Source organism: Chiloscyllium punctatum, chromosome 25, assembly GCF_047496795.1.
Source record: "Chiloscyllium punctatum isolate Juve2018m chromosome 25, sChiPun1.3, whole genome shotgun sequence".
In the NCBI taxonomy this organism is placed as follows: Eukaryota; Metazoa; Chordata; class Chondrichthyes; order Orectolobiformes; family Hemiscylliidae; genus Chiloscyllium; species Chiloscyllium punctatum.
The window spans coordinates 50,349,393-50,493,571 of NC_092763.1; the positions used below are offsets into that span (position 1 = coordinate 50,349,393).

General features: G+C 40.3%; 1 protein-coding gene across 3 annotated transcripts; it reads left to right on the top strand.

Moving 5' to 3' along the window:
* Window positions 1-9,055: 9,055 nt before the first annotated feature.
* arhgap20b (Rho GTPase activating protein 20b) lies at window positions 9,056-118,145 on the top strand. 3 transcript variants are annotated; one of them, XM_072595260.1, is made up of 15 exons: window positions 9,056-9,365; window positions 43,902-43,987; window positions 63,050-63,220; window positions 70,986-71,135; window positions 71,246-71,287; window positions 74,073-74,157; window positions 76,646-76,723; window positions 78,247-78,313; window positions 81,720-81,908; window positions 90,187-90,365; window positions 92,981-93,142; window positions 95,045-95,154; window positions 97,918-98,107; window positions 109,395-109,512; window positions 111,072-118,145. In XM_072595260.1, exons 2-15 carry the CDS (start codon window positions 43,905-43,907, stop codon window positions 112,841-112,843), a joined length of 3,396 nt encoding a protein of 1,131 aa, XP_072451361.1. In that variant the 5' UTR covers window positions 9,056-9,365; window positions 43,902-43,904; the 3' UTR covers window positions 112,844-118,145. The 3 variants fall into 3 exon arrangements, with proteins under 3 accessions (XP_072451361.1, XP_072451360.1, XP_072451362.1); XM_072595259.1 differs by having other exon boundaries at window positions 9,056-9,332; XM_072595261.1 differs by lacking the exon at window positions 9,056-9,365 and adding an exon at window positions 41,816-41,875.
* Window positions 118,146-144,179: the final 26,034 nt, after the last annotated feature.

The following is a 144,179-nucleotide window of genomic DNA, read 5'->3' on the forward strand; positions in this document are numbered from 1 at the left end:
TCAACTGACATCAGGACATTGCAAACAAGAAGAGAAATCAAAGATAAACAAGAAATAGTTTACATTGTGTACGTGGAATGACTGGTTTAATTTGGGCTGAAGAGTTTCTTTGTTTGCATGCTGTCCCTTTCCATCATCCAACGAGCAGCGAAATCGACGTTTCGGGCAAAAGCCCTTCATCAGGAAGGGCTTTTGCCCAAAACGTCGATTTCGCTCTCATTGGATGCTGCCTGAACTGCTGTGCTCTTCCAGCACCACTAATCCAGTATTTGGTTTCCAGCATCTGCAGTTATTGTTTTTACCTTGTCCCTTTCCATCAGTCTACTATTTATCAATTTTCCATTGAAAATCTGTCTGACTGCTCTAGCTGCCCTCCAACATCAGTACCACTTGCTGGTGTAGGATCCAGGGAATTGCTCAGCTCCCTTGCTTAGTGCACCCCCTCACCATTGCCACATGCTGCTGGAGGTCCCATTACACAGTAGTTGATAGATTCTTGTTAGGCATGAGAATCAAAAGTTATTGGGAGAAGATTGGAATATGGAGTTTGAAATATATGTAGGTTAACTATGATCTTACTGAAATGCAGAGCAGGATTGAGGGGCCAAATGGTTTAGTTCTGCTCCTATTTTGCATGTTTATATCATGACTTGGGTGCGTAGCTTCACTCGGCTACATGCTGAATGTCATTGCAGACTGATGAGTATCATTTGTTGTTATCTGGTGTGATACTTTCAGTATCAGAGTCATCACCCTTAATGATGGGTGATTGATCACGTACAACTTGAATGTGTCATCAGATATATCATTGAATTTGACCATTGTTTGTTACAATGTTCTATGACTTGGGCCGGACATTAACAACTTTGTAGTTGTTAGGTCACATTCCCCAAACCTTCCTGCTGACAGATGTCTATGAATTGGTCAGATGTTTCACCTCTATCTTTGGTATGACATGAACTCAACCCATGTGCTCTGAAGTTGCCTTGGGCCTTAAGCTGACCTTCATAAAACTGGAAAATTTTTCAGTCATCTCTAGAAATACCAGAGAATTTTATTCTTCACTAACTTTCATTTCCCTAAAAGATGTATTAATTTGACTGCCTGCTTTTCTTTATCAGCTATTATGTGAAGATTCATTCTACTTTGAGTAACCAAGTGTCAATGCATATTCAGACATTTGCTTTCCCTCCTTACTCGGCAGCTTTTATGCTTTTAAACAATAACCAAAATATAATATTTGTTTTGTTGTCATCATTATTTAGTTTATTTCCTTGTTCTTGCTTTAAAGGTTGCAGCTTTTTCTTTTCATATTTTATTCTTTTCAAAGAAAGAGCTGAGCAGTGCCATCAAATGGTGTTCACACCAACAAAGTATTGGTTTGGTGCCATACATGCTTTTCTCTGCTTTTGTGTCATGTCAGAAAACAAAACAGCAGAATGACTGACAATTGTGTACAGATAAGCCTTGACGATTGGTAGAGCATTTTCTTCTAGTGTTTGGGATTACTTTGGAAAAGCAGAGGTATTTTGGCCCTCTTGTGAGCTACCATTTTGAAAATTATGATGCATCTTGGCCTGCCATTTGTTTTCTTTTGAAGAGAGAAGGTGAACTTGCAATTTTCCATTTTGGTTGAAGTGTTTCACTTAATTTCATCCTTCAGCCTTGGTCGTTAGGTGTGAACTTCAGCACTGACCTCAGATTGGTAACAATTAGATGAGATTCTCTACAGGGTAGAAACAGGCCCTTTGGCCCAACAAGTCCACACCAACCCTCTGCAGAGTAACCCACTCAGACCCATTTCCCTCTGACTAATGCACCTAACACTATGAGCAATTTAGCATGGCCAATTCACCTGACCTGCACATCTTTGGACTGTGGGAGGAAACCCACAGAGACAACGTACAAACTCTACAGAGACAGTTGCCCGAGGCTGGAATCGAACCTGGGATCCTGGTGCTATAAGGCAGCAGTGCTAACCACTGAGCCACCGTGCCGAACAGGTTGTTTCACAACTTGCTGCCAATAACTTTCTAGCACCCATTTGCTGGGAAGGTTTTCTAAGTGTCAGCCCATGTAACATATTCCACAGAGACTTACTGAGACAGATATCTGGAAGTTTTTCTCACTTCTGAGGAAGGGTCACTCGACTCAAAACGTTTACTCCAATTTCCATTCACAGATGCTGCCAGACCTGTTGAGCTTTTCCAGCAATTTTTGTTTCTATATCTGGAAGTTTATTAATCATATGCACTGATCTCAGAGTTACATATTGCCTGGGTTTTATGCTTTCTTATATTACTGTTACATTAAGTACATAGTGATGTAAACAACGAGTGTTCAATTCCCACACTCACTAAAATCACTATGATAGAACCCCTCCCCGGAGGCTAAAACCAGATTCAGCAATTAGTATCCTGACTGAAAAGCATTAAGCACTTGCAAACTTTGGTGATGAGTTTGCACCTGCTTCAGAGGTGTGTTGTAACATATCTGAACAGGTTGATTTTAAGTATCTACTTCAGCAAGCAAAACAACTTGAGGCTGCAGAAAGTGCTCAACATTGGAGTCTGCAGTCCATCCTACCCCTTCCCATAGGATCCATAGACCAGAATCAGGTAGCAGCAGCTCACAAGGAACAATACATATTGAGGCATATTCTCCTAGGAGACAGCAGCTGTAGGAGAAGCTGCAAATGGAGAAGACACAAAGAGAAGTGTGTTTGGGGATGGTGTGGGGGTAGGGAAAGAGAAGCATGCAGCCAACCTATGGGCCCAGAGAAAGGAAGCTGCAGTGAAAATATGTGACATATAAATAGAGACAGGAAGATTAGCTTTGGCAGCAACAGTGACTATGTCTGAAAATATTGAATTGAATACTGAACACTTTGGGACATATTGAGAAAATGAAAAACACTCTATGAAATGCAGTATTTTTCATTTGCATTCTGGCTTGAATGCTTGGACTAACTAATGACTTATGGTGGTAGTACCAGTAAAATGTTACTTAGATATTTTTCAGCTTCTGTGTTGCCCAAATTGCTAAGCAAAATAAAGAGTGACAGAAACTTCAGGAGGTTAAATGTTAGTTTCTCAGCTAGGTTTAAAACCCCTAATTCATGTGTGTGTGTGTGTGTGTGTCTCTATGTTGGGGGAGAGGGTCATGTGAAAACAGCCGTTTCCCCTCATTGTCCTGCAAGAAACAATGGAATTTTGTAGCAGGAAGTAACATTGCAACCTTCAGATTCTGGAAGGAAAAACTACGACTTTCAGGATCTGTGCATAATCAAAGTCAACTTTATGCTTTCTGAATATAGCATATTTGTGTCAATGAAAATAGCTTACTGAATTTTTAAATGTGGAAATCCAAAAAACCCTGTTAAGAATTTCATTCTGGTACATTAACCATTTTCCCCAGATATTTCAGTAAATTCACTGGAATATGATTTTACCAAATCAATTTATATTGATTAAATCGATTTGTATTATAACTTGAGTGCATGTATTAGCTAAAATTCCAGATATGTTATTTCAGTTCTAATCTTAAAGAATACAAATTGGAGAAATGAACAGTGTGAGCCTGCCTTTTAGTAACCTATTCACTGATATTTTTATTGACAAGAATTGATTTTGGAAGTTGTACTGAAGAAAATAAATTCCATTGGAAGTGCATGTTTACAAATGGTAGATGAAGACAGACTGTATTATCTCATTAATGAAGTGCTACTAATGATCACTATCTAGCAACATTTGAGTGAGGTAGAATGCACACCACAGCAAGAAGCAACAACATCAGAGAAGGAACAAATATGCTAAGTTGTGACTTCTAGCTGTATGTCATGTTCAGAACTTAACCCTGTATCCCTATGTTTTGATGTTAAGTTCTAACACAAGCAAGCTCATAGTGACTTGTCACTTACTTCTGGCACAGGCTATGCACATAATTACCAGAATGAAAATGAGTGGAATTAATCAAATTGTTTGAGACAATCATAATTTGTTCCTGTAACAATACTAATATAATCAACTGCCAGATAGTCATCTAGGATATATATACCTTGTCGTGCCTGAAATATATGCTATTAGATACATGGTTACACAAATTGTTTAACAAGATCTAAGACACAATATTTTAGACCACTTGGAGAAATTTAATTTTTGAAGTTAAGAGAGGCATCAATATCAAGAAAGCAAACCTTTATTGTATTTTCTTCATGGGTATGAGGCAGTGATTTGTACAATTTCCTTGGCAGATACACATGAACAAGTAACATCAGTTTAGAATCTGCATGTACAGTATGAAAATAGGAAATTGCACGGGATGGTTCTAACTTTACCAAGCAAAATTCAATTAAGTAATTAAAGTAATTTTATATTATCACTTCTATAACTGAAATTGATGCCTACAAAATAAAAAAAAGTATAACTTTGCTTTGTGAGAAAAGAAGCTTGAAAAGGTGAAGAATATCAAATGGTTGCTGATTATACCACTGGCAATTAATTACTGTAGCATAAAATTGATTCCATATATTTGACATAAAAACATGAACACCAACAAGCTCTCCTGCTTAAAATGAATGTATAAATTTCAGTGTATTATGAACTAGCTTCAGTATCTAGTGTATGCTAAGTTGAGGATCTCATAGAGCTGTTAAAGATACCAGTTTGTGAAGAATGTTAGAATGAAATGCTTCAAGAAGATCTTGGATCTTTTGCAAGTATTCGTGTCCAAACTCAGATGAATGTCTTATTTGGAATCGTGGCTGATCACTAAAGATGGTTCCTTGTGGAAGCCAGATATCGTATTCAAAAAAGACCTGGATATAGCCGTAGTTGACATCACAATTATTGTCAATGATATGACACCGAAAACAACATTTAAATGGAAAGAAAAATGAAATATAAATATTTAGGTCAGAAATTAAAGACCTGACCAGAGGTTATGAAGTGAAGTACTTTGGCTTTATATGGCTGTAAAAGTGCATTTACATGTGACTGTAGCATCAATGCAAAGCAATTTCTCTTCATTTTATTTCTGAATCAGGCCTTGCCACCAAGTTTCTCCTTCAACCTACTAATGACATGGAGTGGTTTTCTCTTTTATTTACACAGAAGCTGAACTGGGGAGAAAAGGATCAACTTAAAATATCTAAATTTATTTTAATACTGCTGCATTCCAATGTTTTATCATTGAAATGTATTAATGATGGCAATTTATTTATATTAGAAAAGATGACCATTTCATAAAAGCTCAGAAATCAAACAACTGACTCAAGATTTTCCAAACCCTAATTCTCTCTGTCATCCCTTCTTGTAGAATCTTTGAAACCCACAGAAGAAATTTACCTATCTTCCAGGTTTCTACTTCCCTGGTGAATTAATCAAGAATGAACCTGCATCCACTCTGATGGGCTGTTTATTGCTTGGAAGAATATTAAGTGGCTTAGAGTGAGAGTTCCACACCCATTTGGGGAACAAATCTCACCTCCAAGAGCTGACTATCATCCAAATGAGTGTGATAGTTTGGTGGAGAGCTACATTGATGGGGGTGATTGGGTCTGGATAGGAGGATCTGGCAAGTGGAGAGAGAGGAATAGGGGATAGACTGCGCAGGCAATGTGGAGATGGGGGGAAATCCAGAGGATTCCAGCCTGGGGACAGCAGATGGTTGGTCTCCAGTGCATCCAGGGACTTATAAAGGGATTCTCTCCCCCCAGTGAACACATAAAAAACCTGTCACAAGGTTGGAAGAAACCCTTATAAGTAAAGTTGGCAGGGCAGAAAGAGGGCTTTATGCCTTTAATTTGGCACTTCAGGACATCATTTAGTCTATAAGTGGGTGTCTGGCCTGACACGTATCCAGTGGCATGGCAAAGTCTGGTGAGGTCAGTGCTTAACACTTTGCAAGGTACCCTGGCCATCATGACTGATTGCATGCCCCCACCTACCATCCCCATTTTTCCTGTGAGCCCACTCTCAGGAGAGTGTCAAATTGTGTTCCCAAACTTAGCATCACCTTTTGCCATGGTGATGCTCTGCACTTAGGGCCTTCAGTTCTGTAAAGTTATTGAATCATTATCATACTCTGTGTTTGTAAAACAACCTTCCCGTTAGTAAATTTCCTAAGATTCATTCTGCCCAATGCAGCAAAAAACTCAGATTATTCAAAGTTTTTCAAATACTGCCCCAAAATGACTCTGAAAGTTGATGCAATGATTGAGTTTGACAAAGAAATGTGAATGAACTAAAACAGTTAAAAGTGAAATTCAGCTCTGTTTTCCATAGTGCCCCAGAAACATGGAATTACACATAGAGCTAAAAGTCAGAGCCCAATCCAAACACATGAGTTATCCAGTTCAGCTTTCCTGTTCACAGGGAGGCTCAAAGTTCAGTCTCCACATTCTTGAATTTCCTATGTGTGTGCGATCATTTCTTTTTATAAACTGCATAATGGGAGATACTTGAAATGCTTTAGGAAGATGCATATTCCCACGATCACATATTTAAACTGTACATAAATTGCAATGATCCACTAACATACAAAGTGACTTCTACAAGAAATGTGGAATGCTCAGATATTCACTTGCTCTTCAGCTTCAGAATCTGTCTTATTTAGATGTTGAAGTTTGAAGTGGTTGTTTACATTGATGCATGGTTATGATTTAGGTTTTAGGCTCTAGCAACAACAACAGCACACATACTTTTCTTGTCCTTTCCCAGTATTATCACACACACCTCCCACTTTCCTCAACGTATTAATTATTACTAGGACAAGATCCAACAAAGGCCAACTGCCAAAGCGCCCACTCTTCATGAATCAGGCTGGATAGTGAAGACAATTTTAACCAGAAGCATAAATTCACTGGGTTAGAAGCAAAGCATAGGTCATTCCCCTGATCTGACCTGTGAGACATGAGGCCTGAGCAGGCTTAAGCCTTTGTAGATTTTGCCTGCTGATTATCAGTGCCCACTTAAAGTGGGTCAGAAGTGGCAGCTGGCTCATGGGCATGAGTGGACTCTAAGGCTAGAGAAGGCCATTGGTTGACCTCGAAGAAATGGTCTCCATCAAGAAAGTAAATCTTGTGAAGGAGGTTTCATTAGTTATACACAGGAGAAAAAGTGACGGGAGACCTAAATATCTCTTTGTGTTTTCTAGATGAGCATCCTAATCCTTCTGGCCTTATATAAATGAACAAACATTCTGGATGTAGGTTTGCTCGCTGAGCTGAAAGGTTTGTTTTCAGACGTTTCATCACCTTACTAGGTAACATCATTAGTAAGCCTCTGGATGAAGTACTGGTGGTATGGCCCACTTTCTATTTATATGTTTATGTTTCCTTGGGTTGGTGATGTCATTTCCTGTGGGGACACCATTTCCTGTGGTGACGTCATTTCCTGTTCTCATGGGGTGGTAAATGGGATCCAAATCAATGGGTTTGTTGATAGAGTTCCAGTTGGAGTGCCATGCTTCTAGGAATTCTTGTCTGTGTCTCTGTTTAGCTTGTCCTATGGTGGATGTGTTGTCCACAGTCAAAGTAAGATCCTTTCTCATCTGTATGTAAGGATACTAGGGAGAGTGGATGATGTCTTTTTTGTGGCTAGATGTTCATGTATCAGTGGGCCATACCACCAGTGCTTCATCCAGAGGCTCACTGAAGATGATACCTAGTATTTTGATGAAACATCTGAAAACAAACCGTCTAGTTCAGCGAGCAAACCTACATCCAGAACCTCAACTTAAGCTACAAATCTCCTCAAAACTCGCTAATGAACAGAAATGTTTCTGTTTGGGTCACTTTTTTGTACTCTTTTCCTCCTCCTGTTGCCTTCACCAGGATACCTCTTTACTTCTGTTCAAATGATGACATCAAACCCTGCTCTTCATAATTGTAGAAACCCAATGAATTTGGATGGATGTCCTTACTGCCTCCTCAGGAGAGGAGGTAACTATCCCACTGGCAGGGTCAGTATGGGTACCAACAGCTAAGGCACCTAACTAATTTTAACTGCCTACTTGCTCCAGCGAAATTGAAACTAATCCTGGAGAATCAGCTCATCCACCATGTAGTTTAGATCTGAGTGGTGCTGGAAAAGCACAGCAGGTGAGGCAGCATCCGAGGAGCAGGAAAATCGACATTTCGGGCAAAAGGCATTCATCAGGAATAGAAGCAGGGACCCTCCAGGGTGGAGAGATAAATGGGGGTGGGGGGGGGGAGGTTGGGAGAAATAGCAAAGAGTACACGAGGTGAATGGGGGTGGGGATGGAGGTGATAGGTCAGAGAGGAGGGTGAGGGAAGGTAGCAAAGAGTACACTACGTGAATGGGGTGGGGATGGAGGTGATAGGTCAGAGAGGAGGGTGGAGCAGATAGGTGGGAAGGGAGATTGGCAGGTAGGACAGGTCATGAGGACAGTGCTAAGCTGGAAGGTTGTATTCAAGCTTTATGATGACCTCACCCAATGTCTTTATACATGCAGATTTCATTGAATTGAGATCAGGAGAGGAAAACCTATTTGAATTAAAAACTGAAAGAACTGTGGATGCAGTAAATCAGAAACAAAAACAAATTTGCTGGAGAAGCTCAGCAGGTCTGGCGGTACCTGTGGTGAGAAATCAGAGTTAATCTTTCAGGTTGAGTGACTCTTCCTGAGAACCTATCTGACTTGTTGCTCATGCATTCCTTTTGCTACCCCTACTGAGATTAACTAACTCAGTATCGACAGGGAACTGAACCTGGGTGTCACTGAAAGATTAAAAAATTACGATGGTAAGTGAACACTGTGAGTTGCATACATTCTGGGAATGATATCAGAATTGCTTACTAACTGGTGTCTTATTAATGTCATACTAATTTTATTATTACAAATGCATAAACTAAACTAATAATATTAGAAGTTTCTAAAAAATCACTTTTCAGAATGATCCCCTTTAAACTTAGGATATGAATTGGTAAAGCAGACTGCTGTACAGTTAGCACTAAAGGGTTACAGTAAAATGAGGCACAGCTAGATGAGGATGACCTTATTTAGTCAGTAAGGAGGAACAGCCCATGGATCAGAATTGGACTCTGTCCCAGCTCAGTGGAAAGAAAAACTGTGTAACTCTCATCTGAGATCAAACAACAAGTCCAGTCAGATCATTATCAGGGGATTTATGCAGATTGCAAAGCAAATACTGTACACAAATCATTCCTCCTGTTGGACATGGGAAGCAAGAAACATGTGCACTGAAGAATCGATACGGCATCATGACTCCCCTGCAGAATAACGGAGTCCAGAGGAAACAAAAAGCAGAAAGTGGAAGCCGAATGTTTAAAACATCAGAGACAGAAAAGGTTGGTTTGAAAAGATAATTCCCAACCGCAGAGGTAAACCTTTTAAAGAGCTCACATTTTAAAATGTTAGTTTTACTTTAGTCAGTTTGTAGCATTACGAAGCACTTTCTGTTTTTGTTGTTAAATTTTCTCATAGAAAGTTCTTTATAATATAAAAAATATTAATATAGTAAATTATAAATTCAAAGAAAGACTGCTAGCCATCAGGAAAAGATTTTCTTTTATAATAAACAATGACTGGTAACTGAGAAGCAGGGAATACTTTGTTTTTAAAGTTCCTAACTGTACTTTTAAATTCACTCAATACCTACAACTCAAAATATCTGATTACAATTTTGCAGATTTCCAGAGAGAGCAAATTGTAAAAGTTTATGTTTTATTCACTGTATCTAGTATAATTAATCTATTGATAATTGCAGATTACCTCTGTTGCTTTGATGAACCAATTGATAACGAGTAACTTGCAGAATCACCTAAACCAATGGTAATTTGCTGATTGCCTCCACTCAAGTATCTGAGCCACTTATAGACAACACAATTATTAACCCATTAATGTCTGATGCATGGTTTCATTGATATGTCTTTGTTAGTGTGACACCTCCTGGATATAACTTTGTCAAAGGTTTACATGTTGCAGCAGTTCTGTCCAGCTACATTCTCACTCTGATGGAGTTTCTCATCAGTGCATGGTCCCAGAATTTTTGCCAAACTCCTCTGTATTACTTGATCTAGTGACACAGACAGACATCCCCTGGACCATTCTGTCTTTATGGAGGGATTTCCCGTGTTCATTCTTACTACACATTCTGAAGTTCATTACCTTCAGGATACACCTGATAAACGTTTTTACCATGTGGTGTCGAGAAGGAACTTTGGTAAGGTCCTGAATTTCGAGATTCTTCCCAATATCACTGGAAACCTTTCTTGGAGAATAATTCAGCATTAGTGTCAGGATGACTTGCTATTATGCAGTCTACCAGAAGCTATGTTTCATTTTCACACACCCATAAGTTGCAGCATTCCTTTTACTACCTTCATAATCTTAAACAGCTCTATAATCTTAAATTTCAATGCTTCTGCCAGTTTGCTCTCTTATATTTGCATTAGCAATTAATGGGTTAATGTTCTCCAGAGGACATAACAATATAGCTGAAAAATGTGTTGCTGGAAAAATGCAGCAGGTCAGGCAGCATCCAAGAAGCAGGAGAATCGATGTTTCGGGCATAAGCCCTTCTTCAGGAATGAGGAGGGTGTGCCAAGCAGGCTAAGATAAAATGTAGGGAGGAGAGACTTGGGGGAGGGGTATTGGGAATGCGATAGGTGGAAGGAGGTTAAGGTGAGGGTGATAGGCCGGAGAGGGGGTGGGCGTGGAGAGGTCGGGAAGAAGATTGCAGGTCAAGAAGGCAGTGCTGAGTCCGAGGGTTGGGACTGAGATAAGGTGGGGGGAGGGGAAATGAGGAAGCTGGAGAAATCTGCATTCATCATAAGAACATAACCTGGTACAGGACTGAGGTAATACCGTATTCTTGGAGGTTCTGCCTTTTGGAAGAGGCCCCATCTGCTAACTCAGATGGATGTAAAAGTTGAACTGACATCTCTATTTATTCAAATGTGAAAGATTTATTCCAATCCTGGCCAACAATTATTGCTCAACTATTACCACAAGTAATAAATTGCTTGGTCATTAAACTCATTGCTTGTTGTGGGATCATGCTGTAGGTTAAGTGCTGCATTCATCTATATATAACTTCAAAATAAGTCATTTATTGATGTGCTTTCTAGTGTTGGAGAGCTATTAAAGGCACTCTGTAAATGCAAGTCTTTCTTGTATTAATTTTTGTCACCTGGTAAATAGACGAACAATTTGTGGGATCTGTTCCTGGTCTTGATGTAAGTTGTCATTCGCCAATGCAGGATGCTAAAGATTAACAGGGAAGGTTGCTCAAACCACCTATCAATATTTTAAACTCTAGTCTATGCTCAGCTGATTATCAAACTTAATTAAACAGTTCACTTAAAAAGGCAAAATACTGCAGATGCTGGGAAATATGAAACAAAAACAGAAAATGCTGGAGAAACTCAGCAGGTCTGGCATCATCTGTGGACAGAAAAATAGAATTAACATCCAAACTGTGGTATGACTCTTCAGAATTAGAAACAAACAGTTCACTTAAAATCTTCCAGATCTAGTGGGCATTGCTGAAATGTTTTTTCTTAAAAGTTGAAACCATTAGTATATGTTTTAGTTTGCATGGGATGTCTGACTCTTATTAGTGACAACTTCCTTCAGGGGCAGAGTTGTCCTTTAAGTTGTGCTGATGAGATTGGACCTTGCCTGGTTAAAAGAGGATAGAATTCAAGAAATGTAGTTGGCGCCAGTTTGACAGCATCATTTATTTTTTACAAAAGCAAAATATTGCGATGTTAGAAATCTTAAATTGAAAACAAATTGGAAATATTCAGCAAGTTTGGCAACATCTGTGGAGAGAAACATAGAGTTAACATTTCAGATCTGTGATGTCATCTCATTTGATTTTAGCCTGTTTGATTTTAGTGCTATTTATTTCCAAATTGCAATATCAGTTTTACACATTTTTGAACATAGAATTATTGAACTTTTGCAATGATTTGGATATGAAATCAAAATGATCTAGTTGACATAAATACCCAATGGCATACTGGAAGCAGCTAAATTTGAACTTAGATATGAACAAGGGAGTCGATGCATCATGTTTCATATGAGCGTGTTGTTGCACACAAATTCTACTCTAGGTTGCCATTGTGAGGCAGTATTTTTTAATGGAGATTCTTAAATCCATAAGAACTCAAGTTTCCATTTGACCTGTTAAGTTCTATACCTTTCTTTCTGGGCCCCCAGACTTTAATTTCCATGATCTTGGTGCTTTAACTCCAAATAGGAAGAAAATGAATTGTATTACTAACAGGATTTTAGCAAAGTGTTACAGTAAGTGAGTGAGATCTTTGTACTGAGCAGATTCAAATATGGGGAAAATGCCCAGCCATCAGTTAGTTTATAGGCTTTGCCCATTTCAAATTTGAATGAGTCCATTAGAACATCACAGCTTTTTCAACTTACACTTCTCTTTTTTTATTATTAGCTGAGGCATAGATTACAAGTGCAAGGACATTATGCTGGAATTGTATGAAACCCTAGTTAACCCACGACTGGAGGACTGCATTCAGTTCTGGTCTCTAGGAAGGATGTGATTATATTAGAGAGAGTGCAGAGGAGATTTAGCAGGGCACTGGTTGGGCTGGAAGGACTGAATTATTAAGAAAGATTGGAGAGGGTAGAATTGTTTACCTTGGTATATCAAAGGTTGAAAGAAGTCCTGATAGAAGTGTATAAGATTATGAGTGGGATAGGTAAGTTGTTAGGAGGGCTGTTTCTCCATTGAGAGATCAATAACCTGGAAACAAAGGTTTAAGATATGAGCCAGAGGCTAAAATGAGAATTCAAAAGAATTGTTTTCACCTAGCAGTTGGTGAGAGCCTAGAACTCACTGCCTGAAAAGGTGTCTATGTCAGAAAAAATTCATAATGTTGAGCAATATTTGATATTCACTTGAATTACCATAACTTCCAGGGCTATGGGCCAAAAGCTGGAACATAGGATTGATGTAGTCAGATCTTTGTAAACTGGTGAAAACATGATGGGTCACATGGCCTCCTTCTGTGCTGTAAAAATGTTACGAGTCTCTTCCATATGAGTTGGAAGAGCTGGTGGGTACACGTTTGATGTTGTGAGCATTTTGGAATGAAGGATTATGATTATTTTCTGGTAAGATGGTGGTAGAGTAGGGCTTCTGAGCCCAGCGCTTGTCTACTCCATCTGCTTTTCCTTTCATTTTCTTTTCTCTATTCTATTACTTACCTCTTGTTGAAGAGTATGGTCACGGCGACGACATCAGTGGCGGTGAATGAACCCAGCATGGACTTGAGTGGGCCCAGCACTGACTCATGGTTGCTATGGCGGAAGTGAGTTAGTGTTCCTGGTGGTGACAGTGTCTGGTTTGGGTCAGTGCAATATCCAGCAACATTAGTGGCACCTGCATTGGTGAGGTCCAGCAAGAAATAATAGTGGCGATGGCATTGGTAGAGGCAGGATGGTGTCGAAGAGTGGCAACATTGTACAACACATTTCACTGTGTTTTGTGACAAAGGACATGAGACAACAACAAACAAATAAATAAATTAACATTACACGGCCATATCCATAGACTTAATTAGGTAAAATAATTGTGGCATCTAGTCCAAGACAATCTTGTGTCTCAACCATGCTATGTTTACTGAGCTCAACATGGAAGTGGTAAAGACACTGGTTTTATGTTGATCATCTTGATTTAGAGAAACATCATTGTCAAGTTTGATTTCATTTAATGATAAGATTAGGATTGCTAGCAGTGCATCCTGTGGTTGAATGGCCTGGATTTGCACATGTGAAATTGCCATTTCAGCAAGGTTATAGACCTAGTAGCTATGGAATGATCCCTATCAATACATTATTGCTTGTATGGAAGAAGGACAGAGAATGAAAAACAGGTATAACTTGCATTTATATAGTGCCTTTTATGTCTTCAGAATATTTCAGTATGTTTCACAGCAACTGAATTACTTGAAGTGTGGTCACTATTGGAATGTAAAAAAAACACATTAGTTAAATTGTGCACAACAAGGTTCCACAAATTGCAATTAAGTTTCCATATAATATATTTTTGTGATATTGGTTGAGGAATAAATGTTCATTAGCAAATCAGAAGCATTCCGCTGTTCTTCCTAGAATATTAACATGTAATTTTCAGTTTGCACTACAGGCAGGAACAGGAAAACAAGGCACTGGTTTAGCTTTTGACTAGAAAAGCTGAATATGTGGAAAAAAAAGTAAATAAATCACCTAGCTGTATTGGTCATAATACTAGAGGCGCTAGCTTAAGCATAACATTTCCCAAACCATCTTAGCACCAGTATTATGTTAAGATTTCTTGTCTGAATTATTTTTGGAGGTCAGCATTTGTTGTTATGCAGACAAACATAACTATTCTCTAAAGTAAGATCACATAACATTGAATAGAATAGCCATAGTTTTTTTTTGCTGATATCAATTAAAGAAGAAAATTGGTTATGACACTGAAAGAATTTATTGTTCTTCCTCAAATAATGTTGCAACAACAACTGGACAGGAATATAAATCTTCAATTTGCACCTTCATCCCGAGATCACACAACAATCCTCAGTACTACACCAGGGTTTCTGTTTAGCTTAATCTGGTGACAATATTAATGAGGATTTTACTAATATATATAGTGGTATTACATTATGAACACCCTAAATCACTTAACTGAAGCTGTCTTTCAGAGAGTGTGAAAATACTGTTGATGTGCTTAAAACAGGAAGAGAATTTCATACAGCAAATATTGTAACCAGGAGTATGAATTCAAAGTTAATGAACACCACATAACCAATGGTTTTTCACGTTCTGTGACCTGAGTTCAAATTGGGCCCAAAAAATTATTGAAAAGTTTCTTATCAAATTGCTATTTTATTCAAAGCATTTCATGCAGTGTGTGCAATAACCTTCATTATGTAAGAAGAAATGTTCCATTTTCCTGTAGTAAAATTGTTCATTCTGCGAAGCACAATTGTCAGCATAAAGTCATTTTTGTTTCCAAGTTCAGAGCTTGAGTGCCGTGTAACTGATCTTGTACCAACACAGTTAAACATCGTGTTCATTAGTAACAACTAAAATGTAGTGGCCAACTTGCAGTATACTTGTAAAATAGTTTTTGGCTTGCTGCACACTTGTTGAACCATTTTGACAAAAGTACCTTCATCTGCTTATCAGCCTGCTTTTGGGAATAATGCTTCAGCAGTGGCCGTAAAAAGTTAACACTTCCAGAGATTACAGAAATGGAAAAAATAGATTACAGGGACATTACTAAAATTGACATTTGCAGTTTCTTGTTGAGAAATACAGTAAAATATGGGTCAAACCTATATCCAAACCTGTATCATATCCAATATTTATCTTATAATTTTATAGCCAAATTGCATCTGCAGTTAAAAGGTCAGTGATATTAGTCGTGTTTAGATAACTATGTCTGAAAGCAGGTTCTTGACCTTTACCAGGGCTTCAGCTTATTCCTGCTTGATAAAAGTTAAATACATCAGCAATGGGGAGTGAAAATAGAAATTATTTCATTTATTTGCTTGCACGCTTTCCAAATTTATTGTTGCATGTCGCAACAGGAGACTTATTTTTATAATTTGAGCAGTCTAAGTCAGAGAATCATAGAGTTGTACAGCACAGAAACAAGCTCTTCAGTCTAACTCTTCCATGCTGACCAGATATCCTAAATTAATCTAGTCCCATTTGCCAGCATTTGGTCCATATCCCTCTAAACCCTTCCTATTCATACAACCATCCACATGCCTTTTAAATGTTGCAATTGCACCTGTCTCCACCACTTCCTCTGGCAGCTCGTTCAAGACATGCATCACCCTCTGCATGAAAAAAAGGTCCCTTTTAAATCTTTCTTCTCTCGTCTTAAACTTATGGCCTCTAGTTTTGGAGTCCCCCAACCCAGGGAAAAGACCTTCTCTATTTACCCTATCCATGCCCCTCATGATTTTATAAGGTCACCCCTCAGCCTCCGATGTTCCAGGGAAAACAGCCCTATCCTGTTCAGCCTCTCCTTATAGCTCAAATAGAATCATAGAGTCATAGAGATGTACAGCATGGAAACAGACCCTTCGGTCCAACCCGTCCATGCTGACCAGATATCCCAACCCAATCTAGTCCTATCTGCTAGCACCCGGCCCATATCCCTCCAAACCCTTCCTATTCATATACCCATCCAAATGCCTCTTAAATGTTGCAATTGTAACAGCCTCTACCACTTCCTCTGGCAGCTCAGTCCATACACGTACCACCCTCTGTGTGAAAATATGCCCCGTAGGTCTCTTTTATTTCCTTCCTTTCTCACCGCAAACCTATACCATCTAGTTCTGGATTCCCCGTTCCCATGGGAAAAGACTTTGCCTACTTACCCGATCCATGCCCCTCATAATTTTGTAAGCCTCTATAAGGTCACCCGTCAGCCTCCAACACTCCAGGGAAAACAGCCCCAGCCTGTTGAGCCTCTCCCTATAGCTCAAATCCTCCAATCCTGGCAACATACTTGTAAATCTTTCCTGAACACTTTCACGTTTCGCAACATCATTCTGATAGAAAGGAGACCAGAATTGCATGTAATATTCCAACAGTGGCCTAACCAATGTCCTGTACAGCCGCAACATGACTTCCCAACTCCTGTACTCAATACTCTGACCAATAAAGGAAAGCATACCAAACGCCTTCTTCACTATCCTATCTACCCGTGACTCCACTTTCAAGGAGCTAGGAACCTGAGCACCAAGGTCTCTTTGTTCAGCAACACTCCCTCGGACCTTACCATTAAGTGTATAAGTCCTGCTAAGATTTGCTTTTCTAAAATGCAGCATCACGTATTTATCTGAATTAAACTCCATCTGCCACTTCTCCGCCCATTGGTCCATCTGGTCATGATCCTGTTGTAATCTGAGGTAACCCTCTTCACTGTCCACTACAGCTTCAATTTTGGTGTCATCTGCAAACTTACTAACTGTACCTCTTATGCTCGCATCCAAATCATTTATGTAATTGACAAAAAGTAGAGGACCCAGCACTGATCCTTGTGGCACTCTACTGATCACAGGCCTCCAGTGTGATAAACAACCCTACATCACCACCCTCTGTCTTCTACCTTTGAGTCAGTTCTGTATTCAAATGGCTAGTTCTCCCTGTATTCCATGAGATCTAACCTTGCTAATGAGTCTCCCATGGGGAACCTTGTCGAACGCCTTACTGAAGTCCATATAAATCACATCTACTGCTCTGCCCTCATCAATCCTCTTTGTTACTTCTTGAAAAAACTCAATCAAGTTTTTGAGACATGATTTCCCACACACAAAGCCATGTTGACTATCCCTAATTAGTCCTTGCCTTTCCAAATATATGTACATCCTGTCGCTCAGGATTCCCTCCAAAAACTTGCCCACCACCGACATCAGGCTCACCGGTCTATAGTTCTCTGGCTTGTCGTTACCACCCTTCTTAAACAGTGGCACCACGTTAGCCAAACTCCAGTCTTCCGGCACCTCACCTGTGACTATCAATGATACAAATATCTCAGCAAGAGGCCCAGCAATCACTTCCCTAGCTTCTCACAGAGTTCTAGGGTACACCTGATTAGGTCCTGGGGATTTATCCACCTTTACCCGTTTCAAGAAGTCCAGACATCCTCCTGTATAATTTGGACATTTTGCAAGATGTCACCATCTATTTCCCTACAGTCTATATCTTCCATATCCTTTTCTACAGTAAATACTGATGCAAAATACTCATTTAGTATCTCCCCCATTTTCTGCGGCTCCACACAAAGGCTGCCTTGCTGATCTTTGAGTGACCCTATTCTCTCCCTAGTTACCCTATTGTCCTTAATGTATTTGTAAAAACCTTTTGGATTCTCCTTAATTCTATTTACCAAAGCTATCTCATGCCCCCTTTTTGCTTTCCTGATTTCCCTCTTAAGTATAATTCCTCCAACCCTGGCAACATTTTTGTAAATCATTTCTGAACCCTTTCAAGTTTCACAACATGAAGGATGTGGAGGGAGACCATAATTTCACACAATATTCAAAAATTGCCCTAACCAATGTCCTGTACATTGCAACATGACCTCCCAACTGCTAATTAGTTCTCTGACTAATAAAGGAAAGCATGCTAACTATTTTCAGATGGGACACTATCTTCAAATGCAGAACCCTAAATTGAGCATGGAGTGCTACCAGGGAATCCTCAAAAGCAGGTGGACTTTCCTTCCACCCAGCAGCTTACAGGAGACAGGACATAAAGGACCGGTAGTCTTCTAATGCAGGAGTGAATAAATGGTTAATGAAAGTGTAATAGACCCTTCCCGTGAGAATAACATTGTCTTTCCTGAAAATCGTTTCGGTTTTGGGATCAGTACTTTGAAAATTGCTTTTGGCCCTCCATAGCCTGTTAACACGGTCCTTCAGGACTTTAACCAATGGTTCATTAAATGTCTGTGTGTTTCCGTCTCTCCCACCATCCTCCACTCAGCCATCACTTTGAAAGTATCACAGCACCCCAGAGGTGTCAGGAGACTAACAGTCAGGGATTGTGATGTCCAAAGTGCAGACATTTGAAGAAGATCTCACAAACACCAATCAGATGAAGAATCAGTTTAACATAGTTGCTTTGTAGGAGAGACTGTCAGAATTCCCTTATTTCTTCAAATAGTGTAACAAAATCTTTGGTCTGAATATATGAATCGCAGTTGACATAGCATCTCCTGGAAAGGATGGTACCTCCAAGAATGTACTGCAGTGGGGAGACAGATAATTATGTCTTAGAGTTTTATCAAAGCTGCTCCTAATGTAACTGCACTGCAGCAGCTCTGAAGAAATTCTGGGACTATGGCTTTTAATCCTAGAATGATGAATTGACTCATAATTCTTTGAACCCAAGGGCAAACTAAGTACAGACCAATTAAAACAAGTAATGTCAGTAAGATGTAAATATGGCTGGTGGAGACGGAAACACACAGACCCAGGTACAAAAAGTGCCAAGTGCTATAACTTTTTCACTGAAAACAACAAATTGTGGAGATAACAGTGGGACAGGCAGCATCTATGGATACTGTCTGATCTGCTGTGATCTCCAGCTTTTGTTGTTTTCAGTACAGGTTCCAACATCTGCAATAATTTTCTCCTATAATTTTTCACTTGTGTTAAGTGCATGCAGGCACTGTTATTGAAATCAGTACAGTTGGAACACCAGCCAAATACTTGAGCACAATGAATGAGTTAACAATGACCAGTACTGGAAATTTGTCAATGTCATCTTTTTTATTATTGTGCTGGAGTTGAGATTTGTGTCTGGAAAATGTTTGGTAAAAATACTGTAGGTTTTAAATCAAATCTCACCAAATCACTGTTTTCTCAGTTGTGTGCCAAGGGAGGGACAAATGGTTTCATTGTAATAACACTAGATGCTGGGGTAAATTGTGAGGCCCAGCTGGGATGAGTCATTTTATTTAAAACATGCTTTTCCTTATGTAGGAGTACTGGATGGTATCATGGGTCCGAACACTGTAAAGCTTTTTATATCATAGTTTAGGGCTTTTGAGAGGGCCGTCGAGACAGAAATCCATTTTTGTTGCCTTGTGGGAGTGAAACTGAGTTTGAAACATTGTACTTCCTCAAAAGATATCTCTCCTGACTTAAACATTCAGGACTGAGATGCCATTAGCAGAACAAAGTTTCCCTTCTCTATGTATTGGACGGTTATGACGAGATTGCCATTTTTGATAGCACACTGGCAATGTAAGAATGCTGACAGGTCACTCCACTGTTTTGTAGGGGGAACTGAAATACGGTTGATCATTTTTCTTTGTTGTTCCTGGTTTAATTACAATAAGAATAATACCGACAACACCATTACTCCAAGCACTGCCTGGAAATAAACTGAATTATAAAAGTTTACTGAACAGAGCTTGGAGTGCTGCCTTGAAAACTCAGTGGGTAGAGGTCGTACCCATTGTCACACAAAGACGAAAAAGCCCAAGAATCAAACCTGAGGCCATATCGTAACCTGGCAGTGGTGTTGAGCCATCTCACCACACTCAGGGAGGAAGTTGCACATCTGAGAGGATCTGGTGAATCAAACAGTTCTCTTTAACAGGCAGTTTTTGTTCATTGGGAGTGGTGCTCACTGTGGGACTGCAGTCAGTTTCAGAGGGAGACATGGTGTAGAGATGGAAGCTACCTTAAAGATGAATCAAGGGATTTACTGGGACTAGTTTGATAGAGCCCATGAGGGGTCTGGGAGTACAGGATCATCAGACAGAGGTGGTGAGGAAACTGGGGGCTGTGAGAATTAAAGTATGGGATGTCTTCCGATGGCCACTGGAGGCAACCATTCATTTTACCCAGCCACAAGCCTGCTACATTTCATCTAGCAGATTGGACATGGCAAAATCCCAGTGTCCATGGGAAGAGATTGTTCAGTGACCATTGATTGGGAACTTAAGAGCCTCCATTTGCACCCTGGTGAGTGTGCTTCCCGGCACCTCTGCTGTCAATGATAAAATGACAGGCTGGATGGGTAGGCGGTGGGCTGGGCTACATTCCAGTTTTACAGGTCCCCACATCTGCCATCCCACACAGGAAAGCCTCGTCTGTGCTGTATTCCCTGATCTTAGATGTGGAATGCATTTAGGGTTCTAGAGGTACCTTCAGTACCTCTGTACTAAACATAGGGAAAGAAAAAATAGTTCATGGGAGCAGCAGAGCCAAGACCGGTCCTATTCCCATCTGACATGCTGCCATACATACTTTCCCAATGGAACCATTAATCAGATATCGAACATTTTAATTCTGGTTATTTTCTTCCCTCCATGTTCAGGTCTCAAAGTGCAGTTGTAACATCCCAGCTACTAATTGGCTGAAAATAGTTAATCGAGCGCAAGGAATTAAAATTTCTATCTGGTGTTTTGGCTCAGTGCTACAAGAGTTGAATTGTCACCTCATTACAATTTGAGGAATGACACCCAGATAACGTTGTGTGACAGGGAAAGATAAGACCTATCTTCCCTCACTTTCTTTTATTCATTCACGCGATGTGGACATCATTGATTGGGCCAGCGTTTATTGTCCGTCTCTATTAACTTTTGAGGAGGTGATGGTGAACTGCTTTCTCGAACCATTGCAGTCCTTTTGTGTTGATACACCTAGAAATATGTAAGGGAAGGAGTTGAATGATTTTGACCCAGTGACACTGAAGGAATTGGTCACATGGTGAGGTGAAGGTCTTTGTTTGGTGCCCAGCAGAAGTCAGGTGTTTGGACCTGAGACAGAGAAGTGAGGAAAAGACAAAAAAAGGAAGGTTACTCCACTTTCTCTGTCTTGCATTGTCCCGAATGATCAGTTCAAGTATAGTATTGCTAAAGACTTTGAAACTCCTTTGTTTTTGAAAAGCAATTTGCATGCCCCAGAGCAGGGCATGGAGTGGGGAGCAGGTAGGTGGGTGAGCGTGATGAACAAACCAGAGACGGAGCGAAACTATAGTGATTGTTTATTTATTAATCTGCATGCTGCATAATGGTTATTGTCGTAAGTACCTTAACCATATTGACCAGAATTCATCTCTGTTCTGATCTAATCTCAGCTAAGTGGAACAATTTAAACGCTGTAAACGCCCGATCAGATATATTTAGGGAAGTGAAGATTTTGCTTATCATGATGATTTTTTTGCTTGAAAATGTGCGTGTGTATGGACAGCAGGCAAAGATTAGACTGAGCTCATTCACAATGCAGTCTATGCTTCCATAACCTGTCAACACCGTCTCAACTCACAGGTAAAGAATGGACACTTAGTAGGGGTAGTCAGGAAGGGCTGCTGCTTACGGAACTGAAACTCCTCAAGCAGCAGCTTCTTAGTTACTGCTTCTCAGACTCGATAGTAAGAAGAAAAAAGAAGGAAAGTAAAAACAGTTGTTACCAGAAGAGTTCAGTAGAGGTGCCGTAATGTGTCTACATTTCAGTTCCATCATTGAAACAAAGAAATCACTTTACCCTCCTCTCTACATGAATATGGACCCATTCGTTAAATGTTGGCAGGAAATCGTACATTTTTCTTGGCTCTGATGACAGGAAGTACTCCCGTCACCCTGTCGCTGAGAAGGTTTCTCTACAGCTCTCTCTACTGCTATTTTTGCTAAAGGCTCGGAGACTCTGTCCTGAAAGAATTTGGAAAACAATTTACTATTTGTATTGTAATGAGGCAAGCATGGAAGGAAGTCAAATGTGTTAGTTTTGCATTGCAACTGAAATCTTAATTCTAAATTTGTTTTAGAATTTAATAAAGCATCTTCAAAAAGCACAGACCTCTCAGTTTAATGTTTCATTTGAAATGTTACTAAATTAATACCGAAAAGAACTATTTTTGACCACTTGAGATTGACACCAAGAATAATTTTTAACTGTCCTATAATATGCAAATTTCTGTAAAGTGAATTTACACAGGAGAGCTAAACATTCACTGGTTTGCTGGCTTATTACTTTACATTATGTATCTATCTTAGCAAAAATGCAGTTTCCAAATCAACAGGTTTATTAGTAATATTTTAAAATATTTTGGGACTTAAATGATTTCTACACACATGCTTTCAGCTTCAGCCACAATTCTGATTTATATCAGTTACTTAGTTTCTTTATAGTTTATGCATCAAAGTACAATGAATACAGGTCATTGAACAGATTAAATTAATCAAACATAGGTCCATTAAACCATTGAATACTACAATAAAGCCAACATCGTAGCATTTCAGTGGGATTTTGAGGCTGGAATGTGTTGTAACAGAATACTCATTCAGAACTTAAACACTGCTAAATAGAGACTGCAAGTTGAAGATTCCATTTTGTGCTCACCAAAGTAGCAAATAGACTTGAGCAAAAGGACACCACTTTATATGGTGTGAGAGGACAGTACTGATTGATTAGACCATCAATGGTATGGAGATGCAGCAGAAACAATTAACTGTCAATCTTAATTCTTAGATCAGGTAGATAGTTTGCGATTAGTCGGGGTTTGCCATGGGGTTGCAGCAGATGTTGGGTGTCTCCATGCCCCTCTTTTGAAAACAGTGCAACATATGGACAAATTTTACTTGCATAAAACAGGTCCTGTGTATTTATATATGTAACTCCTTGAATGCTTCAATGCATCACACTGTGAACATGACCGAGGATCTTTATTTTGTTTTCAGTGTAACTCTTAGCATAATTCAGCCTGTTCCATTGTTAGTTTTTGTTGAGTTTGTTTGTCTCAGTGGGTGACAATGGAAGTATGAGAATTTAGCTCAATGTTTCTCCATTGGGAAACGTTCCTACATGTTTGCTATCGAGTGATTTCTCCTGGGTTGTATGATCATTTCCTTGTGGTAAAATGGCTTGCTAATATTTAGTTAGTATTAAAACTTGCATCACTATAGTGGTTAAGTTATTGTAGAGCGACCTGTATACTTGGAACTATACCAGGAAATAATTCAACATTTCCACATGAAGGAGTTGATGAATCAAGAAAATGCATACTTCTTCCTTTCTTCCACAGATACCCCAGCCATTAATACACCCTAACCAGTGAACCAGTAAGTTAGCTGCAGCCCAATTTCTGTTGCTCTGTGGACCTCAGTGTACTTTCTGGAATAGTTCATGTTACTTTCTCAAGAACTGCACAATCTCAGGATTTTGTCAGAGTTAGGATTTATGGGGAGGGATTAGAGGGGTGAGAGACATGGGGAGTTGAAAGGAACAGAAGGACGATAAAGATAAAAGGGCATACAGACAGACAGACAGCGCGAGAGAGGGGGAGAGAGAGCTAGAGAAAGATAAAGAGAAGCAAAATGGAACAGTACGATAAACAAACAATTGTTCCTGACTGTATCTTTTGATGAATGTTAACAATTTGCTTGGCCTTTTGAGCTGTGACACTCAAGATATAACCTTTGTTTGGAATTTGGCTAGAGATAGATTGCATTACTTGTAAATGATACTTACTGTACTTTGATTAGCATATCTGAAAAACTGAATTAATCAGAACTGAAGACAGGCCAGTAGTATCAAAAAAGGGTCAGAGCAGAAAATGAAGGAGTTTGGCTTTCAGTCATAAGGCAAGAAAGGAGTAAGAAGGTGATCAAAGATGACAGGACGGAGCCAACATTTAGAATCATAAAGTCATAGCAGAGAAACAGACTCTTTCAGTCCAACTTATCCATGCCAATCAAATTTGGCCCATATCCCTCTAAAATCTTCCTATTCATCTACCTATCCAAATGTCGTTTAAATGTTGTAACGGTACCTGCATCTATCTTCCTCTAGCAGCTCAGTCCACATACGAACCACCCTCCATGTGAAAAAAAATACCCCTCAGGTCTCTTTTAAAGCTTTCTGCTTTCACTTTAAAAATATGCCCTCTAGTTTTGAACTCCCCTATCGTAGGGAAAAGACATTATTATGGTAAATGTCAAGGAGGATCCAAGAAGTTTCAGACAGGACAAGAAAAATAGAAAGTTAAATCTCACTTAGTGGAGGAACCACAGGGTGGTACGGCAGAAACTGACCATCCAGCGCTGCTCATAGGGATATTTTGACTTTAGCTGTATGCTTGACCCAAGCCTAATATGACATGTGAAACCCTCTCACATTATAGATTCCCACTGATTAGTTCAACATTTTTCCTTTTCAATTTCTCTCCCGATCTGTTGCTGGGAACAGTCTTACATAACACTGAAGTAACTCTTTATCATAAATGAAGCCAAATTTAACATTTAGACATAGTTTACGGTCAATAATGTGACATCGCTAGGCTATCGAATAGTGGGCTTCCTGAAGAAGGGCTCATGCCCAAAACGTTGATTCTCCTGCTCCTTGGATACTGCCTGACCTGCTGCGCTTTTCAGCAACACATTTTCAGCTCTGATCGCCACCATCTGCAGTCCTCACTTTCTCCTATCAAATAGTGGGACCAATAAGTTAAATGCATTCCTGTCTTGTCTGATATTCAGTACATGTTCAGCTAATCCTGCTGGCTTTCCTACACAAATGTTGCACTTTGTTCCCTCTGCTGGTGGTGGCAAGTCCCTCTTATTCAATTAGGACTAACCTCAGAATTTCTGACATGGTCATTCTCTTGTTTCATTGGGTAGGGTACAATTTTTTAGATTAGATTTAGATTAGATTCCCTACAGTGTGGAAACAGGCCCTTTGGCCCAACCAGTCCACACCACCCCTCTGAAGAGGCACCCACCCAGACCTATTTCCCTCTGACTAATGCACCTAACACTATGGGCAATTTAGCATGGCCAATTCACCTAACCTGCACATCTTTGTACGGTGGGAGGAAACTGGAGCACCCGGAGGAAACCCACGCAGACACAGGGAAAATATGCAAACTCCACACAGACAGTCGCCTGAGGCTGGAATCAAATCTAGGACCCTGGTGCTGTGAGGCAGCAGTGCTAACCACTGAGCCACTGTGCCGCCCTGTCACATTTGCTTCGTCACATTTGTTAATATTTATGGTTATGTGAGGTTACTTGCTTTTGTAGTAAGAATAAAAAGGATAGAATTTTGTTTTAAGAGTGAAACTTCTCAATGTTGATATTCTTAGAGCATTAGGTGTATTCATATAAAACATGGACAGCTGTCTGGCAGGTACAACAAGTGGTTTAGAAGGTAGATGCCATATTTGGCTTTATTGAAAAGGGAGTGGAAAACAAAACTACCACAGCTCTATAAGGTTATGGTTAGACCCCAGCAAGAGTTCAAGGCACAGTTTTGGTCTCCATTTCTAAGGAAGAAATAAGTTTGTATAGTCAGTGCTACAGCAAAGGTTTATTGGATTGACTCACGATTTGTGAGCATTATCCTATTTGAGAAGCTGAATATGTAGTGCTTGTAATGAGGTCAGCCGGGTGGACCTCATAGGATATGAGTTCCCTGATCAGGGACCCTTGGCTGCCAGATATAAACAGGAATGTCAGACATTCTGTTCATACTGAGAGCTGGTTCTGAAAGAGTTGGATCAGCATCAAGGACTCTCAATGTGTAAACAAAGGGTGAATTATTGATGGGATACTGGGCTCTGTGGAGTTATTTCAAAATAAATTGGGTGTAACTCTCTGGGGTTTAGAAGTTTGAGAGGTGAACTCATCAAAAATACAATATTCTGAAGAAGTTTGATAGGATAGACATTAAGAGATGGTTTACTCTTACTAAGGGGTCTATGATACAGAGTTAGTGTCAGAGATTGATCAGACTGAGAGTAAGAGCAATTTCTTTACTCAGGTACATATGTATCTTTGGAAGTCTCTATTCCAAAGGCTTGTGGGTGCTGCCTTATTGAAAATATCGCCTTTGCTTAGATTCATATTTCATCAGTAAAAGCTCCCTTTAACAATAACATTATAAATTAACAGTAAATTCTCATCTATTTCCTCAGCAGTGGTGATGGGGTCAAAACATAAACAATATGTATATTTCTTTTTACCTCATTAAAAATCTTGAATCCCAACAGTGTGGAAACAGATCATTTGGCCCATCAAGTCCACACTGACCATCCAAAAAGTATCCTACCCAGAACCATTCCCCTACTACTCTACATTTTCCCCTGATTAATCCACCTAACCAACACATCCCTGAACTCTATGGGCAATTTAACATAGCTAATTCACCTCACCTGCACATCTTTGGACTATGGGAGGAAACCAAAGCACCTGGAGGAAACCCACGCAGACATGGGGAGAACGTGCATACTCCATACAGACAGTTGCCCGAGGATGCATTCGAACCCAGGTCCCTGGCGCTGTGAGATGTTTCATGTTTTACACATAGATTATCACAGCAACAACTCACATACAATAATAAAATCAATAGCCAGCAAACATTTAAGGAAAACATTTCAAGAAACAACTGTTTGCAGAACATCTTAAAAAAACCCTGACTGTTTTTATTCCACTGTTCTTGTAATTAAGGTTCCAGGAGTCTGACGTATCAAAACATAATCTCAACATTTTTGTTGTTCAATCTGTTTTATATAACATATGGAAGACTCATAAACCTAACTTTATGTGGATCGATAATCTATCACTGGACTATGAAAAATAGATTTAATAGATTTAACAGGATTTCAGATTAACATAAAATTGGAGAAGAATCAACTTTAATTCTGCAGTGTTGTACTGGAGTTTCTGCCTCAATTTTGGTTTCAGTCACAATGAGGTTTCAAGTCATGATCTTCAGAATTTGTGCCAATAGTGGTATTCTCAAAATAACCAGCCTGATACCATGTCCATAAATAAATTTACAGATAGATACTTCATACTACTGCCCTCTAGTATGTTATCAAACAAGCCAAACCCCCTTCAAATACAACAAAGAGATAGCCTAGATCCTTTTATTATTTATTATAACTTTTTCTAATTTAAAGACAAGTGTAATGTGCTATGTTCCAGATGTAATTTGATTGGTTATGGTACCCGACTTTAAGTAAAACACACTTTATTCTTATCCTATAGTTAAAATACAAACAAAAGAAAGAAGAATTGGTCTAACTTTAACTTTATTGGAAAATTTAACAGAATAATAAATTATTTAACTACTACACAGCAATGGTTTGAATCTAGTAATATCCCATAACCACACCCTTGGCAAAGGAACATCAGTAAAACAGATTGTCTCACATGTGATTCTGGCAGCAGAGAGAACTCCAGCTTTTTGTTGCGGCTGAGAGAGATGTAACAGGTTCCACAGCCAACTTAAATACCCCAAATTACTGAAAGCTAAACTCAAGTCCTGTTTCTGTGGGAGCCTGACCCCACCCATTCAGGCTGCTTCTTTTGCCCCAACTTTTAAAACAAACCCTAGCCCTCACAAGCTGTTTAATTTATTGGCTTCAAATAGACATCTCTATACCTCTGTCTCAAAACCTCTCCAAAAAAAGGACAAAATACAGCTCTTAAAGCCAGAGTATTGTTATAAGCATTGTAAATGAAATTTATGGAAATGACTCCAGCAAAAACATCAGTTTATCTTTTATTCTTTACAGATACTGAAGGCATGCTGTGACTTTTCACATTTACATTTTAACTCACATTTCCAGCATTTACAATGTACAATTGTAGAGATTGTACAATTTCTGCTCATATGTCTTATGGTTTTAAGGTCTTTATAATTACATATAGTAGGGGACTGTTCAGTGTAAAATAAATTATAATTTCAGAAACTACAAGCTTTAAAAATATTTTTTGCTTTTATGCTATTTGGTTCAGTCAAACTTTCCTGATTTGGAATCAGCATGGATAAATGTTGGCATTCAAATTCCTGAGAAGTTTGTCACAGTAATGGTGTATTTCTGGAATATGCAATTATTACTGTGAAGGTTTCCCCAAAAATGTAACTTTCATTCTATTGTGTAAAAAAAAACTGATTAAAATCAATGGTGACCTCAACTTTCTAAAACATACCAACATTTTTTTAATATGCTTCTAAATTTCCATATCCTCACAATCTACACACATTAGATACACAAAGCACAAACATCGTGCAACTCCAAAGGATGGCTGCCACTGAGTTGCAGCTTTCAGTGCAATAACTTTCAAAACTAAATTTACTTTAAGTTCACACGTTGACATCTGCTCAGCCTGCTTTCTGATATTGTTGCCAGATGGGCTGATTATGAATGCTTGGCTGAGCTCCCAGAATGGATAATACATACAGCCCTGTAGGCACTGTTGATATGCTTGTAAGTGAGTGATAGTTTTATCTAATTGACAGCTTTATTACCTTGTATGAACCTGATCTTCCACTGGAGAAGTTTTATTTTGATGCAAGGTAAATAATTTCTTGAAGGAGATGGGAAATGGGACTCAGGAAAGTTCCTAACTCTCCAGACTCATCTCCGTTAATGTCATTGATATCACAAATGGCTGTGATTGATCAACAGCTTTTAAGACATTGTAGGATGATAGTTTCTTATAGTGGATTTTTAAAAAATCCTCATAGCTTATAGTGTCAGGTCAGGAGCATTTCAAAGATTTGCTAGACTTGCTAATGGCTAATTAATTCTGTGCTTTGTAGATACTGGAAGAATGGGTATAGAAGATGAATGAGCCAGACTGAACCAGCTTGGGAAATATTAAAGAGCATACATAGTTGGTATAAGGTGACATTGAAGAACAGGAGTTATAAAGGTGCATGAACTGGCAAACGGGCAAAGAGAGTAGATTGGAGTTTGGGGCTTGAGGGCATAACAATTGTGATAACAACTAGTTTAATAGAAAGTGGCCTTCCGACCTGCAAAACCTGACATAGCCCTGCCTTCAATACTGCTCCAGGCTTGATTCCAGAGGTTGTTGCCCTGACACCATGACGTCCTTGAAGAACAATATTATGGAAGGTAGAGATATTAATGGACATGGGTCTGCACAGTTGGGAAGTTTCCTGACTCCCATTTCCCATCTCCTTCAAGAAACTATGGCCCTTAGGTTTTACTCACTGTTGCAAGAGTAATGATCAACTAAACAAATCAAGTGCTGAACTGTTTTATTGAATGAAATTCATGCTCAAACTCTATAATGCCGTTGCTGTGGCTTAATTTTGGATTTCTTTTTCTTTGCTCTTACATTGTCTACCTTACATTATACTTTCAGCAATACAATCAATCAAACTGAATTAGATGTCTGCTTCAACAGTAATATAACAGCATATGAGAAAGCAACTAAAAACGCAAGTGCTTTGCTGGAATGTAAAACCTGAGCAATAGCCAAGCTCTGTTATATTCCTGATAACCAATGGTGAAAGTAGAAACCAGATCCAGTTTTTACTTGAAATAAATTCATTCACAGACTGAAACATTGCAAGTATATATCTCCTGATTCCACTCTATTCCAACTCAGTGAGCATCTCTTTATATGTGCTCAAGTAACCATCCAATCAATGTCCTTCATCCTGTATTACTTCTGCCTGAATTGATACAATTAACAAGCTGCATAGAAATTATGCTAAGATTTTACAAAGTTAGACTATTTTTATAGAGTTTTACATTTAGTCTATTCATCACTCCAGAAAAAAAATATACATAAATGTCAGAAAAAACACAGAGCAGTAGAAATAATAGTAAATGTAAGATGGAGTGATGGGAAAATAATTAGAGAACTCAAGCTCTCCAGAAATGCCTAGGTGAAATGTCATCCACATACCAAAAATAATTCCCATACAGTTAAGGTAAACCCAAATTGATGTGATATATTAAACCCATGTAGGACTAGAGGATAGGAATTTAAATTTAGGACAAGTGATAAATATTTTGAATAACTTGCTTGGCACGCTAGCGGTGTAAAAAATGTCATGAGTGTTCACTGTTTGGTTGGATGCAGCCAGGAATCGTGAGGGTACTAGAAGATTAAGCTTTCATATATTAAATAACTTATCTCATCCTACACCTTAAGTGGTGATTTTTTCTTGAGGCACAGTTCCATTGGTAGTAACATTCCTCTGGAAGTTTGTCATTCTTCACAAGTCAAATTAAATCAGTGACAGTCTGCAAGCTATGCACAGCTGCGTTAAGTCTGCTTTGACTGAGTACTCACATAGCCATTGCGTTCTCACTGGAATCACTAGGTAAGGATTTGGATCATTGGCAGATTTGTTCCATCTGTGGCTTAAAGGTCCTGAGGTTCTAATTCTGACTTCACCTCAATCATTGCCCTGTCTAGAGACGCAGTTAACTTAGTGCAAACATGTCTTTAATGAAAGGCTTTCATACTGCCTGGTGCATTGATATATTAAACCTTTGAGCAGAGTAAAATGTTCTTACGTAACACGTAATTTGGTTATATATTGGAATAGTGCTCTTCAGTCTATTTCCATGACCTTGCTATGTATCCAAACAATTCTTGTGTTTCGTTCTTTTTATTTTCTGTTGTTATGTTGTCCAAAAAAAATCCCAAGTTTATAATAAATCAGGATTGAAACATCTGTTCTTTCTTCCTCAATGTGTCTTGCATGTGTCAGAAACTTTTGAACTCACAAGTATTTTCTGAGTCTCTAGTTGCTTATTCAATGGAGGAAATACAACTTGCCTTTAGATCTTTTATTTATGAAGTTTCAGACTAACAATCAAAAAGTGACCTCTAATTCTTCAGAGTATAGCAGCTGTATTTTGTGATGATATTTTCTTATCATTAGGAAGTGTGAGAAAATCTACCTTCCCAATAAAAAGATGTATTCCTCGTCATTGGCACAGACATGAATTCAATTGTTGGTGCCAAGAAAAACACTTACTTTTAGTGAATTTTATGCTGATGAAGGTGAGAAATATTAGTGTTGCTGAAGGAATTTCAAGCCAGATACTGTTAGGTCATTATCCCACAGTTAAATGCAGAATAAAGCTCTTACTACTCAGCCCCAATAATTCTTCCTGATAGCCCAATATCAAAAGTATGCCTACCATTGCACAATGAGCTGTTTCTCTATTTCCCACACTTGGCTTCTGTATCCTGATGAGTTGAGATTGTTACCTTATACTGAATTAGAGGCAATTTTGTGCTGTGCAACTGAATCGAAAGACTTCAAACTCATTTCAAGTAGGATACTCACATACAGCAGATTAAAGATGCTTTTGTCAAGTTAGTTTTCAATTGCTTTAATACAAATTTCATGACTGAATGAATGTCATCGAGTCACTATTCTGCCCAATTTTTTAAACACCTCTTAACATTCTTATTCATCCCATTTCAAGAACCTTAGTTGCTTTAATTACTTTAGTTATTTTAAAATGTGCTGTAGCGTTGACCAATTCCCATTTCCTTTTCTATCGCTATTTCACTTCTCAGTCAAATTTCCAAACAACCTCGGTTCTATCGCTACTGTTGTTCCATGATTGTTTAATAGAGAATGGACACCCATGGTCTGGATGGATTTCCTTTTTGCTGGCATATGCATTTCCATACTATGCAATTTACCCTGGCAACAACCTTCAAACTGTGAAGTTGAATGTTAGTTGAATGTAATGTGCTTTTGCAGAACTTGTGGACTACTCTGCCTTCCGACTATAAATGTTGCAAGTTAACATTTTTATGTGAATTAGGTGTTTAGAGGTGTTAAGATGGTAAAAAGAAATAAAAGCTATATTTGCTCTATTTTAAAGCAATCCAATTGGTCTGTCCATGTTCAAACACAAATTCTGCATTCAAACCCTCTACTTGTGTTTAGGCCTCAATTATTCACATTATTTCTTAACGACTTGGAAAATTGCAAAGAAAGATGTATATTCAACTTTGCTAATGACACAAAGTTAAGTGGCAGTATAGATAGTTGTAGATGATAGCATAAAATTACAAAGAGATAGTGGTAGACTAAGTGAATGGGCAAAATCATGGCGAATGGAGTTCAATGTAGGCAAGTCTGAGGTTATCCATTTAGACTGAAGGAGGATAGATCAGGGTACTTTCTAGATGGTATGAAGTTAGATATAATGGATGCCTAAAGTGATTTGGGGACTCAGGTGCATACATCTTTAAAATGTCAGGAACAAATGCAGAGAATAATCAAGAAACCTAATGGAATGCTGGCCTTTATATCTAAAGAACTGGGGTACAAGTATGTCAAAGTTATTGCACAATTTTGTAAAACTCTGGTTAGGCACCCCCCTTGGAGAACTGTGAGCAGATCTGGGCACCACCCCTCATGGGGGAAATATTGGCCCAGGAGGGAGTATAACGCAAGGTTTCAAGAATTATACATGTACAAAAGGGGTTAAAGTTATGAGGACAGATTATACAAATTAGGCCTGTTTTCGCTAGAAGTTAGGTTAAGGGATGATCATATTGAAGTCTTCAAGATATTGGAGGAAAAGACATTGTACACAAAGATAAACTATTTCCATCAGTTGGAGGTTCCAGACTAAGGAGCGTAGTCAGAGAATGAGGGCTAGACTTTTCAGGAGAGATGTTAGGAAGCATTTCTATAGGGTAATAAATGTTTGGAACTCTCTTCCACAAATGGCAATGGATGCTGTTAATTTGAAATCTGACATAGATACATGAAAGAATATTATGTATTAAGGAGTATTAAAGAATATGAGCCAAAGGCAAGTATATGAAGTTAGATCACAAGTCAGCCATGATTTTATTGAATAGTGAAACAGGCTTGAAGGGCTGAATAACCTACTCCTGTTTCTAATGTTCCTATGTACCTGGTCCAAAGCTTTCAGTCATGAATTAATATCTGGCACTGAAAACATCAACCTTATTCTAACTTATGGAACATCCATGAAGTCAAAGCCATCACTCTGAGCAAATAACCACTTATGACAATTTTTTTGTTGTTTTTACACCAAAATTGCTTGTACAATTGCTGTCTGAGTGGACAACCTATTTAAAAAATTGTTCACTCACAGGATGTTAGTGTCCCTGACTGGGCCAGCATTTATTGCCCATCTCTAGTTGCCCTTGTGAAGTGGTGGTGAGCTGCTTTATGCCTTTACAAATTCTTAAACATGAACTTGCAAATCATATGGAAACAAAGATTGCTATTGTAATTAATCTGGTTGGCACACATTTATTTCAAGCTGGCTTGTTTGACTATGCTCTGAGTAACTATTTGTATTAAAATGAAGACATTTCAGATTGTAATAGATAAATCAGAGGTTTCTAGCTGGCAGAGAGATTTTTGTATAGCAAGTCTGAAAAATTGTAACACTGATCAGATACTTATGAGGCACAGCAACTAATGGCTGAGGTTAATGTAGACCAGATGGAGAAGGTTGAGTTTTGAAACAGCCAGTGCTATGTGCCAGCAGAAATAACTAATTGCTAATACTCCTCTCCCAGACTCAGCAGTTAAAATTCAGAGAAACAGGAAAAAGTAGAAAATAGTTTTAACTGGGGACTCCATATATCTACTGACAGAAGATGGGGTTCTGCTTGAGCATTGCAGGATTTGATTACAAATGCTGTGATTCTGGAAGAAATTATGGAAATTATTTGTTAAATGTGAAAAAATATATTGGGATAATTTAAGTGTTTATTTATTCTGCACATTGGTGCTTACATCAATCCATTCAAAACTGTTCCTACATCTGGCATAATCACAATATAGGGTTTTGAAACTTATGAAAAATAGTTTTAATTAAGAACACAAAGCTGGTGGTAGAAAATAGCAACAAGGTGCCTTTGAGGGGGTGAGCTGGCTGAGTGGTGGTAATGATATAGCACAACTTGCTTCCATCCAGTTCTTTCATTGACTAGTTTTCCCAGTACGGCATTAACATTTTCAAGATGTTGAAAATGACGCTGAAAGGTGCCAGGCCAATATAAGCAACATTTAGAAAAGGTTAATATCTCCACTGAGAAACGTTTCAAGCTTTTTTATATTGATTTTTTGGGAAGAATCATTTTGTGTTCATGAAGGTTGAGGGATTCGTGGAGGTTTGAGATTCACCTTCATCTACAGGCTCTCTGCTCTTACATGCAGAAATATTAATGGCTATCTTCTTCAAGAAAGCAGAGGGATTCTGATTACTATGCCTTCCTTCACTTTAGTTTGTTTTCTTGTAATGTGTGCCCTTTGTTTGCAATCAACGATGCACTCTCAAAGTGACATAAGGAAGTGTGCACATGTGCCCAGCTATATCCATTAAGATGCCTGTAAGGGACTGTATTGGGTTGTATTACAGTGTTTTGATGTCTGAAGCCTTAGGCTTAGACAGATAAATGTCAAGTAACATTTGTCCCAAAAGTCTTGTCTCAAAAGTATATGTACCTATATCACATTGGCTACAATCATTCAAGATGATGGCTCACCACTACCTTTCCTGGGCCTTTAAGGATGGGCAATAATTGCTAGTCTAGCCAGTGACACCCACATACTATGAAAGAATAACATTTTGAAAGTTAATATAACAAGTTTTCAATTGTGATTTGCAGCATGAATCTGTGCGCTGTGAAGTATGGTGTTCTTGAGATATTTTGAAAGAGCTGTAAGGATGTATGGAGGTTTGACATGGGCAAGCAGTATTTGTGAATCGATCTACAGGCATACATTCTAAGCTGACACATTGGATGCATGGTGCTGTCGAGTGACCTGGCTTTACCTGATGCTTTAAAATATGCTTTCTTTCCTTGACAACTTCACTGACCCCACAGCAAGCGCATGCAATGCCTGGCGTATCATATTGCTGTCCACTGGAGGAATAAAGAAAGGTCTGCATTTATATAGCACTTTTCATGACCACTGGAAATATCAAACTGCCTTTAGTGCAAATGAAGTACTTTTGAAATGTAATCACTATTGTAAAGTTGATCACTGAAGCTAGTTTCCAGAAATAGCAATGTAATGCAAATCATCTATTTTTTGTGGTGTTGGTTGAGGGATAAATATTATCCAGAGCACCTGGGGATCACTCCCTACCCTATTCGTCTTCAAAATAGTATAATGGAATCTTTTATATCTACCGAGCTGGCACCTCTGATTTGATGATTACCACTGAAATCTAAAGTTCACGATAGTGGCCTTGCCTGTTGGCTAAATGACTCCATTAAAGAAAGCCAGCCAAAAGTAAGAGCACGTCAGAGGCATTTATCTGGCAAGGATGAGGCCTTCCCCAGGATTTACGATCTCCAAATTTGATATGTGGGGACATTGAATGCTGTCCAACATCGCCAACTGTATATTCTCCCTCATTAATGAACTGGAATGGCAGACTTGAATTTAATGTCCAAGCCCTGAAGTGGGACTTAAACTCAGAATCCTTGTGGTTCAGAGACAAAGTTGTTACTCACTGAGCCACAACAGACACATTGCAATAGGTTTATTGGAATGCCATACGGATAACAATCCTCCTGGCACCTTGCCAACAAAGCACAATCTCCATATCTCCGTACTTTTCCCAAAAGCCTTTTAATGGTTATGTTATGACCAGATTTCAGGTGAGAATCCCTAAGTTATTACGGTTTCAGGTGGATACTCCAAGTGTCTGGTTGAGGAGGACTGAACTGACTACCCTTTTTATTAGCAGCATCCTGGATGCTTACATCAGGCAGTTTCCTGTTTTTGACTGTCTTCTGAATCAGTTGATCTGTTTTCCATGGAGTCATATGCAGCTTATTTCCCTGGAGTTGTGGAACAGACTGGTCATCTTCACTTGGCCTTGCTGTGTTTGCTTGACTGGCAAACTTCTTCATCTTTCAGATGTCTTACTGAAAGATTATTCAGACTCAGTGTGCTCTCTGTCACTGCCATTGGTGGGGGTTCTGTTAAGAGGATTGAAAATTTCCACCAGTCCTGTCAAGTCTGTGATTTCCTCTACATTATTCATGTTAATAGCTCTTTTATACCAAAACAAGGAAACTCATTGGATTCTTTCTACTGATTGAGTTTTTCTTGAGTCTTGGAAACCAAATTAAAACTTTTACCAGTTGTCCCTTGACTGTTTATTAATCACAGCTTGTTCCTGAAGCAACTCCTCTGATGACATTGGGGTTGAGAGATAAGCTCAAGACTGAAAATTTATGTGTGTGAACAATCTACGCATTTCCATTCTCTTATGCACGTAGTATTCAAATATAACTTGTTGCATTCCTATGCATTTGACGGTTATTTCACCTGCACCATAGATGTCTGTAGGATGTACTTTCTGCCTCTTCAGCCACTTGTAACTGGTCTGATAGGTTAGAAACACGCAGTCCTACGTCAAGCTTCAAATAAACAGGATAACCATTGACATTGATACATTCCATGCCTTTTGGCTCATCTAGTCAGCAAGATCCCACAGAAGTGCCTTAGGTACTTTCTCCACTGGAGATAGCTCATCCAGTTTGAGCATGTGTCTGTGGGGCCTTGATATCCAGCAGCACTGACACTGGTTTTTAGCTTTGGGTAATTGGCTGTTAATTGCACAGGCTAGTTACATGGCTCCTTTCACTGTTTGTACCCTCCAAAGTGAATAGACCCTGTTGCTGTCTTGACGTAATGTAGGTACCTTTCCTCTCAGGGTCTTTCTATGAGTTTTTCTAATTTTTGCTTCCATGCTGTGAATAGGTTTATCTCTCAAAGTTAATTCTTCCTTTGACTGTAGTAAATTTGATCAAGTTTAATCAAAAATCCCAACAACAATTCTGTTTCTTATACATTCTGATTTCAAATCTCTTTATTCACAATGTTTCCATGTATCTGTGCAGGCGATAAATGAAATTGTCTACCGCATCCCCGGAAGCTGAACTTTTCTGTTACATCTTGCCCATATAAGAACTTCTTCTGTTGTTAAATTGAAGTAATTATCATTAAGATGCCTTCAAAATTATTTGTGCTGTCTTTAGTATTGAGAAGACTATTTCATTATCCACAATGGGATCCACTGAATTGTACCAATTAGTTTCAGATATAGTGTTGAATTTTGAGGCCATGCTTTATCTTTAAAAGTAATGCATCCACAAAGATAGTTTACTGCCAGCAATCTTCCTTTGCCTATGTTTTGTCTAGGCCCTGTCTAATGATCAGTGGTAGAAGCTACACCACCACAGACACTTTACAGAAGAGGCACTGTCCTTTGTTGGCAAGATGGTTACTGCATGGTAACAATAAATACATCCACATTGCCAGTGCCCTGGTATAATTAATTTATTAATTAATTTCTAAATGTCATTTGGCAATGCTCTCCAATTCCTATAAACCTCTGATGCACTGTGAGCAACGTGTGAGATCTAGGAGGAATACATTAACAACAGTATTTCTTCAGTGAAGTCACTGTATTTCAAATGTCATATGAAGACATTTCAGATGCCACACTTTGTTACAGATATAGAATCATAAAATGCTGAATGTTTCCAAATTGCATTCTGATAATCACAAGTACATTCCATTCTACAATGTTCCTGACAACTGATTAAATTTGACTCAGCTTGTTTAACAAGATTTCGACTCTAATGGGGAATTAGCTCTACATTTTAAGTAAAACATTTGTAGATTAAATGGGACAGTATTTCTTTCTATCAAATTACTGTAACCACCATCAAAAAAGAGTTCTATTTGGATCTTAGTCATTCCTAGGTGCTATATTTTCAATGTAACATTTCAGGTATCACGCTTCTTTGTGCAGATTTCTGAGGTGATTTAATTAAATATTTAATTCATAGAACAGCCATAAATCATAACTAAACAGAAAAGGAATTCCAAAATCAGTAAATTATAAAAAGAATGAAAAGCATTATTCCTGACATTCACATGAAGCGCACTACACCATTCAGCTCCTTGGACTGTTTGGAATCTGAGTCAACGATTAAGCCTCAGCCTTTATCTGTAATATCTCACAGACTCTGAGGACTTGTAAACATACAGTCCCCAGGTTGTAAATGGGTGTTGATTTGTATGCAAACCTGAACATAATACAGGACAATGTAAAGGTGCCATTCATACATACAGAAATGTTCGGATATTGAGTCTTTAAAATTATACCTCTGTAGATTGTGTTCATAAGTACGAACATTCATAAGTCAAACATTTGTATATCTGGGTCCCCCATAGCCTTAATCACCCTTGCCTGTTCCAGACATTCTTACTTATAAACTGATCACTTGTGTGTGTGTATCTGTGTGTGTGTATCTGTGTGTGTCTGTGTGTGAAGTGTGTGATGTTAGCATTTATTTTTCTCAGGGTGACTCGATAATCTCTGGGTCACTGGACCTGAAAAGTTAACTCTGATTTTTCTCCACAGATGCTGCCAGAGCTGCTGAGCTTTTTGAGCAATTCAGTTTTTGTTTCTGATTTCCAGCATTCGCAGTTCTTTTGGTGTTTATTCATGTGAATTCCTCTCTCTTTCACTTGAGGAAACATTGGTAATTGGTTCTATTATTTTGTAGACAACTATACTTTTATTTAAGTATAATGCCTACATGCTACAAAGGGAATTAAAATATTTGTTGTGATGATTGAGAGTGGTTTAAAGGGAGTTGAGGTGATTCTCCCCCCTAAGCTGCTCATAATAATTGTTGGAGAGATTGCAAACTAGGGTTATAATCCCTAGAAAGTAGAAGGGTAAGAAGCAATTTTGATGTAAGGTTTCAAAATATTAAGGTGAACTGATTGGGGAGATAGACAGAAACTATTCTCGCTGGTTGAGAATTCTAGGACTAGCGACATAGTATAAAAATTAGAGTTGGGCCTTTCAGAAATGAAGTTAAGAAACATGAGTTCATGTAAAAGATGGCAGAAACTGAAACTCTCTTTTAAAAATAGTAGATGATGCTTGGTCAGTTGTTGATTTTAAATCTGAGATTTTTGTTAATCCTAAGTATTTGTGATATGGAACTTGGTTTGTAAATGGAATAAGTCACAGAACGACAATAATATCATTGAACGCAGTGTTGTAGGGCTAAGTGACCTACTCATGTTCCTATTTTTTATGCCTTGTTAAATTATTACAATATGTCAGTTATAACCTGGAGAAGTTCACCCTGAGTGAATTGCTTCATCCTGTTGTGTTTGGCATGCAAATGGACATCTGGGGACCAGTGAGCTGAATAGGGGAAAGACTCATCAATTATTCACGAGAAGACTGTTTATTGACTTCCACTGATGTATTTACAATGGATTTCAAATTCACTACCAAAGGCTTTTCAGCAAAATAACGTATTAAAGTAAAATTTTTATCACATGACTGAAGGATTCTGGTTGGACTCTAAGGAACAAATTTTCCTAAGAGTTTTGCATCCCTATAGGTTTACTTTTGCATTTCAATGGACTCTACACCAAGTGATTCATTCACAAAACATTTTGACGACGTTAAGTCATTATGAAGATGAACCTTTTGATTCATCTTTCTTATTACTTCCAGAGCCTTCCTTGACTCTCGAGTAAATGTAAAAGTGCTCTCGAAACTAACTAGCGATCACTTCTCTCCTAGATGTTTCAGGTGTTTTTCCTTTATCAAATATATTGATAAACATTTCACAAATGAATTTCCTATGACTTTATTACCAATGCATTTTGGCATACAATTCAGAATGTTCCAGATTCCATCACCAGACTTCTAAGTTTGTAATTTCAGCTGATGCGAGGCAGTGCAATTGTCAACATAATGAAAAGATAAGATCAAGCAGGAGTTTCATCGTGAATATTATCCAGATATCTCTGCTGAAAGTTGCAGCTGTTTGAACAATGATACAAACAAAGTCAGCTTTCCTCGTAGAAAAGTGTATCAATGTTGTCATAGGATCATCACCAAGTCCTTTCTTCTTACTATCAGAAGAGCAAAAGTAAACTTACAGCTTCAGAACAGGTAGAAGAGGTTTTTACTAACTAGAATAACAGTTACAATACATTCATAATTACTCAATGCATGCAGTTTACTGGAAACCTTCCTAAGATTAATTTTATTTGCCAGAAGCAAAACGATCAGCCATGAAGAGTAACTGTTCTGACATTTTTGCAAAGAACACTCAGTAACCAAACATGTTGAGGAGGTTAAAAAAAAGTACAAAATATAAATTGATTTATGGCACAACTAGCAGACTAATGATGTCAATCTTGCAGCTTTCAGTTTGTAACTCCCAGCAACAAACAGTTCATAGATTACAGCCAATCTGTCCTAATTATTTGCGACATTGTGAAGGTAACATTTACGGTAGTCATATGATAAACATTACTAAAAGCAACAAACTGTGTCTGATTCAGCAAACACTGGAAATTGTTAAATGGTATTAATGAATATTTTTCTGTAATCTTTTTTCTACACTTATCTGTGGTTTCACAGGTCAGTGGTTCATGAAGTATCTTCATCCTTTATTTTATTAGAGAGCAAAAAAGCATGTAAGGGATTGCAACGGAAGTAGGACTACTCACTTTCATCTCAAAAGAGAAATGCCTCTATTAAGACATTAGAATCTAAATTAATCTAATAGACGGCTTTAACTAACAAGTCTAACCATTGGGTAGCCATGCCGACATAGTTGTGCATAGTCTTCTCAGTGAGAGCAAGCAAAGCATGTATCAGACTGTATATGCTGTCAAAATATCATCCAGACTTGTTGGGGGTGGGGTGGGGGGTGGGGATGTGGGCGGTGGGGGGGGTGGGGGGGAGGGGGGATGGCATTATCCTCTGTTGGAAAATTACAATTTCCTGTTTTATACTGCTGTTGGATGTGGGAAAATCAATTGAGATGCAAAAATTCAGTGTCTCTGGGTACCATTCAGACATTGTATATCATTTATTAATTTTAAAGTAGACATAGATGTTTGTAGCTTTGAAGTAGAGTAAGACAGATAATTTACAATAAAATCTACTCTACTTAACCAATGTGTACATGAAGGATATACATCAGCAGTCCTTTAGATAAATCTTGGATTCAATGATTCCCTGCTTGTATTCTGTTTATATTAAAGATATAGACAAAAATGCATTACAAAAATTGACTAAGAATGGAAAGAAAGAAATTGAACTTGCATGTATCTTCCACAACATTGAGACATCCACAAGACCTAAACTGACAATGAGCAATGACAACATTTAATAGGAAACACAACAGTCAACTTGAGCACAGCAAGGCCCTGCAAGCCAGAATGTCTGCTTTTTAGATTCAGTTTGAACAAAAAGGTTTTGGAGTGAACATTTTGGCCTTCCTCAAATAATGTCATGGGATTGTTTAAAAATTACATTGAGAATGCAGACTGGAAGCTAAATTTTACCTGTCCTTAGATTGAACCAGCAACTCTTGAGAACTGGGACCCGAGCAGTTGCTGGACACTCTGGTTGGCGTCACTTTACTGGCTGCAGCTCAGAACATTTAGTGGGGGCCTGGCTAACTACTTGTGAGACAACACTCATTTCCTGCCAACTTCAGATCGCCCAACCAACCATTCCAATTCAGGTCAGGTGCTGAATTTTACCACAAATTGCCTAAATTTGCAATTTTGGTTTCTCTTTGTGTGGTCTTAAAAATTTTCTCATGCTATCCTTACAAATTCACCTTATTACCCATGGACTAACCATTATGGCACCCACCAATCCTATTCTTCCAAGTGCCATACGCAGTAATTCTTCCCAGTGCTGGATATCTCAGAATGCCCAGAGCTGACATTATCTTTGAACGCCAGCTATATACCAAGTCAAGTGTTGGCATTTCCACGTTGTCCTTTACTGTGCACATATTAAGACGTCAAATACAAGCTAACACTTCTCAGGGCACATAGGTGGCATTGCTGACATTTCATGCACATACAGGCTACTTGGAAGCAACCAGTTTATCACAGCTGTTAACCTGATGGCCACGGTGAGAGGATGGCCACCCACCCTCTAATATGGCAGGTCTCTCTCCAGCAGTTTTCATCATTCGATGTCAGTCAGGACATCCTCAGCCTGGGGTGCCACTACACCTTATTCCTCTGGAGAAAATAACATTGAAGATAATGGAGCCCACCCATCCTTCTTGTGCATCCTGAGGATTCCAACTTTGTGTCAATTCAAGTGATCCCCATTCCACTTATGGTTTGTATAGTGCATCGCATTTTTCCCTTATCCTCTCAATGCCAACCTACCTAATAGCTCAGTATTTGCCTGGGTTGACCTCAGAAGTCACAATAAGATGAAATAAACTAAAATTATGAGTATCTATTACAGACTCCACTGTATACAACAACCTCTCATTCATAAAAGATCCTTTTAGTATACTTAAATCTCCTCAAGTACTAATCTTGTTACAGAAACAAACACTTGTATTCATTACTCAACACCAAAAAGAACAAATTATTTCATCAGGTATTGGATAATTCAATCAAACAGTGGATTTATGTGACCACCCCTCCCCCCCCCCCCCCCACTCCCTGCCCCTCACTGTGTTAATAGGGGGTTGTGGAAGTTGTCAAACAGTGGTAGTGCTTTAATAATAGCAGTTAGTGTTAAGCAGACAAGCATCAATTGAAACTGTCACCGCAGATTTATTTCTGAAGGAGGACCATTGGACCCAAAACATTAACTGTGCTTTCTCTCCACAGATTCTGCTAGATCGGCTGAATTTCTCCAGCAATTTCTATTTTCGTTTCAGAGCACAGATTTGTTATTCAGCTCACAGGGACTTACAGGTTGCTTTTGTTCAAATGTAAAGGGCAGTGGACTTAAAGAACTTGACAGCCTGACAGTTCAACAAACTTCATTCGTTGTTTAAGAGCATTTCTACTGCTTAAAAAAAATTGTAACAGATATTGCATGAAAAGGCCCTCACTTCAATAAAAAAAATAAAGTATTTTTGAGCTCAGCACTGAATTCAAATGAATCTGCTGAGTTTGGGCACCCTCCATGTGAAAGCCATTTCCCGACTGACTGTGCTTTTCCAGCACCACACTCTTGACTCTGATCTCCAGCATCTGTAGTACTGACTTTCGCCTAATGTCATTAGTGTGCCTTTACTATTGCTGGATAAAAATCCTTCAATTCCATCCCTCACTTCTCTAGGTGTACCCACATGACATGGACTGCAGCAATTCAATGAAGTCAGCTCTCCACTAGATTTACAAGGGCAACTGAAAATGACAATAGCTGCTGGCTCAGCCAGGGATGCCCAGATGTGACAAACAAAGGAAAGAATCCAGAAATATTGGAAGCAGTCAGCAAATCAGACAGCATCTGAGGATGAACAAATGGAATTAACATTTCAGGTTGACAAACTGTTATCAGATAGCTAATAGATTGAAGGGAATGTATAAACCACATAATTCATACAATTATTCTTCAAATTTCTTCTTAAAACTTACGTAGTGCAGCTTTTTCAATTTCTTGGAAATTACTTGACTTAGGATACAATTGAATTAGCAACAGGAAGGATAGTACAGGCTCTTTATGTTGTGGACCACATTTCACCTTAGAATTATTATCATAATTATTATGCTTTTCTCCCACAGAGGATGAAACCAGCAGTGGAAAGGAGGCGCTCAGCACCCACTATGGCCATTAGTAAAGCACTCAGCAAATCAAGAACACCATCCAGGTGAAAGCTTCATTTTCTTAATAATTAAATGATGTTAAACATTTGAGTAATTTCACTGATATAACTGAGTCAATGCTGCAGAGTGTTGGATAAAATAAAGAGTCATAGATTCATGGCGATGTACAGTACGGAAACTTACCCTTCGGTTCAACTTGACCATGCCAACTTCGTATTCTAACCTAATCTAGTCTCATTTGCCAGCTTTTGGCCCATATCCCTCTAAACCCTTCCTATTATATCCCCTTCCAGATGCCTTTTAAATGTTGTAATTCTACCATCCTCCACCCTTTCTTGTGGCAGATCATTCCATACATGCACCACCCTCTGTGTGAAAATGTTATCCTTTCGCCCTCTCACCTTCAACCCACGCCCTCTAGTTTTGGACTCCCCCACCCTAGGAAAAAGACCTTGACTATTCACCCTATCCATGCACTTCACGATTTTATAAACCTCTATAAGGTCACCCCTCAGCCTCCGATACTCCAGGAAAAAAAAACCTTAGCCTATACAGCCACTCCCTATTGCTCAAAACTTCCAATCCTGGTAACATTCTTGTCAATCTTTTCTGCACCCCCTCAAGTTTAACAACATCTTTCCTGTAGAAGGACAACAAAAATTGCATGCAGTATTCTGAAAGCGGTCTCACCAATGTCCGCAACATGACATCCCAACTCCTATATTCAATGCTCTGATCAATGAAGGCAAATATGCCAAACCTTTCTTCCCTATCTACCTGCAACTTCACTTTTGAGGAACTATGCACTTTCACCCCTAGGCCTCTTTGTTTGACAGCACTCTTCAGCATACAGTTAATGATAGAGCTTCAGAGTATGTTGTCAGTAAGACCACACATTGAATATTGTGAACAGTTTTAATCCCTTTATCTGAGGGAAGATATACTGGCATTGGAAACAGTCCACAGGAGGTACAGGAGTTTGATCCTGGTTACGGAGTAATGGTTGAATAGATTTGTCTTCTACATATTGGAGTTTAAAAGAATGAAAGACCTTATGGAAACATAGAAGATTATTAAGGGGTATGACAGGGTAGATCCCTTGTGAGAGCATGCAAGCAACAAGGCATTATCTCAGTGTAGTCGAAAAGTAAAACAGAAATGAGGAGGAAATGTTTCCCTCCGAGAGTAGTCAGGCTGTGGAATTCTTTACAGCAAAGGTTTGTCAATTGAGGCTGGCACGTTAAGCACATTCAACGCTGAGATAAACAGATTTTTAATCGGATAGGTGAATAAGAGTTATGGGGGAAAGGCAGTAAAATGGAGTTGAGGATTACCAGATCAGCTATGATCTCATTGAATGGTGGAGCAGACTCAATGGGCTGAATTGTCTATTTCTGTTCCTATATTTTGTGACCTTACAGATGTCAAGCAGATCTTAGGTACATCAACCATTATGCATAAATAAACCAAGATGGTACCAGGAAACTATTTTAACAGAAACAGAAAAGAAAATACTGGAAATATTCAGCAAGATAGGCAGCATCTCCTGCCAGAAATAGGGCTATTTTAACTTGATAAGCATTACAGTCAAAATAATCTCTTCATCTGATCATTGCACACGTGCTCCTTCTGGTAAATTTCCATTAAATGAGTAATAAAATGTATTCTTTCCCCTTCCACAATTACTATCTACATCAGTGCAAACAATGTTAAGGATGGAAGGGCATTTATGTGGGGTATAGATCTGTCGAGCAAAATAGTCAGTTTGTGTGCTCTAAATTCTACATAAAACAAAGAGTAATTGAATCAGCAAAGATCTGCTTTGTGAGACACAATGTTGCCAAGGATGTGAAATTCAGTACAGCTTCAATTAAAACATGAATAAAAGAGCTGAATTCCAATGGTGACATTTGACTGTTTATGCCATCAAAGAGCCCTAGTAATACTAGAGTCAATGGGGCTGGGGAAGATCTCTGTCATAATTGGAGTTTTACCTGGCGCAAAGCAAGATGATTGAAATTGTTGGAGGTCAGTCATCTCAGCTCCAGGTCATCTCTGCAAAAGCTCCTCAGGGTAGTGTCTTAAACCCAGCCATCTTCAGCTGCTTCATCAATTGGCCAGATGGTGAACTGGACTAGCCATATAAGCACATTGGCTATAAGAGCAGGAATACTGCAAAACTAATTCACTTCCTGACTTCTCAAAATCTACTATCTACAAGGCACAAGTAAGGAGTGTTTTGGTATACTCCTGATTTGCTGGATGGGTGCAGCTCAAACATACTCAAGAAGCTTGACACCATCCAGGTCAAAGCAGCTTGCTTGAGTGATACCACATCCACAAACTTCCGTTCCCTCCACCATCAACAAACAATTTCAGTTGCTATAAGATGCAGTGCAGAAATTCACCAAGGCTCCTTAAACAGCACTTTCCAAACACATGGCCACTTTCAATGGGAAGGACAAAGTAGCAGATACATCATCACCTTCAAGTTCTACTCTAAGTCACTCACCATTCTGAATTGGAAATATATCACTGTTCTTTCACTGTCCCTGACCTAAATCCTGGAACTCTCTTTAACATTATTGTGGGACTCTTGGGACTTTGTGATATATGCCACCACTACCAGTTTGTGAGAGTGCATTAGGCTTATTTGAGCTAGTACTCTGACAGCAATCCTTCATTGTTTTGGGCCTATCTAATGATTAGAGGTAAAGGATACATCAGCACAGAATAACTACAGAAGAAGCTCTGTTCTTCAGTAACTAGAGCAATTAGTACAACAGTATTCTAGTCAGACGTGGTTATGAGGACCTTATGGAGCTGGTATAGAAATATCTGCTCCATGTAAAAGCTCCTCATCTCCACCCATGGATTGTGTAAGGCATTGGTAGAATAGGTGGACCAGATGTAACATAAACATTAACTCCTACCACACCATTGCCTTGTACAACAGAGTAAATCAAATCATTCAAAACTGAACAAGTCTGATAAATACAATTGAATGCAGAATATATTATATTCTGTCAGCTAACTGTATTTCAAAGCATACTTAATTTCTTATAAAATATTGGCTCTTAACATATTGTTCAAGAACAGTAAATAGTATCAAGTCATTCCAGACCATTTTCCTCCTTTAATTAATATCATAGAAAAAGATGAGTAACTTAAAATAATTAATCCAAACTGTTTAAAATACAATTTATTCTTTACAAGCATTTAAATCAACTTAAGATTCTTTATTGTTTAATATTAATACCTCAAAATCAGTATTTACTGTGGAAAAGGATATGGAAGATATAGGCTGTAGGGAAATAAATAGTGACATCATGCAAAATGTCCAAATTACAGAGGAGGAAGTGCTGGATGTCTTGAAACGCATAAAAGTGGATAAATCCCCAGGAACTGATCAGGTGTATTCTAGAACTATGTGGGAAGCTAGAGAAGTGATTGCTGGGCCTCTTGCTGAGATATTTGTATCATTGATAGTCACAGGTGAGGTGCTGGAAGACTGGAGGTTGGCTAACGTGGTGCCACTGTTTAAGAAGGGTGGTAATGACAAGCCAGAGAACAATAGACCAGTGAGCCTGACGTTGGTGATGGGCAAGTTGTTGGAGGGGATCCTGAGGGACTGTATGTACATGTATTTGGAAAGGCAAGGACTGATTAGGGATAGTCAATGTGGCTTTGTACATGGGAAATCATGTCTCACAAAGTTGATTGAGTTTTTTGAGGAAGTGACAAAGAGGATTGATCAGGGCAGAGTGGTAGATGTGACCTATATGGACTTCAGTAAGGCGTTTGACAAGGTTCCCCATGGGAGACCAATTAGCAAGGTTAGATCGCACGGAATACAGGGAGAACTAGCCATTTGGATACAGAACTGGCTCAAAGGTAGAAGACAGAGGGTGGTGGTGGAGGGTTGCTTTTCATGCTGGAGGCCTGTGACCAGTGGAGTGCCACAAGGTTAGTGCTGGGTCCTCTACTTTTTGCCATTTACATAAATGATTTGGATGCGAGCATAAGAGGTACAGTTAGTAAGTTTGCAGATGACACCAAAATTGGAGGTGTAGTGGACAGCGAAGAGGGTTATCTCAGAGTACAAAAAGAGCATGACCAGATGGGCCAATGGGCTGAGAAGTGGCAAATGGAGTTCAATTCAGATAAATGCGAGATGCTGCATTTTGGGAAAGCAAATCTTAGCTGGACTTATACACTTAATGGTAAGGTCCTGGGGAGTGTTGCTGAACAAAGGGACCTGGGAGTGCAGGTTCGTAGCTCCTTGAAAGTGGAGTCGCAGGTAAATAGGATAGTGAAGAAGGCATTTGGTATGCTTTCCTTTGTTGGTCAGAGTATTGAGTACAGGAGTAGGGAAGTCATGTTGCGGCTGTACAGGACATCGGTTAGGCCACTGTTGGAATATTGCATGAAATTCTGGTTTCCTTCCTATCGGAAAGATGTTGTGAAACTTGAAAGGGTTCAGAAAAGATTTACAAAGATGTTGCCAGGGTTGGAGGGTTTGAATTATAGGGAGAGGCTGAACAGGCTGGGACTGTATTCCCTGGAGCATCAGAGGCTGAGGGGTGACCTTATAGAGGTTTACAAAATTATGAGGGGCATGGATAGGGTAAATAGACAAAGTCTTTTCCCTGGAGTGGGTGAGTCCAGAACTAGAGGGCATAGGTTTAGGGTGAGAGGGGAAAGATACAAAAGACATCTAAGGGGGAACGTTTTCACACAGAGGGTGGTACGTGTATGGAATGAGCTGCCAGAAGAAGTGGTGGAGGCTGGTACAATTACAACATTTAAGAGGCATTTGGATGAGTATATGAATAGGAAGGGTTTGGAAGGATATGGGCCGGGTGCTGGCAGGTGGGACTAGATTGGGTTGGGCTATCTGGTTGGCATGGACAGGTTGGACCGAAGGGTCTGTTTCCATGCTGTACATCTCTATAATTCTACGACCAGATAAAGAAATATCTGAATTCAGATAATACTGCCACTGAATAAAAATCAAATCAGTGTCAATGTAGAATAATGCTGCTTGTGTATGGATGTTGGCAAATATGTGGAGAAGTAATTGTGAGGTCCTTATCAGGTTCAGAGTTTGCTATTAATACCACAGGCTAATTGGTGTGCACCTGTAATTGAAGTAAAATAATAGAAGTTGTGGGTGGGAAGGCATGAGTTTTGGGTGACAATGGCACATGGTTAAACTGACAATAAGGAGTGAGTTACAGTTGTTCCTTAACGATCCTAATCAAATCATTTAATTTTTCTCTAAGTAACATAAGTTTTGAGTGTTATGTTCCTTGCTTCTCTTTTTCAGAGATTCACGTTTGGGTTTAAATGTGACAGGGCTACCAAATTACCTGCTCTTTGTGGGGCATCTGCCAATAACAAACATGAGTAGTAATGGCAAACTCAACTGATCTCCAACCCCCAATTTGCTTTGTGCCTCTTGACCATGTCATCAGACAGGTCCAACAGATGCACCTTACATTTCATTTCTATTTTGGCTGTGAGATGAAGATTCCTCCCAATGTTCACCACAAATGATTTTGAAGTGATTCTAAGAACCTATCTTTCTGCTCGGGTTACAGATTGACTCCTTCGCCCAGTAGATTCAATTACATTATAGCCTGCTAGCAGGATTTGCTTTAATTGAACAACAAATTATTATGTCACAAATTGATATGTCAACATCTACAATGTCTGTAAAATTTTACAGCTTACTTTGAATATATTCATAAGTTGAACAAATCTTAAGATAAGGTTAAATCTTATATATTGGTAAAAGTGGAACTTCCATTGATCAAGTTCAGTTGCCAGAAACATGAAGATACAATGAATTGACTAAAATATTAATGAGTTTTGTAACTTGTGTCATAAGTTTCTCAAAAGTAGAAAATTTAGGATGTTTTCTTTACTAGCAGATTGGGGATCCAAGCAAATTCAGAATTTACAATTCTTTCCAACAACAATCAGTAATGATGCCATTTCAAACCAGATTGCATTGCTTAAAGGGGAACAAGGAATTTGACATCGTGACCTTAGTGCCATCTACAGAAAAATCTAATTATTTGAATTTCAACAACTTATCTTTGGTTCTGACCTGTAAGAGCTCAATTCTGTCTAATCTATTTTTCAGTTTTTAGTACAAATGTACTTTGTTGCATGGCTGTAGTATTTGTTCATTGATCCAATTCACTGTTCCTCAGATTAACAAACTTATCTTTCAATTAGATTCTTGTATTGCCTTTATAAAGCTGAAAAATTAATTTTAAACACATCTCTACCATTGCTAACATAAGAATGAGGGCAAAAATGAGAGAGAAAGGACAAGGGTTCTGTGGGAGCAGGGTAGAGGTGATGTTGGGGAGGAGGTTGTAGGCCATTGATAGATTTGAGGGAGGGAGGGGGAAGGGTGGCTACATTGGACTTTGGGAGATGGGATTTGAATCATGGGTGGTGAGGTTGGGTCTGATGATGAGAGAAGATGATCCAATCACACGTGGGTGCTTGTTGTGCTCATCCATTCAAGGGCAAGAGGGTCCAAATACAGGGTAGGTCCAATTGCAGAGAGGAGTGCACCAGCATGGGGGTGGTGATAAGGGATCTGCAAGTACTGCTATAATGGCACTTACCTGTTGAATTTGGCCTTCCTCACATTTTTCCAGCATTCAATTTTACCGAGCCCTGGGAAGCTGAAATATGCAAACTATAAATCTAAATCTTGATTAACTTTGAAGGACATAGTCTTTTAAAAATATTTAAATAAAGATCAACCATTGGTGACAAGGATTCCATTAAAACTGAAATAAATACATTGCCCATTGAACCTCTCCTGCTCATTCTGGGGTTTTAAAATTCCCTCCAAGGCCTTTTCTATTTCCTTGATGAATTTTTGGCGAACTGACTAATTTGATTAGACAATGTTACCAATGACAAAATCTTGTGGCTAAAGTCAGATATTTATATTGAAGTAATTTTATTCTCAGAAAATGATCTACTTTTCCATAAATTCTTCTGTCCTACATCAGTTTCATGTTCCAATAAAGATTACTCATACAATACCACTCCTCAAATTTACGTTGATTAGATACCAGTTTTTCTTCTCCCTATTCTCATTTGTCAACTGTGCTGACAGTGCACAGACCAAAAAAGCATAATGGGGTTGGTATTTCTAATAGCACCAAAAAATAAATCGCCTGTGAATAACCATTCTTCCATGTAGCGAAGCAGATAATCATTCGGTGCTGTGCATTTAGCATCATACTTATCCAATAAGACAAGAGTTAAAGTAAACTTTTGCTCTAAAACATGGACTAGCTCACCTACTATTGGGCGGCACAGTGGCACAATGATTAGCACTGTACCTCAGAGTGCCCAGAGACCCTGGGTTCAATTCCCGCCTCGGTAACTGTCTGTGTGGAGTTTGCACATTCTCCCCATGTCTTCGTGGGTTTTCTCCCACAGTCCAAAGATGCGCAGGTTTGGTGGATTGGCCATGCTAAATTGCCCATAGTGTTAGGTGTAGGGGAATGGGTCTGGGTGGGTTGCTCTTTGGAGGGTCGGTGTGGACTTGTTGGGCCAAAGGGCCTGTTTCCACACTGTAAGTAATTTAATCAGTTAGTTTACCAAATTTCCTATTGTGATTCTTAAATGACATCACATAAAGAGCAATATATCTCTTTCATACATCACATTTTGTTCTCTGAGCTTTTTAAAAATTATACCCAATGCCTAATTCTTCCCTTCTTTAGGGTCAATTGATGATGAACATCCAATGATTCTTTCCGCTAATATGGAAAATGGCTGCCATTCAACTTTACAATTCTCATCCTGTTTGAAACTTCTTCATAATCCAAGATTGCATAAAAAAGAATTTTATTAAAGTTTAAAATAACATTATGTGCAGAATCATTTAGCAATTTTGGATCTGCCAACAAATTCCATCTGCAGATCTGACTGTACTAATCTGCCTCACAGTGTTTGGCTGATTGATACATTGTCATATACTGATAGTTAAGAGAATGTCTCCACGTTCCATACTCAAATTAATTTTAAACATTGATAATTACTGAAACATTGGTACATTATAAATGTTCCAAATTATAGCATTACACACAATAGCTTCAGTAGCATTTGAATAGTGAAAAGATAGGCGATAGCCTAATATTTTACCAAATCAACTATCTCAGTATTCACATCATTTTCTTTGCAGAAGAAAAATATAAAACATTTTGCTGCTCCCCATTTTCAAAGATCCATATTTTTGTCCTAAAATGCTCCATCCAACCAGAGAAACTCACAACTGCTTTGTTGGTAAGCAAAAGGAGACTGTGCCTCATACCTAAGAGAAAATCAAACTCATTAGAGTCACTTGAACATAGTGCTAAGTTCAAACAGAACTAATTTTCATGATAGTACGGGCTTTAACTCACATTGTGGGAGTCATGAATGTTTAGAATAGATAAGCATACATGAACTTGGGACAATGTCTATAGAACTGTCATAATCTCAGGTCATCTGCTTTAATAATAGATTGCAGTGTGCAAAGTGCATGTCGAGCTGTTCTTGTGGCAGATTCCAGGACCTTGTCTCTGAATCTTAACAACCAGGGAACAACCAGCCATGGAGAGCCTCTATTTGTTTGAGTGTGGCATCCTAAAACCTTTCATCATGCCACTACTATTTCTACCATCAAATCCTCCTTACAATCTCTCTCGTGCTATGTTTTTAATCACCTTTGGTAATTTTTCCTAATATTGATTGGCATCCATTTCTCCCCAGTCCATTATTCATTTTTGCAAAGCAACTTGTCATATTTACTATATATCTTTTTCTTTTTTTTCAAAAAAACCCACACGACCGCCTAACTGCGGTCGAGCTTATTTTTCCCCAGTACCCATGTTGTGTGTGTGCAGGTGTGAGACACGGTGAAAGACAACAGGTGCATCAATCTTTATTCAATTTCCACAACCAGGAAGAAAGAAAACACCCAAGTGGCCAGTGACATGCAAAGGGCAATGCTGGGTGATCAAAAAGGTGAAGGGGAGGGCAGGGATTAAATCAAAATAGAGTTGGAGGGGGAAATAATACACTCCACTCCCTGTGGTGCCCACCTTTCCCTGTAAATCTTGAGGGTGTTGGAGGACACTGTGTGCTCCTTCTCCAAGAACACCCGGGCTCTGAAATACCTACGGAAGAGGGTCTGACAGTCGGCCTGCTGCCTGTACCTGGTTATGGCCAGTTTGGCCAGGCCCAGGAGCAGACCCAGAAGGAGGTCTTCTGACCTACCCTCCCCCCTCTGCAATCTGGAGCATGGGACTGAAGTGCAACCAAAAACAGAGGAGAAAGTCATATTTGCTATATTAGATGGGCTTCATAAAAACAAATTACTGTTGCTGCATTGTTTGCTCTCAGAGGTCTGCAGTCAGAAACAGCAAGAAACTTCATCTCTCCTGAGTTAAAAAAAAGACATAAAATAAATTATATTCTCACATCTTATCGCCAAGCTAAAATTTTCCTGGAATATGTGAGTAAAAATGTCAGACAAGAAATTATTCAGGCACAGCTGTATTGCCTTCCAAACTTAAAAAAATATGCATGTGAAAATATTGTGCTTGGAGAATGTACTGCAGGGCTGCCCATTGCTCATGGAACCATACTCCAGTGAAAGAACTAGTGGACTCAAGCTGCCATTGTTGCCAACAGAGGTGGTGACCCCTTAAATTAGGAAATTTTATAATTAGCCTGCCTATCATTACATGACTTTACAGGCAACAGGGGAGTTGTTGAATTTTATACAGACCTGTGGTGAAATTGATGTTCTTAAATGGAAGATAATGCCCTGTTTAAGGCCTCATGTGGACTGATCTAATGCATAGGAAGGGTTTGAAGGGATATGGGCTGGGTGCTGACAGGTGGGACTAGATTGGATTGGGATGCATGGACGGGTTGGACCAAAGGGCCTGTTTCCATGCTGTACATCTCTATGACTCTATGTCAGGAGGGGCATGAACAAAAAGTGTGGTTTGGCAGATTTAGCTCTGCAAGTTGTTGGTCAGTGCCAATCTGAGCACCCTCTCCATTCCCCGACTCTCACCTCTCTACAGTTTTGCGCACCAACATTCAACATGCCCGACTCCTAGTATTAGGACCCACAAACCTTTCTCTGGTGAGATCCCAGACTTACTTGGGTCTGAAGGCATGCAGGTTATTTCCTTCTGAGCCTGCTGAAACACTGGCAGTATCAAAAAGTGTGGTGCTTGAAAAGCACAGCAGGTCAGGCAGTATCTGGGGAACAGGACAGTCAACGTTTTGGGCATAAGCCCTTCATCAGGAATGTGGGGGTGGGTGACTCCCACATTCCAGACGAAGGACTTATGCCGGAAACATCAACCCTCCTACTCCTTGGACGCTGCCTGACTGGCTGTGCTTTTCCAGTGCCACACGTTTTGACTCTGATCTCCAGCATCGGTAGTCGTCACTTTCTCCTGCAACACTGGCAATACCCATTGATCCTAGTATGGCAAACATCAACTAGCGTCCTCTTGGCAAGTGGCTGTGTAAAGTGCTATATGCGCCAAATGATGGACTGGATTTGCTACTCATACCAGTTAAAGGACCATCAACCAAACAATTAAAGTAAATTTAGCTGGTCAAGAAGAGACAATTTGGGACCCAAAATTTACATTAAGATTTAGGGTATTAACCCCTTACTGTACAAGGGGAAATTTGTCAAGGAAACTAACCTGTTCTATCTTGGGCTTTTACAGATGTATTCACTTAGAGTCATAAACATGGAAACAGATCCTTCGGTCCAACCTGTCCATGCTGACCAGATATCCCAACACAATCTAGTCCCACCTGCTAGCACCCGGCCCATATCCCTCCAAACCCCTCCTATTCATATACCCATCCAAATGCGTCTTAAATGTTGCAATTTACCAGCTTCCACCACTTTCTCTGGCAGCTCATTCCATACACGTACCACCCTCTACGTGAAAAAGTTGCCTCTTAGGTCTCTTTTATATCTTTCCCCTCTCACCCTAAACCTATGCTCTCTAGTTCTGGACTACCTGACCCCAGGAAAAATACTTTGCCTATTTACCCTATCCATGCCCCTCATAGCTTTGTAAACCTCTATAAGGTCACCCAAACATTCTTCCGATAGGAAGGAGACCAGAATTGCACGCAATATTCCAACCGTGGCCTAACCAATGTGCTGTACAGCCGCAACATGACCTTCTAGAGACACTTTTTAAAATTTCATTCTGAAACAATCTTCTTAAACATTTATTGGAAACAAAATGAAATCCTTGATGAAAATGAGTGTTTTGATTATTTTGATATGCATAAAATATGTATTTTGTTGTTAGTATCCTGGGTAACTATATCTTATCTGTGAAATGCGTAAAATAACGATTTGAACTGCCTGATGCTTATAATGTACATTAATTATTTTTAAAAGAGCTTTTCCCTATAAAGAACTAATTTAAATTCATGTAGTTATCTAATATCAGTCCTGTAATCAGCCCTACAAATGCACAATAAGTACAACATATATTCCAACAATATTGTGTGTATGTAACATAATTGAAATTTGTATTTCATTGATGATGCAGTTTACATTAAACTGTCCTCTGGCTATGAAATGCATCATTCTCAGTACTTATGCACCCTGTGGAAAGTACTGTACATGCTCAGTAGCACTGCAGATTTCCCAGCAGCTGAAGATCAGAGTGAGCTTTCAGCCATCATTCGTTGTTCAGAAATTCTTGCCTTTATTTGGCCAATGGCTGTGCAAATCTTATCTCTGTCTTAGAAATTACAACTGAAAAGTCTAAACAGCTGCACTGATATATTACTCTGTAATTAATTGTTGTCAGTTTGGCTTAGTCTACAAGAGCATTAGTGGAATATTCTTGCTCCTGATCTGTTTACAGAAGCCTGAATTTATTCAACCTAAAAGCAGGTTCAGACTCTCACTGTCACTGATTTGATGCTGTACTGACGCACAGGAAAACTGCAAGAACCATTATTGGTAATCACTGACTTTTACAACTTTTGGCATATTACCTAAATATTTTTAATTTAAAAAAAACTAGTTCAAAATTCGCTCTCGAAGTACGGTACCAAGAAAATAGGTTTAGTCTTGTGTAACCAACTGTATCCCTGTAAATTAAAGGTTTGTTCCTGTTGCCTCATTAGTCACTTAACCCATTTTTCTTAGTAATTTTCTTGATAACTGTTCTTTCCTTCCTGCCCGTTCTGTCCTGAATTCATTGATCCTTGTTGGGGTTTGATTTCATTCACACGGGCTAACCTCTGGTATTTTGCTCAAGGGGCTATTATTCATATGAAAATGTTGTTATCTATGACTATTTATGTATTGGAAAAATAAACTGTTTCGAATGGCTGAAGGGTTGATAAATAGAGGCCACAGATGTAAGGTGATTGGTAAAGGAGCCAGCAGCAACATGAGGAAAAACATGTTTAAATAATTGGTTTCAATAGAACAGTATCAAAGAATGACAGAATCTCTACAGCACAGATATAGGCCATTTGGCCCATCGAGTCTGCACTGCCCTTCTGAAGACCATGCCACCCAGACCCAACCCTTCAATGACCCTATCCCCATAACCCACATGGGGTTTTTATCCCATGGCTAATCCACCTTATCTGCACATCCTTGGGTACTACAGGACAATGGAGTATAGCCAATCCACCCAGCCTGCACACCTTTGAATAGTAGCTTGCAAAAGGGAATTGGATTAACGTTTGAAAGATTGAATAAAAGGATACAGAGAAAGAGCAAAGAAGTGGGGCTAACTGAATTATTCTTGAAAACTGGTGATGCAGACATGATGGGCCAAAAGGCATTCTTTTGTGTTATCCTACTCACTAGTAAACTGTTTAATCGCAAGGATTCAATTCCAGCCTCTTGATCGTATTGGTAGCACAAACTCACACATCATCAGGTGCCACTGAAAAAAAAACATAAAAACACAGGATCCAGGCATGTTTTTTCCTTCCCTTGTCCAAGTATTGCACCTCAACCACTGCTGGAGATGAAAACTGTTAAACCTACATAGAATGTTCAAATCTGAGACCTTATGGTTTATGTGGATTATATTTTTAACATATTACAAGACAAGATTTATTAGTGCTGCAACTACACAGTTTGTGCTTCAAGACAGCTAAAGTAGAGTGCATGGTTGAAGCACAAAATGAAGCTTGATTTCAATTTTCAGAGGGACTTAAAATTAGATACCCAAAGCACAGCTACAAACATATGGAAGCCACAATAATAAATGGAAATAAAGGGCAAATGATTGAGTTGTGACTCCCAACACAGCATTTGTCTCTGTTGTGATACGACAACCATTTACTGTTCCTGCCCAAAAGTCAATGACTGCACTAATCACAACAACTATTTCCAATCTTGTTAAAAGATGAGCAACTCTTAGGTAAAACTGTAGAAAGTTTTTGAGATATTGGGAAATAATTTGTGGCATTAGAATTATTGTTACTTTAATAATTTCAAAATGCTTATAATTGTGTAGCATATTTTGAACCCTTAAGTGTTCCAAGCATTGCACTCAGTTTTTGAAGTTTTTGAGGTCTAGAAGTCTTTAAACATATGCTCAGTTTAAAGCTTTTCAAAAGTAGTTTAGAAGGATGAGCTTCATGATGAATGCAAGCAGCAAATGTGAAAAGAGGGAGAAACAGTTATATGGGAGCATCAGGTTTGTTTTCATATTTTACTCATGGGATTTAGACAATATTAACAAGGTCAGAATTTATTGCCCTTTCCCCTGAATCATCAGGTCGTTAATAAAGTGATGGAAGGTGTCATCAACAGTGCTATTAAGCAGCACTTGTTCAACAATAATCTATTCACTGACACACAGTTCAGGTGCGACCAAGACCACTCAGATTCTAACCTCAATACATAGAAACAGTCCCTCGAACCTCTTCCACCATTCAATGAAATTATGACTCACTGTAACTCCATATAACTGCCTTTGGCCCATATTTCTTAATATATTTGCTTCACAAAAATTCATGTTTCTCAAATTTAAAATTAACAACTGATCCAGCATCCACTGCTATTTGTGCAAGAGAGTTCCAAATGTCTACTGTCCAATGTATTTGAAAGTGCTTCCAATCACCCCTCTGAACCATCTGACCCTAATTCTCAATCTATGTCCCTTGTTGTACAATCCCCACTCAATAGAAAAAGTATTGTCTTTTCCAGTAAGTATCTTGAAGATTTTGATCAGATCCCCCCTCAACGTTCTATATGATAGAGAAACAGACCCAGTATGTATGTATCTCCTCATAACCTAACCATTGATGTCCAGATATCATTCCTGTAACCCCACGGTATAATTTCTCCCAGGCCAATACAGTATATCGTCCTTGAACTGTAGTGGCCAGATCTGCTCACAGTGCTCAAAATGGCATCTTTCGAGGGTTTTTTAAATAACTGCAGTTTATTTCAATGTCCTTGAACTTCTACCCTCTAGATATAAAGACCAGCATTCCATTAGCTATCTTGGTTATTTTCTGCAACTGTTCATGACATTTTAAAGATTTAGTCACCTGAACTGCCAAGTGTCTATGGACATCCATTGTATTTAACTTCATGGTGTCTCAACTGCATTTTCAGTTAAAACCTTAGTACAGACAAAACGCAGACAAAAGAGCTAAGTTCCAGAAATGTGGCCCAGAAAAACAAGACAGCATCTGACTAAATGTGTTAATGAGGAACCCTAGCAAAACTAGAGTCAACTGGAATCAGAGTGAAAGCTCTCTACTGTCTGGAGTTGTAACTGAAACATTGGAATATGTTTGTGGTTTTTGGAGGTTGGTCATCTCTGCAGGAGTTCCTCAGGGCAATCTCCTATGCTCATTTTCAACTGCTTCATTAATGACCTTCCCTCCATCATAAGATCAAAAGTGGAGATGTTTACCAATGAATGCACAATATTCAACTTCCTTAATGACTCTTCAAATACTGAAATAGTCCAAATCCAAATGCAGCAAGATCTGGACAATTTCTGTGCTTGGGCTGAAAAGTGGCAAGTAGCATTTGCGCCATTCAAATGCGAGGCAATGACCTTCCTCAACTGCATAGAATCTAACTATTGACCCTTGACATTCAATGGTATTATATGAGTGTTCCCTCTAAACTATGTATCTCTGATCTATGTATAGTGATTGGTATGTCAACACCATTCGCTGCACTTACTTCCAGTTACAAAGTTGCTGCTGCACGTGGCCCTTGGAGGAGCACATGGAAGAAAACTAAATAAGTGGAAACACTGGTTACCATTATTGAAATCCCCTCTATCAACATTCTGGAGATTATCAATGACCGGAAACTCAATAGAACTAGCCACCTAAATACAGTGGTTACTAAAGAAGGTCAAAGGCTAGGAAACCTGTTGCGAGTAAATCATCACCTGACTCTCAAAGCCTGTCTACCATCTACCAGAAACCTGGCATATCAGAATTCTGACTAAACACACCACAGTTAAGAAGCTTGACACCATCCATGAGAAAGCAGCCTGCTTGATTGGCACCATATGCACAAACAGTCACTTCCTCCACTACTGACGCTCAGTAACAGCAGTGTGTACACTCTACAAGCTATTCTACTGAAATTCACCAAGTATCCTTGGACAATACCTTCCAAACCCCAAATACTTCCATCTAGAAAAATAAGGACAGTAGATACATGGAAACGCTAACACCTACAAATTCCCCTTCAAGACACACTAGCTTGACTTGGAAAAACATCACCATTCCATAGTTACTGGGCCAAAATTCTGGAACTCCCTCAGTATTTTGGCCCAATGACTATGAAGAACTGGTAAAATATTTTCAGATCAGAATGTTGTGTGTCTAGGATGGGTTATAGATTATGGTGTTCTTATGCAGCTTAATACTGTGCATCCTATCGAGAATGAAAATGTAGCGAAGTGGTGGAGGCTACACTGAAGAGAGCCAGAGGAGGCAATGAAGGAATGATTGATAAAATATTCATATCCTGAGCAATTAAAACAGGAAAGCAGAAGTGCTGGCAACTAGCCTCCAAGAGCAATGCTGAGGTCATTGACATGCTTTGCCACCACTTTCTTCACATCTGTTGTCCATCGAAAAGGAAGAAGACATCTTTTCTGTTGACAATTTGATCAATCAACACTTCCATCATAACATAAAAAGCCTTCAAGCTAATGGTCAGAGTCAACTTGCTTGCTGTTTCATAACATTTTTGCCCATTACCCACCACCATAAAAGTCACCTTTCTTTAAAGATTGGTGGGAGACCTTTAGACAACCAGCAATTTCCAAATTTTTTACCATCCAAGTTGGTAAGCTAAAGATGGGGCATTTGCACTTGTCCCCACTTACTGTTCACGTGACTTACACCAGAGATGACAATGCTTCCATCAAACCCATCAGGTTGGAGGGGAATCTTGGAGGGGAACCTGTCAGGTTCTGGTCATGGTTGAAATGTATGAATTAATTGAGCACACATATCCTTTGGAAGATTAAAGGCAATGATGCTGAAAAAAAATTGAACATGCAAATCAGGTAATTATCCATATGATATGACCTTGTCAGTGAGGACCAGACAAGATAGTACAAATGCTCCATTCTAAACCTGTTGCACATGACTGTTGCACCACAAACAGAATCAAGGAGGCATTTAATCTTCCCCTGTCACTCAGCCCAATAGATGTTTTAAAAAAAAACATTCAAAATAACTTCAATAACTGTGCTGTAATGTATGTGAACCCAATGTCAATTTGAATCCACCTGGTAAATGTGTTGAGTAGAATTGCATTCTAGAGGATTTCAATGTGGGAGAAATGAAACGTGTTCCATAGATTATCTCAGGATCTGCAGCAAACATGAATAGAGCTGATTAAAACAAAACATTTCAGTATTCCACCATTTTTAAAATTTTAGAAGTGTAGATTGAAAAAGATTATTTAACTCAGACCCTTTCAGAATTCATATGTGGTTGTTAAATCACAAAACTCAACCCACCCATCCCCCGACTACATTGCCATCTGAGGCTCTATTTTAAGAAACACTAATTCCTTCCCTGATCTGCCTTGAAACAAAACCAAGCAGTTCTATTAATATCCCTCTAACTTTCTATACCCCTTCTCAACCAATATCAATTCATTTCCATTTAAAGATTGCAGTTGAATCTGCATCAACTATATTCTTTAAAAATAGGTTTTTGCATTAATTTCAGAAGATGAATAAAAAAAATCATTTATGTAATGTTTTAGGATAACTGAGGATTTCAAAATGCTTTACAGCCAAAAGAGTATTTTTGAAATGTAGTCGATGGGGAAATGTATTACACACTAAACATCAGTGCTACATGTTGAATTTCATGTAAAGATATGTGTGAATACTGAGAATTGATTCATTGAATGTGATTCATAGAATAGGCTCATCTTGGTTTTTCACTCACCTTGTGGGCAAGTGCCTGCACTCCCTTGGTTACAGTTGCTGTACGCTGTTTAAATCCAATACTCATTATATGGCAAATCACAGATCGCCAGTCATGTAGAATTCCTAAGAGTTGCCCTCAAATAAGTGGCAGATTGGAATACAGCCCTAAAAAAGTGTTGGACAGAAATACAACAATTTACAACTGTCATGTGCTTAGCATGCAACAAAACAGTCCAAGGTAGTTTGGAAAGGAAAAACTAGTCTGAATTTTAGCAAAAATCAAATAAGTGCCAATTTTAAGGAGCTTTCTGGAGGACTTCTCTCTGTGAGCTCCTGTCAGTTATCACATGCAATGTTTGGCTGCTCACCTCAGTTAGTAATCACCACTCCTCCGTGGTGCTGCTCTCATGCTATCTTGTGCTCAGCTGCAGGAAAAATGCTCATTAGTTCTGGGTTCTTTCAGTGTTTATCCCACAGATGCCATATTTAAACCCCAGCTGTGCATTATGTCAAGTACTAGCAGCCCCATCAGAACTAGCCACCTGGGTCAGTGCGCTGTTCTACAGTCTAGGGGAATGTGCAGCAACGCCACAAGAAATTTCATCACATTCTGCGCTCTACAAGGCTAAATGCCACCACCTTCTCTCTGCCTACCTCACACTCACTAACACTGCCATTGCACCTACCTCTCATCGAGATTCATGATCTACTACTCTCACTATTGCATGCAGCATCTTCTCTCGATTGTTCTCACCCACCTCACCCCCAAAACTACTAACCCTTCCCCCTCTGCATTTCCTACTCACTCATCCAGTGCATCTCACCAACCTTCTTGACTGACAAAGCACCAGCACCATGTCTGATCATAGTCTTTGACTATTCATTGCTGCCAAACATGACAAGCTGCCTACCTGCCTCTGCTAAAAGACAAAGCAGAGATGCTGTGAGCATTCAAACCCAGAGATGACCCTATGAAAAGTGGCAGTGAGCTTTAAAGTGCAGTATTGAAGTGCTATACTGTGTTAAAAGTGACTCCAAATATATCTTAATGATGTGGTATTTTGCCAATGTCAACCTCTGTGGATCACTCCTGGTGCATGCCCTGAGATGTTGGGGAATATTATTCAAGATGGATATCTAAATGGAGACCAGTGAGTTGCAGTTGTCAGATCTTCCCAACACAGACTTTTACATTAGGAATTGATGATGTGTAGACTCTCTCCACTGCCAAGACACATAGCAAACTTCATATAAATGAGGTGAAATTAGTTAATAGTGAGATGCTAATGTGAGCAAGTAGGCTTTCATTTCTCACAAGTAACATTCTTGTCTGGGCACTAAAACCTTGGGTGGAAAATTGGAAACTTTCTTCTCAATATCAAGAACCTTACTTTTCCGCACCTGTCAGATTATACCAACTAACTTACCACTGCCCACTCAGGGTCTGAGAAGATACTGCTGACTGAGAAGGTTAGAAGTTAAAATAGTATATCACATTTCTTTGATGTACAGCATAACAACAATCAAAGTTCTTCAGACAAATTTTTATACTTAATTCCATTCATTTTCTTACAACTTGGATTTTTGTTTGTGACAACTTACTTTTCTTCTTAGAGATGGATTGATTTCCCCTACATCTCCTGACAGCAAGTCACTTGTTCGAGCCTTCAGTAGCCCCACTACGGCCTTTATCATGGATGAGCGAGTCCAGCTGACGACAGGATTACAGACACAGGAGAGGCATCTCTTCCTCTTTAGCGATGTCTTGGTGATTACAAAATCAAAGTAAGCATTCCATGTGCACTACTTCTAACTGACAACATCCCAAATTATATATTTTGCTTGAAATATGTTACTGTTTGGTTATTACTTGTTGAACATTTTGCCTTGTGACAAATTGTGATGGGCCTTTCATTTACAATTCATCTTTATTACATGACTATCTCTGGGTGATCTATCATTGATGAATATATAGCTATTGGGAATGTAAGCTCTCGAAAGACTAGCATATATTGCCTATTTCTTACTAACCTTAAGAATATCAAAATTAGAAGGAGAAGGAGACCATATGTCCCCTTAAGTCAGCCCCAATCATCGCTATTTCGTCCTAGGCCTCAACTCTTATTTCATGCCAGCTCCTCATAGTCCTCAACTCCCTGATATTTCAACAATCTATCTACCTTCTCTTTAAATACTTTCTGTGATCTAGGTTCCACAACTCTCTGGGGTACAACATTGGAGACATTCACTACCTTCTGGGAGAAGGAATACCTTTGCATCTCAATCTTAAGTGTATGTTCCCATATTCTGTAACTATGCCCCCTATTTGAGATTCCTCACTAATAGAAACATCTTCTCAACATTTACCCTGTCAAGCCCCCACAGAATTTTTTTGTTTCCACATGAACACTCTTCATTCTTCTGAACTGTAATGAATAGCACCTAATCTATTCAGTAATTCTTGATAAGTCAACTCCTTCATTCCAGCAAAACCAATGCCTCCTCCACTATCTCTGCTGCCTTTAAAACTCTTGGTTACAGGCCATTAGGTCTTGATGAGTGTCTACTATTAGGCCCATTAGTTTGACAAAAGGTTTGGTCTTCATAGTAGAGACTGTTGCAAGATCTTTCCTCCCAATGGCATAATACCATAGCACCAAAAGATATAGGAGCAGAATCCGGCCATTTGGCCCATCCTGCTTGCTCTACCATTTGATCATGGCTGATATATTTCTCAATCCAGTGTACTGCCTTATCCCTGTAACCTTTGATCCCATTACTAATCAAGAAACAATCTAATTCTGTCTTAAAGACACTTAATGACTTGCTTCCATAGTTTTCTGCAGTAATGACTTCCACTGATTAACTACCTCATTGTTAATGTATAATGTAAGTAATTGTCCCAACACTGACTCCTGTAGAACTTTACTAATCACTACCTGCTCATCGCAGTTCTACAGGGTTGTCCTTTCACTTTGAGGCTGTGTTCTTTGGCCTTGTCTCTCCTGCTAGTGGAAATGTCTTCTTCATGTCCACTCTATCCAGATGTCTCAGTATGCTGTAAGATTCAATGGGACTCCCCGTCATCCTTCTAAACACCACTGAGTGCAGACCCAGAATCCTCAAACTCTCCTATGGTAAGCCCTTCATCCCTGGAATCATTCTTGTAAACCTCTCTGAACCCCCTCCAATACCAAAACGTCATTCCTTAGATACAGGGCCCAAAACTGCTCACAATATTCCAAACACCATCTGACCAGAGAATTATACAGCCTCAACAGTACATCTCTGCTCTTGTATTCTAGCCCACTTGAAATGATTGCTAACATTGCATTTACCTGCCTGACTGCCAACTAAGCCTGCATATTAGCCTTAAGAGAATCTTGAACTAGGATTCCCAAGTGCCTTTATGCTTCAGGTTTCCAAAGCCTTTCCACATTTAGAAAATAGTTTATGCCTCTATTCTTCTTACCAAAGTGCATAATCACATACTTTCCCACATTGTGTTCCATCTGCCATTTCTTTGCCCACTTTTCTAGCCTGTCCACTTCCTCAACACTCCCTGGCCCTCCACCTATCTTTGTGTCATCTGCAAACTTAGCAACAATGCCCTCAGTTCCTTCATCCAGATTGTTAATGTATAATGTAAGTAATTGTCCCAACACTGACTCCTGTAGAACTTTACTAATCACTGGCTGCTATCCTGAAAAAAAACACCTCTATCCCCACTCAATGCCATCTGCCAGACAGCCAATCCTCTATCCATGTCAATACCTTGCCTCTAACAACATGAACTCTTATCTTATTCTGCAGTGTCATGTGCAGCACCCTATTAAACGCCTTTTGAGATCTGAATAGATCATGTCCAGTAGCTCTTCTTTGTCTAACTTGTTACCTCCTCAGAGAATTCCAACATGTTTGACAGGCATGACCTCCCCTTAACTAAGCCTTGCTGACTCAGCCCTATTTTACCATGCACTTTCAAATACTCTGCAATCTCATCCTTACCACAAACCAATGTCAGGCTAACTGGCCTATAGTTTCCTATCTTCTGCCTCTATCCCTTATTGAACAGGGGTGCTACATTAGCCATTTTCCAGTCCTCTGGCATCCTCCCAGATTTCAGTGATTCCTGTAAGATCACGACCAATGCTTCTACAAAATCCTCAGTTATCTTCTTCAAAACTTTGGGATGTAGTCCCTCCATTCTGAGTGAATTGTCCACTTGCAGACTTTTCAGCTTCCCAGCACTTTTACTTAGTGATGACAACGACACCCACCTCTGCTCCTTCACTGTCTCACTTAACAACATTTTTTTTAATCTTTGAAATGTTTGTTGTTAATCCAACTTGAAGACTGATGCAAGATTATCAGTAAATTATCTGCCATGTCCCTGTTCCCTATTATTAATTCCCTAGTTGCATCCTCCACAGGTCATCCACTTACTTTAGCTTCTGCCTTCTACCACATTGTGATTGCTACCCCCTAGAGAATTCTTAAATGAAAGATCTCTTATTAATCCTACATTGTTATGCATTACTAGTTCTAAATTAGCCTGTTCCTGGGTAGGTTGTGCAATATATTGCTCTAAGAAACAATCCTGATACACTATATAAATTCATTGTCTATTGCCCATCTGATTTATTAAGTCACGAATTACATGAAGATCAATTTTAATGTGCTTCTGACATGCCTCCTTTATTTCTCAATTAATATACTTTATCCTAGAGTAAGGAAATACTTTGGAGCCTGTCAACAGTCACCTGTGAGTTCTTTCCCTTGCTTTTCATTATTTCGATCCAAACCAATACCATATCATGATCTATTTCACGTATAGCTGTGTAAAAACTTTAGTTATATAAATCTTTAATTAGGTAACATTTGGAGTATTGTGTGCAGCTCTGGTTGCCAAACTATAGGGAGAATGCGAAAGCTGTGGAGAGAATGCAGAAGAGGTTTACCAGGATGTTGCCTGGATTGGAGTGTGTTAGCTATAAAACAAAATTGGACAAACTTTGTTTTTGCAGGAGTGTCAGAGGCTGAGGCGCAACCTGACAGAAGTAAAGAAAATTATGATTGGTACGGATAGGATGGATAGTCAGAGTCTTTTTCTCAGGGTGGAAATGTCAAATACTAGGGAGCATGGGTTTAAGGTGAGAGGGGGCAAGTTTAAAGAAGATGTGTGAGGAAAGTTTTTTACACAGAGAGTGGTAGACACCTAGGACATGTTGATGGGGAGGTGGTAGAAGCAGATACAATATCAACATTTAAGAGGAATTTAGACAGACACATGAAATAGGAAGGGAATAGAGGGACATAAACCATGTGCAGATAGATGCAAATAGTTTGGAATGGCACCATAGTTGGGACAGATATGGTGGAATGTTCCTATATTGTACTGTTCTATATTCTATGTTCTCACCACTTTCCATTACACCGATACCTTCCTTTATTAACAAATCTACCCCCACCTCCTTTTCCTTTTTGCCTATTCTTTCCAAATATTGAGTATCCTTGAATATCTAGTTCTCAGTTTTAGTCATATTGCAGCCACATTTTTTATTAGTTTAAAAAGTCACTTTCATTTAATTGTATTTGCACCATTGACTTATCTATCTTGTTATGAATGTTGTGTGCATTCAAATGAAGTCCCTGTGTGGACCACAACAGCTGGACCCATTCCTCCCACTCTAAGTTCCTCTCAAGCTCAGAGAACATTTCCTGAACCTTGGCACCACGTTATCAAATGCCTTTGGGACCTCTGTTTTTTTGTTCAGAGAACAGTATCTATTCACTGAATGTACTAGTCTCTACTGCTGCTACTGCATTTCTCTTTTTCCCTTCACTTGAATTGCATTCCACACCATGGTGCTGTGATCAGTTCTGTCATCCTCCCAGTTGTCTGTGCCCTTGACCACACCAGGAGCAAGAACTTTGTAAAGATTGGACAAGGGAACTGGCTGAGGCTTTTCCAAAGCTAAATTCTGGATCTCAATACCTGCCTCAGTTGTAGCCACACCTATTGTCCCAGACTACAGACTAAATTTTATGTAATCAATCTAAGGAGTGTGACTGTCTCCTGAAAAATAATGTCCAGGTACCTCTCCCCTCCTTTATGTGTCACAGTGTCCTCAGCTTGGAATCTAGATCATCAGCTCTGAACTGAAGTTCCTCAAGCTGCCAACACATTCTGCAGATGTGGTTACCATGCATCACACCAGTGCCTACCAACTACCACATTCTGGAGAGAGGGTGAGTTCTTGAGAGCACCACCTTCTTGAACCACTGCAGTCCAACACTGCTGCTGTTAGGTTTTGACCCACTGATAGTGAAGGAGCAACAATATCATTCTGAGCCAGGATGGTCTATAGCTTAGAAGAGATTTTATTCCTTCTAAGTGGTAGAAGTCAAAGGTTGGACTTATGATGGCAAAGGAAACTTGGCAATTCACTAAAGTGTATCTTGTAGAGAGTGTATAATACTGCTGATGGAGGGAATGAATTGTTCAGGTTTTTTGATGGGTTGCCAATTAGCAAGCTGCTCTGATGCGAATGATATTGTGAGATATCAGAGTTGTACTCGTCTTCCACACATCTGACTTGTGTCTGGCTGAAAATAAACAGGTTTTGGGGAGTCATAGCTGAGTTACTTGCTGAAGAATTTCATGCCTCTGACATGCATTTGTTTCCATAATATTTTTATGTTTAGTTTAGTTAAGTTTCTAGTCAATGGTAAACCTCATGATACCACTGGTGGGACTTGCACCAATGGTAATGCCACTGAATATGATTAAATTCTTTCTTGTTAGAGATGGTCATTGCCTGGCACAGTTTTTTTCTACTAATGAGTCCTGATTATTGCCCAGATCTTGATCCATATAGATACTGACTGCTTCAGTATCTGAGGAGTTGTGAATGTTTTTGAACACTGTTCAATCAGAAAGGAGCATTCCAAACTCTGACTTTGTGGAGGGAGGGTCATTGATGAAACAACTGAGGATGGCTGGTCTAAGTACACTATCCTGAAGAAACTCGCAAATCTGACAGTTTATAGATGGTACCAGACCTGCTACAATTCTACAGCAGTTTCTGTTTTAATTTCAGGTTTCCAACATTTGTCGTAATTTTCTTTTAATTTTGCTTTAACCCTGAGAAACTCTTGCAATAATGTCTCCGGAATAAAATGACTAACCTTCAACAATCAGAACCAACTTTTGTTTTCCATGTATGTCTCTGACCACTGGGGAGTTTTGCCCTGATTTCCATTTACTTCATTATGCTAAGGCTTTTTGATATGAACATGAGTCAAATGGTGCCTATCAAGGGAATCACTCTCACCTTAAGTCTGGAATTCATCTCTTTTGTTCCTTCCTAACAGGACTGTGATGTACCAATGGTACACAATATGGACAGAAATAGCTTAAGAAAGCTACTTACCTCCAATTTCTCAAGGACAATCAGGGATGGGGAGAAAATGCTGGCCTTACCAGTGATATTAATGTTCAATGAATGAATTTTAAAAACCATAGACTTCAAACGGTTATCATTGATTAACCAACTACATAATTATTAGCTCATATACCCTCAATTTCCAATCTGCACTCTATGAAAAGTAATGTGGGAAAAGGATTTGTAAATCTTATATATTCTAAGTATGTAAGTTTGCTCGCTGAGCTGGAAGATTTGTTTTTACACTTTTCTTAGCCATACTAGGTAATGTCATCAGTGAGCCTCTGGTGAAGTGCTGTGGTATGTCCCGCCTCTCTATTTATCGGTCTTAGTTTCTTAAGGGAGTGATGTCATTTCCAGTTCTTTTTTAAAGGGAAAGTAGATGGGATCTAAATCAATATGTTTATTGATGGAGTTCTGGTTAGAATGCCATGCCTCTAAGAATTCTTGTGCTTGTCTTTGTTTTATCTGTCCAAGGATGTGTGTGTTGTCCCAGTAAAAGTGGTTTGATTCCTCAGAAGTAAACCTAAACAAGTGGACACAATGCAACCAAAAACTGTAGCCTTACATCAAAGATATATCAGAAATAACTTACAACTACTCAGACCCCTTGGCACTATGGTAGCCCACAAACCTACCAACACACTTAAACAGCAACTGATGAAACTAAAGGATCCATTAGATACTACCAGCAAAATTAACATCTGTTACAAGATACCATGCAAAAACTGTAAAAAACGCTACATCGGACAAACAAGCAGGAAACTTGCCACCAGAATACACAAACACCAACTAGCCACCAAAAAACATGACCCACTCTCACTAGTTTCCATACATACAGAGAAAGAAGGACTTCACTTTGACTGGGACAACACACACATCCTAGGACAGGCGAAACAAAGACACGGACGAGAATTCTTAGAGGCATCCATCAATAAGCACATCAATTTAGACCCTATCTACCTTCCCTTAAAAAAAAGTACTGGAGATGACATCACCCACCTTAAGAAAAAAGACCTATAAATAGAGAGGCGGGACATACCACCAGCACTTCACCGGAGACTCTCACTAATGATGTTACCTAGTATGATGACGAAACATCTGAAAATAAACCTTCCAGCTCAGCGAGCTAACTTACATACTTATCAACAACCTGAGCTACAAATCTTCTCAAAAATCGCTAACCTTATGTATACTGTAATTATTTATCAAAACAACAAGGGGAAACTCATTGTGGTGATTTTTCTCGGTCATTTGGTAAGCTATTAGTTAACAGTTTTTTTTGTGTAATATGCTTCCGAATAGCAAACTAAGGGATGTAAAAAGTGACACTTTTTTTTACACTTTACTATCACATTATAACTTAATCTACAAAGATAGCAAAAAACATCAAATCTGTATAAAGAGATAAAAAATGAGATTTCTTTAACTCTACCTCTGCTGCTTCTCTCTCAGTAATATGTTTGGTTTATCTATAATGCTGAAGAATTGGGCTCCTGGCCCTGTCTCCCACTGTCTTATTTGGGTGCAGCACAGTACGTTCCAACTGAAACATGATGTTCTGCCTTTACTAAATGGTGCAAACACATTCAGCAAACATAGTACTGCACCTGGAACTGACTCACGTATGAGACGAGAAGAAAATTTTCATGATGAAGTAGATATAAATATTAATATTTTACAAAAGGTTTATTTGGTACTTGAGGAATGCAGAATATAGGTGATTGAAAGAGGACAGCCTCTCTGATTTAAGACGGCCAAACGCCATTGAGGTAATGCACTGGAGTACTGTGCTTGAAATTGGAAAAGAGAACATATTCAATTTAACATCACTGTTATTTATTTTTTCCTGAGGATTGACACTTTGCAAGATTATGCATGCATGGGAGCTTGTAGCCCTCCATTATCTCATCCAACTGGCAATTCTTCATATGTAAGCCTAAACAGTAGATGCCACCTGGTTATTCAACTGTGGAAGCCACACCGCCAACTTCATTTTCATCTAATAGTCACATAAACACTTTCCAGCAGAAGTCACCTTGTGCTCATCATCTCCCAGAGACGTGTTTAGATTTTTCACTTCATTCTTTAATTCAATACAGGTCTTCAACTAATTTAAAGCTGAAGAATCAGGTCAGATTGTGTGAAATGTGGACAGCCTTCTGCACTGATGAAGTATGTGAGAGGAAAACAACTCCAGAAAATTCTTTTGTCATCGGATGGCCCACAACTAACTGCGTGATCACTTTTAGGTGAAAGATCATTTTGAAAACTTCTGTTTAAATTTTCCGGAAGGGAGTAATGGAGACATTTTAATGCAACGTATCAAAAATTTAACTAATCTTTCCTAAATATCTTTCAGTTCTACAGAAACAAAGGAAAAATGGCTTTCAGCACTTCAATGGTAAGAATTTCAATTCTTCTTTACATCATAGACTGTTTTATGTGGTTCAGAGTGGTGCCTCTGTGATGTTACCATGGCAAAACCACATTAAAACAGATATTAAATCTTTGATTTCTCTCGTCTGCTGCTCTCTGCTACCTCGCCATGGGGACTTCCTTCACGCGTGAGTCTACGTAGGGAGTTTCAATTGGCTATTCAGTTGTAGAGGCCATCACAACCTGATCCTGACCTGCTCTCATTTGATAATTACATTTCTATACTTTCTAGGAAGGTTCACTGAAAAGTGAACAAATCTTTAAACTTGCTGTTGGAGTGTTGTCCAGGAGTAATCCAAATGTTACTGTGGGCTGGGTTCAGATGCTACTAACTGCAACCAACATTGCTGTTTCAATCAATACCTATTCCCCCAATGGGGTACAGGGCTACTAGATTGCCATCAGCTTGTCAATGGACATTTTTAGCCTGACCAACAGGCTTACTACATTCACAAGAATGATTTGAAAGAGTCTGTGGGCTACCACTGCTTACCTGAGTTAGAGCTCAAACACTACTGTACTAATGCTATCTGGTAGCATTCCCCCATTTCACATGGCGTAAACAAACACCACGTTGATCTTAAGATTATTGTTGGCTACAAAATATCAAGACCTGAGCTTAAGATATTCATAGATGATACTTGAAGAATTAAACATGATGGTTAAGAGGATCTGGACACTAATATCTGCAGTGTTGATTTGTCTCTTTTAATAAATAGTATAGAGTTGGTATTGAAATAAAACCAGAACATGCTGGAGAAACTCAGAAGTGTGGAGAGAGAAACAGAGTTAATGTTTCAAATTCATTGTGATTCATTTTTGGAACAGCTTTGGTGTTGCTTGGAAAGTGTCTTGCTTGATGATAAATCTGGTGTATTATATTGTACCTGCTTGTATTGATAATAATTAATTATATTATTATGACATGGCTTTGCTTACACTCCTCAAGATTACAGACAACAAACGACAATTATTCTGGAAAATCTCAGTGGGGATGCTTCTTATAATTTTAGACAGATGAAAACTGCTTTAAGATTCACATGATACAATTCCAGTTGTATATTAAGCTTCATTATTCTCGGCACCGTGTTTGTTTCTGCATTGGTCATGAGGAAATCTGAGTCGCCCCTCTTCATGCTTCCTGAAGTGTAGTAGCATTGACGATTGCTTTAAAATGAACATATAAGCAGCTTTCAGACAAATGTAAATTGACTGGTTCCACATCATGCTGACACCCAGATGAGAAATTTGCTTAACATTGTATGGATGTGCTTAATTGGCAAAAGCTACCTAAAATCATATTACTCTGTCACATTGCTTATGTTGTTAAGTGATAACAGTAATGAGATTTTTCTACTTCCTAGAAGATACATCTTTGATTTCCTCGATATATCTGTGTGCTGAAAGCTAGCTGTTACTGAAGTGTCAGGGTGAAAGGTGCTCAAAATATTTGGATATGCTCACAGTCAATGTCATTCAGATATTCCATATTTTACTGTGGCATTAAATATGGAGATTTCACTCTCCCTGCTAAACATTACCTTCTTAGGCTTATTGTTACTGACATTACTGGTTATTTGTACCTAATATGAAAATCTTGGTGGTAGATAATACTCCACATCTGCCAACAGATATGAAGGATAACTCCTCTGCTCATAATGCTCCATCTCTTAGAAGTCCTGTGCTGTTAAAACACTGAAGGGACAGTCACCATTGTGACTAAACATCTGAGATGAGGGAGGAAATCCTATCATTCTGTAGGATTAAAAGATCCCTGGTTTCACTTTTGATCTGCAATTATCTCAACTGAATCATATTTAACTCTAGACTAGAAATATCAGCCAGAGTCCCTGCTCCTTATTACATGCCAGGATCTTGAACTGGAAATTTTATGAGAACTTTGGATATTCAGAAGATAGCTTTTTGCCTATCATGCACGAGTCACTTGGCCTGCTGGGAGTCACTGTCAAAGCTGACACATGAAGAATGACTTAAATAAAATAGAAAGTGATGGAGAAGCTGAGCAGGTCCGATGGCATCTGTGGAGAGAGAACAGCATTACTGTTTCAAGCCCAACGACTCTTCTTCCGAACTGTTTCCAAAACTAATTCCAAAAAAGAGTCACATTTGAATCAAACCATTAACTCAGTTTCTCTCCCCACAGGACTTGGGTACTGCAGATACTGGAGATTAGAGTCAAGATTAGAGTGGTGCTGGAAAAGCACAGCAGGTCAGGCAGCATCCATGGAGCAGAAAAATCGACATTTCAGGCAAAATCCCTTCATCAGGAAGGGCTGATCAGGTCCTGACGAAGGGCTTTTGTCCGAATTGTTGATTTTCCTGCTCCTTGGATGCTGCTTGATCTGTGGTGATTTTCCAACACCATTCTAATTTTGACTTCTCTCCCCACAGACCTGCTGAGCTTCTCCACCATTTTCTGTTTTTATTTCAGATCTCCAACATCCACAGTATGTTGCTTTTATTTGATAAGGAGTGGCTACTTGAAAAGGTACTGAAGAACCTTTGGTATCAAGCAAACTGTAATCCTTTACAGGAGTCAAGAGGAACGGAAAGAAGAAAGTTGGAAGAAATATTTTCTTGATTCTCAGCAATGCTATTTGCCTGTGGAATATATTGTTTCAGATCTTCTTCGGTTGTGCAAGATCAAAGCAGATTATTTATTGATGTCAAATTGCTGTTAGCAGTTTATGTGCAGAGATATTAAGCATAACAACACTTTCTGTACACAGGCAAATCAAAGAGATGAAGCAAGATGAATATCCCAAGAAGATGTCAATGAAGATGCTAGTGATGACAATGCAGAGTGGTGCTTCAGTATGTGTTGTCGCTTCTAACTTAATTTATATTAAATATTGGCAAAGACAGATTTTTCAAATTTCATGTGATTAAGATTGTGGTTTTTGCTGAAATTAGAAAAATGGTTTCTGTTTAGAAATGGCTTTAAGAGATGCTGAAAATGGTAACAGCTCAAATTTTCCAATCAGGATTAGAATACCTGTTTCCAATGGTGACTAGCCAAAAAAAAAATTCCTTTCCTCTGATATTTCTATTCAAACTTCCAATGGAGAAGCTTGCAGAACTCTTTCAGCACATTAAACCTCAAAGGGGGCAGCAAAGTGAATCTGTACAGAAGCCAGACCCATTGATTACAGCTTTCTGTTCTAATCTGGTAAGAGTTTCAAGATCCCAAAGCTTCTCAATGTGTGTGACTGATGGTGTGAGTAAATGATCGTGCAAGTGACTGAGTGTGTGAGTGAATGAGTGTGTAAGTAACCAAGTTATTTTTTCATTCATGAGATGTGGATGTTGCTGGTGGCCAGCATTTATTGCCCATCCCTAGTTGCCCTTCAAAAGGTGGTGGTGAGCTGCCTTCTTGAACCGATGTAGTCCATATGATGTAGGTTGATCCACAATACTGCTAGGGAGGGAATTCCAGGATTTTAATCCAGTGACAGCGAAAGAACAGTGATATATTTCCAAGTCAGGATAGTGAGTGATTTGATGGTGAACCTGCAGGTGGTGTTCCCGTGTATCTGCTGCCCTGTCCATCTAGAAGGAAGTGGTCATGGGTTTGGAAGGTGCTGTCTGAGAATCCTTGGTGAATTTCAGCAATGCATGTTGTAGGTAGTACACACTGCTGCTATTGAGCACCAGTGGTGGATGGAGTGGATGTTTGTGAATGTGGTGCCAATCAAGAGGGCTGCTTTGTCCTGGATGGTGTCAAGCTTTTTGCGAGTTGTTGGGGCTGCAGTCATTCAGAAAATTGGGAAATATTCCATGACACTCCTGACTTTTGCCTTGTTGATGATGGACAGGCTTTGGTGAATTAGGAGGTGAGTTACTCGTTGCAGTATTCTTAACTTCTGAACTGCTCTTGCAGCCACTGTGTTTATGTGGTGAGTCCAGTTGAGTTTCTGGTCAACGGTAACCCCAAGGATGTTGATAGTGAGGGATTCAGTGATGGTGACACCATTGAGTATCAAATGGCAGTGGTTAGATTGTCTCTTATGGCCATTGCCTGGCATTTGTGTGGTATAAGTGTTACTTGCCACTTGTCAGCCCAAGCCTGGATATTGTCCAGATCTTTTGCATTTGAACATGTATCTGAGGTGTTACGAAGAGTACTAAACATTGTTCAATCATCAGTGAACATTCTCACTTCTGACCTTATCATGAAAGCCATTGCTGAAACAGCTGAAGATGGTTGGGCCTAGGACACTAACCTGAGGAAAAGCTGCAGAGATGGGGTGGCACAGTGGCTCAGAGGCACCATGGTGGCTCAATGATTAGCACTGCTGCTTCACAACCCCAGGGAACCAGGTTCAATTCCACTCCTGGACAACTATCTTTGTGGAGTTTGTACATTCTCCCGTGTTTGAATGGGTTTCTTCTTATTGCTTGTGGCAGGACTACAGAGTTTAGATCTGATCTGTTGGTTGTGGGGTCACTTATCTCTGTTTATCACTTGCTGCTTATGCTGTTTGGGATGCTATTATTCCTGTTTGAAACCTCATTTTGTGTCGTTCCTGGTATGCCCTCCTGTACTGTCCATTGGCTTGATGGGAATGGTTGAGTGGGGGATATGTTGGGCCATGGGGTTACTGATTGAGCTGGAATACGATTCCGCTGCTATTGATTGCCCACAGCGCCTCATGGATGCTCAGCCTTGAGTTTCTAGATCTGTTTAAAGTCTGTCCCATTTAGCACAGTGATAGAGCCACGCAACACAATGGAGGATATTGTCAATGTGAAGGTTAGATTTCGTCTCCACAAGGACTGTGTATTGGACACTCTCACTCTTTACTGTCGTGGACAGATGCATTTGCAGCCGGCAGATCGATGAGGATGAGGTCAAGTATATTTTTTCCTCTTGTTGGTTCCCTCACAACCTGCTCCAGATCTAGTCGAGCAGTTATGTCCTGTAGGACCCAGTCAGCTCGATCAATAGTGCTGCTGCTGAGTCACTCTTGGTGGTGGACATTGAAATCCCCCACTTAAGGTACATTTTGTACCCGTGCCACACTTAGTGCTTGCTCCAAGCATCGTCCAACAGAGCAGTAGTGATTCACCAGCTGAGGGAGGACAGTGTATGGTAACCAGCAGGAATTTCCTTGCTGGGATAAATGGAGCTAGGTGTTTGATGACTGGTGTGGACACGAATGTGGATGATCCAAAGGGTTTCCTTCTGGAATTTAAAGCTCTATAATTCTATGACTGAACACATTATACCATTCTTGAAAAACATAAAAATTAAAATATGTTCAGATGAAACTAAAGCGGGCATCTGTTTTTGATTTACTAGGCATTAACACTTATGGTGGGTAACACAGATACAGCGAGAAAGGTAATTAAAATGGCAGCTCAACAGCTCAATGCAAAAGTAAGTTGAATTGTTTTATGTTTGTACATTGCTTAGGAACCATTACACATCAATTACAATTACTGTGCATGAGGCGATCTCCCAAGTCCTGCTCACAGAGAACTTTGAATTTGAAGTATAAATTGATGTATGGATACCAATTTGGTTTCAATATGTAATTTTAGACGGTATCCATTTAACATCAGAGGCCAATTGTAAACTTGTAACTTTCAGGTGATGGTACAGTGAGTGGCATCTTTTAGATTATTTTTGTATCTCTAACAATATGTAATATTTAAAGTGTGATATCTCACAAATGATGAACATTTATTAGATGCAAAATTGGTAAATATAAACTGACAGATTGCCAGTGACATTACCACAATGGGTTAGAGGTTGCATTTTTCCAAGAAACGCAGTTGGGGTGATAAATGTTACAATTTTCAACAGGTGGAATAATCAATACAGTGGCTCTGAAATTTTGTCAAATTTTATTGCTTCAGATTTGCTTTTCTTTTCATGGTAGTTGTTAGTGTCTGGGTCAATATTGATTCAGAGATTTGTGAGCTTTCTGATTGGTGGTCAATTTCCATTGTGGGAGTGTGTTATCTAGCATGTTCCTTTAAGGCCATGGAGTCCACTCATATAAGTCAATACAGTTTGATATCTTTCAGAGTTATTCTTGGTGATGGAACATTTTAGATTGAAGTATTTCAGGCTGTAGCTTTCAACTGTGCAATGAAAGTTATTATAGACGTTAGTTTGAAATCTTTATGAGTGCGTAACAAACAAAATTCAGATATATTTGTCTCATTAAGTGATTTGGTACTTAGCAAAGTATGAACTTAATTAAAAATACCTTTTACTAGCTGTTACATAATTTTCCAGAAAGCTAACTGTGTTGATGTACCCATATATCAATAAATCAGAAAAAGAATCCAATTATTTAAATTATTCACTACCAAAATGCAAGAAGAAATACAGAAATGCTATTAAGTCTCAGATTGTTAATTATTTACACCACTGTAAATTCCCATTTCCAAGTAAATAATGGGAATATAATGAACTCCACCCACCTATGTGGGTGAAGAGGTCATGGCCAACATCAATCTTCTATTTTTCTCCTAAGCTGTAGCAGTAGTCACCTCTATCAATCAGCATTGCAAACTGGAAACCCTCTTGGGTGAACAAAGTGAATGAAAATTCCAGTGAACCTTCCCTCCTGGCTTTATTAAGTTTATAGATTACCTTGTCCTCACAGATCACCCTTCCTTCACATGGGCAGGAATTAGCAGTGCTGTAGACAACCACCCATGCATGAATGGAAATCAACTTCCATCTACCAAGAAGAAACAACTACGCTCCCCTATCCAACATCCATCTCTGTGAACCCCAATTACACACCAACAATTGATTCACTTTCCACCCCCCTTACAACCCTCATGACTGAACAGAAATCCTGGACTTTGAGGTATAGTTTGCTTGCTCATATTCATGTGAATTGAATCGTAACATTAATTGATTTTTATTTACAAATCAAACAGGACAGAGCTTATAATTACCAGCTTTGGGTGATTTCAGGAAAAGAGGCTACACCATACCCACTGATTGGTAAGTACTGGTTTTAACCTTGAGCTGATTCAGTGATTAGGTTTAGTATGCCTTAAAATAGGACAAGATTCACTACTGCATAGAGGCAGAAACATTTCTGTTGCTGGGGAACTCTATTGATAGCCTAGTTGTGGGGAAAAAAAAACACGTGCTACAGAAATAAGCCAACTCACCAGATTCAATCCAAAGTATTGATAATGCTAGAAATTTGAACGAAAAACAGCATCTGTGGAGAGAGAAACAGAGATAGACAGACATTTGTTGTCCAATTAAAGACAGAAGATACATCAAGGAACTTTTGAGCCCAGTAGGACAGCTGACAGCAACCCCACCAGGACAGGTGAGTGCTTTTACAGGATATTGAGACCTTGAAGGCTCCCTGAAGTGGAGATGTTCATCAAGATCTTGTTTCAGTAGTGAGAAAGATGACATAGTCTGATGAGGTGCTATAATGGCGAGGATTGATCTCTCCAATGGTCATTTCTGGACTTCAGTGAGCAGCCTCCTCTTGCTATCAATTAACTTAGCCACACATGATCCATTGTCCTTCCCCTGAGAAGCTGTGTCTAGTGTTATACTGGGCTCTGGACGCATTGGCCTCTCCGATATTGGAAAAGTTGCAGCATTGTTTCAAAATAGGCCTTGGTTTAGACTGCCAATGGCTTCATTGACTGCCTGCTTCTGTAAAATGTCTTAGCTCCCATAGCCCACTGCAGATGGGAAAGTCACCCAGAGGCAGGATAATGTTTGTTAGCCATCTTAATGAGGTTTCTTACTAACTTCCTGATGTCCTCAGTTCTAAACCTCTCTCCACAGAGCTGGGAAGACTTAGCCCTGTTTTTGTCTCCATTGATGCTGCCACACTGCTGAATATTTCCTCCATTTCCTGTGTTTATTCCAGACTCAGTCATAATCTGTGTTCAGTTGGATAAATAAAGACATGGCAACAGCTGAGAAGTGGGAATTTGCCAATGTTCCCTGAGCTATAATGGAATAAATAAAACAGCAAGGGTTCCAGCATCCCCAGTAGAAAGTTAGCAGATGTGAAGCTGAATTGGGGCATGATCAGGTTTACTTATGGTTCTCCTTTTATAACACCAGATAATGGGTATTTAATTGATTAGATTAAGAGACAGCAATTCATTGGCTCACAGCTGTGGATCAGATAGTAGCACACTCGCCTTTGAACTATAAAGGTTGTGAATACAAGTCTCAAGTCTTGAGCACAAAGATCAAAGGTGACTCTCCAGCATTACAGCGTAGGATATGAGACATGAAACCATTGCCCCATCTGCTTACTTGGGTGGTGTAAATGACCCTATAGCAGGGTCTTAGAGAGGATCAAAAAGTTTCCCCCATGCCCTGTTAATATTTATCCCTCAAAGAACATGATAAAAATATATTGTCTGCTGTTTATCATATTGCTGTATATGGAGGGTTGCCAACCATAAACTAGCCGCTTATGGTTATACAATCTAGCAGTGAATACACTTCAAGCAAATTATTTCATTGGCAGTAAGTATGGTTGTGAATGGTATTTTATATTTATCAGGAGGTCTTCCTCTTTTTCGCATGCAGCTCCTATATCTTAAGGAGAACAGGGTAAAAGATTTTAAGAATGTGAAATGGAATAAATTATCATCTTTGACAATTCTGGCATAGATCTTAACATGCTGGAAGCAATCCTACACTTAAGAATCTGTATATTCACAGTCCTGGTTCTGTCTGTTCTGCCACTCCATTTAGAATTTTACTACTTTGGATATACTCCCATTACCTGTTCCTTGTTTTTTCCAAAAGCAAAGTAAAATGTCTTATAATTAATTTATGGTGAGTACTTTTGCTCAGTGAGGTGAATGGAATATATCTGAATGCTTTATATATAATGTTAGGTCGAGTGCTGGGTTATATCAAATTGAAATAAGGCTCCCGCGACTCTGTAATTTTCTTTGTCTGTTTTTGGATCAGCCAAGAGGGTTCTTGAGCAGGTATCTGTAAGTTCCTGAAATGAAAACTTCACCAAAAGGTAATAAATGTACAGGGGAAATAGTGGTATACCGTTAAATCATTGGACTAGTCATTCAGAGATTAGAGCGGTGCTAGAAAAGCATAGCAGGTCAGGCAGCATCCGAGGAGCAGGAAAATTGACGTTTTGGGCAAAAGCCCTTCATCAGGGATAGAGGCAGGGAGCCTCCAGGGTGGGACGGTGGGGCTGAGGAGAGGGTAGCAAAGAGCACAATAAGTGAATGGGGGTGGAGATGGAGGTGATAGGTCAGAAAGGAGGGTGGGGGAAGGTAGCTCTTTGTTACCTTCTCCCTAGCACGCCCCTCTGGTCTCCCATTTATCTCTCCACCCTGGAGGCTTCCTGCCTCTATTCTTGATGAAGGGCTTTGGCCCGAAATGTTAATTTTCCTGCTCCTCACATGCTGCCTGACCTGCTGTGCTTTTCCAGCACCGCTGTAATCTAAACTCTGGTTTCCAGCATCTGCAGTCCTCACTTTTGCCTAGTCATTCAGAGACTCAAACTAATACTCTGGGAACACAGGTTTGAGACATAACATGGCAGCTCATGGAACTTAAATTTAATTAATAAATCTGGAATTGAAAGTTGATCTTATTTACAGTGTCATGAATCAATTGTCATGAAGATCCATCTGATACATGCATGTTCTTTAAGGAATCTGCCATCCTTACCTGATCTGGCCTACATGGGACTCCAAAGCCACTGCCTAGTGGCTTACTTTTAACTGCCTTCTGAAATGGCACTAGCAAACCATTCAGTTCATGGGTAATTAGAAACAGACAACAAATAATGGCCTTGCTAGTCACATCCACATCTCATGAATGTTTTTTTAACTCATAGAAAACGTGACAGGCAAATTACAGACATTCAGATCCCACAAGCAACCGCAAGATAAATGATTAACTATTTGTTTAGTTTTTATTAGTTATGAGTGGAATGTTTGCTAGTATATCAGCAGAACTCCTTTGCTCTTCTTTGAATTGAGTGTTCTAATACTGTATTAATGCTATTTAAAAATCTGAGGCAAAACAGTGCACACAATTGTGTAGCTTATGAAACATAGAAATAGTTCCAGACAGTCCAGGCTGGTGTTATTTTTCCACTTCAGCCTCCTCCCTTCTTTCTCATCTAAATCTATCATTTTAACCCCTATTTCTTTCTCCCTCATATGCTTATCAAGCTTTGTCCTAAATGTGTCAACACTTTTTACTTTAACCACTCCCTGTGGCAGTAAGTTCTATGTTCTCATCACTTCAGAAGTTTGTTCTGAATTCCCAGTTATATTTCCTGGTGACTATCCCTATCTTAAATTGATGGCCTAATGCCAAAATAAACTATTTACTTCTCAAAGCTAAACAAAGTGTTTTCCATTTTATGTTACAGGCCATGAGCAACCATTTAGTGTAATGATGAACTGCCTCAGAGACTATACAGCTCACATGGAAAGATCTGATATTACTACCCGATCGCAGGGTAGCAACAGAGCCATCCTCTTTGAGGATCTCCCAAAAGCCAAGCAATGTCAGTTTGTTCTGAAGCCAAGGCCTCAGCCAGACATCCATGTAACCAGAGGTGAGTGACATGTAAAATAATCAAAGACATTGGAGGTTAAAGAGGAAATTAAGTTACTGTAAAAAGTTCCAAACCAGTAAAAGATTACTTTGAACTGTTATAAGGAGGGTATTCTTCTTGCAAAATAACACATGGAATGGATGTCCAAACAGAACAATGGACATAGAAAGCCTAAAGTCATTTAAGAAACATTTACTTCAAATACTTACTTCAATTAGTGAAGTTTATGTATGTTCTGAATGGCCTATGGTTCTTGAATCACACATAGCAGAATAGGTTTAAGAGTAGCAGTGAAAAGCCATGCTTGTACTCAGTACTAAATGTAATTATATATACAGTATGCACAGCTAAGCTGTTCTGTAATATACACCCAGTGTACAGAGCTTAATGTTTTTTTTAATCTGACAGAATATTTTGATATCAGTTTTCAACAGAAGGCAGTTACATCTTTGGCTTTCTGAGGTATTTGAAGTGATTAGGTCAGGTAGAAACCAGCTGGTTAGACAGTTAAAATTGCTGAGGAGATTTAGCTGCTGATATCCTGCTGCATTCATGTTGCTTATTTTAATATCCTGAATATGTGGCAAAATATTTGCCAAAAACTGGAAGGACCTTTCTCTTTCAACATGTAGATCAAGCTCTGAACATGTTCCAAAGCCCTAATTGCAATGACCTGAACAGGCAAATCATTATGGGGTTTTCCATCAGGTGGAGAAAGTAAGAAGAGGAAGCAAAACAAAATGAGACTTAAATAAGCAATTTTCTTACCCTATTTGAACAATTGTCCTGTGAAGACCCTTACAGAAGGTTAGTTCTTTTCTGTTGTTGATATCCTCCAATTAACCAGCTCTTCCCAAATCCAAAATCATCCAAAACCTCTCTCCGCATGAGGCTTACCTAAGTGTCAGTAACTATTCTTCTGGTCCTGGTCAACTTCCACCTGAAATTATGATCCTGTATGCCAGCTGGCTTCCCACCCATTTCAATACTCTAAATGCATTCTGACTAGAGTCCTATCCAGCCTCAGCGGTACATCTCTGCTCTTGGTATTCTAGCCTTCTCAAGATGAATGCTAACCCTGCATTTGCCTTCCTAACTGTCCAATGAATCTACATGTTAACCTTAGGAGAATTCTGAACTAGGATGCTCAACTCCATTTGTGCTTCAGATTTCCAAACCCTTTGGCAATTTATTCTTCCTTCCAAAGTGCATAACTTCACATTTTCCCACATTGTTTTCCATTTGGCATGGCTTTGCTCACTCTCCTAGTCTGTTCAAGTCCTCCTGAGGGCTCCCCATCACCTTAACACTGTCCCTCCACTTTAACTTTGTGTCATTTGCAAGCTCAACAGCAGTTCCTTCATCCAGATCATTAATGTATATCATGATTAGTTTTGCTCCAAAAACTGACCCCTTTGGAGTGCAACTAGTTACTGACTACCATCTTGAAAAAGACCTCTTTTATCCCTACTCACTGCCTTCTGCCAGTCAGCCAAACCTTTATCCATGCCAGTATATTTCTTCTAACTCCATGGGCTTGATTTTATTTAGGAGCCTCCTGTGCAGTACCTTGTCAAAGAACTTCTGGAAATCAAAATAGATCATGTCTACTGACTCTCCTTTGTCTAACTTGCTTGTTATCTCATCAAAGAATTCTAATAGCTTTGTCAGACATGACCTCCCCTTGATGAAGCCATGTTGACTCAGTCCTATTTTACTACACACTTCCAAGTATTCTGCAATCTCATCCTTAATAATGAACTCTAAAATCTTCACAATGACCGTGTTCAGGCAAATGCATGTATAATTTCTTATCTTCTGCCTCCCTCCCTTCTTAAACAGGTGTATTATGCTGGCCATTTTCTGGTCCCCAAGACCTGACTCCAGTGATTCCTAAAACATCATCACCAATGTCTCCACAGTCTCCTCAGCTATCTCCTTCAGAACTTGAAGTGTAGTCCATCTGATGATTTATCCAGCTTCAAATCATTCAGCTTCCCCGGCACCTTCTCTTCAGTGATTCACATTACATTCATCTTTGTCCCCTAATTCTCTTGAAGTTCTAGTATGCTATTGGTGTCTTCCACTGTGAAAACTGATGCAAAACATCTAATCGGTTCGTCTGCCATTTCTTTGTTCCTCATTTCTACTTCTCCAATTTCTGCTGTGCCTTCCGAATTACCCTGAGAAACTCTGACCATTGTTGCTCCACCATCTTCCCTGCTGAGCTCTATCCAATCAACTGGGGCCAGCTCCTCCCTCATGTCTTTGTAGTTACTTTTACACAATTGTAATACGGTTGCATCTGATTCAATTTTCTCCCTCTCAAGCTGCAGAGTGAATTCTATCATATTATGGTCACAGCCCCTTCAGAGTTAGTTCACCTTAAACTCCCTAGTCAACTCTGCTTCATTATACATCACCAAAAACAAAATTGTCTGATCCCTAGTAGGGTCTATCACAAACTGCTTCAAAAAAACCCATCTCATAGACATTCCATGAGTTCCCTTTCTTGGGATCTGATACAAACCTGATTTTCGCAGTCCACCTGCATATTGAAGTCCCCCATGATTATTGCAATGGTGCCTTTCTTATGTGTTTGTTCTGTCTCCTGATTTATTTTTTGCCCCACTACTTGACTACTGCTAGGATGCCTGTACAGAACCAAAAGGTGTGGTGCTGGAAAAGCACGGCAGATCAGGCAGCATCCAAGGAACAGGAGACTGGAAGTTTCGGGCATAAAACCTTCAACAGGGATGTGGGGGAGGGGGGGTGGTGTCCAAGGGAACTGAGAGATAAATAGGAGAGGGGTGGGGTGGGGTGAAGGTAGTTTGGAAGGTGATAGGGTGACCTCTTGAACTGTCCTACCTGTCCATCTTCCTTCCCACCTATCCACTCCACCATCCACTCCGACCTACCATCACCCTCCACCTTCATCTACCTATCGTCGTCCAAGCTACCTTCCTCCCCGTCCCACAACCTTCCTAATTATCTCTCAGCTCCTTCCTCCTCCACATTCCTGATGAAGGGTTTATGCGAAGGGTTTATGCCCAACACGTCGACTCTCCTGCTCCTCGAATGCTACCTGACCTGTTGTGCTTTTCCAATGCCACACGTTTTGACTCTGATCTCCAGCATCTGCAGTCCTCACTTTCTACTAATCCTCTACAGAACTCCCATCAGAGTTTTTTCCCCTTTGCAGTTCTTCATCTCCACCCACACAGATTCTACACCTTCCAACCCTATGTTGCTTCTTGCTATCAAATTAATTTCACTTCTTGCTAACAAGGCAACCATAGCCATCTGCCCATCTGTTTTATCTTTTGATTGGGCATGTATCCTTGGATATTTAGTTCCCAGACCTGATATCCTTGCAGCCTGATTCTATGATGACCACAACGTTGTGCCTACTAATTTCAACCTGCACTACAAACTCATTTACCTTGTTTTGTATACTGCGTGCATTTAAATACAATATCCTCAGATCTGCATCGACTGCCCCCATCTCATAGTTGTCCACTTACCTGCTGTGCCTGAAGTTAGATTCCTGAGCCCTTCCATACTCTCTATCCTATTACCCGGTCTGGAAGACTTAATAAACTTTCCTGAGACCTCCCTTCCTTTAAATGTTTCCATACTTCTCCATGCAACTGAAACCCCACCCACTATTTAGTTTAAAGCCCTTACCCACAGCCCTAGGGATTCTGGTCCCCACATGATTCAGGTGGAGCCTGTCCCTTCCTTCCCCAGTACTGGTGCCAATGTCCCATGAATTTGAAAACGTTTCTCTTACACCAATCTTTGAGTCATGTGTTTACGTCTCTAATCTTGTTGACCGTGTGCCAGTTAGATGTTGGCTCAGGTAGTAAGCCAGAGGTCATTACTGTTTTGGTTCTGTTTTTTTTTTATTTAGCCCCTAGCTGCTCATATTCCCTCAGCAGAACCTCTTTCCTCTTTCTAACTATGTTAATGCTACCTACATGGACCATGATTACCAGATTTTCCCTCTCCCATCCCAAGTTCCAGTGCAGTCCAGAAGAGATATCCTGAATACAGGCATCAGGCAGGCAACACAGCCTTCACGACTCTCAATCCTGGCCACAGGGAACAGTGTCTATTCCCCTGGCTATACTATCCCTGATTCAACTCCATTTCTCTTTTCTCCCAATCTCCTTTGAATAGAAAAGAAAGGTGACGTCTCAGATATTTTTTATAAAACCTTAAGTTATCTCAGGACTGTGACTTGACAGAAATTCTGAAATCTACATATTAATCACTCGAAACCTGCTTCCCCATTCTAATTGATTAAAGACTAAACAGCAATCTAGGTTAGTTCAATACTTTGCATCAATTGTATGATACTTTGATCTTTTACTATAAGTTTGGTGTCATATGATCCTACCCCACTAGCTGCCTGACAAAGGAGCAGCGCTGTAAAAGCTTGTACTTCCCAATAAACCTGTTAGACTATAACAAGGTCTCTCATGGCAGACTGATACAAAAAGGTGAAGTCACAATGATTCTGCCATAAGCTGGTAAGATAGATGAAGAACTAGCTTATTCATAGAAGTCAGATTAGTGGTCAAACAGTGTTTTTCTGACTAGAGATCTGTGGTCAGTGGTGATCTGCAGGGATCAGTGCTGGGACCCAGTGTTGTTGTTTGTAATACTTATAAATGATCTGGAGGGGAATGTAGATGGCCTGATAAGTAAGTTTGTGGACGACACAAAGATTTGGGGAGCTGCAGGTAGTGACGAGGATTGCCAAAGGATACAGCATTGGTTGGAGACTTGGGTGGAGAAATGTCTGATGGAGGTTAATCTGGACAAATGAGCGATGAGGTATTTTGGAACATGTAATGAAGGAGGAAAGTATACAGTAGATGGCAGAACCCCAGTCATCGTACAGAGCAATCTTGGTCTCCAGATTCATTGTTCCCTGAAAATTAAACACAAGTAGATAAGGTGGTCAAGAAGGCAGATAGCATGTTTGTTTCCATCAGTTGAAGCATAGAGTATAAAAACTGGCAAGTCAGATTGTAGCTGTATAGAGCTCTAGTTCGGCCACATTTGGAATATTGTACACAGTTCTGGTTGCTACACTAGCAGGAGGACATGGAAGCTTTGGAGAGGGTATGGAAAAGGTTTACCTGGATGTTACCTGATTTGGAGGGTATTTGCTGTGAGGAATGATCGGACAAACTTGATTTGTTTTCACTTCAATGGCAGAGGCTGAGGGGTGAGCTGATAGAAGTTTACAAAGGCGTGGATAGAATGGAAATTTGGAGTCATTTTCCCGGAGCAGAAATATTAGAGGATATAGGTTTAAGGTAAAAAGGGGAAAGTTTAAAGTAGATGTGAGAGGCAAGTGTTTTACACAAATGCACTGCCAGAAGAGACATTGAAGACAGATATAACAGCAACATTTAAGATGCACTTTGACAGATATGCGAATAGATAGGAAATAAAGGGATACAGACCATGTACAGGAGAAAGGTTTTTAGTTTTAAAAAACATCATATGTCAGCGTAGTCTTGGTGGGCCAAAGAGCCTGTTCCTGTGCTGTTCTGTTCATTGTTCTTTATCACATTAAACACATGCATAAACATAAATATAATGTTTAAAAAAGCGAGGAGTGCTAAATACAAAAAGGAAGATTAAGAATTACCAATTGAAAATTTCATTAGAGTCCTTGAGATGTTAGGTTTTAACCAGAGAATGCAATTGTTCTGTTGATATCTTTTGTCATCAGCAATGGTGAAATTTATACATTCCCTAGAACAGGGATTCTTGAAGTGGGTGTCAGGGCCCCAAGTGGAGGGATGTGAGCTCTGAGGCAATAATTGCTACTGTGGGTCTCCAGCTAAGTTATCACAGCCATGCTCATACTCTAACTGTCACAGTTCTCATCATGGAGCTGCAACAATTTTCAAATCTCAAAATAGAATCACTTTGGGAAAAAGTTTAGAAAAGTGCTGTTCTAGAGAGCCCAATGAATGGATATTACTCCAATTTGCTTAATCGGTGGATATTGCTTTTCAAGAGATTGAGAGAAACAGGGAATGAGAGATCTAACCTTCCAGTTCTGCTGTTACAAAACCATCATGCTTCTTTCTGTGTTGCCTAAGAGCTGTTGCCTGAAGTACACTGCCTTTGTATATTCCTTTGTATATTCATTGTTTTTCTCTAGCTGGAGGATCTGCAGGTAAATTTGATCCCAATATGGGAAAACTACAGAAAGGTATAAATCAAACAAGAGATACAGAACTGAATTACCAGTGTCAGTAGTTTTGACTACATGTTAATTTCAAGACAGACTGGATCTGGTTTCTTGATGGTTTCAAGAGCTTAGCTCTAAATGGTCAGATGACCACTGCAGCCATCCTACTTCAGTATTTTTTTAAAACCATTTTACTTGAAAGGTCCTAGGTATTAAAATCAGATAACCAAAACTAAAAAATGATAATCTACTTTTACCACTATCAAGCATTTTCCAACAAAATATTGTGAAGCATTACTAATGAGCACAAACAGGATGAGCATTCCAGCAAATATAGATTTAATGAGTGATAAATTGTTTACTTCTTTCAATTCTTATTCCAATTTAGCAAATGTCATATTCATGGAATTTTACATTGTATTCAAATGTTGGTGCTTTCACTTCGAAAAGTATTTAAGTCTACCAAAATTTAGCAGATTTCCCATCCTTGTCCAAAGATCAGTTGTATGCACTATAATCTCTACCTCATCTCAGTTGTATAGATCAGAGAATCAAATCTGGAACAATCTATTCTGTCAAGTCTTAGAGTAGAAGTCACAACTACACTGAAAGTCAAGTAAAACAATCACATAATTATGTAATTAAGAAGTCCTATGAGACAAGTTTGCTATTTTAATCTCAGAACAAAAACTGTAAATCGTTTCTTTCCTGTTCTTCCGGGTGAAGGGATTATTTAACAATTGGAACACTTTCAATTAAAGTGCTCCCCTGGTGTTCTTGAGAATCCTTTGCAGCTTTCTATGATGTGGTCAAACTTCATGTCATGTCATGTCAAGACATGCAAACTGTTCCTGTGTGTGGTTCCAGAGCAGCTTTTGTTGCAAACATATTTCCCAAAATGAATCTATGGTTCTTACTGCTTCTGAAATCAGTGTTGCTGGAGAGTTTTGAATCGCAGTATGTTGTATGTGGTAAAAAGGGAATACTTTAGCTGCTGGATGCTCAGCCTGATGCAGGAACCAGTACTGCTTGGAGTTAATGATTACTGCAGCCATAGCATGATTTATAGTTCCCTAGCTCCTAAATTTGAGCTCAAAACAACAAATGATTTTATTGGCATTTACTGGAAAACATAATATTTAAAAATAAGAATTGATTATTGTATTAGAATTATCATTCAAAATATTGAGGTTGAATCTCTGCCAGAGTTTCTCACACATTTTATGAACCTTGGTGGAATGGAATTAATGCCATTTTTCCAGTGTTGACCTAGCTTTTAAGTGGAAACGTTCCTGCAGAATTAATCCCCCCAGTGTGCTCCTTTTCTTTTGTTCTCATCAAGTTCATGAATATCTGTGCTAAGAAATGGGAGCCCATTGTTTTGGGCACTTCTATAAGCACTAAGCACTCTCAGGTCCATGTTTCGGTCTATTCCTGTTTCAGAACAATATACCTTATTCATTGAAATATTTCTGCACTTCCTGCACTAGCTTTCCTGATATCTCTCTAAGCCAGATTACTGTTTTACATCAATGTCTCATGTATAAATATGGCAGCCAGCAGGGACAGAACACAAAAAACCCTGGACTGGTTTACTGTCAGGTCCCAAAACAAAATCAAATGCTGGAAATGAGAAACAAAAACAGACATTGCTGGAAAAACTTAATAGGTCTGGCACCATCTTTGGAGATGGAGAGAAAGTAGAGTTAACATTTCAGGTCCAGTGATCTTTCTTCTGAACTTCAGACCTACTGAGTTCTTCTAGGAATTTCTGCTTTTGTTTCCCAAAAGTGATGGTTTGATATTTAACCCATTATGCCATCTAAACCTTCTCTCACACCTTACATAATACATTTCATGAGAAGCAAATAAATGAATCAAGGAATCGGTTACTTAGTAAAATTTGAACAATAAATGATGAGACAAAGATGAACTTGATGTAATCTTCTTTTCTCCTTCCTACTTTTCTCCTGTCACATTTAACTGATCAGCATTTTAAAGCATAGATGGACACTTGAGTCATGATAACCCCATTTTTACTTCCTTTTTTTGTTCCAGAATCAACTCCAAAACCACTTAAAAAGAAGAAGTCATTGATAGACTGGGCTCTGCGCCGAAGCTCCAGCAACCAGTCAGATAGCAGTCTTATTTTGGACTCTCCAGTCACACCAAGGAAACTTTTTGGTCTGTCCCTACCATCCATCTGTAAGAATGGTACCCTTCCTAAGCCAATTATGGTAAGAAGTATGGTAAGAAGCTGACCATTGACCACTGACTAAGAACAATCCATTAGCTGTGAAGTGCTTTGAAATATCCTGTGGCTATGAAAGGCATTACAATTTTTTTTCTTTTTTTTTTCCTTTTTTTTCTTTTCTGTACTTCCTTTGAATTCTTCCCTTTCTTTGTTACTACTTGCTGCTACAGTAAAATGTTTCAGCATGTATTCAGGTTATAGCTCCAAGTTCAGGTTCTATGTTAACAGTCTGGATTTTCATGAAGTTGGGAGGGCACAGTGTGAAAATAGTAATTAGGACTTGATTCCTGACCCATTCCTGAGATTTCCAATTTTCACCAACGCGAGTTGTGGGTGTGAGGTGGTTCAGGTCATAAGGCCGCACATTGTACTCCTAATCTGGCCAGCTCCATAAGGGGCATATGTATCTCCTAGTTCTCTACAACTTTCATGGGACTAAGCTAGCTTTTAAAAAACTTGTGCTTCGTTGCACCTCAGAAGTGTCAATGACCATAGTCTGGGTGAGGGAAAGTTTTGAAAGATACTCCATCCACTTATGTTCCACCACCCAGCCTTATGGCCCCACACATCATCCAATTGTCCACCCATAACTATTAACCTATTTCATTGTACCACTAAACCTTGCAGTGATAAGAGTATGTAATAAAACACTTTTTAAGAAATTGTCATTAATTAGTAACTTTCCACTTTCTTAAAAAAGGCTACAGGCTTATAAACCTGTCAATCTTCTAGGCCTTTTAAGATATCAATAGCCAAATCTGCAAGCACTGGAAACCATTTTACATGCATTAATAAACTTTACGTAACTGATAACATTGATCAGAGGTCAGACTGTCAATCAAACAGGTTTGTTTTCCTTCTGCTCAGCTGTTTTAACACTCAAATAGCTCTGATCTCTTAGCCAAGAATGCATAGTAAGGCGTGGCTGAGAGCTCAGACATCCATTAGAGAGTTGAAAAAGCTGAGCCACAGGAAAATCATCTCTTGATTGACATCTCCGACTCCGTATTCTGTGCTGTCAGAGTCATAGAGACGTATAGCATGGAAACAGACCAGATATTCCAACCTAATCTAGTCCCACTTGCCAGCACCCGGCCCATATCCCTCTAAACCCTTCCTATTCATATACCCATCTGGATGCCTTTTAAATGTTGCAATTGTACCAGCCTCCACCACTTCCTCTGGCAGCTCATTCCACACACGCACCATGCTTTATGTGAAAACGTTGCCCCTTAGGTCCCTTTTATATCTTTGCCCTCTCACCCTATAACTATAGCCTCTAGTTCTGGACTCCCCCACCCCAGGGAAAAGACCTTGTCTATTTATCCTATCCATTGCGCAATGTTTATTTGCAGAAGATAAAGTAGTTCCAAATGCTCACGGGTTCAACTATTAATACTTTAGAAAACTGAATGATGGGCATTCTTATTGACTCACTGTGAATTTTTTTAAGAAAGACAAAATTTAGGAATGGATGATTTCTTAAAGGTCTTTTATTAAAAATATATCCTATAGTTATTACAGACATCATTTATGCCATAGCAAGGCCTGGAGAGTAGAAAGGGCCATGAAGTTTAGTAGGGAGCATAGGAGTATAAAGAGCAGTAGCAGGAAGGTACAGAGACATGCGGTGGTATGGATATGGCATGGTGAGTGTGTGGGATATGAGAGCTGAGGACAAGCTGGCTTTGCTGATTTTATTGTCACTGTGACAAAGTCCCACAACCACAAGGTAGGCCTTTTAAACAGCCTGCCTCTACTCCCTGCCACCAGAGTAGTCACCTAAAAACTGACCTAGGACTGGCTGGCCACTGCAGCTCATACCTGTACCCCTTCACAGTGACAATTATGTCTGTAGACCCATGTTTCCCTGAGACAATGGATACGGAATCAGGATTTTCCTAACTTCCACTATCTGCCTCAAGGATGAAAACCCAGCCAAATACACTAGTCAAGATCAAACTATTGCCTGATAGTAGTTTAATTGGTTTAGTTTACAATTCAGGTTAAAGGCTGTATTAAACTTAGTGTCTTCATGAAGATTAGAGATAGGTGTGCCTCTTTGCTTATGGTAGAAATTAGGCTTAGAATTCATAGAATCCCGACAGTGTGGAAATAGGCCCTTTAGCCCAGCAAGTCCACACTAACCTTCTAAAAGGTATCCCACCGAGATCCATTCCCCATTACTCTAAATTTACCCCTGCCTCTTGCAACTAACCTACACATCCCTGAACACTATGAGCAATTTAACATGGCCTAACCTGCACATCTTTGGATTGTGGGAGAAAATCAGACCACCCGGAGGAAACCCATGCAGACACAGAAAGAATGTGCAAACTCCACACAGACAGTCGCACAAGTTTGGATTCAAACTCAGGTCACTGGCACTGTGAGGCTGCAGTGCCAACCACTGAGCCACCTTGCTGCACAATTAAGGTCAATCCTTACACTTTCAAAGTTTTACACACATACAAAACAAATTTCTGGAAAAAAAACTTGTTAATTTACATCTTCGCTAGCTGTGAAAGAAACACTACTTCAAATATGAAGCAAATTTCTGATGATGTCTTCCATGAACTCGATGCTATTTCTCTACAGGATATGCTTGTCCTATTATATCATGAAGGGCCCTCCACCAAAGGAATTTTTAGGCGCTCAGCTAATGCCAAGATTTGCAAGGAACTCAAGGAGAAATTAAATTCTGGAAATGAGGTGCAAATGGACAAAGAGTCTGTCTTTGTGGCAGCTGCTGTCATCACGGTATGAGTTTATGTAACATCTCTGTTCAATTGTTAGGTTAGATCTTACACATGTCACTATTGATTAAACAGAGAAAGGCACAAGGAATGAATGGACCAGACTGAATATGATAGAATGTTGCCAACTGCGGTGTCATCCTTCCATAAATATAAAACTTACAATTCGTATTTCCAATCTGGAGCCTTACCCTTTAATATCCAATTTCAAAGGAAAGAAATTCCTTTGAAACTAGATTGCTAAAATTATGCCAATTTTTTTCAAGTATTCAACTATTTTGTCACAGTAGCTCTTAAAGCAAATATCTAGATGGTGTACAGGGGATTTCCACGATCACTAATTCCTATGGTTATGATTTTTGTCATGCTTTTCTGTCTACATTTCCCATTGAAATTTACTGTCAGCAGTTAAATGTAGTGGTATGCGCTCTCCACTAGGTGCCTCTAAGGTGTGAGCTCACTCTCAGCGTCATTAACATCCCTTAAACAAAATAAATCTGATATGTGTCAAGTAACAGTACGTAAATTTACTTGCTGGAATTATTGTATCTAACATGACTCCCTTGCATATTAAATCTCAAATTTTCCAGGAACCAGTCCAAAAATATAAATTTCACTGTAATCAGTGTCTGTCTTACAAATTTATTTTCAAAGACTATAACCTCCTCTTCTGTTGCCAGACCTTGCCACAGAGACTTCTGCAAACAAGTAGCCTTTAACTCACTGACAGCAGAATCATAGGGGAATGAGGCTTGCCTAGATGCAGAGTTTGTTGTTATCTCAGAAAATGCATCAAGCATTTTGCACACAGCAAAATCCTATAGGCAGCAATGAGAGATTAATGAGATAGCCGTTTCACTTGGTGCACTATGTGACTCAGTTATTTATATTCATGTAATATGTTTAATCAATAGCCACTATGAACAATTATCATAAATAGCAGCACACTCCTGTTTTCCTTGTGGTAACCAAAACTAATAGTACATCAGTAATAAATGATAAATCTTAATGATTCTGCTTAGGGACATCAATCTATTTTTATTACCATCAGTAACAAAGTATATGAAAAGGGAGAATTAAAAACAGACTTTTAAAAATGTATGAGTAAATTTCATGAGATCTTGCCCAGTGCAAGGCTTTCGAAGTATCACCAGTGAAACCTCAGAATATCTACTCCAAAAACAAGACCCAAGAAAAACTTATGTACAGAACAGCTTTGATTATCCAAACATCAATTATCCGATGATCTGATATGTGTCAAGTAACAGTACGTAAATTTACTCGCTGGAATTATTGTATCTAACATGACTCCCTTGCATACTAAATCAGGATCTCAAGGTCCCATAAAAACACTATCCATTATTCAAACAATCCGTTATCCGAACAAAATATCCCCTGCCTGTCTCGTTCAGATAATCGAGGTTGTTCTGTAATGGGATACATATAAAGGTAATGAATTACAGCAGTGCTTCCCAAATGTTTTCCCACTGTGACCCCATTCAAGGCTTGAAAAAAGTGATAACTCTTCAGTGAGAGTTATTGGGGTTCGCTGACATGGGGAGGGAAGGAAACTGTTAAAGTGGGACAACAACTGTTACGACTCAGTTAAAGCCCTGTGGCAGCTATTGCTGGCTCAGAACTTAGAACCCCAAAATTTCAGTTTATGACCTCACATGGGTGCCAATCCCCATATTGGGAAGCTGTGAATTGCAGAGAGGTTCTTGGCTGCTTGTAATGGGAATCATCTTGTGTACCAATCTGGATTTTTTTTCCTTTCATTGTTCACTTAATTCTTTTTTTTGTTAATATTTACATCACCATGTCAGAGTTACTGGAATAAAACATTAATTCATAAGTGTGGCTAAACTAAAAAGAAGTCAATCACAATGTGACTATTCTTGTGTAGGACTTTCTACGTAACATTCCTGGCAGTGTTCTGTCATCTGAACTGTACGAGAAATGGATGCAAGGAATAGAAAATGAGAATGAAGAGGAAAAAATACAGTCCATGAAGAAGTGAGCGGAACATTTCTTGACAATTTAATAAGTATATAAGTGTTTTATCTATTTCTTTGTTTGTGCTGAGCTATTTTGAGCTAGAATAACTGAGCTCAGGAAGGATATCACCTAGGAATCGTAATTGGCCTCAGGATTGTTGGATTAGGAAAAGAAAGTGATCTAAGATTCCTGCTACTGACTAGCACTTAGAATAATTGAAACATAGTAAACAGGAGCAGTGGTAGATCATTTGGCCCATTGAACATGCTTCGCCATTCATTATGAGCATGACTGATCATCCAACTCAATTGCCTGTTCCCGCATTGCTGTCGTATCCCTTGATCCCTTCAGCACTAAGTGCTCTATCAAACACCTTCTTGAATTCATACAATATTTTGGCCCCTTGACTCCTTTCCATAGTAATAAATTCACAGGCTCACCACTCTCTGGATGAAGAAATTTCTCCTCCTCTCAGTCCTAGTCTACCTCATATCCTTAGACTGCGACCCTGAGTTCTGGACTGCCCCATTATCAGGACCATCCTTCTTGCATCTACCCTGGGCTAGTCCTGTTGCAATTTTATAGGTCTCTGTGAGATTCCCCCTTCAGTCTTCTGAACTCCAGTGAATATAATCCTCACCAATTCAAACTCTCTTTATATGTCAATCAGAATGTTGAAGACCAAAACTATGTACAACATTCCATGTGTGATCTCAGCAAGGCTCTGTATAATTATAGCAAGACATCCCTGTTCTTGTGCTCAAATCATCTCACATACCATTTGCTTTCCTGACTGCCTGATGCATCTCCATTCTTGTCTTCAGTGACTGGTGTACAAGGACACCTAGATCTTATTGGTGGTATCGTGGCTCAGTGGTTAGCACTGCTGCCTCACAGCATTAGGGTCCCAGGTTTGATTCCAGCCTCGGGTAACTGTCTGTGTGGAGTTTGTATGTCTCCCTGTGTCTGCGTGGGTTTCCTCCCACAGTCCAAAGATGTGCAGGTCAGGTGAATTGGCCATGTTAAGTTGCCCATACTGTTAGGTGCATTAGTCAGAGGGAAATGGGTCTGGGTGGGTTACTCTTCGGAGGGCTGATGTGGACTGGTTGGGTTGAAGGGCCTGTTTCCACACTGTAGGTAATCTAATCTAATCTTATCGCAATTCCACTCTCTCAATGAATAGCAATTCAGATAATGCATTTTCTTATTTTTGTTCCCAGAGTGGATAATATCACATTTATAAACATTATATTGTATGTGCCATGCAATGCCCTGTTCACCTAGCTTATCCAAATCATGGAAACCGCTCTCCATCCTCCGCAAAGCTCACCCTCCCACCCAGCTTTGCATCATTTGCAAATTTGGAAATATTGTATTTAGTTCCCTCATCTAAATCTTTAGTACATATAATAAACAGCTGGAGACCCAGCATGATCCCTGCAATAGTCGTTGCCTGCCATTCTTAAAAAGGCCTGTTTATTTATACTCTTTGTCTGAAAACCAATTTTCTATCTCTTTCAATGCCCCACTCCCATGTGGTTTAATTTTACATGTTAATTTCTTATTAGGGACTTCGTCAAAAGCATTCTGCAATTCCAAATAAACCATGTCATAGGTTTTATGTCAACTCTATGAGTTAGACCTTCAAATAATTTCAGTAGTTTTGACAAGTGTGATTTGTGTTTCATAGACCCATGCTGACTCTGTCTGATCCTGTCACTGCTTACAAGGTGCTCTATTACTAAATCTTTTACAGTGAACTCGAGCACTTTCCCCACTGCTGACGTCAGGCTGACCTGTCTTTAACTCCTGATTATCTCTTTGCCTCCCTTTATAAATACAAGGTTACATCAGCTATCCTTCAGTCTGTGAGAACTGTGCAAGAGTCTATAGAATCTTGGGAGATGACCACCAATGCAACCAATATTTCTTGGGCCACTTCCTTAACTGCTCTGGGATATAAAGGCTCTGGGGATTTACTTGCCTTCAATCTCATCAATTTCCCTGACACCATTCCTATACTAATACTGATTTTCTTCAGTTCCTCACTCACACTAAACCCTGTGTTCCCCAATATTTCTGATATTTTGTTTGTGTCCTCCTTTTTGAACACGAAAGTATCTACTTAGTTGGTCAGCCATTTTATATTCCCCATTATAACTTCAAGTGTTTCTGACTGTAAGGGACCTATATTTGTCTTCACTAAAATTTTTCCCTTTAACTATCTGTCGAACTGTATCTCAGAACAGTGATTGAATACCTCCTTTCTACAACTTCCCTGTATTCATTGTTTAGAATGATGAATGGCTCTTTGGGTGATCTGCTAGAAGTCTGTCAATATCATACTCTAGCAGAAGCCAATGTTTTCAAGAAAGAAGGGAGAAAATTCCTACCTTGCTCAAACATTCACGCACATTTATTTAACAGCAGCAGTGACATGACAGCAGCTGGAACTAGATTCTTGATTGAATATCTGTTTCCTAGCCAAATAACATTGAAGCCAACTTCAAATCAACAACTATTACTCTGCCTGAAATCACCAGCACAAAGTTGGATTTAAACCAGGAGTTCTCTAGTCTGTATAACTCAATAGATTTGTCAATTTAACCATGAAAAGACAGTTTTTTAATTAAGTGTTACTTGAAACATTTGTCATTGGATTAGAAAATCTATATCATCTTTAGTCCATGATGATTTTTAGTTAATTGTCATTATTGTGCCAGGATTCTGGGTTTTAAGGCAAAATGTCAAAATTACAGATATGTTTCTAATATATTGCAGTCTGGTAGAGGAGCTTCCTGAAGCAAATGTCCTTCTTCTCCGACATTTGTTCGCTGTACTGCATCACATTGAGAAAAATTCTGAAGAAAACCAGATGACTGCATTCAACTTGGCTCTTTGTATAGCTCCAAACATGCTGTGGCTTCCTAGTCCTCTGGGCCCGGAGGAAGAGAGCAAGTGCACAAGAAAGGTAACCTATTGATTTTGGCCGATTTCTCTAGAAAATGTAACTATAATTGTTATTGGTGCTTCTTTTTGTTCTTCATCCTGAATTAGAATCAGCCAAAATTGATCCGCTAGGTGAATGCCACATGTTTAACACTCATCTTATGCTGTAATGGTGTTGTGGAAAGACGCTGTCCATTATCTCCACCCTCTACTAAAACTTGTTTTCATCCTCTCAGTTCTTTAACTGTCACAGTTATGCAACAACGTCTATGGTTTCTTTAGAGGAATGTTAGATTAAACCATTGTATGTTTCTATCACCTCATAATGTCCCCTAAATAAAGTACAGTGCATACCATCATGAATTGCTTCAAAATGCAATGACTCACATTATTTAGCCAATAGCAATTATCATTTTACATATTGGGTATAGCAGTATAGTGGCTATGTTATTGGAATAATTATCCAGATGCTGGGTATTCTGAAATGATTGACATACCTCCTGACTTCACAATGTCTTTTTATCTCATACAAAGCATAATCAGGAATGTGAAGGAATACTCCCCAATTCATTGAAAGACAGCAGCTGGAAATGTCAAGGGTTGATAATTATATTATCTCTTGATGGAGATGGTCACTGCCTGGCACTTGTATGATGTGAATGTTATAGTTACATGTTCAGCCATTGCCTGTAGTGTGCATCCTCTACAGGATACGCTGCAGCAGAGCATCAGGAGTTAGAGAGTCATAGAGTCATACCACAGAAACAGACCCTTCAGTCTAATGCGTTCGCGCTGACTAGACATTCCAATCTGACCTAGTCCCATTTGCCAGCATTTGGCCCACATCTTTCTAAACTCTTTCTACTCATGCATCCATCCAGCTGGTTTTTAAATGTTGTAATTGTACTTGCCTCCACCACACCCTCTGGTAGCTCACTCCTTACATGCATCACCTTCTGCGTGAAAAAGTTAGCCGTCAGGAGCTTTTTAAATCTTTCGCCTGTCAGCTTAAACTAATGGCCTCTAGTTTTGGACTCCCCCATCCGAGGAAAAAGACTTTGGCCATTCAGTGTATCTAAGCCCATCCTGATTTTATAAACCTCAATAATGTCACCACTCAACCTCCAATGCACCAGGGAAAAAAGCCCCAGCCTTATTAAGCCTCTCGCTATATCTAATTCCCTTCAGCCCCAGGAACATCCTTGCAAATCTTTTCTGCACCCTCTCAAGTTTAGCAACAACCTTTCTATAGAAAGGCGACCAAAATTGTATGCAGCATTCTAAAAGTAGCCTCACCAATGTCCTGTACAGCTGCAATATGACACCCCAACTCCTATTGTCAATGTTATGACCAATGAAGGCAAGCATGCCAAATGCCTTCTTCAGCATCCTGTCTGCCTAAGACTTTCAAGGAATTATGAACTTGCACCCTTTTGTCTCTTTGTTTGGAAACACTCCCGAGGCCCTTCCATTAATAGTCTAAGTCTTGCCCTGGTTTGCCTGCCCAAAATGTTTAAGGTGAGAAGGGAAAGACTTAAAAAGAACCTGATGACTAACTTTTCAGGCAGAGGGTGGTGTGTGAATAGAATGAGCTGCTAGAGGATGTGGTAGAGGCGGGTACAATTACAATATCTAATATCTGGATGGGTATATGAGTAGAAAGGGTTGAGGAATGTGGGCCAAATGCTGGCAAATGGGACCACGTCAGAGTGGGATGTCTGACTGGTATGGAAGAATTGAACCAAAGAGTTTGTTTCCATGTTGTATAACTCTACTCTGATATTATTCAATGAGTTAGATTCTTAATTTTTCTCTTTCTATGCACAATATTCAATGTAGTCTGTAAAATGTTTGATTTGTTGTTCTTCCCATTTGAGGAAAGTGCAATGATCATAGCATGGTTACCTTTGTAAGATGTTCACCAGAATGCCCATCTAGCTAGACAGCTCCAGGCCTTTTGTAAAAAGTTCCTATTGATAACAACACATCTCAAAGACCTGTTCCCTTGTCACTACTATTTTCAGATTCCTTTGGTCGCTGTACTTGCAAATCTTTCCAGTAAACCATAAGAACATAAGATATTGGGGTAGGTGTAGGCCTTTCACTTTTTTTTGCCTATTTTTCAGGAAAGTCGATATCTTTGAATATTGAATTCCCAGTCTTGGTCAACTTGCAAACATGTCTCTGTAATAGCTATCATTCATTTATTTCTATTTGTGTCATCAACTTATCTGTCTTGTTACAAATGCTAAATACATTCAGATAAAGCACCTTAAGCTTTGACTTTTTCCATACTTACTTACTCTGGCTCTAATTTCTTGTGCACTCTTCAGTTTATATTTATTGCCTCCCTCTTTGATTATCATTTGCCTCTTCACTACTCTGGACAACTATTCTCTCCTTTCTTTTTTAAACTTCTCTTCAATGGAAACTCGCACCTCCCCACTAACTTACAGTCCTATCTAAAACCCCAGTTATATGATTACCAGGGCAACTTGGCCCAGCATGGTTCATATGTAGCCCATTGAAACAGAACAGTTCCCTCCTTCACTAGCACTGGTGTCAATGCCCCAGGAATCAAAACCCATTTCTCCTACACTAGACTTTGAGCTACACATTTACCTTTTCGAACTTATTCATTCCATTTCAATTTGCATGTGGCTCAGATAGTAATTCAGAGTTTATTTATTTTGTGGTTCTGTTTTTTAGTTTAGCATCAAGCTTCTCCCAGTCATTCCGTAGAAACATTTTTCTAGTCCTACATTTGTCATTGGTTCTTATGTGGACCAAGACAGCTGGATCCTCCTCTTGCCATTCTAAGTTCCTCTGTGGTTTCCCTCTGTTGCGTTGGTGTCGAATGCGTGGTGCCAGAAAAGCACAGCAGCTCAGGCAGCATCTGAGGAAGCAGGAGAGTCGGCGTTTCAAGCAAAAGCCCTTCATCAGAAGTGAGACTGTGAGCCAAGGGGGTGGCAAGATGAATGGGAGGAGTGTGGGGTTGGAGGCTAGGTAGCTGAGAGTGTGATAGGTAGATGGGGGTGTGGGTAAAGGTGATAGGTTGGGGGCAGGTTGCAGCAGATCATCCAAGGTCCCAAAGAAGCCTTCCACATTGATCAAAGTTTCACCTGCACTTCCACACATGTCACTTACTGTATCTGTTGCTCCCGATACAGTCTCCTCTACATTGGGAAGACAGGACGCATACTCACAGAGCACTTCAGAGAACATCTCCAGGGCACCCACACCAATCAACCCCACCGCCCTGTGACCGAACACTTCAATTCCACCTCCCACTCCGCCAAGGACATGCAAGTCCTGGGCCTCCTCCATCGCCACTCCATAACCATTGATGCCTAGAGGTAGAACACCTCATCTTCCACCTCAGGACCTTCCAACCCCATGGCATGAATGTGGATTTAACTAGTTTCCTAATTTCCCCTCCCCCCATCTTATCCCAGATCAAACCTTCCAACTCGGCACCACCCTCATGACCTGTCCTAACTGTCCATCTCCCTTCCTACCTCTCCGTTGCACCTGGTGTGGTCTCCTCTACATTGGGGAGACAGGATGCCTTCTTGCAGATCATTTCAGAAAACATCTCTGGGACACCTACACCCACCAACCCCACCGCCCCGTGGCAAAACACTTCAACTCGCCCTCACACTCCGTCAAGGTCATGCTGGTCCTGGGCCTTCTCCACCACCAAACTGTTACCACCCAAAGCCTGGAGGACGAATGTCTCATCTTCCGCTTTGGGACCCTGCAACCACATGGGAAAAATGTGGATTTCAACACCTTCCACATTTCCCCTACCCCTCAGATTATCCCAGTCCCGAGCCTCCAACTTGGCACCACCTCCCTCTGACCTATCACCTTCTCCCTCACCTTCATCCACCTATTGCTTTATCAGCTACCTCCCTCCGAACTCTGCCCCCTCCCATTCATCTCTCAGCCCCAGCCCACAAGCCTCATTCATGATGAAGGGCTTATGCCCGAAACATTGATTCCCCTGCTCCTTGGATGCTGTCTGACCTTCTGTGCTTTTCCAGCATCACACTCTCGACTCTGATCTCCAGTATCTGCAGTCCTCACTTTCGCCTTCTATTGCACTGGAATAGAAGTCTACCAGCTTCCGTATACTGTACCTGCAACACATCACCTGCTCGGCCATTTCTATTTGATTTATTTGGTTGTTAAATATATTTAAAGTCAATTTCTTCACCGTATTCTTCAGCTGTAGTAATGTGTCAAGTTTTTAACTGATTGATTAATCAGAAGAGAACATTGTTAAGAACATATCTTTACTTTTCTGCTATTTTGATTGCGGATTGAATTGGGGAAATGGCTGTTTTAAAAACTGAGGATGGTGGAAGGAATTGCTGTTCTACTTAAAAGCAAGTTACTGAAACTCATTGTAAGTTGTGGTACACTGCTGCTTTGTTCAAGCACTGGCGTACACTGTTTGTAGATGGACTGGCACCAGGGGTGTGAACAAAGTGGCAGTCATCTGGCAATAAGTGGCAAATTACTTGTGGAGATGTGACCAGCTATGGATGGCAACAAGTATCTAATTGTCTGCTGGGTTACTGAACAGCTTGTGGGTGTGAACGATAGAGGCCTTCAAATATCCAGGCTGAGAAGTGGTGTCTCCTTCTTTCTTACAAAACACCTAAAGCCTGAAGAAAACCAGTTTATTTTCCTGCACCGATTGTCAACTGTTTGTTTTACCTAGTGACTAAAGGATTTTGTAGTTAATGTGCCAGTTGCCTGTGCCTTCTGTGAAGAAATGAAAAGAATCTGAACAACAGAAAGTCTTGCCAAGCAAAAGGATCATCTCAGCGAATCCTGCAGTCTGAGCCCCAAACAATACTTTACCAATTTTCTTACCCTCTCCGACCATAACACTAATGCTTTTCTTGTCCGTTTGTGTCAGTCTGTATGAGCATAGCTCTTACTAGGAGTTAGAATTTTCATTAGTAAAATTACATGTCAGTAATGCACAGTTGCATATCTGTGGTTAGAATCTATTTAAGTACAAAAACCAAATCCACATTTTCTGTTATCCTGGGACTGAAAAAAATAAGTAGATTGGGGAATTTTGTGTACCTTGATAAAATTTTGAACTTTTGTGACACCTCTAGTGAGGTGTGCCGAGAGAGAGCCAAGAGTGTGGTGCTGGAAAAGCACATCAGGTCAAGCAGCATCCAAGGATCAGGAAAATTGATGTTTCAGGCAAAAGCCCTTCATCAGGAAGGACGTTTGTCCAAAAGGTCAATTTTCCTGCTCCTGGGATGCTGCCTGACCTGTTGTGCTTTTCCAGCACCACACTCTTGACTCTAATCTCCAACATTTTTAGTACTCACTTGCACTTAAGAGAAAGAGTCACCAATCACGTCCTTGTTTTCTTGTGATGTCATACTTTCAGTCTGACAAGTAGAATTAGGTTGAAGGGGTTTTCTGTGTCTGGTTTAAACACACCCCTCTCTCCTCCCCCCCTCAAACCACACTCCGATATTCTGTGTACTGGGCCTCCCTCTCTGAAATGGCCCTCCCTTCTGAAGTGGGCCTCCCTCTCTGTGTCCAGTTTAAAACCTCACACTCCACACTCTGTGTACTTGACCTTCCTCTCTGTTCTGGTTTAAAACACCCCCCCACATACACACACTTTCCACACTCTGTGTACTTCCCCTTCCTCTCTGTGTCGAGTTTAAACCTTGCCCCCACACTCCACACTCCATGTACGTGGCCTCCCTCACTGCCATCAGTCTGTACCTCCCACTGTAGCTGTGCCTCTCACATTGTCTGTATTCCATATATTGGGCCCCCTCTCTGCAGCTGCTTTCCATCTCCTGTCACTGTTGCTGTTCTTCCACAGATCCACTCTCTAAATACTTAATGATTGTTTCAATGTAGGGAATCATCCTCATCCAAATATAAAATCAATCATAGTTATGGGATTCATCAAGGCTGTTTGCTCTAAACCTATGTAACATATTGACCATAGCCTCTATAGTTTCACAGAGTGCAGTCTTGAGGAATGACTGCAAGGCAGGAGATGGTCAACCTTATCACACTTACTGTTCTCTGAATCTGTCTCTCCACATGTCACGATTTGAAGAGATGGAGAAGGAGGAAACAGAAGGACAATCAGGAGTATTAGAAACTGATTAGTAAATTTTACTCTTGGCTTTTAGTTGAAAGGAAGCCTTTTCCTTCAAGTATGACAAAACATTTATCACAATTGAGCTTAAAACAAAATATGTATCATTAATAGTTCAATGAACGTACTCTCATACCATTTGATTATAAAAACAGTTGTAGATTCTAATCATGTGATATTTGTATTCTCTGATAAAGTTTCTCACAATTAGAATTGGATTTGTTTCCAACTGTCAATTCAAGTTTAGTTCAAAATAATTCAAATCAGACATAGCTTGAAATTGGAATCAGAAAAATAATTGGATTTATGGTGTGATTGGGCGAGCAATTGGAACCACTTATATTCATCTACGTTCCCTCTGAGAGCAGGCAGCACCAGACAAATACATTAATTCTTAGAAATATCATATTTGTGTGTTAACCAAACTCAACCAGAATAACAAAAGGAATGTAAAAAACAGATGTATTCTAAAGTTCTGATCACTATTCGGCAAGTAAAGACAGGATACATCTCAGTTGTGAGGTGGATAATACAGTAACATGTTATTTGTATGCTATTTTCCAAGGTCAGTTCATTTCATAGTTTTATGTGCAGGTTTGAACAGGCACACTAATGATTTGCCTGTCACTTGTTAGGTTGTTGGTCCCCATACACTTGAATCTATGCCATGACACAAACTACAAAGTTTTATGTGTTTCCTGATCACTACAATAACTGGCTGGTTGAAAATATTCCAGCCTTCCTGATAGGCTCACATAAATATTTAAACGTGGAAACAGAACACTGACAATATTCACAGGATTGTACTCCTTACAGCACTAAATATTACTTATGGCTGCTGATTTTAGGCTGTATTAGTTGTACTCTGTTTCTGCTTAATTGGGTTCATTCCCTCACTATGGATGGCAGGATTTGCATATGACTCATCAACCCTATCGTAGTTTTACAAGATCTCCCACAGTGAAGATCTGTTGGTTGTTAGCCAATAGAATTGATGGTGGATCGTTGGCTCAAACAATTTTCTCCTCTTTCCATTTCTCTTATGGTCGCTCTTAGAGGCTGCTTTTGTTGATTGGGAGGTCTTGAAATGAATTTTGATAATAGACCATTAATATAGCTGTTGTCAGGCTTCAGCGTCCCTGATGCAGTGTTGATATAGCAAACCTTCATAGTGCTTTGAGATGACCTTCCAGATGTTTCCTTTGATCCTGTTTTGAATATGCTCCCTTGCGTAACTCAGAGTTAAGCGTTTGTTTGAGTAATATTGAGTCAGGCATTCTTACAACAAACTGCATCCACCCCAGCTGATGTGAGATTATTGTAACCTTGGCGTGTCTGCATCTTGGAAAACATTCATGTTTGCCCTTTTGCCCTACCAAGATGGATGGCATTGCTGATAATGTTCCAGTGTTGCTAAGCAAAAATGCTGTTCAGAAGTTTGGGAGAAATATTCACTAATAGATTTTGAATTTAGTGTGAAGCCTGATAACACCATTTTTGAAATCTCACAAATGTAATTTACCACAGGCTGAGTAACACATTGAATCTAATGGTATATCTCATATCAGTGTCAGCTTTTTATGATAGGTAGCTTCCAAGATAGGAAGGTGAAAGAGATTTTTCAACACCTCACTGCAAATCTCAAACGAAGACAATTCACCAAGGCTTCTTGGATGGCACCTTGCAACACACAACCACTTCCATCTAGAAGGAAACAGACAGCAGGTACATGAAAAGCCACCACCTGAAAGATCCCCTCCAAGCCACTCATCATCCTGACTTGGAAATATATCGCTATTCTTTCAGTGTGGCCGAGTGAAAAATCTGGAAATCTCTCCCTAACTGCACTATGGGTGTTCCCACAGCAGATGGACTTCAGTGGTTCGAGGAGGTGATTCATCACCACCTTCTCAAGGACAATTAGAGATGAGCAATAAATCTGAGTTTTGCTCATGATGCTAACTTTCCGTGAAAGAGTAAACAAAGATCATTCCTAGTAAACTAATTTTTAGTCTTTTGGTCACATTGGCTGCACTAATAGTGCAATTCTTAGCAAGAGAATGTTTTTACTTCCAACCAGAAATTTCGAACTGGAAATTTAAAATAAAGCTCAGCTGATATATTCATCTAGTGGGTGCTAACCAAACAATAGTTAAAAAAGATTAGACATTGGAAAGTATTTTGGAGCCCAGAAATAGGGTTAAAATGACATAACGTGATGTTTGGAACAAATGTTTGAAAACATTTGGTATTTTAATAAAGGTGCTGAGGATTTAAAGTAAATGTGTTCATGTCTCAAATGATAAGGGAACAGAGGAATCTCATGTAAATGTATTCATTAATTTGTTAAGAATACCACACAATGTAAATTTGAATCAAAAAACACCTTGACGATTTCAAAGTTTATTTTGCAATGCTTCACAGGACCTGATCAAATTAATTTTGAAATACTTTAATATTGTATACTCCAAATATACAGGTGCCCCCATTTGTACATGCATTGTGCGAATGTTTGGTAGACATGTATTATACTGTATTATAGAAGGAATCTAAAACTACATAGGATTTGGAACAGATGTTGTTACACCTGGTTTTGGATGGTTAGTACAAAGATTGATTCAGTACATTTAAGTGCTGTTGCTAAACAAGAAAACTGTCTTGCCTATTACATTTAAATTCATCTCTGAATTAGCTTGCTTATATGAATATTCACACAGCTGAATGAAAAAGTCAGCAGAAGATTCAAAAATCTGAAAACTTATACCAACAGATTTAAGAACAGTTTCTTCCCCGCTGCTACCAGACTTTTGAATGGATCTCTCAAATATTAAAGCTGGTCTTTCTCTGCACCTTCACTGTAGCTGTAACACTATATTCCGCATTCTATTACCCTGATATACTTTGTAAGTTATGATTTGCCTGGATAGCACACAAAACAATACTTTTCACTGTATCTTGGTTCGTGTGACAATAATAAATTAAACCAAATCAAAATCAAAAAATGAATTTCAATTTATGGAGCACTTTATTGAGTCCTCAGACTATTAAAGATGCTTTGAACCAAGAGATTAATTTTAGAGTCCAGTCACAGTTAACAACAGCAATCAAATTATGTATAAACACTATCTCATTGGCAACATTAATGCATCATTCCCTATTGTCAGCTTGGATTATATGTTCAAGTCAATAGTAGGCAAAGAATCTGCCAACTAAGAGAATCTGACAGTTAAAGAGGAAAACATTTTCTTTTGTTTCATTGTCAGCACATTATTTCATAATTGATCCATTTTTAACTTCTCAGTATTGATTCCTGAATCCTAGCACATTTTTCAACTTTCATTATTTTTCCATCAAATGAAATATAAAGTTACTCAAAGGCACAAGGCGCTAAGCAAACACAAATGATGAAGGCCAACTGCCTAATGCAGAAAGGGCCTACAATTCCACTATTAAGGCAATCCCTGACTCACCTGACATTTTCCAAATGTTTAGTGAACATTTCATCATCCACCACCTCATCATGGAGTATTCTATTGGTAGTCTGTCCAGCTGATAATTTTATTACTAAACCATGGATGTTTATCACCAAGTCAGTTATTGGGAGTTGGGAAAATGTTTGACTTTATGTACTCAGCTTAGGAAAAGGTATCCACAAAGACACGATCTCCATTGCCAGGAAATGAGTATAATTGTGCCAGCTGACTCAGGAAAGAGTGGGCGAAGCTGCTGGTCTCTACAGTGGTCTGTTTAAAAGGCCTTCTTTGGTGATTTCTTTCTCAGTTATAATGAAAAACAGTAAGGCCTTCTAGCCCTCATAACTCTCTGCGATCAACCCCTCATATACTCTACATGTCATCTCATGCAACCTATTAGTATGTACAGTTAAAGCACATGGGATTGGGAGTAGTGCTCTGACATGAATAAAGAACTGGTTGGCAATCAGGAAACAGACTAGGAATAAATGTTTCTTTTTCCAAATGGTGGGCTTGTACCCCCAGATATCCGCAATAAAGGAACTAAATGTAATATCTCCAGGTTTGCAGATGATACAAAAATTCCTGAGCTCCAAGTTATGCAATACCTCATTGATAGCTCTGGCTCTCTGATCGCTACTGTTCATTGCACAATGCTTACTTACTTTAATCCATTTTAAGGGCTTGCTGTTCCTATTATTGACACTTTAAAGAGTTGAAATGATTGACACTTTTATTGCTGTGAAGGAAAAGGACTTTTTAAAAAAACATTGAAGGAAGAATTAAATGAATGCCTTTTAAAATGTTTTTAACATATCCTAATGTCACTTTATGTTTCATTGGTTCCATCTGGAAATGTCATTGCCTAGTATCAAGAGTATGAGGTGCCATAGAAGTGGGTGGGGGCATAGCTGAAATCGGGGACAAGAGCAGTGAAATAACCTCAAATAACCATTAATATTACTCTCAGTAAAACTTAATAAAGTTTATTCCAATTATCTTCAATTGATAGTTGGTGTCCTATTTCTATCACAAACCAAATTTGCAAATTAAAGTGGTCTGAAGCTGGCGGGTAGGCAAACTCCTACTGGAAAGCCACTTTTAGAATGATATCAGCTCACATAATTTCAAGGGACTACCATAGCTTTTCTCTCCAATTATGCCAGGAAAGTCTCTCTCCAAATATTACTTGCTTAAATAAAGTTTTATAGCCCTTTTTGAGCTGAGCAGTTATTTGAACTAACTCATGGTTAATTTTGTGAAGATACTTTTTGCAGTTCTTTCGAAATCAGCACTTGCCAGTTTTAAAAAATATAATCAGGTCAAATAGTCACCATAGATGTGGAGAAAATGAAAACTATTGTTATGTAAAGTATCATTTATATCATGCTTTAATATAGTTATGAACTTTGTTACATTTTTACTTAATAAAAAAACAAGCCATCGTAATAAAAAATGTAAAGCAGGTGTTTTCTCAATGCTATAATTAAAACATTCTTCTTAGAATAGCTTGCTCAAAATTACACATGTGACCAATGCCTACTAAAAATTAATCCTTATTTCCCACTCCTTTCTTGCGTCTTCTGCAGCTGCACTCTGTGCATTTCATTATGCTAAAGAAATTATACAAGTTTGTGTTGTTGAATGTGTTGAATCTGGAATTTTGTGGTCTCTTTCAGGTGGCCATTCTGGTACAATTCATGATTGAAAACTCTTACCGAATCTTTGGGAGTGGTCTGAATTCACTATTTGGAGAATCAGGAGATGTCCAGCGAGGAAATTCTGAGGACTCACTGGGTTTGTGGTGTCTTGCTTATTAGTTTTTTTTAAGTTACTTATTAACTGGTTCTAAAGGGTCAACAGGTTTCTGTTGATTGGGTTTATTACCTGTAAAATGCTAGTACAAAAACCTCAGCACAAAGTTTGTTAACTGATTTAGAATAAAAGTAGTCACAAGTCTCAGTGTCAGGAGGCAGTTTAAAATTGGAATGCTCATGGATAATAAACTTGCCCTACCACCCCATCTCCATTCTTATCTATCATTTACACAATGTGAAATAATGGGGCAAAGATTGACAAGCATTGTGCAACATTTCTGGGTGCAAACCAGAAAGCATAGGTTGATCAGGGCAAAGAATTAATTTCTATCACCCGAAGGTTTTTTTGCTTTGGATGTATGTTCATTGTATGGGGCTGATTGTTAACCTCAAGCAAGTCCACATTTTTTTTAATCTCAGTGTCTTTCCAGTAAGTGTCAGATTTAAGTTCAGTAGCACAAACCTAATTCCTGAGTCAAGAAGTCAACAGTTCAAGCAATTTAAACACATGATTCAGGCTGACAATTTAATAAATACTGAGAAAGTTATGCACTGTCTAAAGTTCCATCTTTCAAGTAAAATGCTAAACTGAGGCTCCATCTGCCCTCCCAAATGTATGTGAAATATCTCTTGGCACTAATTGCAGAAGTCCTGATTCTTAATTATCTTTGAACCAACATAATTGAAACAGATGATCTTGTTTCATTGCTGTTTGTGGGTTTCTCCTACATTGTACTTGAAAAGGTACATTGTTGTTAGAAAGTGCTTTGGTATACCCTGAGATAATGAGAAACATTAGATAAACCTTTTCTTTTCCATGTAATTTGTATTGTTGCGGAATTGAACATTTCTTTTCCCTTGAATATACTTTAAATTTCTTGGCTGTGAAATTGGACTTTGTCATGCTGCTGTTGCTAGAGTTTCATAAGCCCTAACTCAGCAGGTAGTGCAATAGGTATCTTAATCTGCAAAGGGAGATAGTGTGGGCAAGACATGTGTGTACTGCTGGGATCAGGCATGATCAGATCATAGGATCAACCAACTGGCACAGTTGATTTGGCGCATACTTTTGACCATGAGACCTTTGGTCTCCTTGTGCCTGTGCCTCAAAAGCTAATCTCTGCTGATGAATTTATGTAAATATATAATTCTTGTTAGGCCAATGGTCAAACAAGTAAATACATTGTTTGGTGCCAAATTAAACCATAGTGTCCAAAATTCTAATCCATGATTAGTTGTTCTCGGTTAAGGTAACAATAAAGAACCAAACTACGTCTGTAATATGAAATAAATGAAACCAACCAGAGTTTCCACTCTAAATGCCTGTATTTTATTCAAACAGCAAAGATGTCAGACGGGGAACAGTTTTTATTTGATCTCTGTTAATAAATAGTTTATCATACTTCATTGACTTAAATGATGATATGACTGAGTATTTCTGAAACAGTTTTACAGCAAGAGTGAACAGCATAACAGCATGAGAAAATCATGTTGAAATGTTGCAACATTCTGATCTTTCCTTTAATATTATTTCTGCAGATATTGGCTTGTTGCAGCCACAGTATTCATCTGACGATATGGATTCAGAATTATCTGATCAAAAAAGGCAAGAAGTTCAAAACGACCAGTCAAGTGATTCCATCTTCAGCACCTTGAATGAGTCTGGACTGCACACAGCTGAAGGACCCAAAGACATCTGGAACCAGCAGAGCTTATTCAGTGAAGAAGTTCCATGTAAGAAAATCTTAGAGAAGAGTGACAGTGGAGACCTTTGTGAGCAGTTGGAAAATGAATCTTTGTATTCGTGCTCCTCTGTCTCTTCACTTGTAGCTATCCAGAGCATTCACTCAGCACGAGACCGTTGCTCATCTGAGCCCAGTGTCTGCTTGTCACACCATCTTGCCTTGTCTCATGAGCCGGTCGCCCGCCAGTCAAGCTGTGATGCTGCCATGTCTCATGGCCATATTGATTATCTACAACAGCTGAAAAGGCTTCAGCTTGAAAGTCAGAGGTTATTGGATGATGGGAAAGGTCCTGGTTCTAATAAAATGAGATATAACTTTTGGAGGTCCCCTCAAATTAATTCCAGGCTGAAACAGCCTAATTCACATCGAATGAATCTGTCAACAAGATCAAGCCTGTCAAGCCTGTCTTCTCCCACCACATCACCCTCCGAGTCTTCATTAAGTTCAATAGATAGTGCCTTCTCTTATTCTGACTCATCAGTATTTGGTCGCAATGATACTTCGCACTTTGGAACTTCTATAAAAAGCCAGATACTCTCACCTTGTACTTCCAATAGGCTTACTGGCACATTATTTGGGACATCGCCATCTTCAGTGGTTCGCTGTCTCGATAATTTGGATTGGTACAGTGAGGAAACAGAAAATAAAGGAGACTTAGATGGTGAGAGTGACGGAGAGGATTTAGCTCAAATGTCAATGGAGCGCATGTCTCATGTGAAAAGCCAAAGAGCTAATGTTTCCGAAAAGGGTATTGATTGTTTTACAAACGTAGCATATATTGGATATGATGAACGTGGGGAAAATTCTTTCCAAAATGATGCAAAGGAGTTAAACAGAGAAACTAATAAAGAAAGAAGGAATAGGTCAATAGTTCCCAATGCAACACAATGTGTTTCATTACCTGTGGAGCCCAGTGTGGAGCCTTCTCATAGTGAGAATGTTAAACGCACTAAAATAACATTCTACATGGCACCAGGAAAGGTGTTCAGTATACAAAATATGGATGATCAAGCGAGACAGAACCTTGAAGTTGACAATGCTACACAAGACAACAATAGCGTCTACAGTGTATCACCACCCAGCAAAGGAAGTACTAAACAATCAGGTCAGACTTTAAAGGTCCACATCCCTCAAACTGTGTTTTATGGTCAGGACTCACCCTTGGTTCTCCAATCTGTTGCACGGAGGCAGACATATGATGGATCCAAGGCATCGCAGAAAAAGGTTACACCTGGGGACAGTTTAAAAAGAACACCTTCCATGGACTCTCCTTCACAGAGTGACACACAATTATTAGATGGCTCAGCTCAGCCCATATATTCTCAGCAATGTAGCAATAACACGAGTAATAAAAGACACGCTATTCGATTTATATTACCTCCCTCACTTAAAACTACTGTTAAGGACTACTTCCTTTACAATGAGGCCAAGCACTGCTTCAGAGACACTAAGACAGTGGGGAGTGAACTAATTAGAAGAAGACAAGAATGGCAAAGTAGACGGTGCACTGATTCACAATTGGAAGACTTTGAAAATATTATTTTCACAGATGAATCTTATGTCTGATATAGTAACCTTCTAACAATTATTTTTATCAAATTATTTTTTTTAAACCAGGGCAGCACTCTACAAGTTGCTACTGATTAAAATTAGTTCCTTTATGAAAGGCTATATGGTTTTTGACATTTATGCTGAACACCACCACTATTACCATTGCCTCAAAGTTTCTGTTTAAGAAACTAGCAAACACCTTTAGAATAATAGATCAATAATGACACTGAAGGTCACCATGTAACCCATAAAATTGGTTCAGCTCAATGCAAGAGCAATTCTTATTAGCCAGTCCCATTCTTCTAGCCTTTTCCAGTTTCCCTGTAAATGTTTCCCTTCAGGTACTTCTCCAATTCCCCTTCAAAAACCAATATTGAACCCGTCTCCAGCACTCTTTCAAATAATGCAGTCTGGATCAAATCAATCCTGAAAGAGGATTTTCCTCATGTCATCTTTTGTGCTTTGGTCAATTTCTGTCTGTGGTAGACAAGCAGGAGGCTGGAAGAACACAGCAAGCCAGGCAGCATCAGGAGGTGGAGAAGTCAACGTTTTGGGTGTAACCTTTCTTCAGGACTAGGGGTGGTGGTAAGGGGAGTTACAGATAAAGGTGTGGGGGTGAGTGAGGGTTTTGGATGGAGAGAGGGGTGGAGTGATGAGGTCATGTGGCAGTAGTAACAAGTTGGTTTCATGGTGTGATCAAAGAGCTGGAGGGCTGAAGAGGTCACAGCAGTATGACAGTGAGAAAGGGAATCACTGAGTGCACGTCTGAGGGAGGCAAAGAGTTTCTTCAAAGTGGGCATCCTTTGAAGAGACTTCACAGTGGTACAAACTTAGTTAGAGACAAAAAAAACTGCAGATGCTGGAATCCAAAGTAGAAAGCTAGAAGAACAAGGAAGGTAGGCAGCATCAGGAGGTGGAGAAGTCAACATTTCAGATGTAAACATTCTTCAGGACTGGGCTGAGGTAAGGAGAGTTGCAGATAAAGGTGGGGGTGGGGGGTGAAGTGAACACAGGGATACGTATGCACAAATTGTTGATGACAGTTTTGGTTGCAAATGTGCTTATAAGAACATATAAACTGCTGAACTTTATAAATAGAGGACTAGAGCATAAAATTATACAGGTTATGGTGAACACTTTTAAAACACGTGTTCATCACTGGGTACCATATTTTTTGAGCAATATGAAGGTTTTTAAAAAGGTACTGAAAAGATTTGTGAAAATGGTGCTACGAATTAGAGATTTTAAATATGTGGATCGATTGGAGTAGATTTTTAGATTTCCTACAGTATGGAAACAGGTGCTTCGGCCCAACAAGTCCACACCGACCCTCTAAAGAACAACCCCTCTGACTAATGCACCTAATACTATGGACAATTGAGAAAGGCCAATCAACCTGATCTGCACATCTCTGTATTGTGGGAGGAAACCAAAGCACCCAGAGGAAATCCATGCAAACACAGGGAGAATGTGCAAACTCCACACAGGCAGTCACCCATGGCTGGAATCAAACCCAGTTCCCCCTGGTGCTGTGAGGCTGCAGTGCTAACCACTGAGCCACCGTGCTGCTCCATAGCTGAGTTGTCTCCACTTCCTGTCTGTGTCTGTGTTCTCTACCTTGCAACCCTTTCCCCATTAGGGGAACAGTTTCCCCTTATCTTCTTTGTCTGGACCCTTCTGATATTCAATACCTCTATCAAACTGCCTCTCCGTTCAAAGGAGAATAAACCCAGCTACTCCAATCTATCCACATACTTAAAATCTCTAATTCTTGCAAACCATTTTCGTTAATCTTTTCAGTTTCTTCTTTAAGTCCTTCATATTGTTCCTAAAATGTGGTGACCAGTGATGAAAAAGTGTTTTAAAAGTATTCACCAAAACTTGTATGATTTTATGCTCTATGCCTCTATTTATAAAGTCCAGCATTTCATATGTTCTTATCAGTATGTTTGCAACCTGAACTGTCATCTATAATTTGTGCATATATATTCCCAGGTCTTTTTGTCCGTGTGTTCACTTTAGAGTTATGTGTTTAGTCTATATTGTTTCTCCTAAATCTGCCTCACAGCGCCAGAGACCTGGGTTCAATTCCCGCCTCAGGTGACTGACTGTGTGGAGTTTGCACATTCTCCCCATGTCTGCGTGGGTTTCCTCCGGGTGCTCCGGTTTCCTCCCACAGTCCAAAGATGTGCAGGTTAGGTGAATTGGCTATGCTAAATTGCCCGTAGTGTTAGGTAAGGGGTAGATGTAGGGGTATGGGTGGGTTGCGCTTCGGCGGGGCGGTGTGGACTTGTTGGGCCGAAGGGCCTGTTTCCACACTGTAAGTAATCTAATCTAATCTAATCTAATCTAATCTAAATCCTCCATTCAAAATGTATCACTTCACATGCAGTTTATTTCTTCTGAGAAATATCCACTCATTCCACTAGCACGCATCCTCTTGAAATCTATCACAATTCTCCTTGTACTTCACAATATTTCTAAGTTTTACTTCATTTGCAAGATTGTAAATTGTGCCCTGCCTACCCAAGTTTGAAATTATAAGATAAATTAAGAAAAACATTGATCCTTTAACAATCCCTCGATTTTCCGTTTGGAAAGACAACCATTCAACATGACTGTTGGCTTCCTGTTGCTCAGGCAATATTGCATTTATGCTGCCAGTATCCCTTTTGTTCCACGGGCTACAATATTGCTGGCAAGCTTATAATGTAGCACTTTAGCAATACCTTTAGGAAATCCCCAAATACCACATCAACCACATTACCCTCACCAATCCTTTCTGCCGCCTAATCTAGAAACTCAATCAAGTTGACCAATGACTGTTAACTTTAACTTTGTCCGAATTTATTGTTTCCAGAAGCTTTTCCAACACTGAGATTTAACTGACTGGCCTGTGGTTGCTACATTTATCCTTACATCCTTTTCTGAACAATGGCTCGGTTGGTTAGGTAGTAAGAGTGTGGAGAGGAATAATGCTAAAATGTGGGTTTAGTCTTTATACTGTTGGGTAGTTCATGCCTTGATGTGGATTGATGTTCCCCAGGCTATGTGACCACTGTATTTCTAACATTGATGGATGTCTATGATTCCTAAGTGGACTTTGGCTAATTACCAAAGTTCTCATTTATAATGAAGCCATGTCATCTACTTACATTTGTAGATCCATTTTTTCCACTGTTATTTTCCCTCTTCTTACTATATGCCCTTATATTATTTCTATTTCTCTCATATCTTTCTTTCATATGATGTGCCTGTCTTTTCTTACACCCTTTTAGGTTTTCTCCAACACACCTCCTCTGAACTTTTTATAGTCAGCTTGGTTTTCATTTGAATTATTGTTGGCACCCATTTTCTGCTTTGTCCTACATACATTTCATATGTTTGTCCTCTCCAGGTCTTCACTCCATTGACAACTAGCTTTGGGGGCCAAATGCAGTTCCAAAAATGGCCACTACTCTTGGTGACACTGCTGGAACCAGAGAGCTGGCAGCTCCTAAAAGCAGGGCTTCCTCTGCAAATACGGGGAGAAAGTCTGAGTCAAATCAGTCAATAGCCGACAAGCTGCAAAATGGCTGCAGAATAAATCAGCTAAATTGAACAAGGCTCACACCCAATTGTTTTGTGAGAGACTGAACATCCCAATTCCAGCACTGAAATCAGCTGATAGGTATTCTTGGTTTTGGGGACTCCTAAAATTGGCAATAAAATTTGCATGTGTGGCAAATACATGACTGATCAAATGAAATGATTTTTCAATGGTTCAGTGTTCAAGAACATTCTATTTCACCTTGTCAGTCTGGGTACAGTATTGATGGTGGGGGGGTGGTAGCACAGATGGAGAGGTTGCCAATTTAATAGCTGTAGCTCTATTTAGGATGTTGTGATTGGAGTTAGATAGGGAGAAGCCAACATTCCTACTCCTGCTTTGAGTCCAATGATTCCTGTTATAAAGTGTGTGTAATGACCCCTGTTACAAAGCATGTGCATGAATATCCGGTGAGAGCTAAACTGAGCTTTATTTCAAAGCCATCCATGAAATATGTATAACTTGTTAAGACTTCTTATCTGAGTTCATGAAAATTAATGACGACTTGAGTTGCTGGAGGACTGTTGACACTTGTGTAATTGTATGCTAGTCGTGGAGCAAGGGATAATCATAAAATAAGAATTGCAAAAAAGAGCTTATATTTCCTTAACATCTACCACTGGGCAAAACATTTGTTTGCTCAGTTGTCTGTTCCTTTCCCTGATTCTTTTTATGATTTCTGCAGTTTCAAGCCTGCTGCTATGGTACATTCCATTTATCATGCATTTGGACTTTTTTTACAATGGTACACATTTCTCAATGTTATAGAAGATGTTTATAATTTTCAATTTAAAAGAATGCTGTGTCCTTGTTCCTGCATAAACAACATTGATTGTATAATGTACAGTGTTGAACCAAATGTTAAGCTGTTGCATTCATTTTAATCTGAGTTATAACTACATTGAACATTACTTACTAGGAAGAATGCTGTGGAGCACCATATTTATTACAACTAATGAACACTGAAGATTTTTAACTGTACGAAGCTTCATTAAAAATGAGTTAAAACAGTGTGTTGTGAGCCATTGGGATCTAAAGGTCCCAAATCCAGGTCAGCAGTACAGTACTGAATTAGTTAGTCTTATACAGGGTAGGTCAGAGAAGGAAAGAATTATCCTGATTTGCATGGCCATTTGCTGTCCCTGATTGTCTAGAAGTTGGTTGAAAAAGGATTGAGCTTGAATATATTGCCCAGTACAGTTTAAGGGCTAAAAAGAGTTAATTGTTGAACTTAGATGAAGAATAGTCACACATATGTGGTAACAAGGTATCACAAGTGGCCATGCAACCTAATGCCTTCCCCCCTCCAAAGAATTGGTAAAGTTAAAACTTTAGAACTGAGTCTATTACAATAATGTATTCAAACTGTGTAATGCTGGATATTACTAAATAAGACAAACAAATACTACCTTCACATCTTTTTTTATATTAACCTTCAGTCATAAAACTGTGGTCCTAGAAAATCTTGCTGGGGAATATGTTGAATAATTTGAACAAACATCTCCGAGGTCTGCAACATGCATGTGTCCCGCATATGTCTCACATCTGCCCTCAGGAAATGCATGCAATTTTTATCATAATGTAAACTAGAGTAAAAAGCCAATGGTCATGGTGCACACAACATCTAAATGAAAACAAGCTTTAACAACAATGAAAAGGGCAAAGTATCAGGAAGTAGTAATTAGGTAATCAATATTTGATTTTCAAAGCCTGTAAGTTAAAGACGGAAAGAAAAAAGCAGGGAGATAAGGAATTATGCAACTCTGAGATTCCAGGAAATATTTGGGAGAGTTTCCTGGACAATCTGGGTGCAGTGTTTATCAGGAAATAGGGCAAGTTTGACCTTCCTTGGAGAGGAACTTAGTCCTTTTACTTTCGTGATGGGAACAAAATTTGGCACTTACATTTACATGTGTACCTTAATGTCCCAGTTTTGTTAATATTTGCTGTACCCAGGTATCCCAGAGCAGACTCACTTTACAGCAAGCTTCAATACACGTCGCCAGACTGAGCAAAGTATTAGGAAAGCTTTTTCAGTTATTTTCCATCACAACAAAAATAAATCAGATTCACTTAAATTTTAAGAGCCAGCCACGCCAGTTTGGGTATATTTTGACTCCGCTATTCTCTTCTTACTATTATTATCAAGCGTACAAGCAGGAAAACCAATAAGACATCCCTATTTGCCCCCACCAGTTAAAATATTTCAGCTGCATGTTGGTGATGTCATGGACATCTTCATTGCATATTTGAAGGACACAGCTGGGTTCAGGTGAGTGTTTCTGCAGCCTGCTTAGAATATTCAGCTAAAATTCCAGACAATGGGAATAGCAGGTTGGCAGTGCCAACTGATCAGCCAACTGATCAGTGATGATTATCCACCCTAGTTTCTGAGTGCTGGCAGAACCAAAATCATATTGATTATTGTCTTAAAATGTAGTCCAAATATGCACCTTGGAGGTATCAGGTCAGTTTGGATTGAAAGTCAGCAGTTATGGCAATCGCTTCAGAATCTGTCTCATTAGGTTGAATTTTATCATAACAGACTAGCATGCCAAAGACAGTCTAGAAGTGAGTCAAGATCCTGTTTTATTCAATACTAGACTTTGCTGTTGCCCTTTAATGACCTTAACATCCCAGTTTCAGTTTCCTGATCAATCACAGAGATAGGTAAGATGACGTAACAAAGGACGGATTTATGATTACAACGAGTGTTGCAGGGATCAGAAACCCTTCACTAGACATTGCTTCCAGAGTTTTCACATCCACAGGAAGACTGCATCCTAGGTTTGTCATTGTTACCCGGGGGTTCTGCTGAAGGATCAGAGGTCATGCTTGCCAGGGACAGGAGCACGTTTGGATGGAAGTTACCAAAGAAGTCAGAAGCAGGAGTGTGGTCTCTCAAATTTGAAGTTAGTTCCCCAAGAAGATCCGAAACCTCAGGAGGATTGATAAAGCCAGTGGCATAAAACTTTCTAGCCAAGCCATAGGCTCAAAGAGTCGTAGAGATGTACAGCGCAGAAACAGACCCTTCAGTCCAAATCGTCCATGGTGACCAGATATCCTAACCTAATCTAGTCCCATTTGCCAGCATTTGACCCATATCCCTCCAAATCCTTTCTATTCATATACTCATCCAAATGCCTCTTAAATGTTGCAATTATACCAGACTCCACCACTTCCTCTGCCAGCTCATTCCATACATTTACCACACTTTGCGTGAAAAAGTTGCCCCTTAGGTCCCTTTTATATCTTTCCTCTCTCACACTAAACCTACGCCCTGTAGTTCTGGACTCCCCCACCCCAGGGAAAAGACTTTGTCTATTTAGGCAGAAATGAGCACTGCAGATGCTGGAGATTAGAGTCAAGATTAGAGTGGTGCTAGAAAAGCACAGCAGGTCAGGCAGCATCTGAAGAGCAGGAAAATCGACGTTTCAGGCAAAAGCCTGACCTGCTGTGCTTTTCCAGCACCACACTAATCTTGACTTTGTCTATTTACCCTATCCATGCCCCTCATGATTTTATAAACCTCTATGAGGTCACCCCTCAGCCTCTGATGCTCCAGGGAAAACAGCCCCAGCCTATTCAGCTTCTCCCAGTAGTTCAAATCCTCCAACCCTGGCAACACCATTATAAATCTTTTCTGAACCCTTTCAGGATTCATAATATCCTTCCAATAGGAAGGAGACCAGAACTGCACGCAATATTCCAACAGTGGCTTAATCAATGTCCTGTACAGGCGTAACATGACCTCCCAACTCCTGTACTCAGTACCCTGAACAATAAAAGATAGCACACCAATGCCTTCTTCACTATCCTATCTACCTGCGACTCTAAGTTCATGGAGCTATGAACCTGCACTCCAAGGTCGCTTTGTTCAGCAACTCCCTAGGGCCTTACCACTAGGTGTATAGGTTCTGCTCTGATTTGCTTTTCCAAAATGCAGCACCTCACATTTATCTAAATTACACTCCATCTGCCACTCCTCAGCCCATTGGCCCATCTGATCAAGATCCTGTTGTACTCTGAGGTCACCTTCTTTATTGTCCACTACACCTCCAATTTTGGTGCCATCTGCAAACTTACTAACTATACCTCCTATGTTCACATCCAAATCATTTATATGAATGACAAAAAGTAGTGGACCCAGCACTGATTCTTGTGGCACTCCACTGGTCACAGGCCTCCAGTCTGAAAAGCAACCCTCTACCACCATCCTCTGTCTTCTTCCTTCAAGTCAGTTCTGGATCCAAATGGCTAGTTCTCCTTGTATTCCATGAGATTTAATCTTGCAACTAGTCTACCATGGGGAACCTTGTTGAGCCACATGGTTTCTCTTTTCCAATATTCTCCTTCTCTTCATTCCTCACTTTGCAGCTCTACTCAATCTCTTCCCCTCAGGCACCTCCACAAACTCCCATTCAACTAGCCAACACTCACACTGAGCCTCCTGCATGTCATTTCACATCTATGCCTCCACAAATATTATTCTTTCCATTCCTCACACAATCCATTTCCCACACTCTTAACTCTGGTTTCTCTTCTTGCAAGAGAAGAAACTTCAGGCAAAGATGTGAGAGATCGGGGTTGATGAGAGTGGAATGGCTCAATGGTAACTGTGGTGGCCGACTATGATAAATACCTTGATAACCACTGGCAATGTGTGCCCAGCTGGTCTACTTGGAAGGAGGTCTCATTCCAAGAAACTTCAGAAATCAATGACAACCTGATGTGGGAGATTGAACCACTAGTGGTATTGATGCTTATAATTGTCAATAGCCAATCTTTGACTGTAGAGAATGTGTAGGGGTCTGACGTCTTAGAAGCTGGATGGCTATGTCAACCTGTTCTCAAAATTCAGAAAGCAAAACGGGCAAATTCAACCCTGTATGTGCATATATAATTTCTGAAAATTCAATGAAGAGGGCTACCAATCAGAAAAAGATTGACCACATCCATGGGAGGGACAGAATCTTAGAGGTGCTCCTCCAATTAGAAAACCTGTCTTTCCCTTGAAGGCTGCTCCAGTTCATCCAAGCACAGTTTCCCTCCCTATCATTCTTGCTGTTCCACAAGAAACAGAATCTGTGATTGGAGGAGCAGAACAAGTGGCGGGACGAAACCTGTCATTAGATGTGTTGAAGGATTTAAACTGGTCAATGCCAGGCTCGCCATGCAGGAGCTAGTCTCGGAGGGAAATATAGAGCAGCTATTGGGGCTGGCCCTGAGTACCAGACAGAAAATAGGATTTGAGTGTTGGGTGAGCAAGTGTCCTCAGGAATTGATTCTGCTACTTTTGTGCTGTAATCTACACTTTCTGTTTGACACATTATTTTAATGTTCTCCACCTAACCACAGGGATAAAATAATTGTATTTGAATGGCAGCACTGAAACATGTGGTGTATTAAGAGGGTATCTTGTTGAATTTTTAATTTTAAAGCAGTTTATGGGAAGCCAAGCTCTACAGGAGACATGGGACTTCAGTTTAGCTCAGTGGGGATAGAGAAGCTAATTATATTTGCCATGTACGTTGTTCTTGATGAATGGTCATAAGGTTTTCAAATAATCCCAGAGACCTTAGAAATGTTTTTGATGTTCACACATAAACAAATCAAACTTCTTTATCTCATCTTTTATATTAGATTCTCTACAGTGTGGAAACAGGCCCTTCGGCCCAACAAGTCCACACCGTCCCTCCGAACAGAAACCCACCCAAACCCATTCCCCTACCCTATATTTATCCCTGACTAACACACCGGGCAATTTAGCATGGCCAATTCACCAAATCTGCTCATCTGATTGTGAGAGGAAACCAGAGCACCCAGAGGAAACCCACGTAGGCATAGGGAGAATGTGCAAACTCCACGCAGACAGGCGGGAATTGAACCCAAGACTCTCGTGCTGTGAGGCAGCAGTGCTAACCACTGAGCCATAAAGACCCCCCCCATTTGGAAACAGAGTTGTCATAGGTTATGAGCCCTCAAATTTATTTTGACCCCTGTTGTCTATTTCCTCTGAACTATCCTGTGGAACATTTGTTGAGAATATGGTTGATATGTTTAAGAAGAAGGCAGGTAGTGTTGAAGGTGCTGCTCTTCTGGCTGAACAGAGGCTCAGGAAAAAGTGAGGACTCCAGATGCGGGAAACCAGAGTTGAGATCAGAGTGGTGCTGGAAAAACACAGGAGGTCAGGCAGCATCTGAAGAACAGGAAAATCGACGTTTCAGGGAAAAACCCTTCATCAGGAATGGCTTTCCCGATGAAGGGCTTTTGCCCAAAATGTCGATTTTCCTGCTGCTCGGATGCTGCCTGACCTGCTGTGCTTTTCCAGCACCACTCTGATCTAAGCAGAGGCTCAGGCTAGGCTGGCATCGACAGATCCCAAGATGTGTCAATGCATCAGGAACAGGATGCTCATTGCACCATTTGCAAATCCTCAGATTCTGGAACAGTCCATAGCCATATGCAGCAAGACCTGGACAATATCCAGGCTTGGCTGACAAATTGCAAGTGACATTCATGTAACAAAAGTAGCAGGAAATGACCATCTGCAAGGAGAGAATTTAACCATTGTTCTTTGATATTCAATAGCAATGCTATCACAATTCCCACAATCAACATTATTGGGTTACCATTGATCAGAAACTGACCGGACTAGCTATATGAATACTGTGGCTAAAGTAGCAGGTTAGAGGCAAGGAACACATTGCTGCAGATGCTAGAATCTGTACTGAAAACAACAAATGCTGGCGATCACAGCATCTGTGGAGAGAGCAAGCTAATATTTCAAGAGTCTAGATGACTCTTCATCAGAGCTAGGAATCTGTTACTCACCCTCTGACTCCCCAGAGCATGTCCACTTTGTACAAAGCGCAAGTCAGGAGTATGATGGAATATTTCTCACTTGTCTGGATGACAAGCTTCAATAATACTCAAGAAGCTTGTCACAATCCAGGACAAAACAACCTGCTTGATTTGCATTAACATTCACTCCCACCAGCAACAATGTTCAGTGGCAACAGACACAAGCTGCATTGCAAAATTCACCAAAGTTCCTTAGCACCTTCCAAACTCCTAACTGCTTTCATCTGGAAGAGCAAGGCTAGTAGATACATGGGAACATTATCACCTATAATTCCCCCTCCTCATCATCCTGACTTGGAAATATATTGTCATTCTTTCTATGTGGCTGGATCTCAACCCTGAAACTGCCTCTCTGATGGAGTTGTAAATTTTACTGCACCAAATAGACTGCAGCATTTCAAGAAGGCAGATCACCATCTTCTCAAGGGAAATAGGCAATAAATGCTACACCCACATCCCATAAGTAAACAAATGGTGAACGAAGTCTGAGATAGCTGAACTGAAATCCATCTTACAAGCAATGGGAGCATAGTTTCAGAAGATAGACTGTGACCAGCAACCTTACAGCTTTCACATCTGGAGCTAGTGGCTTTTAATGTTTGAAGCTATCCCAGTCCTTCAGGTTTGCTGAAAGCACTTGCATAGCTCACACACAGCTTGGGAAACCTGTGTGTTGGCTGCTAAAGCTAGAATGCTAGCTTAAATCCTGGGTTAACTGGAGATTTCAATGGCTAAATTATTTATCCAACAACTGCATGCAGGATTCTCACTTACCTACAAATCTATTTAATCCTGAAAGTAGGCACGATCATGTTAGGCTTCCAGTCTAATACCACAGTTCAGGGCTTTCACCTTCCGCTTGCATCCAAAACAACCCCTAATCCACCCTTGCTGTTTTAATTTTCTGCCTAATGTCATGGTTGCCTTAGTACTATTTTCTTATTGGAAAATAATCCTGGGTGGTCTTTGGATCAGGGTTAGAACATTAGATTAGCAAGGAACTGACTAATAAATTGAAGGAGAATTGTTTACACACATTCAGTGATGAATTATATACGTGAAACATAAAAGCATCACTTTCACCCATGAGGCAGTCACCCCATGTTAGTTTCTTCAGAGTAGGAGAGTATATTTGGGTTATGATTAAAATTGGGTTTCAGTATTCCCACATACAGTCCAGCACAGGTACAAAATGTTGTGTATTACCGAGGCTGACTTGACCGATCGGTATAGGTCTCGAATTCAAGGTCAGGTTACAGCAGCTGAATGCCTGCAGCAAAAAAAGATTATTTTATGGAGATAACAAAATACTGCTGAAACAATTTAAAAAGAAATGCATTGTGGCCTCCTGGTGTATAGAATACAATAGAATCCCAATGGTATGTGTGACAAAGCTGCTCCTTTAACAAGGCTATGCCGTTCTTGTTTTTTTTCAGAGAGATTGTAAACAACACAGGCTCCAAAATGTCTGGAGTTGAGGGGTTTTAGGGCCAATTTGATGATAGCTAATAGATATTGCTGCAGGGGAAGGCTTTTAAGTAAAAAAAACCCCTTGTACAATGAAAGGGGAGTGACCAGTTCTCCCAGCTCAGCTTTTCTCTGGTTTGGTTTGGTTTTGAGCAGTAATGTAGAAAAAAGCTGCTAGACCCAAAGAAGCAGGTCCAGGCTGGTCCTCTCTCTCTCTGACTTCTCTGTTGTAAGACTCTGTGTTTGATTTTACCTTTTGTGCCAAGGGGTATTTATGAGGGATTGTTGCAAGTATTTGGAACAGCATCATTAAGTTGGGAGAATCTGTTGGGTTTTCAGACAGGTTAAGTTATTCTATATTCTGTTCTCTTTTGTTTGTGTTGCATTCATTAATCTTGTAAATAAATTCAGTTTTGTTTAAAACTAAATGGGTTGACCAGCTGCATCTCTTCTGGAATATCCACATTACACCTGCTTAAAACAATTAGCAAAGTTAGGGTCTAGGCCATCATTTTGATTAGATTAGATTCCCTAAGGTGTGGAAACTGGCCGGAGGGCAGCCAGTCCACACCGACCCTCTGAAGAGTAACCCACCCAGACCCATTTCCCTCCAACTAATGCACCTGACACTATGGGCATTTTAGCATGGCCAATTCACCTGACCCACACATCTTTGGACTGTGGGAGGAAACAGGAGCACCCGGAGGAAACCCACGCAGACATGGGGAGAACGTGCAAACTCCACACAGTCACCCGAGGCTGGAATTGAACCTGGGACGCTGGTGCTGTGAGGCAGCAGTGCTAACCACTGAGTCACTGTGCCACCCTTTGAAACATTGTGGCAATGGAAAAGCACAACAGGTCAGGCAGCATCTGAGGAGCAGAAGAAACGATGTTTTGGGCATAAGACACCTTCATCAGGAACATAATATGTGGAAACGCTGGTGCACACCACAAATCCACACCAACTCTCTGAATAGCATCCCATTCAGAGCAGCTCTGTGACCCTACATTGTCCAAGGCTCATGCACTTAACCTATACATCCCTGAGCACTATGGGTAATTTTAGCATGGTCAATCCACCTAACTTGCACATTTTTGGATTGTGGGAGGAAAGCCAGAGAACCTGGCAGAAACCCTTGCAAATACAAGGAGAACATGCAAACTCCATACAGACAGTCACCTGAGGGTGGAATCGAACCTGGGTTCCTGGTGCTGCAAAGTTGCAGTGCTAACCGCTGAGCTGCTGTATATAATTTTACATTGATTTAGATTAGTGAAAGTATGTTATGGCTAAGTCCTGTTCACAGACATAAGTTTGGTTTTTATTCATTATAGCGTCATAGTCATAGCATCAAATAGCATGGAAATAGACACTTCGATCCAAATCATCCGTGCCAACCAGACCTCCCAATTTGACCTAGTCCCATTTGCCAGCACTTGGCTCATATCCCTCTAAACCCTGCCTGTTCATATGCCCATCAAGATTCCTTTTAAATGTTGTAATTGTACCTGCCTCCAGCACTTCCTCTGGCAGCTCGTTCCATACAGGCACCACCCTCTGCATGAAAAAGATTATCCTTCAGGTCCTTTTAAATCTTTCCCCTCTCACCTTAAACTTTTTGTCTTGTTTTGAACTTCCCCACTCTAGGAAAAAGACCATGGCTATTCACTCTATCCATGCACCTAATGATTTTATAAACCTCTATAAGTCACCCCTCAGCCTCTGATGCTCCAGAGAAAAAAAGTGCAGCTCATTCAGTCTCTCCCTTAAAGCTCAAACCCTCCAGTCCTGGCAACATCCTTGTAAATCTTTTCTTCACCCTCTCAAGTTTCACAACATCTCTCCCAAAGAAGGGTAACCAGAACCTTATGCAATATTTCAAAAGAGGTCTCACTAATGTCCAGTGCAGCTGCAACATGACATCCTAACTCCCATACTCAATGTGATGACCAATGAAGGCAAGTGGGCCAAACATCTTCATCTCCCTGTCAATCTGTGACTCCACTTTCAAGAAACAATGCAACTGTACCCCTTAAGTCTATTTATTAGGAAAAGATGGGAATAATGACTATACTGGAGGGGCTCATAGATGGTCATTTTAACCTAACCCAGCCCAGTCCCTCAAGCAAACTAGCTTCCCATCCATTGATTCTACCGACACTTCCTGTTGCCTTGAAAAAGCAATTAACATAATCAAAAACCCCTTCCACACCAGTAATATTTTCTTCCAATCTCTTCTGTCAGGCAGAAGATATAAATGCTTGATACACATACAAGCAGCTTCAGGAACAGCTTCTTCCCTGCTGTTATCAGTCTTTTGAATGGACTTCTCAAATGTTAATTCTAATCTCTCTCTCTACACCTTCTCTGCACTCTGTTCTGCTATCCTGATGCAATTTTTATGGCACGATCGCCCTTGTACCATGCAAAACAACACTTTTCACTGTATTTCACTGTACATGTGACAACATTAAATCAAACTCAAAAAGTCAAACTCAAACTGACCTGCACGAAGGGAATAGAGTCATAAATCAGTTGTGGTGTAAAAGATGAATTCAACTCAAATACATTGCTTTGTTATGGGCAAGTAGGGTTAAATCTCCCCTCTCCACAACAACATTAATTCATTTCCAAATATAAAGCTCTTCTTTCTGCTTCTCATTTGATGCAATAACAATCCTTTGGGTCACATATTATTGCTCTGTTTCCCATCAAAGTGTTGAAAGACAGCACTGATGCTGGTATTTTAAACATCTGTTGCTGCAAACATTCCTGATATTTAATATGCCATACTATGTGTTCTAACTTCTTCCATAGATGGTACAACTGAAAGGACAGGACGCTGGAGGTGGTAAAGAACAGCTGCTTGATTGCACACGTCCTGTTCTTGAGCTATCAGTAAGTCCAAATAGTAATAATAACAGAATGTGCTGAAAATGCCCAGCATGTTTACCAGAATCTGGTAAAGTAAATGATGGATTATCACTGCAGGCTAATTTGTTCTTTTTCACTTTAAGGTGCTGACTTACATTGCATTTTCATATATACGAATTTGGAATAGTTTCAGGTTAAAGTTTAAAATCTAGAGTCAAAGTTTAAACTATGATTAATAATACTTGCATTTATTTAGCATTTTGCATTTAAACAGCTCAGAATGAATCACACAATTAATATCTTTTACAAGTGACTTGACACCTAGACATATAGGATAACCATTTCCCGGGCAGCAAAATTGCATAACTAGTGGTGATGTAAGTGGCAGTTAAACTGTTTTCACAGCTAATGGATGCTTGCCTGATAGAAAACTCAATTAGAGTCATAGAGTCGTGGAGATATACAGCATAGAAACAGACTCTTCAATCCAACTTGTCCATGCTGACCAAATATCCTATATAAATCTAGTCCCATTTACCAGAATTTGGCCCATATCCCTTTAAACCCTTTCTATTCATGTAACCATCCAAATACCTTTTAAGTACCAGCCTGCAATACTTCCTATGTCAGCTCATTCCTTACATGCGTGACCCTCTGCGTTTTTGAAATGTAATATCTGCAAACCTTCACATTTGTGTTTCCAACCTAAACGTTATTTCTATATAGTGTTAACAGTGATAGTCCCTTCTTTCATTATAAAGTTACAAATCACACAACACCAGGTTTTAGTCTAACAGGTTTATTTGAAAGTACGCACTTTCAGAGCACTGTTCCTCCATCAGATAGCTAGTGGGGCGGGTACATAGGACAGAGAATTTATAAGTAAAAGATCAAAGTGTCATACAACTGATGCAATGTATTAGACAAACCTACATTGCTGTTTAGTCTTTAATCACTTAGAATGGGGATACAGGTTTTGATTGATTAATATGTAAATCCCAGAATTTCTTTCAAGTCATAGCCCCGAATTAACGTGAGGCTTTATCAGTGGATAGAAAAAGGTGACATCTCAGCTCAGAAAATGTATTAAAGATATAAGGTTGTTGATTGTTGATCTGAGTGTATCCAAACCTGGAGTCAGACTGATATTTCCAAAGTAAAAATGTATAAAATGTCATAATGACTGACTGCTTATGAATTGTGTGTTTTCTAAACAAAATAGAATGTATCTGCAAATACAAATCTGCAAATGCAAGTTCACCCCGTAGACTTATATGTGTGTGTGTGTGTGGGGCAGAGGGGGAGGGAGAGAGTGTGTGTGTGTGTGTGTGTGTGTGTGTGTGGGAGAGGGAGAGTGTGTGTGTGTGAGAGAGAGAGCGGGAAGGAGGGAGCGTGTGTATGTGTTTGTGTGTGAGAGGGAGTGTGTGTGTGTGTGTGAGAGAGAGAGGGAGAGTGTGTGTGAGAGAGAGTGACTGTGTGTGTGTGCATGTGTGAGAGGGAGCATGTGTGTGTATGTTTGTGTGTGTATATGTGTGCTTGTGTGTGTGTTTGTGAGAGTGTATAGTGTTGTGAGGTCTTTTATTATAGTTTGCTCATATAGAATCATAGAATCATATAGCACAGTACAAAGGCAAACTGACCCTGCTCACCTTCAATATTTAAAGATCCATCCAATTAGCCCTCTCCTCTACTCTTTCCCATAGACCTGTGACTTTTCCTGTTCAAGTGTCTATGTAATACCCTTTTGAACGTTGCCATTGAAATCTGCTTTTGTCACTCTTTCTAGCAATGGATTCCAGATCATGACAATTTGCTGAGTTTAAAAAAAAGTCTCACTTCTAGTTGTTTTGCCAATTACCTTCAATTTGTCTGCTCTAGTCACTGATCTATCAGCCATTGAAAAAAGTACTTTATCACAACCCTCAAAATTGTAAACTCCTCTATTAACTCTCTCCTACTCTTCTGCTCCTAGATAATAATCCACGTTTCTCTAATCTCTCGACACACTGAAGCCCTTCATCTCTTATATGCATCATTCTATTAAATCTTCATTTTTTTGAGAACTTGGTGTCATTCTTAAAGTGTTGAGACCAAATTAGAACCCAAACTGATGCCAAGAGCTAATTGTTGATTCAGAAATGTGCTTTTGTCCTCTATGCCTCCATTTTTAAAGTCAAAGACATGTATTTTTTTTAACAGCCTTATTAATTTGGTACCTTCAAAATTTGTATGCAATCAGCCCAGCTCCTTCTGTTCCTGCATCTTCTTCAGAATTGCACCATTAGAATATTCACATTCTTCCTTCCAAAATTCAACACTCTAACTGCTCTGAAGTAAATTTATTTGCTGTGTATTTGAGATTTCAACAATCTGCATAGATCATCCTGATGTCTGCTGCTGTCTTCCTCATACTACATTTCCAAGTTTAGTATCATCTGCAAACTTTGAAACAGTGCCACAAACTGCTAAATCCAGCCAAGTCATTAATATCAATCTAAATGAGCAGCGGTTCTACAAGGGATTATCATTGTATACCTCCTTCCAGTCTGAAAAACAACTGCCCACAATAACACTCTGCTTTCTGTTAAAAATCACACAATACCAGGTTATAGTCCAACAGCTTTATTTGGAAGCACTAGCTTTCGGAGCACTGCTCCTTAATCAGGTGGCTATCATCCAGTGCTTTCTATCAATTAACCTCTTTCGTATCTGCAATATCACCACCTCTTTAATCCCATGGGCTTCACTTTCACTAATAAGTTGAATGAGTGGAGCCTTATCAAATGCTTTCAGACATTCCAGATGCATGACAAAAACATTCTCATCAACCCTCTGCATTACAGTGTCAACTAAGTTTGCTCCAGTTGTTATCTTGCATTGAGCCCCATTGGTGAGAACGGGCCAGATAGGTCAGCTTCTATACGAACTAGCAACCAAAGCAGCATTTGTGACAATCAACTTCAGCTACTGAGTTATGAGAGAATCAAGTAGACAGCTTCAAAATGCTGTCCAATTATTCCATTTCTGGACTTTGAGAAAATATTTTCAACATATGAATTATTTGATAGCTAATTACTTTCCCAAGGATACTGGGACAGCTTTTTAAAATTTGATTCATTCATGGGGTTTGGGTGTCACTGGGTAGGGTGGCATTGTTCCCATCGCTAATTGTACTTGAATTGAATGAGTGAGGCCAATTTTCAGATTTAATGAGAGACACAATGTTGAAAGATTGGAATAAACTACTGTTGTTTACCTTCATAAAGATATGACTTACAGGGACCTCATATAAGGCATATGGGCAGTACTGGGCTTAATGGTTAGCACTGCTGCTTCATAACACCAGGGACCCAGGTTCAAAGCCTACCTCGGGCAACTATCTGTGTGGAGTTTGCACGGTCTCCCCAGGTCTGTGCGGTATTCCTCCTGGTGCTCCAGTTTCCTCCCACCATCCAAACATGTGCAGGTCAGGTGAATTGGCCATGCTAAATTGCCCATCGTGTTAGATGCATTAGTCAGGGGTCAATGTCGGGGAATGGGTCTGGGTGGGTTCCTCTTCAAAGTGTCGGGGTGGACTGGTTGGGCCGAAGGGCCTGGTTCCATACTGTAGGGAATCAAATCTAAAGTTTAAAAGGCATTTAGTTGAGATTTAGAAAATAAGTGAAAATATTTTCAGACACATCAAAGCAGTTGGGAAAGGCAAATGTTCTGGTTTTGTGAATATTTTTGAATAGTCTGCAGGGAGAGATGATGGCCAGTGGTTTTATCGCTAGACTGTTAACCCAGAGAGCTAGGTAATGTTCTGGGGACCTGAGTCTGAGTCCTGCACAGCAGTTGATGGAATTTAAATCTAGAATGAAGAAACTAATGATGACCATGAGACCATTATTGATTGTTAGAAAAACCTATCATTAAAGTCGTTTTGGGAGAGAAACTGTGTTCACCAGTGTATCCACATGAAGAGACCAAGAAAGCTTGTCATGGATGACCATTCCCAGGAGTTTGACACTCTCCACTCGTTCCATTTCTGTGCTGTTAAAGTGTAGGGGGACATGAGTTACATCCCGCTGAAAGTCAATAATGCGTTCTTTGGTTTTGTCGGCATTGAGAGCTAGGTTGTTCTCAGTGCACCATTTTTCCAGGTCTTTCACCTCCCATCTGTAGTCTGTTTCGTTGCCATGTGAAATTCGACCGACTATGGTGGTGTCACCAGCGAACTTGTAAATGGCATTAGTCTGGTATTTGGCGACACAGCCATGGCTATACAGTGAGTACAGTAGGGGGCTGATAACGCACCCCTAAGGGGCTCCAGTGTTGAGTGTTGTGACGATGAAATATTGTACCCAATCTTCATAAATGTGGCCTTTAGGTCAGGAAATTGAGGATCCAGTTGCAGAGAGTGGGGCTTAGTCCGAGATCACTAAGTTTAGTAACCAGATTCAAGGCGATTAGTGTTAAAGGCTGATCTATAGTCAATGAGTACGATTCTTATGTAGCTGTTCTCGGTGTCAAGATGTTCTAGGGAGGAGTGAAGGACAAATGATATGACATCTGACATGGATCTGTTCGTCCAACAGGCAAATTGGACTGGGTCAAGAGTAGTGGGGAGGCTGGAGTTGATTAATGCCATGACCAGCCTTTCAAAGTACTTCATGACCACCAAAGTTAGGGCCACTGGGCTATAGTCATTGAGACATACTGCATGAGCCTTCTTAGGTACAGGGATGATGTTGGCCTTCTTGAAACAAGCAGGGACAGTGGCCTGCTGCAGGGAGAGGTCGAAGATGTCTGAGAAGACCTCTGCCAATTGATCTGCGTATGCTCTGAGTGCATGGCCTGGTACTCTGTCTGGTCCCATCACTTTCCTTGGATTCATACGAAGGAAAACTGATCTGATGTCTGATGTAGTGACTGTTGAGATAGGTTAATCAAGACTTGTCCGAATAGGTGTTACCTCTCCGCCGAAATTCTGCTCAAAGCAAGCATAGAAGGCATTGAGACGATTTGGGAGGGATGTGTCATTGTCTGCTGTCTTTCACTGTCTCTTTTTAGATCCTGTGATGTCATTCAGTGTATGAGCATATACGTGTGAGCGTATGAGAGAGAGTTTGTGTATGAGAGAGGGTCTGTGTCAGTGAGTATATGTATGTCTGTAGGAGTGTCTGTCTGTGAATTTGTGTATGTGTGTGTAGTGCAGTAGGGTTACCTGTAGTGTGACTTGAACCCAAGGTCCTGGTTGAGGCTGTCCCCATGGGTTCCGAACTTGGCTATCAGCCTCTGCTCGGCCACTTCGCATTGTTGCCTGTCCTGAAGTCCATCTTGGAGGATGGTCTCCCAAAGGTCCAAGGTTGAATATCCCGGATTGTTGAAGTGTTCTCCTACTGGGAGGGAATACTCCTGTCTGTTGATTGTTGTGCAGTGTCCATTCATCCGTTGTGTAGCCTCAGCTCGGTCTCACCAATGTACCATGTCTCAGTGTGTGAGAATTCAACGTTAGCTGGGTCGCATGATTACCTGCCACGTACACGGAGGGTGGTGTCCCCAAGTGTAATGGTGGTATCCATGTCCACACTCTGGCACTTCTTGCAGTGCCTACCATGACAGGGTTGTATGGAGTTGTCCTGAAAGCTGGGCAGTTTGCTCTCAACAATGATCAGTTTGCGGCTTGGTGGTTGTTTAAAGGCGAGAAGTGGAGGTGTGGGGAAGGTCTTGGTGAGATGATCATCCTCATTGATAATGTGTTGCAGGCTGTGAAGAACATGGCATAGCTTTTCAGCTCCTGGGAAGTAGTGGACAATGAAGGGTACCCTGTTGGTTGCAGCTCGCGCCTGTCTCCTGAGGAGGCCATTATTGTTTCTCGCTGTGTCATGTCAGAACTGGTGGTCGATGAGTTGAGCATCATGCTCCATTCTTATGAGGGCATCCTTAAGTACTTTGAAGTGTCTGTCATGTTCCTCCTCATTTGAGCAGATCCTGTGTATGCGTAAGGCTTGTCTGTAGGGGATGGCTGTTTTAATATGTTTCTGGTGGAAGGTGTAGCATTGTGAGATTACCTGTGGATTTGTGGTAGAGTGAGGTGCTGAGGTACCCATCCTTGATGAATGTGCATGTGTCCAAAAATGAGAGAGATACTAGAGAGTCGTCCATGGTGAGTTTGATGGTGGGATAAAACTCATTGCTTTCGCTGTGTAGTTATTTCAGTGACTCCTCACCATGGGTCCAGAGGAAGAAAATGATGTCAATATACCTGGTATACAGTGTTGGTTGGATGTCCTGTGTAGAAAAGAAGTCTTGTTTGAACATGTGCATGAAACTGTTGGCATATTGGGGTGCAAATTTGGTCCCCATGGCTGTTCCATGTGTCTGGATGAAGAACTGGCTGTCAAAGGTGAAAATGTTATTGTTGAGGATAAAGTGGATAAGTTTCTGGATGGCGTTTGGAGATTGGCATTTTTGGGGTTGAGTATTGAGGCTGTTGCCGTGATGCCATCATTGTGGGGGGATGCTGGTGTAGAGTGCTGAAACATTCATTGTGATGAGGAATATTCCTGGTTTGACTGGTCCGTAGTTTCTGTAAGAAAACTGTAGTGTCATGACAGGAGCTCGAGGTCCCCTGTACAATGGGTTTCAAGATGCCTTCGACACGGCAAGTGAGGTTCTCACACAGGGTCCCAATGCCCGATAAAATGGGGTGTCCTGTTGTGTTGGCTTTGTCTATCTTCAGAAGGCAGTAGATGTTACCAATGTGAGAAGTATGTGGGATGAGGGCACGTCGGGATCTCTGAAGGACTCTATCCAAAGCCCTGATCAATGTGTTTTGTTCACAGGTGTGCTCTTCGGTTGGATCAGCTGGTAGTTGCCTGTAGTGTTCCTGGTTGTTCAGTTGTTGTTACACTTCCTTGCAGTAATCTGTTCTATTCTGAATGACAACGGCTCCTCCTTTATCTGCGGGTTTGATGACAATGTTGTGATTGGTTTTGAAGTCGTCAATGGCGTTGCACTGTGATCGGGTGATGTTTTGCTCTACCTTGTGGGTGTGGCTGATGAATCTGGCATTTACACATTTCCTAATGGTTTGGGCATACATGTCAAGCTCAGGGCAGCGGCCCTCCAGTAGGGGCCAAGTTGACTCCTTCTTTGGTCACTCCTCTAGATCCGTGTGATGACTGTTCCAGTTCGTCGGTGGGCTCAGTGGGATCACTGCTGGCATCTTGAAAGAATACCCGGAGTCTCATTCGTCTGATGAATTCCTCCGTGTCTGCTGCAAGAACCGTGGGGTCCATTTTGGTGGTGGGGCAGAAGTTGAGACCCCCTGCCGAGAACTCCCATCTCTTCCGGTTGAAGGGTGTGGTCTGATAAGTTGACGATCGACTTTCCCGTGGTGGTGCCAGGGTGATCTTGGCTACTGCTGGTGGTGATGCCAAATTTCTCCAGATTTTTGTTCTTGGTTTGCATGTACATAGTGTATCTTTGTCACCTCGCCTATTTGGCAACATCCCGGACCCAGGACCTTGGATTCATGTCACACTACAAGTGACCCCACTGCATGACACACATACACACACGGAGACACACACACGCAAACACACACACTCCTACAGACCCATACACTCACACAGACTCTCTCTCATATACAAGCTCTCTCTCATACGCTCCCATATACACTCCTACACTCACATGCACAGATGCACCCTTTCACAGACTTTGTATCTTTGCACACTCAACTCCAACACCGGCATCTCCAAATCATGACCACCATCGACACCACTAACTGCTGGCTCAAAGTGCAGCGGATGTCCCAAGAAGATCATGCACATCGACACAGAAATGCAGGGAAGCAGGAAAGATCCCAAAGGATTATGGATCACCAACCTGCTCAAGTCAACCTACAACACAGACTACGTGGAGAGACTTTGTCACCGCACCTCTCGCAAACTCCTCAATCATCTCGTGCACCAACTCTACAGCAGGCGCCACAACCTTGAAATTAAGATGGAGTCCACATTCTCAGCCTGCGCTCAGGATACAGTGGTACATTTACAGGACATTGCCAAACAGGCAAGGTGACAAAACTACACCATGTACATGCATACCAAGAACAAGAAACTGGAGAAACTTGGCATCACCACCAGCAGTAGCCAAGCCCACCCTGGCACCACAGTGGAACACATTATCACTGCAGGGAGGTCGATCGTCAACTTATCAGACCACATCCTTCAACCAAAGAGATTGATGTTCTCAGCAGGGATCTCAATTTCTGCCCCAACAGTGACTAAAGAAGGAGTCAACTTGGACTCCACCGGAGGGTCACTGCCCTGGGCTTGACATGTATACCCAAGCCATCAGGAAAAATATAAATGCCAGATTCATCAGCTGCACCCACAAGGCAGAGCATACATCACCTGATCACAACACAATGCTATCCATGCGCTCAAAACCATTCACAACATTGTCCTCAAAGCAGCAGATAAAGGAGGAGCCATTGTCATTCAGAATAGAACAGATTGTTGCAAGGAAGTGTGCTGACAACTGAACAACCAGGAAAAGCCAGTTATATCACACTGTAAACTTTTCCTATAAGTTCTGTGTCCTACGATTTTATCCTCCACAACCACTTGATGAAGGAGCAGCACTCTGAAAGCTCGTGCTTCGAAATAAACCTGTTGGATATAACCTGGTGTAGTATGCTTTTTACCTTTGTACACCCCCAGTCCGACACCGGCATCTCCAAATTATGACAACCAGGATCAGGCAACGACCAGCCATTCTGATCAAAGAGACAAAAACAATGACTGCAGATGCTGGAAACCAGATTCTGGATTAGTGGTGCTGGAAGAGCGCAGCAGTTCAGGCAGCATCCAAGTAGCTTAGAAATTGACATTTCGGGCAAAAGCCCTTCATCAGGAATAAAGGCAGTGAGCCTGAAGTGTGGAGAGATAAGCTAGAGGAGGGTGGGGTTGGGGAGAAAGTAGCATAGAGTACAATGGGTGAGTGGGGGAGGGGATGAAGGTGATAGGTCAGGGAGGAGAGGGTGGAGTGGATAACTGGAAAAGAAGATAGGCAGGTAGGACAAATCCAGACAAGTTATGGGGACAGTTACTAAGCTGGAAGTTTAGAACTAGGGTGAGGTGGGGGAGGGGAAATGAGGAAACTGTTGAAGTCCACATTGATGCCCTGGGGTTGAAGTGTTCCGAGGCAGAAGATGAGGCGTCCTTCCTCCAGGCGTCTGGTGGTGAGGGAGCGGCGGTGAAGGAAGCCCAGGACCTCCATGTCCTCGGCAGAGTGGGGGGGGAGTTGAAATGTTGGGCCACGGGGCGATGTGGTTGATTGGTGTGGGTGTCCCGGAGATGTTCCCTAAAGCCCTCTGCTCCCAATGTAGAGGAGACCGCATCGGGAGCAACGGATACAATAAATGATATTAGTGGATGTGCAAGTAAAACTTTGATGGATGTGGAAGGCTCCTTTAGGGCCTTGGATAGAGGTGAGGGAGGAGATGTGGGCACAGGTTTTACAGTTCCTGCGGTGGCAGGGGAAAGTGCCAGGATTGGAGGGTGAGTTATTTGGGGGCATGGACCTGACCAGGTAGTCACGGAGGGAATGGTCTTTGCGGAAGGCGGAAAGGGGTGGGGAGGGAAATATATCCCTTGTGGTGGGGTCTGTTTGGAGGTGGTGGAAATATCGGCGGATGATTTGGTTTATGCGAAGGTTGGTAGGGTGGAAGGTGAGCACCAGGGGCGTTCTGTCCTTGTTACGGTTGGAGGGGTGGGGTCTGAGGGCGGAGGTGCGGGATGTAGACGAGATGCGTTGGAGGGCATCTTTAACCACATGGGAAGGGAAATTGCGGTCTCTAAAGAAGGAGGCCATCTGGTGTGTTTTGTGGTGGAACTGGTCCTCCTGGGAGCAGATCCGGCAGAGGCGGAGGAATTGGGAATACGGGATGGCTTTTTTGCAAGAGGTAGGGTGGGAAGAGGTGTAATCCAGGTAGCTGTGGGAGTTGGTGGGTTTGTAAAAAATGTCAGTGTCAAGTCGGTCGTCATTAATGGAGATGGAGAGGTCCAGGAAGGGGAGGGAGGTGTCAGAGATGGTCCAGGTAAATTTAAGGTCAGGGTGGAATGTGTTGGTGAAGTTGATGAATTGCTCAAACTCCTCGCGGGAGCACGAGGTGGCGCCAATGCAGTCATCAATGTAGCAGAGGAAGAGGTGGGCAGTGGTGCCGGTGTAATTACGGAAGATCAACTGCTCTACGTAGCCAACAAAGAGACAGGCATAGCTGGGGCCCATACGTGTGCCCATGGCTACCCCTTTGGTCTGGAGGAAGTGGGAGGATTCAAGGGAGAAATTGTTCAGGGTGAGGACCAGTTCGGCCAAACAAATGAGAGTGTCGGTGGAAGGGTACTGTTGGGGACATCTGGAGAGGAAAAAACAGAGGGCTTGGAGGCCCTGGTCATGCAGATGGAGGTGTAGAGGGATTGGATATTCGTGGTGAAGATGAGGCGTTGGGGGCCAGGGAAACGGAAGTCTTGGAGGATGTGGAGGGCATGGGTGGTGTCTCAAACGTATGTGGGGAGTTCCTGGACTAGAGGGGATAGGACAGTGTCGAGGTAGGTAGAGATGAGTTCATTGGGGCAGGAGCATGCTGAGACAATGGGTCAGCCAGGGTGGTCAGGCTTGTGGATCTTGGGAAGGAGGTAGAACCGGGCAGTGCGGGGTTCCCGGACTATGAGGTTGGAAGCTGTGGGTGGGAGATCTCCTGAGGTGATGAGGTTCTGTATGGTCTGGGAGATGGTGGTTTGGTGATGGGGGGTGGGGTCATGGTCGAGGGGGCAGTAGGAAGAGGTGTCCTCGAGTTGACGTTTGGCTTCAGCGGTGTAGAGGTCAGTGCGCCAGACTACCACTGTGGCCCCTTTTTCCGCTGGCTTGATGGTGAGGTTGGGATTGGAGCAGAGGGATTGATGTGGTTGATTGGTGCGGATGTCCCGGAGATATTCCCTAAAGCGCTCTGCGCCCAGTCTTCCCAATGTAGAGGAGACCGCATCGGGAGCAACGGATACAATAAATGATATTAGTGGATGTGCAAGAAAGTACACAGTGATATCAACCATTTCATCCCACCATCAAATTCACCATGGAGTACTCTCTAGTATCTGTCTCATTCTTGAACACGTGCATCTCCATCAAGGATGGACACCTCAGCACCTCTCTGCTGCAAATCGACGTATAATTTCATGATGCTACACTTCTCAGCTTCCACACAAAGCATATTAAAACAGCCATTCCCTACAGACAAGCCCTATGCATACACAAGATCTGCTCCGATGAGGAGGAACGTGACAGGCACTTGGAAGAACAGGGTATGATGTTCAACTCATTGTCCGCCAGTTCCAACATGCCACAGCGAGAAACAATAATGACCTCCTCAGGACACAGACACGAACTACAATTGACAAGATACCATTTGGTATCCAGTACTTCCCAGGATGTGAAAAACTACGCCATGTTCTTTGCAGCCTGTAACACATTATCAATGAGGATGAGCACCTCGCCAAGACCTTCCCCACACCTCCACTTCTCACCTTTAAACAACCACCAAACCTCAAACAGATCGTTGTTCGCAACAAACTGCCCAGCTTTCAGCACAACACCGTACAACCCTGTCATGACAGATACTACAAGAGTGTCGACACAGATACCGTCATTACACAAGGAGACACCTCCCACCATGTACGTGACAGGTATTCATGTGACTCGGCCAACGTTGTCTATCTCACACACTGCAGGCAAGGATGCCCTGAGGCATGGTACATTGGTGAGACCGAGCAGAGGCTACGGCAACAGATGAATGGACACCGCACAAGTTCAGTACCCATGGGGACGGCCTCAACCGAGATTTGGATTCATGTCACACTACATGTGACTCCACTGCACTACACACAGACACAGACACACACGCACACACATACAGACACTCCTACAGTCACACACATACACATATGCCCTCTCTCTCATACACTCACACATACACTCCCATACTCACACGCACCCTCTAACAGATTTATAACCCTTTACACTCACACTCACACAAGTGCACATTCACACACTCTCTCACTGACGCACCCACGTATAGGTTTGTGAGGTGAATTTGTACTTGCAGAATTACATTTTATTTTGCTCAAAAACTGCTTAAATCCATGTAAGATTCTGTAAATCCCTTTTATTAGATTAGAATCAGTCTGAACATAGGGGCACAGACAACCTCACCATTCCAATGTATTTTCTAGGCCAACATGGCACCTATTGTGAAAGTTCACTTGCGAATGTAACTTTAAAAAAGTTCTGGGATTTACAAAGAACTGAAACCAACCTCCCCATACTGAAAGATGAGAGACTTAACAAACAATCCAGGTCTTTTTCAATATGTAATTTCAGATACATTGCACTGTAAACTTTTGCTATAAATTCTGTGCCCGATGATTTATACTCCACAACTACCTGATGAAGGCACCGCACTCGAAAAGCTAGTGCTTCCAAATAAATCTGTTAGACTATAATCTGGTGTTGTGTGATTTTTAACTTTATTTACATAGAGTCTGTTAAACCAACATTGGACTGCCAGGAAGGGATTAACTTGAGAAACAGTTGTTAATGTAATGGAAAGATGGTCAGCTTGATACTCCAGAAAAATGAGGTCTAATGAGCCAAAACACCACGTTCATCTGAATATTGCATAAAGTTATATTGTAAATTATATTACTTTGTAAACTTAGACTTTCTTTTTTCCAATTGTATCCTCTCAGTGGGTTTGGTGAGATAGCAATGAAGAGTGGCAGTGCTGGATGATAAAGCTCCTTGGTGTGAGGCCTCATTCCACCTTTCAATCACTGTAATGCCTTTCAATCTCATAATTTGCTCACCAGAGTACCTGATAGATCCTGAGAAAGAAAGAGATTGATCTGGGATCTATAACACTCAAAAATGTTACTACTTTCAAACCAATCAATAACAATTAACTGATTCCTAGATATAGCATTGTATTGTGACAAAACAGTAAGTCAATCATATTGGAACTGTTGAAAGAGATGAACTTCAATGACTGAACACTTCTTTTTGAATATCCTTTATTGACACATGTTCTCAAGTTCAAAAATACAGGAGTACAGTGAAAGATTTTACAATGTCGCTTCTAATGGCACCATCTTAGGTACAAGTACCTACGTACAAATCTAAGAGACAAAATGATGAATAAAAAGAAAATTAGCTGCATTACTTTACAGTGATTCATAGAATAAGTTAGGAATAAAACATAGTTAAAAGGATAGACATTACAGTCAGATAAACAAATTATAAATAAACATTACATTGCAGTAGCTCAGCATTGCAGTAGCCTTCCTCATATGGTCTGACTGCCCACGCTAACTCCGCTCCACTCCAAGACTCCAGTCAGCTCTGCACCAGCTCTCAGCTACTCCAAGGGAATTTTTCTCTGAGTCTGTTTACCTGTGCCAACCTGTTCTCTCGGTCTGCTTCCCCACGTCAACCTCCCCTCTCGGTCTGTTTCCCCTCGCCAACCTCTCTCGATCTGCTTCCCTGCACCGGCCTCCCCACTCAATCTGCTTTACCGCATCAACCCCACCTCCTCCCCCTCCTCGATCTGCTTCCCTGCACTAGCCTAGTTCTCAGCCTGCTTCCCCACATCAATCTCCTCTCTACTCTGCTCCCCCGTGCCAGCCTCATCTCTTGGTCAGCTTCCCCACGTCAGCCTCTTCTCTTGGTCTGCTTCACACATCAGCCTCCTCTCGCGGTCTACTTCCTTGCATCAGCCTCATCTCGCGGTCTGCTACCCCACACCAGCCTCCTCTCTCGGTCTGCTTCCCCATATCAGCCTCCTCTCTCGGTTTGTTTCCCTGCGCCAACCTCTGCTCTCGGTCTGCTTCACCGCATCTGAATTGAATTGAATTGAATCGAATCAAATCAAATCAAATCAAATGTCACTTGTACACATGTACAGAGAAAAACTTTGTCTTGCGAGCAATACGGCAGATCACATAGATAAATAACATAGATAAGTAAATAGTAGGTACATAGCGGCAAAAACAAAAACAAAAACACAGATACAGGCGAATGCTAAGAGTTTGTGAGTCCATTCAGTATTCTAACAACAGTAGGGCAGAAGCTGTTTTGAAACCGGCTGGTGCATGTGTTCAGGCTTCTGTACCTTCTCCCCGATGGTAGATGTTGTAAAAAAGCATTGCCATGTTAGGATGGATCTCGAGAATGCTGGCAGCCTTTCCTGAACAGCGGGCCTGGTAGATTGATTCTATAGATGGGAGCTTGGACTTTGTGATTGTCCAGGCCGAGTTCACCAGTCTCTGTGACTCTCTCCGATCTTGAACTGCACAGTTGTCATACCAGGTAGTGATACATCCAGACAGAATGCTCTTGATGGCGCACTTATAAATGTTGGCAAGAGAATTCGCCATCATGCCAAATTTTTTCAGTTGCCTGAGGAAGAACAAATCCTTTGTAACCAGTGAGTCCACATGAAGAGTCGAAGAAAGCTTGCACTTGGTCTGTTTCCCCATGTCAGCCTCCCTGCTCTGTCTGCCTCCCCACATCAGCCTCGCTTCTCGGTCTGCTTCCTGCACCAGCCTCCTCTCTCGGTCTGCTTCCCCATGATAATCGTCCTCTCTTGGTCTGCTTCCCTGCGTCAGCCTCCTCTCGCGGTCTACTTCCCCGCGTCAGCCTCCTCTCGCGGTCTACTTCCCCGCGTCAGCCTCCTCTCGCGGTCTACTTCCCCGCGTCAGCCTCCTCTCTCGGTCTACTTCCCCGCGTCAGCCTCCTCTCGCGGTCTACTTCCCCACGTCAGCCTCCTCTCTTGATCTGCTTCCCCACGATAATCCTCCCCTCTCGATCTGCTTCCCCATGTCAGCCTCCTTTCTCGGTTTGTTTCCACGCACTAAGCTCTGCTCTCGGTCTGCTTCCCCGCATCTGAATTGAATTAAATTGAATCAAATATCACGTGTACCAAGGCACAGTAAAAAGCTTTGTCTTGCGAGCAATACAGGCAGATCACGGCACGGTGGCTCAGTGGTTAGCACTGCAGCCTCACAGGGCCAGGGACCAGGGTTCAATTCCCGCCTCGGGCAACTGTCTGTGTGGAGTTTGCACATTCTCCCCATATCTGCGTGGGTTTCCTCCGCGTACTCCGGTTTCCTCCCACAGTCCAAAGCTGTGCAGGTCAGGTGAATTGGCTACACTAAATTGCCCGTAGTGTGAGGTGCATTAGTCAGGGGTGAATGTAGGGGAATGGGTCTGGGTGGGTTTCTCTTCGGCGGGTCAGTGGTGGACTTGTTGGGCCGAAGGGCCTGTTTCCACCCTGTAGGGAATCTAATCTAATCTAAATAGCATAGATAAGTAAATAATAGGAATGTTGGAATGGATCTCGAGAATGCTGGCAGCCTTTTCTTGACAGCAGGCCTGGTAGATTGATTCTATAGATGGGACGATGGCCTTTGTGATTGTCCAGGCTGAGTTCACCAGTCTCTGTGAATCTCTCCGATTTTGAATGGTACAGTTGCCATACCAGGTAGTGATACATCCAGACAGAATACTCTCGATGGCATACCTATAAAAGTTGGAAAGGGTATTCGTCGTCATGCCAAATTTTCTCAACTGCCTGAGAAGAAGAGATGTTGTTGGATCTTTGTAACCAATGGGTCCACATGAAGAGTCCAAGAAAGCTTGCTCTCGTTCTGTTTCCCCATGTCAACCTCATCTCTCGTTCTGCTTCCCCGTACCAACCTCCCCTCTTGGTCTACTTCCCCACATCAGCCTCCTCTCTCAGTCTCCTTCCCCGTGTCAGCCTCCCCTCTCAGTCTGCTTCCCCGCAATAAACCTCCTCTCTCAGTCTGCTTCCCAGCATCAACCTCTTCTCTTGGTCTGTTTCCCTGTGTCAGCCACCCCTCTCAGTCTGCTTCCCTGCGATAAACCTCCTCTCTCGGTCTGCTTCCCTGCACCAGCCTCCTCTGTCAGTCTGTTTCCCTGCACCAGCCTCCTCTCTCGGTCTGCTTCCCCGCACCAGCCTCCTCTCTCGGTCTGCTTCCCTGCACCATCCTTTGCTCCAGTTCTGCGTCTCTGTGTCAGCCTTCACTCCAGGTCTGTTTTCCTGCGCCAACCTTCACTCCAGGTCTGCTTTCGTGTATCGGCCTTCGCTCTTGGACTGCTTCTCTCCACCTGCCTCTGCTCTGGGATTTGTCTCCTTGGCTCACCAGCTCCTCCATTCCCCTCTGGCTAAGTCCAAGTCATTAGTTGTAAACAAATGCAGAAAGGAGGAAAGAAAGAGCAAGAAAAATACAGAAAAAAAAATAGGCAGAGCTTTGGCTGGAGCATTTTACTCTGCTGCCATGTTTCCAGAGCAACCAGCTGCCGAAAGTTTGAAAATGTTCAAGTTATGACACAAACCTAAGCAATTTGCATTTGGTACAAGTAATCAGATGATACAGGGACAATTGAATTATCAAAATTTTGACAGAATTGAAAAAAGTTGACCTGGACAA

Excerpts from the sequence above, each read along its gene's own strand:
- arhgap20b (XM_072595259.1), top strand. The coding sequence starts at position 9,246 with ATGACTCCCCTGCAGAATAACGGAGTCCAGAGGAAACAAAAAGCAGAA. Across the intron at positions 93,143-95,044 it reads TGGCAGCTGCTGTCATCACG|GACTTTCTACGTAACATTCC; the intron begins GTATGAGTTTAT and ends ATTCTTGTGTAG. Across the intron at positions 109,513-111,071 it reads AAATTCTGAGGACTCACTGG|ATATTGGCTTGTTGCAGCCA; the intron begins GTTTGTGGTGTC and ends TTATTTCTGCAG.